Below are 143,616 nucleotides of genomic sequence, written 5' to 3' on the forward strand. Positions count from 1 at the left end.
CTGGGTGTCTGTCTGTCTGTCTGTCTGTCTGTCTGTCTGTCTGCCTGCCTGCCTGCCTGCCTGCCTGCCTGCCTGCCTGTCTGTCTGTCTGTCTGTCTGTCTGTCTGTCTGTCTGAAAGTGCCACTACACTCTCCAGTTGGAGGGTCAGCAGTGATTGGCCAAGTGACTCCTCCTCCAGGCTTTCAGCTATAGACGAATCCACAGAGTGACGCCCCGGGCGCATTACACTTATTACACTACACTATTACACGTATTACACTATGCTATTACACTACTACACTTATTACACTGTGCTATTACACTTATCATAGTTCATAGTATCATTACACATGTCATATGCACACCGGTTCAGGTGGTGCATTCACACCCTACTCTTCCCCAGCTAAGCCCGGCCTATTCTCAGCCATTTCTGCCACTCAACCAGCTCAGTCCTCCTCCTGCTGCACCTCCAGTCCTGGTGCCTCCTGCTGCACCTCAAATATGTATTTGAATTTCTGTTGAAAAGAATTGCCTAATGTATTCTGTCGCACGCAAAAATAACAGACCTTCAAACTCACAATGCATATCAAATGGAGGTGTTGTGAGCTTGTAGGTTGGCTATTGTCGTCATGCGCCGCTGTGGTGTGACAAAGTATGAATGAGGCATAACACATCATCAATAAAAAAGAAGGTTTTCACTATGTTGTGGCACATTGTAGCACACTTTCTGCTTCTTTTATTTAATCGTTCATTTATGTTGGTACCTCCCAGGTGGGTGGATGCTGCTATGACATGTGTAATGATACTATGAACTATGATAAGTGTAATAGCACAGTGTAATAAGTGTAGTAGTGTAATAGCACAGTGTAATAAGTGTAGTAGTGTAATAGCATAGTGTAATAAGTGTAGTAGTGTAATAAGTGTAGTGTAATAGCATAGTGTAATAAGTGTAGTAGTGTAATAGCGTAGTGTAATAAGTGTGGTGGTGTAATAGCATAGTGTAATACGTGTAATAGTGTTGTGTAATAAGTGTAATGACACATGTCATAGCAGCATCCACCCACCTGGGAGGTACCAACATGGATCATGAATCGTTCAATAAATGAACGATTAAATAAAAGAAGCAGAAAGTGTGCTACAATGTGCCACAACATAGTGAAAACCTTCTTTTTTATTGATGATGTGTTATGCCTCATTCATACTTTGTCACACCACAGCGGCGCATGACGACAATAGCCAACCTACAAGCTCACAACACCTCCATTTGATATGCATTGTGAGTTTGAAGGTCTGTTATTTTTGCGTGCGACAGAATACATTAGGCAATTCTTTTCAACAGAAATTCAAATACATATTTGAGGTGCAGCAGGAGGCACCAGGACTGGAGGTGCAGCAGGAGGAGGACTGAGCTGGTTGAGTGGCAGAAATGGCTGAGAATAGGCCGGGCTTAGCTGGGGAAGAGTAGGGTGTGAATGCACCACCTGAACCGGTGTGCATATGACATGTGTAATGATACTATGAACTATGATAAGTGTAATAGCACAGTGTAATAAGTGTAGTAGTGTAATAGCATAGTGTAATACGTGTAATAGTGTAGTGTAATAAGTGTAATGCGCCCGGGGCGTCACTCTGTGGATTCGTCTATAGCTGAAAGCCTGGAGGAGGAGTCACTTGGCCAATCACTGCTGACCCTCCAACTGGAGAGTGTAGTGGCACTTTCAGACAGACAGACAGACAGACAGACAGGCAGGCAGGCAGGCAGGCAGGCAGACAGACAGACAGACAGACAGACAGACAGACAGACAGGCAGGCAGGCAGGCAGGCAGGCAGGCAGACAGACAGACAGACAGACAGACAGACAGACAGACAGACAGACAGACAGACAGACAGACAGACAGACAGACAGACAGACAGACAGACAGACAGACAGACAGACAGACAGACACGCAGGCAGGCAGACAGACAGACAGACAGACAGACAGACAGACAGACAGACAGACAGACAGACAGACAGACAGACAGACACCCAGGCAGGCAGGCAGGCAGGCAGACAGACAGACAGACAGACAGACAGACAGACAGACAGACAGACAGACAGACAGACACCCAGGCAGGCAGGCAGGCAGACAGACAGACAGACAGACAGACAGACAGACAGACAGACAGACAGACAGACAGACAGACAGACAGACAGACAGACAGACAGACAGACAGACAGACAGACAGACAGACAGACAGGCAGACAGACAGACAGACACCCAGGCAGGCAGGCAGACAGACAGACAGACAGATCCATAATTCATCTCTAAATCTACAAATCACTCATATAGTACTACCACCAGTGCTTTTTTTTGTTGCTTTGTGACACTTTTGCCTAAAGTTACTTGCATGTGAATAGGCCTACAGTCCAATCAGCAGTACAATCTACAATCTGCACAGTATGACATCTAATTATTAACCTTTTACCCTACATACATTGCCTATATGAAATGAGCAGATCTACAAGATCACAACATTGTGAGCTAGCAGATCTGCTGTAACAAATAGGTCTATCTGACCAGCTTGACCAGACTGACTGACTATCTATAGCTCAATTATGTTTAGAAAGCCAGTTTCTGGCAGTGTCCTGCAGCAATAACCAATTTATGGGAAAATATATTCAATAGGTTCTCAAGACCAGTGATTCCCAAACTTTTTCATGCCAAGTACCCCCACATTGATCTTATCATTCATGCGGACCCCCATTTTTAAAATATATTGCAGGGACCCCCATAAGAGAAGATTTTTACAGTTGTAGCAGTGATTCTCAACCAGTTTAATTTCAAAGAAGCACCGCCAGTTTGACATGCAACAGGCTACGGAGCCCCATTTAATGGCATTTATATCTCTGAGACCACAATTTATATTGTAAAATCATTGTTAATTTAACTGACTAATAATACATGATATCGGAGTACCAAACGTTGCATTGTGGTGTTAAATTCCTGAAACGATTATGCTAAATAGAAGATAGACAAGGCAGAGCTAACAGGTTAGCTCTGTTTGGCTAACCAACGACATCTGTTCAAGAGCGTCTGACTGATACGTGATGCTGTTTTGAGCGTACGTGATACGTGATGACGTGGGTCTCATGCGCGAAGGACCCCACAGACATCCTGCAGCCACAGAGATCTTGTACCCACACCGGCATAGCTATAGTATTAGGACATACAGTAGGCCTATTATATCCTTTCTTAAAACCATTAAGAAATTAGAAACAATGCTCACTATTAAATACTGCTTAAAAAGGAAAGGTCTGTTATTCAAAGGCAAGGACCTTCTTCTGCAATGGTGTCGGATTAGAAGTTAGAACTTAAACCGAGATGTCTGTGTTGTTGGGAAGATGGTCTTAAGGAAGCCAGTAAAGGTATCTGGGTAGACTAGGTTGTAAGGCCAGATACCTTGGCTCGTATATGGGTTGAGGGGTGCTTGATCGTGATCTTCTGCTGAAGGTCAAAGGTCTTGAAGGTAGAGTCAAGTGAAGAAGTCTATGTCCCCTGTGTCAAAAAGAGTGTGTTGGTTGGAATCCTGGTGTCAGAGTGATGTGTGTCGTCTTCTCTATGTATGGAGATCCAGATGATGCTTGTCAGTATTAGTATAACACGCAGCAAAGGTCGTCGGGATCGGGAGTTGAACCCGCAACACGTTGTTAGGCTTAGCAGCCTACAGGTGCCTGGACCACTACAGTCATGGAACACCATTCTAACAAAATATATCCTCAGTTGTTGTTTTTGTGGTAAGCAGTAGGCTATAATAATACAACCAGTACGACGCCCTGAGGGCAAGAAGTGCACGCATCCGCCTGGGTGACGGCAGACTGCTGGGCGAGCACTGGCGCTTTGGCATGGGGGGGTCAGATCAACATATGGAATGAATTCTGTACTGGCCATATATGGAGCGTGGCTTGAGTGTACAGAGTTTGATTAGGTCAAATCAACATAATGGAATGTCAGAACAGGTCAGCTCCATACAGTATATGGAGATCAAAGGGTGGCAGCGTAGTGTCTTGAGTGTACAGGGTTTGATGAGGTCAGATCAACATAAGGAATGTCAGAGCAGGTCAGCTCCATATATGGAGATATAAGGGTGGCAGTGGGGGCAGTGTCTTGAGTGTACAGGGTTTGATGAGGGCCCAGGTAATGCCGGGCCTTAATTTTCGGGCCTGTTGAGAACTCTTGAATAGACAGAGTATCAGTCAAAAGGGAGATACCGGTATGCAGATTTAGGTGATAATCCAGTCTTCTACATGTATGGCTATCCAGGGTTAGATGAGGTCAGTGTCGTAATCTTCATATATGGAGACGGCCATATGGTGGCATGACGTGTCACGTGGCGTGACCATATATGGAGGCATGATGTCATGAGGCGTGACCATATAGAGGCGTGACCGACCGAACGACTGACAGGTTTTGCAAGTTTTCATAGTAATCTGCGACCTTCAGTCGCAATAATATTAAAATGTAGATATTGGGTTTTTTTGTGATGTCAATAATTCAATGATTGGGTGGGTGATCAGTAGGACACTCTGCCGGTCATCAAATTATTGGCTCAAGAATGTGACAAAAACTAAATCTCCATGAATTCAAGGCTTCATGCAGTGTGTAATTGGTTTTTTTTGGGTGAACTACTCCTTGTTTGTCTTGTTCATTTTAACACAGACTGGCTGGACCGGGTGGAAAATTGGGAACATTTACAATTTCTAAATCTTCCATCTACTGTAGGTGTTCGATTGGGTTGAGATATGGTGACTGTGAAGGCCATAGCATATGATTCACATAATTATCATACTTTATTATAAGTGTTTAATTCTGTAGGAAAAACGTGATCACTCAGAATAACTTGATTTGCAGTGACCCTTCCTTCCATCTAAGGGGACAATTGAACCGAAACCACGCCCTACAGCATAAAAGAACCACCAAACCCTGTCACTGTCGGGTGGGGTTAAGCATTCACGCCACGCTAGGCTCCACATGCACTCACTCGCTAGGATGACTCATCTGGCCATATAACGACCTATATTATTTTGCACCACTGATGTGCATTTGTCTTTGCTCTTCATTCTTTCCCTCTTAAGCTATAGGCCTATAATTAATTCAATTCAATTTCAAAGGGCTTTATTGGCATGAGAATATGTTTACATTGCCAAAGCAAATACAAAATACAATCCTATAATTAATGCACAGGTTTTCCAACCCTATTTAATGATGTTTTCCCCATAGATCAAAAGGAGAATGTCATTTTAGTCACTCATCCTATTGAAACTCTCCCTCGCCCCAATAATGAACCATCTTTCAGTCATTTAATATTTTCTCTTTATCCAAAATCGAGGTCAACTGGGCCGGTTCAGCATTTTTGAGGCGTTAGCCCCTCCTGTGCTCAACTTTGTGTGTGTATGTGTGTACCACGGAAATTACTTGATTGGCTGAGCACTGAATGTGATGTATAGTGGAGGAGCATAGGGAGAGATAATGGTGATTTTGCGCTAATTCGTCTAAAAGCGCCAAATTATGTACAAATAGCCCAGGGCATGCTTGAATGATTTAGTTACGGCGCCCGAACCAGCGACCTTCAGGGTCGCCACAGTGAACCAGCGACCTTCAGGGTCGCCACAGTGGCCAAATCCATATGGCCACCATTACCAATCGGTATAAGGCAAAAATGTCTACAATTTACAATTACAATTTAGGCATTTAGCAAACGCTCTTAATCCAGAGCGTTTTACATTAAGCAATAACAAAAACATGGCATACATATATAAAAAGTAGTTATCATGAATCATGTATAAACTAAGAACGTAACAGTAAATAAAAAGGGAGAGAGAGAGAGAGAGAGAGAGAGAGAGAGAGAGAGAGAGAGAGATAACATGGTGATAACTCAATTCAGTAGCGGAGAGGAGCAATTTAAAGTGTGATGATGTCATTGTAAATGACAGGTTTGGTAAAGTGACCATGCAGCCTCTGTGGTAGGAATATACAGTACAAGTACAGTTCAAGCCATCCTATCACACAGAGAGTCTGAGATGAGAGAGGAGAGCAACAATTTCTGAGAGGACTGCTGGGAAGCTCTAACATCACACCAAGGTACCTTGAACATCTACCAATTCAGACCTTTTAGCAATTCTTTAAGTAAAACTTCAGTACAATTGTTATAACACTCATTTTTAAGTTTAAGCGTTTAACAATTTGAATCAGAATAATATCAGAATGTGAATACATTTTATAGACAATTATAACCTGTTTGCACTTAATAATTAGGACATGTCCACAAGTTTAATGTGATTTCTCTAATAGATTCATACAAATACAACACAGTAAAGTAAGAAATGCTGATATTGAAACGCAATACACAAATATTCATATTCATCGGATGACAAGTGCACATTAAATTAAGTGTTGTAATGATGACAAAATTAATTGGATATCATTGGCTCCAAACGATTGTAGGATACAGGTCTGTCTGCTGCAACTTTAATACAGACTGCAGAGATATGAGAAGAGGCCAAGCAAGGGAAACTGTGGCTTCAGCGTTTTTCTAATGTAATTTCTACTCTGTCATTTGTTCTGACTGTCCATTCTTCACCAGAACTAGCCGTGATGGAGAAAGCTGTGCTGATGGTCTTTTGTTGCCTTATCAAATCTTTATCAGGCTCTCCTCTCTACCCATCTATTAGGTAAGTCATGACAAAGTATTTGACCAATTAAAACAAATAATAAGCAGGCTATATTCTGATTTGGAATTTAATGGAATGGGGGGGGGGGGGGGGGGTCCATTTGACGCTGAAATGCTGTGTCTTTTGTTAATTCATCTGCTCCTGAATATGCTGCGATGTTGACATGCAGAAATATTGGTGATACATAATACGTAGGTAATAGGAAAGATTATGTTTAAAACTTGGAGTGCATGCAATTGAGAGGTTCCCATCAGCCGGTCTCAGAAGAATATATGGATTAATTGAATGATGAATCAAGTGTATCTGATCTAAGACTAGAAGACAGGAACCCTTTTTGGGGTTCAATCTGGGAAGCCCTTTTGGGGTAGTTGTTGCTATGTACAGTAGGATATAGGGCAACATACATTTTGTCATTCTTGAGGCCTATGTCCAGCTTTGAGGGTTTGTGTAAACACAAACATTGTGCAAACAAATATTAAGACGAAGGTGAGGACGCGTATTGTGAAGAAGCAAAAAGCTGCTTCCCCACATTTAGTTGCCATTTTTTTTGGCAAAGCGAGCAGGCCAGCAGTGGAAGACCTTAGGGGGCGGTTTGGGACATTTTTAGGCAGACAGTCATGTAGGTAGGAAGGTGCGAGTCCATTGAGAGCTTTATAGACAAGTAAAATAATTTTAAAATCAATCCTAAAAACAACCGGAAGCCAGTGCAGTGATGCCAAAACTGGACTAATATGTTCTCTCATCTTAGTTCTAGTTAAAACTCTGGCTGCTGCATTTTGGACAAGTTGTAATCTGTCAGTTGTTTTCTTAGGCAGTCCTGAAAAAAGTGCATTGCAGTAGTCAAGCCGAGAAAAAACAAAGGCGTGGATTAGCGTTTTTGCATCGTCCAAGGACAAATAGGCTCTGATTCGTGCAATATTTCAAAGGTGAAAAAAGGCAATCTTGGTAACATGATTAATGTGTGAATTAAAATTCAATTCAGAATCAATAATAACCCCCAGGTTCTTTACTGTACTGTTACTTTCTACAGTCAGGTTACCAAGTCTGCTTATTATTGATTCTTTCTGCTCACTAGAACCGATTATGAGAACTTCTGTCTTATCCTCATTTAGCTTGAGAAAGTATGATGATAAGAGCGCCCCTCACTTCACACGGGTGTGATTTTTGAATCACACCCGGTTTTCCAGGAAACATTTTTAGAATTGGCCTCAGGTCTAAATGTTTTAAGATTTCACACCATCACCTACAAAAGGGGTTCTCAACCCAGTGGGTCGCAACATCTCTGGGGTCGCCAAATGATTGCGAGACATGGCCAAATAATTTCCGGGGGTCCCCAGCCCAAAACGTTGAGAACCCCCTGACCTACAAGATGAAATACACTTTAGGTTTCTTGTTGAACCATTTATTAAATGTCAAAGATTAAACATAACACCTCTCTTGTCCTATTGCCTTATTATGGGAAGTGTAAACTTAATTTTCTGTCAAATGTAATTAATATGTTCCCTCTGCTTCATCAAATGCTTAGTGGTGTGGCTGATGAGGGAGCTGAGAGAAATAATTCATAGGTCACAGGCTACTGTGCCCTCTGCTCTTGTTATGCTAAAAGGGTTCAAGATGATTCACCACGTTACATTGACACTGAACATTAAATACACAGTTCCGATGGCAAAGCAGCTGAACATGTAATTGCATACCAGGGACAAAAAGAAAAATGTGAGCACATTTTGCATTTAAAATGAGGTTCTCACACCTCAAATATAATTTATTGAAATTTATTGACAGCACAGGATGAAATCCTCTACGCCAGATTCACAACAAACATAAATACATACCGGTATTAAAATTCACAAGTACATACACACATACATAAATACATTCTTTTTGTTTTTACACTTTAAAACAAACCAAGTTCATGTGGACCCACCCTATTTGGTTTTTTTCTTATATCTTATACATAATACACTTTCAAGTCCTGTATTTACCAGTCTATGACCTTACAAGCCAGCCCTATAGTTATACAAAAAACCTTTTGTTGACCATTTGTTGAAATTTGTCAAGTCTATTCTTAAAAGTATTGACTGAAGGAGCCTGGACCACTTCCTCCGGAAGTTTATTCCATGGTCTGACAGCTCTAAGTGTAAAGAAATTCTTTCTCTTTTCTGAATGACAATTTAGTGGTAAGAGTTTAAGAGAATTCCCTCTCAACTCATACCTGCTGTCCCAAAAATGGACAACAGGCTCGGCTGTAAAGTCATATATCTGGTGAACAAGTTTACAGACCTCGATCATATCTCCTCTGTGCCTCCTGTACACTAACGTTGGTAACTGTAAGTGTCTTAACCTTTCTTTATATGACCTTTCTTTCAACCCTGGTATTAGTTTAGTAGTTCTTTTAATGTGCTAAAACCAACAAACATTCACATAGCCTACACGTATATAGTCCCTATTTATTTTTAAGCTTATTGAAATAAATATCCAATTTTGGTCAAGCACATTAATGTAGAACTCTGTCTAGAAAGAAAGAAAGAAAGTTCTGTGTTTACTGTGGTAACACTCAGGTTTGGCCAGAGAGACACTTCCATCCTGATGACGTCCTCCATAGAGAATCCAATACAGCTTCTGAAGGAGCACATGACACCTTCAAGACAGCAAGCAGAACTACGGTCAGCATCACAGTACAGTCTGAGGGTCTGTTTCACAATATAAGTGGGGTTGGATATGAGTGGACATAAGTCAACAGCAGCAACACTTGTAGTAACAAAGTAATTATCCAGTGTTGATATTCAGGTGTTCTAACAGTGTTCAAAGAATGGTTTGCAATAAAAAATAACCAACATAAAGTGGTCTTGATCCCTTCCGCTTTTAGGATAGGACGTCATGCCGATGCCATCTTCACCAACAGGTACAGAAAAGTGCTGGGGCAAATCTCTGCTAGGAAGTTCCTTCAGACAATTATGGAGAAACGGCTAGAGTAAGTCATAACATTTTGCTGCACAAAAGTATATTTTGCCGTTAATGTTTAAGGGGGGAAACATTTTATGCATCATTAAGGATACCTAAACGAATACTTGGTATTTTTTTTACCAACTTTGGTATTTTACAGAGATGAGAGCTATGTGAAGCGGCAGTCAGACATCTATGAAGGAACATATAAAGAAGAAATCCAGAGAAAGCAGAGATATAGCAGAGGGAGGGACATCACTAGGTAATTAAAACACATTATAAATGTCAAAACCCACTTGTTGCACACAATATCAAATTGCCTTTATCATCTACTGACCATAAAATGTCCTAATGAAGAATTCTTTGCTGCTGAGGGCATGGACAGTAGAGGCAGCGGTGTGCCACGGCATTTTTCACAAATACAAGTGGTTTGAAAAAAATATATGTTCCAGCATTTTGACCAAAAGGAAAAAAGCCTTTGGCTAAAGCAATGACTAATCATTGATTACAATGCCAGACAATATGGGGAAAAAAACCTTTATTTCTTTTCATTAGAAAAACACCTGCTTTCCTGTAATTGCCATCATTTTATTACTCAATTATTTTCTTTTTCAGTGGAATATCCAACTCTTGATATCACAAGAGAATAAACACCTATGCTCTACATGTAATGACATGAACAGGCAAACAATCAACCGGGCACATGTACCTCTCTCATCTAATGATGAATGTGTCAGGGATGTTATGGCTGGTCGTCGTCAACATTTATCATTACAGCTTTGTCAATTAGTCATGGGCATTCATAATTTCAGCTGAACAACAAATTCACAATGCAAAACTAATTTGTGTCACTTCAGGTGACGTGGGTGTTCAACAAACAGGAAACAGCAATGTACAAAACAAACGAGAGAAAAAAGAAGAAATAAACCACAAATAATAGCTCGCTTAGACAATATTGGCATGTTGGACATGGACAACAAGAACAAAACCAGAATCACAGGAAAATGAAGTGCAATGATAGCTTTACAGCCTTTCTCAGTAGAGTATCCTGTCTGTGAACATCTGTCTAGTCTCTCAAGACATCATGATATCTTGTTGCCTTTTATGTGGGGGAAATAAAAGACAAAACTGCATTTTTAAATTGTCAATTGGACTCATGAAATATGTTCTCTTTTTCCAACAGTCTGATTCGATGCGTCCTTGAATGACTCCTTGGAAACTAAAATATGACCTTCAATCATTGTCTTCAAATTTCTTGCCCTCACTTGCCTGCAATTCTGCAAGAGAAAAAGGAGATCAAAGTGTTATTTATTTGAGAAATGTGAGATTAATAAAACCTTAACACATTACATCATGGTTACGGTTTACCACCCGATTACTGCCAAGTCACACAAGGGCAGAGTCATGCATTTCTCTGTACAGCATACAGTGTACAATCACAATAAACAGTGTAACCGGCAAAAATCGAGCGGTTCTCATGAGAATTGACTCTTGGGTAATGAACATATACTGTACAACACAAAGCATCACCAACCATGTCCACATCCATGAGTGTTAAGGACTAGAATGGAGGGATTAAGAAGGTGCTGGCATGGACATGACGGGTACGGTTGTGGTGTGATGAGTGAGAGGCAAGCTAGGAGAGGCATCAAATACAATACGTATGAACACTCAGAACTACGGTGAGTGAGCACCACACAGCCATGCATTATGCCGGCCATATGGAGATGCACTAGGAGGATGCAATCCATAAGGATGCCCTTACTTCAGCCTGGAAGACCAGCTTTGTTAAGAAATGAAGCCTCTATCGCAGGCTCCTATACTTTGCCAACCTACTACTTTGCTCTGCAGCAATCCTGAAAGAGGAGTAAAGAGAGATTTATAGGAAAGTGTGGAAAGAGGGGTTAAAAGACATAGGCACCAATTGTAAGGAGATTGGGGCTAGATGGACATTTGAGAAGTGAAGAGCAGATAGACCTCAACATTTCTGATAATTACATTAATAGCATTTTCCTCCTGTTAAACATGGTTAAATTGACTATTATGACCTAGATAAAGGATGGAATACTGACATCACAAGCAATATTACATATTACATATGTCACAGGGAATTTCATGGGGACCTGACATTAAGGCTGTGAGTTTTACTCTTATTTTTTTTTTTAACAGCTGAAAATGCAAGGTGCCCTGTTCATCTACGATTTTTCAGTGATGACAGCATTCTACCCAAAGTTTAACATTTATCAACAATCGGCGACCAGATAAAAATAATAGCAGGGCTCAGTGCAAAACCGTACCATGTCACATTGCTGCCATTTCTATAGTGTAAAATGCACAGCTCAATGGTTGATTCAAAACATACATTGTGCTCAGGGAAAAACACCTTGAGATGGACACAACCCATTCACTTTAATTTATACATTGCCCACCACCAGAAGTGAGGCACATTTTTCAGTGTCATTTTTGTCAAACTAAAGGTGCAGCTTTGCACTCCTATTAGACGATTCTTAGTTGTGACGTTGCTAAAGAATCCATAGCAACTTTATCCTAGACAAAAAGCACAAGAGGAAATTGGTTACTCCAGAGGAAAGGAGAGCAATTAGAGAATAAAGTAGTCAGCCATTGTGTCACTTTAGCCTTTTGAGGGCTCTACATTTTCATGGCTTAGATAAAACCACCCACTCAGGTAATCACTGACGCATATAGCTGGCACGCTGATCCTCTCTTGGTTCCCAGTAGGCAAGTTTTACAAATGATAGCTCCACTCTTGAAAACAGCCTAGCGTGGCCAAAGGCCTCTGGGGGGGACGACACAACACACTACTGAGGCCAGTGGGCCACACTGTGCAAGTAGACCCTTTAGTACTATCAGAACTACCAAGAGGCCTCAAGGTACCAGAGGCATCCCTCATCTGAAAGAGTCCAGATTTTATTCCTGTGGTAAAGGGCCCTCTAGAAAATAACTTTTAAACCCATGTTGCCTAGGTGTCATCAGGAGCCATACCTCTTGACTGCTTTTTGGGCCAGCATGCGGTTCCCGGCGAGGAAGGTTAGAGTGCCAATGATAGCCAGGTACTTGAGGGTCTGGAACATGTTGAGGTGTGTCCAATAAACATACATCAGGCCCAGCATAGCTGAGACAAGAAAGATGAAAATGTTTAATATACAATCAAATGCTGATGCAGAATATTATAACAATGTGTATATTTTTAACTGCATATTTTCTTCATTGTAATCTTCATTCTAATAAGAATTTGTTTATGTATCATTAAGAAAAAAACAACAACATGATACTAATATTAACAGCAAAATACAGTAGTGGCATGCACAGGCCTAACATATATATTTTTTAAATACTAATTTTGTACCTTAATAACAGTAAGACTGATACAAGTGTAATTTCCCCAGTGATATGCATACAACAAAGCTTAACACTAACCGGCATGTCCTATATGGAACAGAACAGAGCTGGGAGTGGCGGTGAAGTTGGAAACGTTGGCCCCGAGTTTAAACCACTAGAGACGAGAGGGGAAATAAGAGAATGTTATTTGCAAGGCACAGGGTCCACAAACAAAAGAACAGAAAATGGTCTTCTGCACACCACAGTGATTAGTCGGTTGTAACAGCCAATACTCATTACCAGTGCTATAAACATACAGCATTGTTAGAAAAAAAAGCTGCATTCATCAAAAAGGTCTCATTCATTGGATATCAAGGTTTCATTCTGAAAGGCCTTTCTAGGAAAATGAACACAGCTTGCCCACAGCAGAATCAAACCACCTTTTCTAAATAACCATTTCAAATATAAACTCAATTCTATAGCACATTCAACCCAAAAAAAGCTAACGTTAAAAAGGAAACCTTGAGCCAATGAATCAGTTAACATCCATAGATCGTTATGACCAACTTAGCTACATTATTCTCCCTTTTTTAACATTCCATGTTTTGAGGTCTCTCCGTTTCTCCAGCTCTTTAGTAAATATATTTTCAGGCTTGGATACGATCAGGAGAGAGAACTCATCTGAGCTGATCGAATGCAAACTGATAAATGGGTTCTCTGTGCAGTTTGGATGAAATTGGTGACCCACCTGAAAATATATGTTCTGTTAAATAAACAGCTGGAGAGACCCCTGTCTGTCCAGCAGAAAAAATATTTTAAATTGAACATGGAAATTGAACAAACACAAAAAAAAAGCATTGTATTAATATCAGAATATGGAGCTTCAACATTTTAAGGGGGAAAAAAATAAATAAACTCTTTTAAACAAAAAATAAAATAATCATAAAAGTGAAAAACAACTTAAACATGAATTTAAACAATTTGCAGTTATAGTTTTTTTATATAGTTTTTTAAGGCGGACACTATGGGCTCATGCTTCATGTGTGCAAAACTTGTCTGGCCTGCATCATGTTGCATTATGCCCAGCCTATGACCTATGACCTAAACTAAGTTAGCCACCCCTGGTGTTTATAGTAACCTTATCTATTCACGGCCTTACAGGGCCATACCATCCATCAATGCGTCGGCCATACATCGTCCATTAAAATGAACAGGGACCATTTATCCAATCATGGATTTCATTTGGGGCTTTTCTTTTTCTAAATATATTTTTATCCCACGATTTTGTAACCCATTTTTCACCGCTGTGTCAATCATCTAATGTGATCCTGGGCTCTACACACCCTCCGCCAACCTGGGGAGAGCAACGGACTTGGATGTAGCGCGTGGAGATCTTAACAAACTGATCTAACCGAGCACATTTTGGACAAACATAATTGCTCAGTTATTAAGTCACATTTTATTTCCACACCCGATATCAATCTTTTGTCCAAGGGCTCTTTGTGACCAGACTTTTAAAATTCATTAACATGTAATGATGACATTTGACTAAAAAATTATAATTAAATTAATGTACAGACAGACTTAAGTAATTGGGGCAGATGTGACCTAGACCTCTTTGTAGGAGTGAGTTTGCTCAACTTCAGTGGATCCATTTTTAGTAGCTCTGATCCCAAAAACATTAACATAAAAATGCTAAATGTATTCACCAGAACAAGTAGGAGTAGAAGCGGAGAGAGGATGAGAGCAGTGAAGGCGTTGGAAACCACTGTGGGAGGCTTCTTCTCCGGCTCCCTGAACAGATGCTGAAGACACAGTAGGAAATTATCAGCATCCATTCTATCCAATTCAAAACAGTAGTTTACATTTAACCGGGGAGTTGTAGTCGTTACCTGGATATCTGGTTTGGGGATGTAAAGGGTCTTCGGCTGCATGATGGCGGGGGCCTCCTCCTCTAGGAACTTCAGAACAACATCCGCCTTTCAAGGGTAAAAAACAACTCTGTCTTTGATATGACTGTCCAACTGGTCGATGACAAGTTCAAATTAACCTATGGCCCACCCAGCCCACAGCCTCCAGGTCTTGACACTCACCACATTCCACAAAATTGGATTCTCCAGGGTAGCATCCCCAACAATGAGGTGAAGAGAGTAGGTGCCAGACATCGAATCAAACTCGGACTTCCTCTCAGCTGTATCCAGCTCAAACTTGTAAAGGTTCTTACTGTCTGGCTCAGCCACAAACACGACCTCTTGCCCAGTTTTCTGATTATGCAACTTCACAAATGTCTGTGAAAATAAGAAATCAAGATATTTTGATACGGACAAATTACAAACTGTGCCATTTGAATAAACATTTAATTACAAAGGCTGTTAGCGTTTATTTCCAACTCTTACAAACCTGGTGAGGCGTTAGCTCTACTCCTGTGTTAACGTCAACCAACTGGAAGGACATGGCAAAGTTCTGGTGGCCGTCTGCTGTTAAGGAGCTCTTAGCTTTATGAGGATACTCCACCCTGGGTAAATAAAGAAGAGAACTTGTAGTACTCCACCAATATTGTTCAACACAAAGTCATTATTAAAGAAGGCTTTGTTCATCAACTGTCCTTTCTGACCTGGTGGTCTTTGTGCCGATACTCTGGTCCTTATCCACGATAGACAGGTCCATATTTGTAATGGCCACCTCGGTGGACACCTTTACTTTCAGCTACAGGTGAAGTTGAACAGAGGAACATAAGGTAAAAATCACACCCGTGAAACATCATCATGCATCATCTCATACTGGCTAATCAGAATGCCTGTTGCAACAAATTTAAGTCATATTTGGCAGACATTTGACAATTTCTCCATTCATTGTCAATGACAATATGCAAATCCAGTGAAACAGACAAATTGTCCACTGTTGACAGGACACATATTTGTGATCCCACCAACAGACACCAAAGCACAGAATCATTTGCATCATGTGTCTGCAAATGAAATCCAGTGCAATAAATATTTGCCAAATGCAAATAATGCGTAAACCTTTTCAAACTAAAAACGAGCCTACCTCAACATTATTGGCAACCAATCGGGTGTCCCCAGTTACTGCGACAGTGAACTGGTAGTATCCACTGGCTGGTTGGCTCGACATGAAGTTCAGTTCAAAGACACCACTAGAAAGCAAGAGGGAATCATATAATGAATGCATGAATACATCCATAAACCACAAGAGTCTCAATTTATTGAGAACAATAGTGCCACTTCCATAAAATGAGCCAACATCAAGGCAGTTTATTAAAGTAAAAAAGAATCACACCCGTTTGAAGTGAGGGGCGCTAATATATTAATGTCTAACAAATATTTTTTGAATAAGACCATGGTCCAGTCGTGGGCCCCACGGGGTGGGGCTGCCCCCCTCGCCCCCCACCCCTAGAAACCACTATGCCCGTTTAGTACAGTCAAACCAAGCTATACAAACCGGGTCCCATCCCAACCAACACTGGGGTGGAGTATGAAAATCCAATTCACACTGAATGTGTGAATGTGTCACTGCTAGTGAGCCAGTCAGCACAACATTGAAATTACATGCCGGCCCATAATACACACATTCAGAGTGTTAATTGCGTTTCTCGGCATTGATCGAATACAACAGAGAATTCAACTCGTGGTTGCAGTGATTTATTTTCTTCTCTTTATTTTTTTAATTTATTTTTGCCTTTATTTTATATGTTATATGGAGGGACAGACAGTAGGCTGACAGGAAAAGGGGAGAGAGATGGGGGAGCCCGGGGTCACTCCCGCTGAGCCACGGGCCACGGCCCAAGCCTTTTCTCTTTATTCTATCATTTCTGATGATAATGTCTAACTCGTGTTGATTACGTGATGTAAAACAAAACGGTGCCAACTCTAACATTAAACGCCATTAACAATAAAGACAATATGACGTAATGATGCACATTATGACGTAAATGTTCCCTTCATTGTCAATGGTGTTTACAAAACAAACATTGAACTAAAGACAAACATTAAACCTGTATATAGGAGGGGCTAGCGCCCCTCAAAAAAGGAAACAATGCAAAAAAATTCTCTAGTCATACTTACTCTCTGAGGGTGAAAGGTGCTTGGCCGAGTATGACACTCTTGGAGGCCACAGCATAAGCAGATTCAACCAGCACATTGGCTGAGGTCAGGGGTTGAGAAAGGACATCGGTAACAAGGAGCTGCGAATCAGACAAACACCAGCATTATGAGGTGATTAACACTGCAGATAGCACAAGGCTATTTTTGTTCGTGTTGTTTGTTTATAGTGTTGTACTACAGTATTTGTATTGGATTTTGAGATTATTTTTTTGCTGTACAGTGCTGGAAAATGCTGAGAACTTCTGAGCAGTGATAGGGACAAAGAGCTGTTCACTGGCTCTTGATGACCAACTACCAGTTTAAGAATGCAATAAATTTGGTTACACTGCTTGAAAGGATGAAACTCAACCAAAAATTACTTATATTATTGAGCTACACTGGTTATCAATTTGACCTATGTACGACTGTTGATTCCCAAAAGATCTGTTGTTAATGTGCGGTGTGTATTGCAGCATCTGTAATAGTCAGGCTTCTGCGTGGGTCGGAACGCGTTGGGAAGGAAGAAGGGGGTAGGGGGTAAGAGCTCTCTGGTTGGCTGTTCAGCTCGAGAGAACTAGTTCAGAAAGTGAGTGTGTGGTGAGAGGGTATTAAGAGACTTTCAGCCACTTCACAGACAATTATTTCATGGAAGCCACTCATTTCTGACAAAAGAACGTCACGATTGATGACGGACATGATTTAGTTGGTTGATATAGCTCCTGTAGCAAGGTTTGTGCGAGAGAGCTCACTCAACAAAACACAAATGCACTCACTTCTGGCAAAGGAACTTCATTGTTAATGTCAACGTTGTATATGAACAACTCACTTGTACCCTGCCTACTGCAGGAGTGTTTAGCAACTCAAACAGCTGCATTCAATACAGAGTCACATTTTTGAGAGGGATAGGCTATAATGCTATTCATTGATGATAAATTATTGTCACGTCTGTGCAGGAGCAACTTTCAACACCTTTTAACACGGACGTCTCTGTGCACTGCAGGAACAACTTTCAACACCTTTTAAACACCGGCGTCACTCAGTCTAATCTCCTTTTGACATTTATCAAGCGTGTTGGAACTAAAAGAAGAAAAACGATTTAACTGAGGTGTCGTTTAATGCAAGCTTTCGGTCAGAGAACTTCTTCAAAGATATACAAAGCTATAGATATTACTTCATGGTTCTTGTATTTTAAGATCCCTCTAGATTTACCTGCAAGGTTGGTTGACTGTGTGAAACTGTGGCTGGGCCCTGAGCAGTGACAATAACTGGTACATGGAAGCGGTTGTTAGAGAGGGCAGCAGCAGCACTTGCCACACTGAAAGCCTCAGCCAGTGAGTCCCAGGACTTCTTGCTAAAGATGGAGTTCACCAGCTGAATGACCTGGTCCTGTGGGGAAAACATATCTACCGTCATCACCACAACTGAGCCTGGATTGTACTCTTAGAGAACCATAATAACGATGTAATGTCGATGTTTATTCACAGCTTCCAGATAATATTGTACGTAAACATAGACCTAATTTTATTCAAATTATTCCAAATGTTCAATAGTGATTCCTCAATGTCATGGTTGAGCATGGAGAAATTCGAACTCATAGAGTATCTTCCATCTGAATTCTGTATAATGGAATGAAATACTTCACATACTCCAAATCCGTTTGGGCAACATGGTTCCCTGTCCCCTAAAACTCCTTTATGGGGAAATAGATCTATTCCTATTCTATACCAGAAATTAGAATAGACACTTTGTATCTTGGCCTAAACAGGGTATTACAGTTTCAACTCAGGTCCGTTTGACTAAAGCCCTGTTTTCAATATTAGAGGGTTAAAGTGGTTAATGATTATACCTCCTTTAGGGGGGGCTCCATATCCACATGGTCAGACAGAGAATATGCAGCAGTCACAAACAGGGCAGTTGCCTCAAGTCCCTCTTCAAACTGGAGGTAGACGCCACCCAGATCATCCAAACGAGCTGTCAGGTCCTGAGTTGGGGTGGGGGTGTCAGTCAAATATTCAATTCAGTCAACACAATAAAATAATATTAATAATAGAAAAAAAAGGTAAAAAGCTCAGCTAAAGTATACAGCCATCACTAACATTCAGTAATTGGGACAGCTCTGATTTAGACTAAGAGCATCTCATGCACATCACACACAACTAAGAGTGCTTTGGTCAGAACCACAACACCAGCTGGGACAGATGGTAGCTCACCTCAATCTCCTCCAGTATTCCGCCGAGCTCTGCCTGCTGTGAGAGGCGGGCTGCTGTCTGCAGGGCTATGGTTATGCTGTCCAGAGAGACCATAACATAATAATACATTATCAAAACAAATAACTTTGCCAACACTGTCCATTGTGTCCAATCTCAGTGCAGGTGGGATTGGACGAAGTTAACTGACCTGTACTATTACCATGTACGCTCTAGCCAGTGTGTACGAACTACAAAGTACTCACGCCATGACATTGTCCTCCTTGTTGATGCGAGCTGCCAGGGCACCAACTGCTTCCTGAGATGCCAGCGGAAGCCCCAATGAGCTGAGTGCACTCACAGCCCGATGGATCTGAGTCACGGTCGAGTCCTCGCTAACTGCCGCCAGGAGAATGTCACGGGTTTCATTGGACACGGGTATCTTTGGAAGTAAACAGCACGATGCATGCATGTTCATAATAGGTTGCCAGCCACAATGAGAATCACAGCTCTAAACATCGGTTTAGACAGTATAGCCATCAAACGGCACAGGATTATTTGTTTTTTACAGAATCAAATAAAACTAGCAGAAAAAAGTATTTTTATTTCTTTACCTCACATCCTGATAGGGCTTGACTGGCCTCAGCAGCGAAGAAGACAGAATCAAGACTCATGGGGTCAAGTTGGGACTTAAGGAACTGGCATGCCTCCTGCAGAGACAAAAACACACAAGTCATAGCATGACACAGTGATACCAATGACAACTATTATTCATGTAAGATGAGGTACAGATTACTATGCATACATAATGCAAAGCTTGAACTCAAAATGAGAATATCTACATTCTACAATCCTCTTACACTTTGATCAGGAACAGATATCCCAAGCTTGCTCAGTCCAACAATAGAGTAGTAAGCGGACTCTAGGTCTGTGAAAGGTTGACTCAATAGGTTCTGCAGTCTCCCCACATCCGACAGTGACAGGTAATGGGATGGTGTGAGAGCCTGGGCTCCAACAGCCAGGCTGACAAGAAACAACACTAGAAATCCTGAGGACAGACATACCATCATTTAAAAAGTTGTGCATTTATCATCATAAACATGTATTAAAACGGTTGCACACAACCTGCATTTTCTTTTGGTTAAACACCAACCGGATTCATGAATCTATTCATTCATTGAATTAGCACAGCAGGCTTTAGCCAACTAGCTACTATAAATTAGAGCGCGGCACATCCTATGTAGTCTTTCCATTATTACTTAAAATGGCCTTTCGATCATATTACATATTGTAACAAATAACTACACAAATCTGACATTACAATCATAGTTTGTAAAGAAATGTACTTACTAGAATGAGCCATGTCTTGCAGGTCTTAATGCAGCGTCACCAAAAACCGACACTACTTCCTCTATTTTAGAAAGCGTGCTGTCAAAAGGCACCAAATATCCGGTTGGTCGTTTCTTGTTTTCAAAATAAATGTATCGGTTAATACATTTTTCCACATAAAACATATAGGCCTAATACACGATTACCTTGTCTTTAGTCAGTGAGTATCTCCCCCCCCCCGGTCCTTTCATTAATTAATAAAAGAACAGTTATTTAGTTATATGCCTATTTTATTTAGGTATACGACCACGCTTTTAGTTTTAAACAGTTTATCTTGAACCAAAAATCATCTCTCTCACATGTATGCCAGGCCAGCGTTTGCTCTGGTTCATAGCTCTGAGCTATGCCTGCGTGCCAGGAATGCCAGATCACCCTCCTTTGTGACAATGTTGGCACCGGTGCCAAACTTAGAGTATATAGGTGACAAAACTGCACTTCATAAACGACTGGTCACTGGATTGGACTAGTCTATTTCAAAGATTTTATTTTGAAAATGAGTGAACCAGAAAATAAATCCTCTCCCTTCTTGATAAACTCCATAGGTTTTGTTTTGACAGTCTGTCTCTTTGTATTTTTATATTGGGGAAATTGTATCACAAACCGGCACAAAGACATGCAGATTAATAGACCCAAATAAAACGGTTCGGGAATTACAGCAAACGACGACACTGTTCCAATCAGGATATCGAACATTTTTGCAATCGGCGCAACAATGTAATAATATATATATATAAATTGTTTGAAAATAGAGGTATTATATTTGTCCACAAATAACATGAGTTATTTTCGCCTAAACTTCCCCGTTATAACAGTTCTTATGCATTGCACACAGCTGAGCTGAGCCAACAAAATCGTGCATACGCGTTACATACTACAGCGCTCAACGCGCTGGCTGTTTCTCATTGGTCAATCTGAGAACCCATAGTCAAAAGATAAAGGAAAAACAGCGCCCTATTTTCCTTTCAAGTCTGTCTCAAGAGACTAGTCATTGACACGTCTCATCAGTTACGTACATAGGTTTTTAGCATTTTAGCATATTTATTTTCCATATAATAATTATGTACACATTATCTTAAACAGGGCACATAACATTATAATTTAACATCATATTTTAAGTAATATCAAAATACATTACTGCTTAGTGCACTACTCCAAATGGTTGTATAAACTGTATTTAAGAAACTTCAACCAGAGTGATTTTCACTATTAAAATATGTCAATGGAAATGGGATACATTGTGGAATGTAAAAACATTAACTGATGGCAAATATAAAATATTAAGACAATACTGTCTTACTATGTAGCACTTTACATTCATTATTCTTTACAAAATACTGGTAGTTCCAAAATGGATTACCTTCATAAATTCTGTTTTGTAACTACCAAAAGATGCTGAGACTGATGCATTTCAGAAATTATACCTAGCCTACTCCATACATTGATTAGGCTACACTGTTAATTTTAAGGTATCAAGAATGTTAAAATATTTTCTACCAGCAAGTTAGCCACAACACAAACACGTTGTCTAAGTAAAATCTTGGTGTATGAAAGTGATCTCTGGAGACATCTCAAGACAGGATGAGAGCCCGGTTTGGTGCATAGGATCTTAGTGAGCGCAGGTAGCGTCTTGCTTTCTCTGTCATTATGAGCTGGTCTGCAGTTTGTCCACATACAACTATCTCCCATTCCTTGGACATCTGAAAAGAATAAGGGGGGGGGGGGGTCAGTATTATTAAAACGCGGGGTGGGGGGATATCACTGGGCCTTTTATTAATTTTTATTTCAGTGGGAACTCACAGGCGTTGGGGGCACCATGTTGGAACATATAGCACTATCAGTGGGTCCTAAAAGGAAGCCCTGATCCAAAATGTTATCCTTCTTGGTGCAAAATGAAGATGACATGTTCAGAGAAACGCAATGTGAAGGCTCTTCCTGTAAATAAATACATTTCAAAGTCAGTACTTTTGACATGTATGCTTTTTTCTACTGAAGGGTTAGTTAGTAATACATTTATATGATATATCCTCTTTTTACCTGTATGCAGTCTTTGGGCTCAGACTTCATTCTGGCAGTCACCGTCTCATTGCAGTCCATGACATCCATGGCCAAGGATTTGCGCACTTTTTTCATAGGGTGACGATTCTGAGGACCAAAAAAAATCCAACCTTCAGAACTCAGAAGCAATATTATCTGATTCCTTAACATTTAAACATGACTTAATTTACACCTGTAAAAGATATAAAAATAAATGTAATTCTGTGTTCTATCATTTCCCACTTTACTCATTTACTTTAATTCATCATCAACTTGTTTTTCCTGTATCAAGTTAATACGAGTTCTCAGTTCTCACAGCTCTTTGAAGCCGATTTAGCATCAATAGCCTCTTCTCATTAAGGCATTATGATGGCGGATGCCTAGTTAAGGTAGCTCTCCACTGCACAGACGTCGGCAAGCTTCGTCAGCTTTCAACCGTTGGATAGCAGCAGGCTTGTTAATTAACATATCGGTGTTGCTCTCAGGTGCATTCAGCAACTTTTTTGACTGCAACTTCATTTGACTGCATGTAGTAATTTGTAGAAGTCTGTTTGGTGGAGAGCTACCTTTACAGAGAAAAGTTTAGATGTTTATTGCTCACATAGGAATAAGAGTGAAGCAGCAAAGCATTGTCTCATACTCACAAACAGTCTGTGTCTTTTCCCAGGAGGTGTGCGATCTACCCCTTCCAGCGAAATCCCAGCTTCTTTCAATATTACTTCATTTATGTCCGCCTCCAGGTTAGGTGTCTGAGGCTAAGACATAATGGGGAGAAATTAGCAACTAAGGCTGGGTATCTTAACAAAATAGTAAATACCAATATCAAAATATACTGCTTGAGAAAGGGATGAATTTACACATCCTGCAAACCCTATAATCGTGGTCAGTTATCTATGAATGTGTGTAATTTGAATATGATCAATTCAAGGGTGGTAAAACAATTCAACATCTATCCATTTATATTCTTAAAATAAACCACATCACTGTTTCTTCAGGGCTCCACATAAGGATTTAAAGATGACAGGTATTTTAAAATATGAGATTGAGATATAACCGTATAACACGGTCATTTACACAAGTGTAAAATGTACAGGAAGTTCTACAAGAACCTGAATGTCTACTCTAAGTGATTACCAACTGATGTCTTTTTCGCATACAAGCATTGCAGATACAAATAACAGAAAACTTGAAATTGGCTTTCACTTCAAGTCAATTGCAGATGTGGAAGGTATTTCATATTCTTTATGTATGCAAGTACATGGGGAAGTGACAAATAAAGTGATTCTTCTAATATCAACTGAAGTTCCACCAAAAAGGAGGAACAAACAACAAACACAGCCCACCAACAAGATGCAGTCTATTTGCTGCCCTCTTGTGGTCAGAAATTGCATGTTGCAGCTTAAATAAAAAAGTCTTTGTTTGCAAATTACAAGTAAAAGGTCAATAAACTGCATGCACAATTACTAATTGGCATTTGGCACCAAAGATTTGTTTGCATGTGTGATTTGAGTTGTATTTAAAAATGTGAAAGTGTTGTGTGCGAGGTAGTACTCACCAAAGGTTGCAAAGGACCATACTTTTCCATTGCATTTTTGAACGGTGTTGGTGTGAGAGGTGTTGCATAGAGGTTGGATTTGTTTTTGGGCGTAATAAACCTACATGGAAACACAGTGTAAGAAAATCGGAATATGCACATGATACGACACTCATGTCTTTCAGAGTTACATGCAGGAGGACTTACACAGAGTCATTCTGAATGAGGGGCGACTTCTCCCGCTGTAGTGGTGTGGTAACGATGGTTTTTTGACTGCAGACTGGCGTGGACGTGAGGGATGGGTTCTCCAAGTCATGGGTATCCTGTTTGGTCCACATGTTGAGGAACTGAAACAACACATTGTTAAGCAGACTGCATTGTGTGGTGTTGCGATACGTTGCAGTTAAGGATGGAACAAGACTGAAGAGCATTACTTGCGATGGAGAGAAGGGCAGGCTTTTAACAGGAGTGCTTTTGGGAGTCATGGAGTTGCTGGAGTTGGGAGACAGAACGATGCGTCTGCGGCTTCGGCAGTTGAGTATGGATGGCGGCGTGACATGGGGTGATATGGGGATGAGCTCCCCTCTGTTGCCCTTACTGAGCTCCTGAATGGCACTGCCCTCCAGGCGGAACTGATGACGCTCAGGGCTTTGATTTTCCTCGAGAAGATCATCAAAGGCAGCCAGGTCGCACCACCCATCAAGGTCCTGACGGGGAGCAATATTTTTTCACATGTTAGTAACGTATTAAACGCAACGTCTCTCTACAGACTAAACTCACCTATTACATATAAACGGCATGCAACCACTGTGATAAAACGGTTATGACTGAGCACACATGGTGGTGGGGTGTGTTATAATAAGCATTATTACCCCATCTACCAAGTCCATCACTTCCTTCAATGCTGGGCCAGTGGGGTAGAGAAAACCAGAGCCGTCCGCCACCCAATTGGTGACATTAATTTCTCCTGAAGCATTGGGCTCAGATTTGATGCTCAACCCATCCTTTGTTTGTTGGGAAGAGGCAGCATTTGAAGGGACTGCCTCCACTGGTTCAATTTTTATGTTTACTTTAGGTAAAGTAAATGTTTCCTGTGAGTGTTCAAAAGAAAAGGAAATATAAAAAAAAGGTACTTATGCACATCCTTAATAAACACTGGACAAAGTACACGAATCAGAGGAAAACAAGTGCACAGACGGCATGATGCTCTGAATATTTAATGTTTCAAACAGGTCTAAACGTTGTTTGCTTGTTTATTTACTATCGGTAGTAAGGATTACTGAGGATCAAACAGTTTGTGCAGACTTTTATTCTGAAATCAAAGCATGAATATTGCAAATGTATGTGATTCAAGCCATCTTGACTCTTCTCTTACTGGTGGAGATGTGTTCTGCTCTTGGTCCTTGTCTGACTCTGCGACACCTTCAGAACAATGAGGGGCCTGTGAAATCAAGTTGAAGGATTTAATTCAGCGACACCAATGACAGTTTGCAAATCAGCATATCACTGGAAAAGAAGCCCACCTGCTGGTCTTTATTTATGCGGGCAAGAAACTCCTCACGTTCACTTGGTTTAAAGACAACGGCAGCATAAAAGCCCATCTCCAACTTGCGTTTAATGGTAGAATTCCAATGATTCTTCACAGCATTATCTGTCCTGTGAATATAAAAAGTTAAGTTTAGTTAACTAAGGCTTTAATAAATATACAACTCAATAGTTAATCAATTTCAAGCTTGCCTCCTTATGCATATCACGACAAGAGAGCACGTTACCTTCCAGGAAGCAGCTTGGCAATCTCAGCCCAACGGTTTCCAAGGATGTTGTGGGCCTTGTAGATTACGAGATCTTCCTCTGCCGTCCAGGAGGACTTCTTGACGTCAGGGTTGAGGTGGTTGTGCCAACGCTCTCGACACTGCTTTCCGAGTCTGCCTTTCAGATGCTTGGCTACCAAGGCCCACTGTTTATTGCCATAGTGGTTGACAAGCTCTATGACCTGACAAGATAAAGTACATCTGAGAATTGGTCACCAGAGCCAGATGACATTAGTGAGGTATACAGTATAGTGACTGCATTTATACATTACATGGACCAGGGTCTTTGAGTTCATGTTTGGTCACAGTCAATCTGAGAACCCACCATCAAAAAATAAGGAAAAACAGCACCCTCTTTTCCTTGAATAGACGAGTAAACAGTCCCAAGTTCCTTTTTATGTTTGTTGTTTTTCTCTAGGGCTAGGCCATACGTAGGTCAGAGGCTTATTGTCCTTATCAGTGTGGAACGACACACCTACCCAGTTACAGTACTAACGGCACGATTTGACGCACCCATGCCACTCATACGCTGAGTTGGCAGTGCCCGGGATCAAACCTATGACCTTAAGTATTCCAAAGACAAAGTTCTACTGACTGAGCTACCCAGCCAGAAAACCAACACAAAACATCTAGGCTGGTAGTGTCCCTGATGAAATCGTGTGGGAATAGGTGAAAGTACAAGATGGTTTTGACAATAGTGGAAAAAAAAACTGTGAATTGGATTCGCAAACCCAGTAATTTCCCAAATTAGCCAGCTGACCCAAATGGTCAGTCACATCAGGTAATATTACAGACAAACAGCCATTCATTGTATATTTCTTTGCTGGCCAATATATTTCATTTACCTTTTCATCCTCCTCTTTGGTCCAAGGCCCTTTGACCAAATCTGGATCCAAGACCTTAAACCAGCGGTGCTGACACTGCTGTTCGGTGTGATTCTGAACATAAAATCGAATGTTATAGCCAGTACAGAACAAAGATGGAGAGTTTTTAATATGGTTACTAAATATACAAATATATAAATTGTTCAAACTCACTTGTATGAAGCTGGCAATGTATTTCCAATCATTTGCTCCTACTTTTTGAACCAGAGCCTTGAGGTTGTCATCCTGGAAATGTGATCAAATAGGCAGAATTATGTTAGAAGACATACTGTGGTGGGGTGTGTGTGTGTGTGTGTGTGTGTGTGTGTGTGTGAGAGAGAGAGAGAGAGAAAGATAAACTGATGGCCATTTGCAGGAATTGTGGGACACGCTGGGACATTCACCTCTTCCTGTGTCCATTTCACCTTCACTTTTCCACTGTCTCTCTGTTCTGCTACATCAGAGTCAGTGTCATGACATGTGGCTTCCTCTCCATCCTCACTGAGAAGAAAAACTCTGTGATTAGCATACAGAAAAAGCCACTGCTTCTGGTTAGAATAGCAAGGCAACACCCGGGTTGATGCTAACTAGCATTTGCGTCACTTGTTTTTTCCATTGGCATAATTTCAGGGTTTAGCTAGTCTACTGTCAAACAGATGCAGCTCTAATTTATGATATTTAGTTAATCTAGCTACAGAAAGACATTGCTTATTGTTAGACAGACTAATCATGTCGCTTGTCTGTCTGCTAAATGTAGCTTATCTGACTGCGCCGAAACTGGCGGCACGGCACTGTTGATATTCGAAACCAACACAAAGTCAATGAAAATGTCTCGTCTACTACTAAAGCCTTGGTTGACTTGCAGTGATCATGCACATTGATCATGTACTGTACATTGATCACGTACATGTTGGCCTGATTATGATCCGTTAATGTTGTAAATATAATCGATTCAGCTTACCCGCGACCGGCACCGGACCACCAGGACATTTTCCACTGTTTTTGTTAACAATCCCGCAGTAAACGTACGCCCTGTTGACTTCTTCTCATGTGTACGCCATACGCATGTGATTTCAGAACTATACAATTAGATCTAATAACTGGTTTGCTGAATTATAAATCAAATTTAGCCGCATAGCTAATACTGTTACGTGAACCGAGCGCTCCACAGTTGAACAGAATAGTCCGCTCGGCGCTCAGCTGGAGGAACAGCTTGTTGTCCCCGCTCAACATTTTCTATCTCGCGCCTACACAAACCGGAAATGCGTAGAAAGTGACGTTTTAGAGAACGCCCATTAAATAAATAAAATTTCATTTTAGTTAATTTCTGACATGTTAGACTCGTTGCAAGTTGCAACCATACGAGCCTAACAGTGGAGATGAAATGTTTTTTTGTTTGTTTTTTAACCACTTATTTATAACAACAATAATAATTATTATTTGAAAAAATTATGATTGGAATTAAATGGTCAAAATATGGATATCATGCTTAATGCAATCTGGGAACCCATTCGGTTACAAAAAGAAAGAAGAAAAAAAGATACCTGTTGAATTTTTTATTTCACAGTATGTAGAAGGGGTATATTTCAAGCACACACTATGATTAAGCACTCACACTTAATTGTTTACAACTGGGTTCAGCAAATAAAAGGAGCCTCTCCCCCATCAGCACTATTCACTTATGTCCAGGTGGTCACAGCTTGAACCTCATCGACAGCCAAAAGTAAACATGGAGAAGTCTTTGGGTAAATGAAACTTTTTGTGTTAAACACTTGTTAAAATCGGCACATCTTGTGTCTTTTGTAGAAAAATCAAGTCCCAGAACATGCAACATCAAAGTTAACTTCTGTTGTCCCTGTACATGAGGTAGTATAGCAACACGTTCATCATAGCAAAGTTAAAGTATTTTTCCAATTTCCATTATGTTATCATTCATCACAAGTGTTCTGGCAATGCCAATGTTTAATCTACTCTCTTTTCATCCTAGACTTGAAAAGTTTTGAGTGTCCATCTCCATCAGAACTCGACAAGAACGTTTTTGAGTACCAGAGTTTGTCTGCACTAGAGTCATCATCAAAAATGTCAGAAGAGAAGTCTGTTTTGGTTGATCCGTCATCAGATATTGTGTGTCCCCTGCAGTGCAATAACCTCACAGTACCATCAGCTGTACAGTTGGAGATGCTGTCCTCCACACCATGCGAGCTGACAGGACAAGCCAAAATATGGGACATGTCTGTCATTGAGCCAGATATGAATAGCCCCAAACCCATCTTTGAAGTGAGCACTCAGGATTTCAACTTTAGTTCAGGCCAAGAAATTCGATCCAAATCAATGGCTGACATTTCCTCTATATTGGAATCTGGAAGCTCCAATCCAAACCAGTCTGCAGAACCAGGAGGAGAAGCAAGTCTAAGCACAAATGCTTGAAGCTTAGGCCACAGGCAGCCATATTATTTGAACAGCATGTCACCTTCACACAGGTGTTCCATTTAGTGTTTCAGAGCCATTCCAGTGAACCAACATAGCAGAACCCTGACTGTTGACCACAATGGAACATGAACAACAAAATAGGTATCATTGGTAACAGCTGTTAAGAGAGTAACATCAATTTCACATCAATATGGCTGCCATGTATACGGATGGTACTTTATGTTCTTGATCTAAAACCATGGATATGTTATGCTTTACCGAAAACCTGAGTGTAAAACTGAGTATCAAGCAATTGGCTTTACCTCTGATTTGTTTGGCCATGGCCACCATGCACTTCTGTAACTAAGTTTAATAAAATTGCATGTATTTTGTATGTAAACTATCTTTATTGGATAATGTATTGTACAGTAAACACTTAGAAAATAATGAGATATAAAAAGCCACAAGATAATTTCATTTGATAACAATTATAGGTACAGAAGTCTTTACAAAATTAAAGATGATTTCTATGCCAATAAGTTACTGAGAACCTTCAGAAATACTGGTATTTGAGAAATTTCTAAAGTACAGTTCACACATTAGAATGGGGGAAATTGTGCCTCTGTGTCAATATCATGCTCCTGTAGGGAAAGAATGGTCAAATTAGTCACGCATTCAACATATTAAAACCTTTTTTCTATTGTGGGTGAATATGGGCCAACTAACCTGATTGAGTTTCTTGAACTCCACCACCTGGAAGAAAATGTGCTCCAAAATGTGTTTGGCATCTCTCTGATCTTTGTCCAGCTTCCCAGTAACTCCCAAAATTTCACCACATTTCCGTACGTAAAACTCAAGATCATCATCAGAACCTGGGAAAGGAGATATGCAGAACAAATATGGAATAGGGTTATTACTGCAGTTAGAATTCAAGATTTTATATAATATAATTCAAATATTTTACTTACATTTGTTGGTGAGCTGTGCTAAGCGCACTTTCTCTGAAGAGAACGTTTCATCCAGATCAAAAAGATCTAGCATAGGTGGCGGTAAATCCCTAAAGGCAGGTGGAAAGACCTGGGATAGAAAACATCCACTTAATACTTTTAACTTCTTCAGCCATATTTCATGTCAATAGTAATCTTTGGCTATTGTAGGCTGTGTGTGTAGGCTGGTGTTGTAATGTTTTATTCTCTCCCATGACTGAGTTCCAGATGTGTGATGATGGGTAGATTGTGTAACTGAGTATTTGTCCTGGTTGGCAGGTTGCTGAATGCTCCTGGGAATGTCAGCTCCCAGGATTTAAGAAAAGCCAACAGCAGTCAACATCTCTCTCCTTCATGGTTCCCAACATGACCAGCTACAGCTGTGTACATATATATTTATGTTGAGTTGAAACTATAAGCAGGCAAAGCAGCCATTAATGCTTTTGTCTTCCGTTTTGTGTATTCACACCTGCCATTTTATTTATTGTATGTTGTTAGGGAAGTTTGTTGGTATTGGGTTTAGCTTCTTTGTTTTGGCCATGCCCATCCTGCCACATGCACTTCTGCAACCAGGTTTAATAAATTGTCATTGGACTAATAAATCTAGTTAATCTACTGTGCTGGTCATCCTTGGGGCAAGGACACCATCCATTACAATCAAATCATGTGAATCACTGGTTTCTTTCAAAAAGGGCCTGAAAGATCATGTGTAAGGAGTCCACAAGGGGGCGTAAATGCAAATTCCCACAGAAAGGAGATGTCATTCACCCTGCCTCTCTCCTTTGTACAGTGTTTTGCATTATTTTGTTGACGCATTTTGTGTTCTTTTTTAATGCTGTTGATTAATTAATTATGAATAGATGGGACCACAAGTGAAGTCCCCAGGACTGTTGTCTGACTGTACCATGTGCTGTTTACATTTCTGACAGATGAATTACACACACACACACACACACACACACACACACACACACACACACACACACACACACACACACACACACACACACACACACACACACACACACACACACACACACACACACACACACACAAACACACACACACATTTGTTGTGTTGTCTGTGCTTGGTTGGTCCTATATTCTGGGCATGTGGAAATATCCTTGGCAAAATAAAATATAACAAAAGTAGGGCAGGATGCCTGAAATGAAACTTACAGCAGGTTGTAGCTGTGGTAGAGGTGTCTCAAACTGTGGTGTGATCAGTTGGAGGGGTTCATGTTTTACATTAAGCTGTTTATAAGAACTGTGGAACAAAACATTAGTCAGTAGAAAAGTACACCACATGGCAATGATGGACTGGATGTCATGTATGTCATGTATCTTAGTTTCTACCTGATTACTTGCGGCAAAGTGTTGTTTGACAATTTGAACACAGACATGTCAAAGAGGGAAGTGAAATCCCTTGGATTTTCATCACCCTCTTGCAAGCAAACTCGAAGTCGTTCTGACAAGCCCCCAGTATCTGGTAACATATTGTAATCTGTGATCTAGGAGAAAAAAGGTCAGATCAACGTGGATCAATACACTACAGTAAATGTACCAATCTAAAAAAATCTCTTCACCTCTGGGTCCTCTGCATCAATCTGATTCAGTTGAATATTATCAGTCATGAGCCACTGGAAGACAACATCCTGGAATAAGAGAGGGACACAAATCAGGTCACAAATCACTCAAAATGTAATGATTCCAAACAATGGAAAGATTTAGTTACTCTGTCAACTATTCAAAGGGGTCTTTGGTCATCATTTGTATTCACCATTATTTTACTGTTCTCCTCTTTGTCCAGGTATTGGTCGCTGAACATGTGACAGGAACCCAGCACTGCCAGTTTCCCACCCTCCTTCATTACAAAAGATGAGACATCTTTTAAATGACATGACAAGAACATATTCTAAATATAAGATCGACAAGAGAAGGGAAAATGTATCATGCTTCTCACCTTGACCTCATAGAAGGCCAGGACAGGCCTGTTGAGTGGAAAACAGACTGAACCAGTTGAAAGAATAGCAACGGCAGGCTTCATTACACTCAGGGTCGCCCCATATGGGTATACAAATGAGAGAGCCCTGCATGAAGACAACATCAATACGTCATGTATTAAATGGCATTCCTTGAAGCAGCAGGGCCTCTATTGATGATTTACGATGATTTACTAACACTGCCGAGTCAGCTGTAGCGGACTTCGCTACGTTCGGCACAGCAAGTCGGTCGCGCATGCGACTCCACTTCAGACGGCACTACGTCGCTGTAACGGTCACCCCAAAACACGCCTAACTACTGTACGTCCTAACTTAATGTTAGGGACTGCAGTCTATTCTCACCAAGCAGATTGAGACTGGCGTGGTGGTCCGCTGTTAGGGGAGAATGTTTTGAGGTGAACGTTCCAGTTACCCTATAGACTAGAGTATAAAACAAAAATGGCAAAGTACTTACTGGGCATTATTCCCAACACTTTCATCTTCAATGATCCCTGTGACCACTTTGCCTGCAGCCCGACTTATTTCTCTAAACAATGTGAAGAAGAATATATAAGAATATATGACCAAGATGAAATAGGTAACCTAATAGTCAGTGAAAAGATCCAACTAATCCGAATACAATCTGACCTTGTGAAAACATGCCTCATCCACTAACCTGTTCAACACACCATTTGACACCAGTGCTTCTTTAGGATGGAAGTACTTGTAGTAAACGTTCCTCACAACAGCATCTGTAGGAGAAATTACAACAAAAAAACTTCAATAAGAGAAATCCCTCATGATTACATTATTGAATTGTGTTATAACATGTAATAATATGAACTTGTTTTATATGCACCATTGTTGACCATTATTCCAAACTCCTCCAGAAGAAAGTTGATATTTGTGTCATACTTCATTTCTCCTCCTTCACCAAGCATCACAAGGACATTCCCCCCTCCATCCAAGTACTGCTTCAGCACCTCCAGCTACAATACAATGGTATATCAGTGTGAAATAACATTTCATAAAATAAAGAGATTTGGTGGGAAATTAAAAACCAGAAGCTAATAATTTTTTCTATGCCACTATGACAGGTGACAATGTGGATGTTATATTGACGTTAAAGTGTACAAATCTATTTGGATGACAAAAAAAGAATCCAATTAACAGTTAAAACTGGTTAAATACAATTCTATTGAGCCTGTCGGTACAATACATCACCTCTGATGCAGTGAACTTTTCTCTTGGACCAGCAGTTAACCACAACTTGACACCCCTCAGCTTCTCCAATGACAGCTCTTCCTTAATACTTAAGGAAATGGGATTGAAAAACAAGGGTTTTTGACTAAATTGGACTGTAGCATTCATACCTCTGAAAAATAAATTCAGTTCCAAGAAAGTCCAGATTGATAGATTTAGAATTTCTACTTCACACGCATAATTATTTTACCTCTGGATCTTCCATTGCGATCTTAACCTTTTCTGCAGTGACTTGTATCCGCTGTTAGCTGTAAATAACTCTCTTTTGGAAGCATTAAAAACAACTATGTTACGCTGCTCCTTGTCCATTCTTCATCAAGTCTGGCAACTTCAGTAACTGATCGTATCGGTTATATCAACATATCTGCAACAGAAATTATAGCAATTATAGATGATCGCACTTTATTTAATCAAGACAGCATAATTAGTATCATAAGTTTAGCTACATTAGTGCTAACATTGCTATTAAGTCTGGCAAATGTTCTCATTACTGTAAAGATAAAAATTTATTAACTATAGTTAATTAGCTTAAATATTAACACCAGATACGGTCTGATTTCTTGCCGTGACCGATCTAGCTCACTATGGTAGGCTACAACCGGGTTTCTAGTGCCAAACCATAGACTGTAAAAAATAGTACCAAACATGCTAACTTCAAAGGCTACATAGGACGGGCATTCGACGAGTCAGTTATAGTTGTAGGCCTAATAATGTAATATCCCCGGTTTAATGGACTTGTATTAGAAATAAAATAACTGACAATACATAATCGTAATTAGAGAACTAGCTGTTAAAATTTGTCGAGCTCGTCGTTTTAAGTTACCTTCCAATTTCTCTTCTTGCAATGTCGATAATGCATAATGCATTATGGGAAAAAAGAGTAACCATGGGCGCTAACCACCTAGCAACCACACTAACCTCGCGTCACCAGGCCTTCGGCTTTTCCACACGAGTCCGACTGACAGCAAGGGGCCAAGGGCGCGTTCGGAAATACCGCACCGGAGCACACTCGCCTATTAGTTTGCATTGCAGTGCGCTATTTCCGAACGCGCCCGAAAACATAGACGCATTACCCACTTTTACGACTGTTATATTAATTGTATACTGTATAATATACAGTATAGTGTGTGTATGTGTGTGTGTGTGTGTGTGTGTGTATATATATATATATATAGTTAAAATATAAAGACTGCCTATTTTACAATTTCTACAAAAAACATAATGTGCAGTATGCTATCTAATAGTAACTATATTACTTGGAGAATAAAAACATGTCTCCACTATTTATATTTTTGTGGTGGGCATTAGCATTTCTGTTACTGATTACATTACCAACTAAATAAAATGTACGACTATAAATCAGGTGTCCGCAGTCCGCAAGGTTATAACATTGGATATCGCCATTTCATTATTCATCAATTTTAAAGTCACAATTTAATGTATAGTTAACTTCAATTTGCCAATCATGGTTGCTCCAAAATAATAATATATATTTTTTTAAACAGCCAGAATGCAATGGAAGCTGTAGCTTTATTGAAACAAAACGGATGGTTTAAAAAACCCAAATTCAGCTTTGCATTAGTCAATGGATTTCAAGTTTCAACAAGAAAACATCAACTCTAAACAGTAAATTGTGAATGTTCAGTCTCTGCTTCTACAACCTTCCATTAAACATCTCAATTAAACATGTACTACACTACAACGTAGTACTGTACTACAACAAACAGCTTGGTTTATCAGCTGAATTGAAGAAAACCATGGAAAACATTTCCAATTGCAGATTGAGCATCAATTTACAGATTATTATGAATGCAAAATAATTTACAATGCTATTATAGAGGAAAATAGTTAATAAAAACCAAGCAATACCTTTTTAAAAAGTAATAGCTTGTTGATAAAATACAGAGAAATAATCTTCCAAACGGTTCATAGTATAAATCCTTTTAGATCTGTCAAAATCGAAAAGTGCATCAGCCTATGTTAAATGTGTCTGATGGATGGTGGTGAACCGCTGTTTATTCTTTACAAATCTTCACAATGATGATGGTCAGTCTTGAGATGCTGATCTGGACCTGGAGCGGGACTTGGAACGCGAAGGGGAGCGAGAGGCTGAACGCCTGGCTGGGGATTTCGAGGGCCGGCGGTCCTCGCTGGGAGATGGAGACTTTGAGGCAGACTTGGGATGGGACGGAGAGTGGCTCTGAGACTTCTTACTGGCAGACTTTTCCTTGGACCTGGACTCACGCTCAGCCTTAGTTTTGGATCGGCTCTTGGAGCGTGACTTCCGGGTGTCAGAGCGAGAGCGTGACTTGTTACTCTTGGAGCGACTGTGGGACTTGCGAGAGCGAGACTTCTCAGGGGACTTAGAATGAGACTTTCTCCTCGAGTGGGACCGGCGTTTGTTGCGGGATTGAGAGCTGCAAAAAATGCAACAACAAAATTGCACATTTAATAAAATATTCTTCCACATATACATTTTTATCATATACTGTACACAGTAAATGAAGATGTGTCAGTGCCAGCGGTGCTAGATCATTGATACTAATTTAAGATTAATTCATTTTACTTAAACACATACCGAGAATGAGACCTGGAGTGGGAACTTCTGCTTCTTCTGCTCCTGCTGCGAGAGCGACGCCTGCTACGAGACCTGATGTGGTAAATATAGACACCAAAACACGTCATAAACATACAGGAAATACAAGGCAAATGAAGAAAGCCTCTTTCAAGCCTCGCTTGTGTACCTGGACCTGCTTCCAGAATAAGAGCGACGGCGCCGAGGTTTGTCTTCCACCAGGTGGATCTTCCTCCCATTGATGTCGGTGCCATCCAGCTTTTCGATGGCTCGCTTCATGTCGGAACGGGATCGGAATTCGATGACTCCTTCATTGGTTCGTTCCTTGTGAGCATCTGCGTAGGTTACCTCACCAGCTTGGCGCATGAAATCCTTAAATAATGATATACAGTATGTACATTATATTAAAAATGATCAGTTAAAGCAAGAAAGAAATCTCTACATACTTTTATGGCTATAATGCTTCATCTGTAAGCTGTCCAGGTTCAGTACAATTTATGCATTTAGCAAAGTGCAAATCGGCATGAACCCTAGTCAACCACAAGTGATTCAGCAATTGGTGCTAAATGAAATAAACATGTGCTACAAAGTAACAAAGATAGCAGGTAAACATCACACCTACTGTAGCACTGTCTAAATAACATTATTCCTGTTGGCTGATTTGTTGATTGAGTCAGTCTTGTCCCACCACGCCATTACAGCAGCTGCATTTGTCAGCTCTCACCTTGAGATCCTGCCAGCTGCACCTGCTCGACAAGTTCTCCACAACAAGGCGGTATTCTGTGCGTACAGGGGGCCCATACTTCTCCCTCCCGGTGCGGCTTCTGCTGCTGTAGCCACCACTACCTTCAAAGAAGACACAAAGATCAAAAATGACATCGGCCCCATCGAAGGCACTACAAAAGGCACTTGCCAATAAAAACAATTTGGAGGTATGAGAGACAAATAGTGACGTTTCAAAATCCTCACAAGGCAGGAGTTAATTTATATACCTATGCAAAAATCCACCCTTTTCAAATGTTATTCCCATGTGCATAGTCCAATTAATTTGTGAACATAAACTCTCACCCACAGCTAGAAACTAGAGAACCAACAACCAAACGAGACCCACACAAATAGTTATGATCAGATTTCAGAATTACTTTTGTTTTGAACAACTGATTTAAGGCTGTGTAGTTTTACGGTTTAATACAGTTTTATGAAATCTTGGCGGTCTCTTCGGCCAAACATCATGCATGTGACATGCGCGTTGGGTGCACTGTCACATGATTACCGTTTACAGCACTTCAAATGGTAGCAGATCTACAAGTCAGATCTACATTGCGTCGCAACGACGTGTTGTAAGCTTGTAGATCTGCTACTTTTGGCACACGACCCCGCCCTAGATGACGTACATTCGGCTGTAGCCTGTAACACACGTCATTGGGTTGACTGTGTTACTGTCATCAAATAAACGGACCGCATGCAGAAAATATTGTAGATCTGCTACTTTCGGTGCATGGCCCGAAAGTAGCCATTACAGTCTATCTAGTGGCTAGATAGACTGTAATAGCAGTCTGATTATATAACAGCTGTCATTTTCACTAGCCACATTATAATTATAGACAGGATCTTTTTTATTTTTTTTGCCTTAAACTGATTTCTATTCATTGTCAAAAGCATAACTAGAGTTCAGTTTTATTTCCATCTTTGGGAGAGACTTGTTCAAATCTAGCCCAAAATGTCAAAAGTCATAGGAGTAATATTTGTATTATAGGCGGTGGCCCTTTCAGTCATCCTTACTGAGCAATCTGGAATTAGTTGTCCTGTGACACTATTTTAATGTATTTAATTGAATTAATAGGACAGCTACCAAAAATCCTTCTTTTTCTCTTGTACTGTAGTACTGAGGGCCAATCGATGCACATTGGCTCCAAAAATATTTAAACAGATGGAAACATTATGTTGGCTTCATCCTCTGCGACATGTCTTGCAACAGTAAAACCAACGGGATTCCTCACCATTACCCTGGTCTATTCGAAAAGGATGCCGTCATCATGGCTTCCGGTTATTTCAGCCAATGGTCAAAGGGTCAAAGGTCACACACACATTGTAAGGTGAAAGCCAAGGCCAAACGGGACAAGCAGTCATCTTAGCCAGTCATCTTTAGCCTCAATGGACACGGACTCAGCCCGCAGTGGACTCTTTCAAATTGAAACATCAAGCACTTTGTTAATGTCCAAGTCAAACTGGGAAAAAAATACAGCTTCACATATCCCTCGTTACAGCATTTAGAGCTTCATTGCTAAAATAAAAAGGCATGATATTTGGATCAAAGGAGAACACATCTAGAACTGAGCAAATCCAAATGTGATTCCACATGAAAACTGTATTGACTTTTAGATTACAGTTATATCGCCACAGCATACCTAATTACACGCAAATCAGTGGGTGCTAGGCTACAGCCCCAACCACAGAAAATGGAAAATAATAATAATAATAATAATAATATGTGGAAATATACAGATTCTTAATTCCTTAAATGTAATTGTCTCGATAAGACAGAATATTTTACTGTGGGGCATCGCTAGCCATCAATAAGAATTTAAGATGAAATAATAAATGCCCGATGTAGTTACACAGACTACGGTCTGATATATTACATATTATATCATATAATTTAACAAATTAATAATCGTGCCAATAAAGCTTGTCTGGTCCACAAGTACTATCCACAGAGTATGTTGGCATTAAGCCTAGCTCTAAAGAAAATACAAAAGTGAGGACCCCTTTTCTCTCCACAATCCACATGGCGTTTCAGGATAAACAATATATACATTTTTTGACATGTTAGCAAACAAAAACATGACACAAAATTCCACATCTCATCTAAACAAATCAAAAAATGAAACAGAGGCCAAGTGTACTGCAAAACATGGAACTTACTGCGTCCTCCCCCGTAGCCATATCCATCACGGTCTCTCCGTGGTCCTCGGGCATGTTCAATGATCACTCTCTCTCCACACAGCTCCTTCCCATTCAGTTCGTAAACGGCATCATCAGCATCACGGGTGTCCTCAAACTCTACAAATCCATACCTGCAGGGGAACCAAATTATTCAGGAGTAGGGAATTTGGTATATCGTTTTTTTTTTAATTGGCCTAAAATATTGTCTATACTCTATACATACCGTAGTACATGTCATACATTCATGAATCCACCTGCTGACCGGCTGTGAGCAATTTCATTAATTATGTGACCATACTGTAGGAGCCAAAATATACATTTTGTTTGTTGATTAAATTTAGTTAAACTTTTTCCCACACTTGGTTTTGATGTTCTACTTCCTATAGCGTGTGTGTGTGTGTGAGTGTGAGTGTGTGTGTATATGTCACACACATACCAAATGTCCCACTTTGAACAAAGAAAACCCTGTTGGCTGCCGGACTAAAGGCACATCCAAACATCATCTGGGTTTTTTCTGTATTATTTTGTGTTAATATTGTTACATGTTAGGGAGAGGGACTAGTACTACTGATTGAAAATGTTATTCTTGCCAACTTGTACAAGCATACACAGCGTGTACTTTTCCTGGTGTTTCGCCCAGGTACCGTGCACAATGTTGAGAGGATAGGTCCTGTGAGAATAGAGGGTATGCGTGTGACATCGTCGTACCTGGAAATTATGCGAGAACGCCTTGACAGGCTGACAGCCCATTCATCCTGTCTGATTGCATTAAACAATGTTAGACTCACTAACATTGCAGCTGTACGAAAAGCTTGAATTATCCTCTTTCTATCTGCAAAGTTTTTGTTTCATGAAAATCCACCATAGAAATGTTATGAGCTACTTTCTGTCAAGAAATGGCCTGCATTTGATTATTTTTATAATCTAAGTGTCAGAGTTTGGAAGTGCTTGTTTTCAATAACACAACATTTTGCTGCCTCCTGCATTATGTGACATTTAGAAACAGGTGGTACGTAGGACGCCAAACTCCAACACTCCATGCTGCTCAATGTTTTGACACTCAGTCTAGATGAGGGGGGCGTGTCCTGATGGGAGAATCATGCATGTGCATAAGCATAAATAGGCATAGTTGGGCCCAACCTTGGCGACACACAAAAGTATCTAGCCACAAGCAACTCTCAAATCCTATGACCTATTTTCAATATCTGGAATAGTTGCAATACCAAACAATACCCTTGACAGCCCATACGTCCAAACAGAAAAGTCACTAGTATTGTATTACACGTTAAACTCATTGCAGCAGCTGTGTAGACTATGGAAAGCTTGAATTATGCTCTATCGGGAAAGTTTTGTTTCATACAAATCCACCGCAGACACGTTATTATGAGCTACTTATCTGTCAATATATTCTGTTCAGGTGGGCAATAAATCTCTAATGTGTACCCGGCGTTCACCGGTCTCAGTCTGCTGGCTGGGAGCCAACGCAGCGGAACTAATCTAGAAACTTCCAACTCTGTAATGATGGCAACTCTGATTGAACCCGACGGTTTGTCATTTGTCCTTCATTTCTGCAACTGCAGTTAACGGATGGTTCAATTCACCATTAAATGGCTAATTACTCATAATAAAATGATTCAACAACTAAACAACGCCGAACGACTTCATATAACAAAAGCATACTGCAATTAACTAAGGATAATAAGTTAAAACAAAACGCTAATATGGGTGACAGGGTGGGAAAGCCTCAGCTCAATATGGCCTTGACCGTGGCCTGGCTAATGCTAAAGCTAACGTGCTTACCCATTTTTCAGGTCTATCTCCAGTAACTTTCCATATCCGCTGAAAAACCTTTGCAGGTCTTTTTCCCGAACATGATAACTAAGCTTGCCGACATATACACGCGGCATTTCTAAGTATTTTTGCTCAATCAAATCAAAATATGCAAGTCCAAAAGCGAACAGCTGACTGACTCAGTCTGACTGCTTGCAGTGCTTGCTTCAACCGCGAGGAGAACACAGGGCACTGCGGCGGGCCGGGCTGCTTCCGCCCTCTTCCGGACATAATCGGCATTACCCCCACCTACTGATCTGTTATGTGATCAACAACTCTTACTGGGAAAAATAACTGTCCTAAAGACAAATAGTCATAGACAATGCTAATGTGTTATTATGAAAGATATACATTTTAAAATAGGACTTGGAGGTGGTAGTATTGGGGGTGTTTTTCAACAATTTTGCACAGTAAATGGCATGAACCCAGGGTAAACAAAACATAGGACTGCCCTATTTAGTTCTACAAAGTAACAGGAATCCTCTAGGTAGGTCTTCTTTTGAAACATTTTACAACTTATGTTGCTTTTTAGACTTAGATTCAGGCGACCATCCGTGTAAAGTGGATTATCCATCTGTTTTTGTTTGTCTTTGTGTTGGTTTTGTTTTTTACACACACTTTTACTGATGGATGATGAACACCAAAGGCAGCATGGAGAGACAAGAAGCAACACATCTGTTCAGTTGTAAATGAACTGGGGACTTTGCAGTAATGTAGTTAGTTGATGATATACTAAATTGATGGACCAGTATAGGACTATTATTTTCTCCAATTTATTTATTGGTAGGATTAGGAAATAAATTATACAAACATAATTTGTATCGTGAAAAAGCATCATACAATAAAATTCATAAATACTACATACAACGATTGACAGGTAGACTATAGCATTGCTTTCTCAGATGATCAGAACACACACTGGAACGTCCTTGAAATTAAATCCCTGATAATTAATTTACACCTCTGTGCTACCATTATTATTGTGAATAATTTGGGCCTCCAAAACATATTAGCGTGTTTGTTTGTTTTAATATACTTTTTAAAATGTTGTAGCCTATATCAGTGAATCGATTAACCACTTTAAGCGTTATTTTATACTTTGTCACACAACATTTTTTTTAATTTTGCCATGCCCAAAATAGATACATTATTAATTGATTATTGTATTAAATGAAAACTAAAAAACTCCTAGACAGACCTTTCTCCACACTAGGTTTGAAAGGTGTACGAGTGCAAGAGACAGCTGCGTATGAATCAACTGCAGTTGAAAACGATACATAACAATTTCACATGTCTGCGTGAGACAGACATTTTAATTTCATCCAAATATTTCTATAGTTTACTATGCTGTGTAACTTCTTTCACTCTCAAAACTCCCTCCTGGGCACAAGAAGCAGCCAGCACCCCATCTCGCCTCCAAAGACGTCCCTGTACTAGTCCTCTGCTGCCACCTGCAAGATGCCAAATAAACACTTCAAAAGATACATATATATTATTTGACATGAATAAATACATCAAAACAAGACTAAGCCCTAGATCTTGTGCTACCAACCTACAAGCTAACAACATGTTGATGTAGATTGGCTAGTTGAACTATTTTTAAATGTTTTAAAATAGTAAAAAATTGCAAATATGTTTAGGGATAAGGGGTGGCGCAAGATGGAGGGTGACACTAGAGGAGAGGTAATGGGGTTCATCCTTTAGTCTAGGGTGCCAATCTGGGAACCCATGTGCAAAACAAAGGGAAAACAGTGCCCTCTTTTCCGTGAGTCAACAGTCTGTCTCGAGAGACAAGACCAATTCTATCCAGATGTTTTTGAGATACCTTGTTTGGAATTAAAGTGTTGGACAACGTGACAGACTGACCGACATAGCCATCCTTACAATCCTATGATAAACACACTTGAATGGAACAATACTGACCTGCCCAAGGACTTTCACACTCATACAACATCCACTCATCTGCACGGAAAGTGTTGTGGAACCACATGGCATGGTCCAACGAGGCTGCAAAATTGGCCTTGTATTTTGGATAGGGCAACAGTGCTGTGCCCAAAAATGCGTAGTCTGACACATAAGCAGCAACACAGCAATGAAGCTTCATGTTCCCTTCCCCTGCAAATGTAAATAAAATAGATAATGAATGCTCAAATAATACCAATAACATAGGATGGTAAATAGTACATCACATCTTCTTGTCATAGTCATTTCTTACAATGATAACATCTTATAATCTTATTACCTATATGTCCCCGCGCTCGCACCCAGAACAGTTTCTTTGGTTCAAAAACAACACGTCTGTAGAAGTCTGATGGGTTGACAGGCTTTATCTCAATGGGTATTTCATTAGCAAGCAGTTTGTTGAGTCCTAGTTTTGCATTCTCTGCTACGTCTGGATTACTGCAAGATTTAGAAAGAAAAACTCATCATTCACTACATCACAGCACTTTACATTGACAGAAAGTATAGTTGTTAAGGAACTTATCCTTTGAGGACCGTTCAATATGCTTGACTGTAATGTATGGGCCGGTCTCAGAAAACGGTTGCTCCATTTTCTGAGTGGTGATAAGATCTTAGAAACTAATCATCAATTAAGAGTTCTGAAATAGTGTGAATCAGGTTTAGTTTTGAATGTGGTACAAGTGAAGTTAGTGAACCATTTTAAACAAACTGGACAATTATCCGTTTTGTGTTTGATTTTCATTTGGATATTGTCCACTTGGCACCATGTTTGTCTGTCCACCCTGGAAGGCAGGGGGTCTCTATAATTTGCATATTACTGTATGATGAGTGCCAATATACTGCACCTGAGATACATGTGAATAAGTTCCTCTACAGTCCTTAGCTCTTCAGGCTGAGGGACCACAGGCATCGTAAATTGATGCTCCAAATGACTAGGCTGCAGCTTGTGAAAGGATGCCTGGCAGATCAATATAGGCTGTCCATGCTGGATGGCTTTCACTGAACGCACAGAGAAACTGCGACCATCTCTTGTGCGATCCACCTGGTACAACACTGGAACCTTGGGGTCCCCTGCAAAAAAGAAAAAAATGTTTTTACTGTAGAACGAGTAGTACAGTATTTACATGAGAGCAGTGTGTTTTGTCTGTGTATTTCAGCTTTGAAATTGATCATTCTAATGAAAGGACAGCTCAGTATGCTCTGCTCATTTATAGTTGAAAGTTTGTTATAATAATATTAATATATATCTACATTATTCTATAGTATTCAATTATATTATATATTACTACACTCCTTTGTGGTATTTGTCACTGTATTAAATTAATTACAATCTTTATTGCACACTCAAGGTCCATATCACAAAAACAATGACAAAGAAAATAAAGGATAAACCATAAAATCAGTTCAAACTACAGACAGTCCACATAGGATGCTCACGGTCTATAGAGGCCAATGTCTCTCCACAACATTGAAGAAAACCGATTTGAACTCGTCACAGGGTTGATTGAAATCACAATTGACACATGAATATGTACCATAAATTTAGAATATTTGAACATACAGTGAAATAAGGTATAACCCTTCCTATATGTAACAAGGAGTACTCTGCACGACTGAGGCAACACAGTTAGGGGATAAGTGTCTTGCTCAGGGACACCTCAAAACATTACATGCTGAGGTCTGGAATTGGGGGCGGCTGTGGCTCAGGAGATAGAACAGGTCGTTGAATGTACCATGGGTCGGTGGTTAGCATCCCGGCTCCTCCTGTCCACATGTCGAAGTGTCCTTGGGCAAGACACTAAACCCTACGTTGCCTCCAATGAGTCACCTATATAACATCCCATCAGAGCATCCACCTCTAACAACAACAGAAGGCACTGCTTTGAAGGAAGTCAAGGACTTCAAGTACCTGGGCTCATGGGTCAACTCGACCGAACAAGACCTGAAAGTGAGGAAGGCACTTGCATGGAGGGCCCTAAACGGCATGGCCAGTGTATGGAACTCCAACCTCCCCTGTCAAACCAAACTCAGCTTCTTCTACGCAACGGTAGAGTCTGTTCTCCTATACGGCAGTGAATGCTGGACCTTGAAGCCAACCCTGCAGAAGTCTCTCGATGGGTGCTACACCCAGAATGTTGCGTGCAGTACTCAACATCAATAAGAGCACACATGTTACCAACACAAATCTGTATGATGGAATGCCAATGGTGAGCCAGAAAATAGCAGCCAGGAGAATGAGACTAGCAGGACACTGCCAAAGACACGGTAGCTGCCAGCCAGCAAACTAGTGCTGTGGGATCCAACACACGGGCACCGGTCACGAGGACGTCCCACGCTAACATACGTGGATGTACTCAATAACGACGCAGGAGCGCAAAGTACCAACGAACTGGCCAGATGTATGGAGAACCGGTATGACTGGAAACGACGATGGAGGCCTCGTCTGAGGACGACCTAGAGATACTGTAGCTGTAAGTACATGACATCAGTTAGGGATGTGCCCATGAGACATTTTGGCCGATATCGATATCCGATATAATTAATTTCCGTTATTACCGATATGATCTCATTCTGTATTGAAAAAAATATACTAATTTTGTCCATTCTGAAAAATACATGTAGCCGCGTATCTGCACTTAACTTGAATACCTTTATATTTAATATTGTGAGCTTGTAGATCTGTTCAAGCTGTTACTTTGGGCTTGTTTATCTGTAAAATCAGACCGATTAATCTGATTGATTAATCGTGCCAGATTCCACTCAATCAATGCATCAATTTAACCAACTTCTATTACACTCACCTGCTCTTACAAAGTAGCAGTGAAGGGAATGGGCATACACATCATCAGAAACTGATTTTGCAGCTGCTACAAGGGCCTGGCCAACTATTTGGCCTCCAAATAAACGCTGAGTGAGGGGCACCCAATGGTGTATTCCTCTGGGAAAGCAAACACAAATACTAAGCAATAAAGCAATAGGAACAGTATCACAAAAGTTATCTTGATTATTCACAGTTGCATGTAAACTACTAAAACTAGTAGTCAAATCAAAATGTGTAAATTCTTTTCTGATTCACAAATGTCAACACAATTCTAGTGAACTTTATACCATACCACCACGTTAGCAAAACTAGACAGAGGTGTAGTAGTTACTAGTTAGCTATATTGTACTGACTGACGTTACCTGTATAGATCAGTGTCGAGCTTTTCTAGGTTCAAAACACTAGTGACCAAGACGCTTCTAAGGTCCTTAGATCCGCTGTTTTCCCGGACCACATCTTCATCAGATGATTTCACACCGACAGGACTTAAAGTTTCTGATCCATTCTCTTCCGTGCTGTTCTCGGCCATGTTTGTTTGGGTGATACGCTTGGAAGGAAACAGAACGGTATTGTACTCCTACTCGATGTTGCATTACCACCACCTAGTGGTTGAAAAGTGAAACAGACTGAACAACCATACTTGCCTCATTAAATCTAAAGCCTGGTGAGGCGAGGTTACATTAAATCCACAGATTTACTGGACTGGAAGCAAACAACGTGCTACAACAACATTCATTGTTTACTTACTTCATTACTCAAACTTAAAATGTAAGGATCCTTTCACTTAAGTCGGATCCTTAGTTTGAGCCATGAGTAGGCATACTAATTTATACCTTAACTTTGAAGTTAACATGCATTCATTTGAACAAATTCTGTAGTAACTTGTCTTTGATGTTCAGCCAATCAGCCTACTTATAAACTGGCCTTTTATCGCCATCCTCTGAGTAGACCTATATGCATTAGACATTGTCACTGCACTGTCAATTTATGCAATTTGTCAATGTGATATAAGTTAATTTGACTATAGGAAAATGTAGGCATATTCGAGGCCCTAGGGGGCTACGACCTTCCAGCCTGAGCGACCTATTTTTTTTTTTTAATATACCGGTAGGCCTAAATTTACTTTTCATAGTCATATTTCGTATGACATAGGAAATGGCCATGGGCTAATCAGCCTAATCATACAATATAAGCATTAACTATTGTCGCGTCCTGCGACGTGCAGGGCAATGATTGCTCTCCTTCGCTTGTGTGTTCTGTGTGTGGTTAGGTTACCACCATATACATGTATAGCTATGGTCAAATATCATGGTGGATGATTAATACATTAACATCCATGTACTAAATCAGTGAGTTAAGCCAAGGCAAATCAATGGACGGAGGGAGGCTGCATAGCCTAGTGTAGGGGGAACCTCGCGCACGCGGCGTAGCGCCCCAATTTGTAAACGTCAAGTGCGCGCACTGACTGTCACAGCCAGGCACAGCAGGCAGGCACGACAACACCAATGTGATGCTGCAGCGCGCGTAATGGATTTCCCCCAGCAGCAGCCTCGCTCCTGATCGGGACCCCATCATCATCATCATCATCATCATCATCAACAGCAGTAACGAAAAGCAACAGCAGCAGCAGGGCTGAAGAAGCTGCAGCAGTCTCAGTCTGTCGACCACGTTGAGGCACGTTCAATCTGCAAACCCACTTGATGCTGGTCGTGCTGCTGCTGCTGCGACCTTGGCTGACGCTGATAGGCTGCCCACGTTCCGTTTGTCATTTTCCGTCCTGATCATCTCTCGCCATGGCTTCTTCAAACGGGCTGGAAGAGGACTGCGTGCTGCAACGAGGGAGATCTCAAAGTGACCCAAGCAACATCACCGAGTCTCGGTTAGGGGATGCGCACAGAGCAGGTAAAACATGGATGTTTCATGTGCGTGTGTCATCCGTGTCACTCCGTGCGTGTGTCATCCGTGTCACTCATCCCTAATTCAATCCCATTAAGTGTGTTTTTTCCCCGTTGATGCAGTGTGGCGTGGTCACTGGTCAGCTGTTTCTTTAACGAATCGTTTATTAGGCCGTCTCACAAAACCGCTTATGTTATGACATCCCTAATAATGCGTACCGGTAGCCTACTTATAGGCTAGCCCTGAAAAAATGAAGTACGAGCGTCATGTGAACCATGGCTACTTATAGGCTAGAGTAGATGCAACAACCTTAGTGTAGGCTATATGTTTTAATCGTGCGTATAGGCTCAGATATTCCTGTAAATATGATCACGATCTGACTGAATTTGTATTCATAATTATTGTTTAATATATATATATATATATATATATATATATATATATATATATATATATATATATATATATATATATATTATCTATAGGCTTATTTTTTTAGTAGTAGGCTACCTAAACAAATGATTGATTGTGAGCATGAAAGCAGATTCCATATAAACCATATTTTGGGGGTTATGGGATATGGATATTTTCTATATAGACTAAACCGAATTTGCCTATTTAAATTGCTAATTGCCTACATGATCATGTGCTTACTGGTCGTCCATGTACAGTATAGGCCTAATGATCACAGAGTAGGCTACCAAAGACCCCTGTGCATCACTCATGCTATATGAAGTACACCCTGCATTGTATTACAACACTGTTAGTGTTGTGATTCATCCCAGTGTCCATATATATCAGTGGTTGTACCATCAACCACGGATGGACAAGTATGTTCAAATCTGCATCACACAAGAATGGCCTATGTCGAGTAGAAGCTGATGACTGCATGGTTGTGTATTTAGCTGTTTCCATGGTGACCCAAATGGCAAAAGCTAGCACTTGGCACTCCCACTGTGAGCAGAGATGGCGTTTATCTGGCTACTTCCCAGGTTGGTTTGCTCAGTACACCCGGTGATGCACAGCAAAGCACATTCATGCTGAAATGACAAATAGAATCAATTGTGTTGTGTGTGTCTCTGTGATCTGTTCTTCAATGTCGTAGAATCCTCTCATCTGACTCATGAGCTTGTACATTTTTAATTTGAAAAAGGTAACCGTTTTGGACATATGAGGGTTCCCAACAGCAATGATGTGCTTAATGGAAGATTGTGTAGTTGGGTTAGTATAGTGATAAGTACATGTGTAAAAGCAATAATTTGATTTAAACACAGATCAATTAACATATCAAATCACATTTCAAGTTATCTGCATTTGTATGTGAGTATAGACCCAGACGCAGTAAGAGTGTATTTTCACTTTCATCATATATATTGCATCGTTGCTTGCAGGAAAAATCCTTCTTTAGGCTTCCAATGTAAATCTGTTTGTATTAAGGCTATAACATCAGGGTGATTGATTTGATTGACTGACTTTAGATATATAATTTAGATTAGCCAATCAAGTCAATCTAAAGTTTAGACCTGTACCTTCCTTGGACTGTACCATATACAATCTGTTAATACAAATTTAAATCACTCACTCAATCAATCAATCAATCAACAAATCAAACAATATTGTTGAAAGATGACAAAGTTCTATTGTCATTTTCATGCCCTCAGTATTGAATCCAGTGCTTGTTATATTGTTATTTTGTTATGTTTTATGCCTATATGTAATAGAGTGTGTATAAGACATTAATTAGTCTGATTTGCATTGACGCTGCCATATGCCATTGATTTCAATTCAAGGTTTTTGCTCCGAATTCACACATACACTACCGCGGCAAAACAGATTTCAAGCAAAGCTGTCCTTTGCTGTGCAGCATCAGGCAGATAAGGATTGGGCAATGCAGCACAGAAAACCCAGTCTGCCCTCCCCCCTCTCTCCAACCTCTCTGCTCAATTCTAACCCTTTCATATCCTTGGCATCCCTGTGGTAGCTGTGATCAGTGAGAAGAACCATCACTATTAGCCTAATACAATAAGTGACATCTTAAAGAACTGATTAATGTGACACTCTGGGCACTGTCACAATTCCTCAGCCATACAATGGAATAGTTTGAATATAAAATTACCTCAAACTACTGGGGTTATGGTGTACTAACTAAGCAAAGAAAAAGTAAAGAAAATATACTAATCTTTGGAAGATATTGGTCATTCAAGTTGTGGTTTCAGTGTTCATTTATAAATGATTACTCAAGTATAAAGCCATAACATTTTTAGGCTGCTTTTCATGCCCATAAGCACATATGAGGACCAACAACTCATTATTCCCTGAAGAAGACCTCCTAGGTCGAAACGTTGGATATTAATAAATATACAGCATCGTGGTGCGGCCTTTTTCTCATTTTTACATACTAGCCAATGGGCCGGGCTTTAGGTTGTGTGTGTGTGTGTGTGTGTGTGTGTGTGTGCTATCGCCGTGAGAGCACCGAAATTTTAAAGCAAAGGCTGCTGAAGGAGCGCTAAACGGTGAAACACGCCAGTGAAGCATTACATTTCCGCTGACAAAACGGTCCCCGGGGGGGAACCAAAACGGGGGGTAGCCTATACATAGCACCGGGCACCATGAAGGGTTAATCCGCCCCTGGATGGACCCTTATACAGGTCACTATTTATTTTTTGCTGTGTAGCCCGACTAGCCTCTAACCCACTGCTTCCCAAACATTTTAGCCCGTGACCCAAACTAGTGAGATAGCAAATCAGCATTTCAAGTCAAATCCTCAAGTTATAATCTTCTTAAACATTTATTTTCTAATTTATGGAATTTCAGGATAATACCTATTTTGAAATAATATTAATTAAAAACAAAATGTAGGAAACAAACCCATGAAAATGTGTCCACGACCCAGTGTTTGGGAACAAGTGCTCTAACCTGCAGGAGGAGCATTTGTTTAGCCCTGCTGTTCTAATCTGACAGGCTGCTGTCACATTAAAGACTCTCCCACCCCTGAATGATCCACACATCGATCCACCAGCCAGTTTCAGGCCTGCGATCCTTTTTGCACCCCATCAGAGCAGGTTGGAGGAGGCCTAATGCTGAGATTAGGACCCAGTTACATACATGTTTATATATCGGGCCGATATATATATGTATGTAACTATGCATGGATAGTTGTGGGCCTTCCCTGGTTTCCCTATAGTATTCAGAGCTATGATTTAGGTGTTTCGAAGGGTGGTGGAACACAAAGAATAGCAAGCCTGGCTCCTGGCATCTGCCTGGCAGCATACTTCAACATGTTATTGAGGGACCTTGGTGCCTGGTATTCAGTTCAAAGACAAATGTGCTGAATCCCAATGAGCATTTTCATGGCAACTTCACTTAAAAATCAGAGAATGGCATAAAATATATTTCTGATCTGCTTATAGAGCATCCCTTTCAGAACGACAAGGGCACCGGAAGACAATTTCCCATTCATTCTTCCATAGACGTTTCAAAAAGTATTTATTTGTCTCTGTAAGGCCGCAATTGGCATTCAAAGATTTTCCTGGAAGCTCTGTCATTGGTCGATTTGCCTGTCTACTTCCTGATTGGTTAGTCATTTCGACCAGGTTGTTTTTTGACCAATGACAAAGCTTCTAGGAACATCTTTAAATGCAGATTGTGGCCCCTAGATGTGTCACAGAGAATACATTATTTTTGGGAGTGTTTTACTCAATGCTCTGAATACTCATTGCTCTGAATTCTCTCTCTCTCTCTCTCTCTCTCTCTCTCTCTCTCTCTCTCTCTCTCTCTCATTAGCAGGCAACAGTGCAGCACTATCTCTCTCCGTTTCTGGCACAACAACGCCACTTTTGCCCCTACTGGTAATTAGTAACATAGGTTAAGATGGACATTGCTGTAGGCCTACTCATAGTAACATAGTCACATAGTCACATAGGTTAAGACGGACATTGCTGTTACAATTACATTTTTGACATATTAGTGTACTGTACTGTACTGTACTGTACTGTACTGTACTGTACAAGCCCTCCTCTTGCCTGTGTGTGTGTGTGTGTGTGTGTGTGTGTGTGTGTGTGTGTGTGTGTGTGTGTGTGTTCAGTGACACTTGGTGGTCAATAAACGCTATTTCCGTACTCGGACGGACAGACCCACCCAGGCAGGGACACACATTGCTGTCTATAGGAGTGGCTAGCACCACTCATAAAGGGCAGAGTAGCCTACAACAACACTAATTTATGTACACTTTTTTCTTCTTTCTAATTATTTGATCGGCCCAAAGAAGTTTATTGTCATGATTTGTCAGAAGCTTTGTCCGATGATTAAATGAAACGTCTATGGAAAAATAAATGGGAAATTCTCTTCCGGTGCCCTCGTCATTCTGAAAGGGGGCGGGACTGCGACGCTCTACAGAACAGAAATTCTGATGCATAGTGCAAGGAGAATGAAAGCATAACAAACAGTTATGTCCACATTTTTCTTGAGCTCGAATGAAATGTTAGGCAACATGGCATCTTGATATTCAGACTGAGATAGCACTACATTCCATGCTTTTGGAACGGAAGAGGTTTGCGGATAATATAATTGGCTTGGCATTATTTGATATTATATCGATATTGTGATTTGTAATATATTCAAAATCTGGGATTTTGAATATTGTTATAGCGATTTGTGATGTGGCACAAGTGTTGTCTAAGTCCTACAGCATACTGCTACAGTTTAATCTTTCCGTACAAATAGTCAAGTGCCCTGCGCATATGTATACAGTATATCATCACCAGCAACACATCACAGTATCACTGCACTGGCATCAGGCTCTGGTTTGGCTCATTAGACAGCTGTGGCTCTGCAAGTGGAGTGACTCTTTGGGAAGCAGAACGTTGCCGGTCTTATAACTGGCAATTCCGAGCTTTGTGTGAGTTAAAGTGTCCTTGAACAAGACATTGAACCCATAACTGCTCCCGATGAGGGGGAGGTACGTTTGAGGTTGTCATAGTGTCAGAGGAGACAGTGCTCTAAGTGAGATCAGAAGTTCTCAAGAGGCCACATGAACACAACACTTGGTCGGATACCAAGGTATTGCATAAATTAAGCTATGAAAAGTGTACAGCTGCATGCTGTGACTACTGCGTCTGTGACTCATCATCAGGGTGAATTGGGCAGCTCAGCCACCTGCCCAATTGCAGAGAGAATGAGCACAGAGTGTGTCCACTGTTCAGACATGGAGCCAAGGTCATACTGCATATATAGACCATTTAGATAAGACTTACTGCATCACTGAGCACTCTTGCTTGCTTATCGTTAGCCTCATAGCGATGATTCATCCTGCCTTATATCCTCATCAGAAGGCTTGGTACATTCAAAATAATGTGATAGGCTGAGGACAATTAAGCAGCAGTGTTAGGAGTTAGGCCTATATAGTTAGGCAGAAATGTCCATTTGGCCAAAATAAATACTTGATGGCAATGATGCTATGAGTAACGTTATTACGTTAACAGTTGTAAGGACTAAATGAGTGAGCATGTTGTTCATTTCAAGTCAAATCCTCAAGTTATAAATGAAGATACTATATTTAAGTGCCAGAATCCTCAGAGCACAGTAGACACCTCAAAATTAGAACATCTGAAAACAGAGGTTTCGAAGGGTTTGTCATGAGTAGCATGACAATTATTTGGTTGTGTATTGCATAATAACTGAATCATATAAACTAAAGTATTTTAAATTAAAAATTGACTTTGCCTATGTGACGTTGTCTCATGAGTGCCTATTTCCCCCTTGGGTCTTTGTGCAGTATTGATTCTTTTTTTAATATCTTCTGGCCAAGACACGAGCTACAGAAGCCAATTGCAAAGGCACCTCATCCTGTGCATACTCATCTATTGTTCCATTCTGCACCATGCAGAGATGTCCCTGGGTTCCACTGACTCCAGGGACAACAACGCCATACACGGAGGACAAAACATGACATCACCCTCCTCCAATCAAATGAAAGGACACTATGTGTGACTCACAAAATTATGACAAGTGGGTTGGTTGAGAAGGAGGACACATAGTAAAATCATCAGTGTTATTTTAACACCGAGTGTAAAAATGGACCCAAATGGCACTGGCAAGGTATTAGTTTGGCCCATACTCAAGTGCTGACTGCAGAGCCCAAGAATGCTGGAGACTGTCTGTCTGACTGTCTGTGTGCAGCAGGGCCAGCTCAACTGTGAAGTTAAGGCATAGGCTTTCAGCAGAAAATAGTGCCAACATGACACTTTTGTCTGTGGTTTCTATATCATTATACTGCTAATACTATAATGTATGATTCATTTGTTCTACTACTATCACTTTACCAGCATGGACATCTAATATCTCTGTTCTTTTGTATGTTTTGCATTTTGGACATTGTCCAAAATGAAAAACCTATTGCGTGCCTGTACCCTGGAAAGGTGCCCCATCTTTTGTGAACTGTGTTTCTTCCTCAAGTGCCAAAAGGGTGAATGAGCATTTAAGCTTCATCTTAGATAGTTCATCTGAAATTGTTGGCAAGTATATTAAATTCTGGGAATCAAATAACCAATGGTCTACAACTCTACAATGTACAGTAGGGTTGCGATTATAATCGAGAAGCGTTTCTTTTGGGTGGATATTATTTTATCATCAACTACAACTAAATCAATTAGTATGAGTTAATCCCCATTTTGTTTGTGTCCCACAAAAATAGCGAAAATAGCCAATCTACAAGCTCACAGTGCATCCCATACGTCGTGAGCAGTAAAATAAGTATAACACTTTCTAAGATCGCAGGATATAATAATCAAAAAAAAAACATCAAAAGAAGAGCTTGATGTGGTTTCAGAATGAGAACAAAAATGCAGTTAATGTTTTTGTCTATGCTTGGCCTGCACTTTATTAAACAGCAGCAGAAATAGGGCAAAAGACAGATTCTCCCCCTCCCCCACTTACACGCAGATGCACAGGCATACAGTACACACTACGAACAACATTGCCCCTCCCCCTATTTACTACACAATATGAGATTATATTTGTTAGCTACAGAAGGGTGTAAAAATCCGTGTTGACATTATAATAGTGTCCTCAAGACAGAATAATCAGCATGCGGAAACAGATGATTGTGTGTTTGATGAAAACAATAAAATATGAATAATAAAAAAGACAGACCAACCAGCTCAGATAGTAGTTATACTATTGTAGTTTACAACTCTCATTCCCAGTGTTGTTTTGTTTCACTTTCAGTGCCCATGATTTTTGTAATTAAGCAATAGGCTATATATAGATATATTTTGCACATGCTCTGTTCTGTTTCATTAGAGAATGCAATAAGGGAATAAGCCAGAAATGGGACTGCGTTCACAGTAACAGAATAGCTTCTGGGGTGGATGTGTACATGCAATACAAAAATATGCTTAATTCAGAGAGAGAGAGACAGAGACAGAGACAGAGAGAGAGAGAGAGAGATTATCCATTTGTATCTAGACTAGAAGTCAAGACAGGTTTCTACCCAGTGACTGAGCAATGGCCCAATCTTCCTTAGGGAATCTACTTGACTTAAGCTGCTAGTCATTTACACATGATGTATTTTTTATGAATGTTTCATGTGCTGACCTAAATCCTTTCAGAGCTCAGTAAAAGCAATATGTTGCACATGAGAACACACTAGAGCATCCAGCTGATACCTTTGACATTCTCCTTATGCAGGAATGGAAGGGTGGTTTGGGGAAAATAAAAACACATATGTGATCGTGTACAGAATATTGTGGAAAGGCATTTGTAGACTTCAACCCACCCTGAGCTAAATTATATTTCTTAATTAAAAAAGAATCCACACTGCGTTTCACAGAGAAAGGAATTTCACTTCTTCATGAAGAGAGACCATCCTCGTTAGATGTGATTAAAGAAACACGATGGAGCACAGAGGAGTGGAGATGATCACTCACATACTGATGTAGACGTACTGTAGACTCAAGGAGCCATGCATGCATGCAGGAGGGTTGGGGACCGGTCTTTCAACAGATGCATTCAATCTGCAGAGACTGGTCACTGAAATTGCTATGATATAGTACTTTATTGTCAGCTCACACTGAAATTTGTCTTGCGAAAGTTGCGACCCAGCAGCCATGTATGCAGAACACATATAAACAAGTACAAAGAAGTACAGTACAAAGAACATGAACAAAATGACAAACATAAAGACATGAAGACAAGAGCGATGGTCCACAGCATGGTCCACAGTTTAGATAACCCAAATTAAGTATGAGAATGTTTATTATTCTTATTATTCTTCTTATGATGAAATACATCCAATTAATAATACATAAAAAGAGAACACAGTTATGGTTGCTCAGAAGGACCCATTCATGCATTTTAGCATCAAGACCCAACTGGCTTATAATGTAAAAAGTCTTCAAGTCATGTATGTTTTCCACAAATAACTGTTATAAATAGATGATAAATAGATGCAAAATTACAAATCATAACCAATTACTACCTTGTCTTTGGTGCATAATCTGGCAATTCCCTCCAAACAACCTGCTGTGGTGGCCGCTCCGCTTTGTGAACTAATACACATGAGGACAAGGACCGGTCAGTGCAAAGTTGAACCTGAGAAATATGGCATCATCCCAAGTTCCCAATATTGACGTATCATCACTTAGATCCTGTGGAATCCTACCATGTGCTCTGCAGGCAGCTACAGAGCAACATTTTGAGTGTTAATTTTCACATTTTTAAAAGGTTCCATTTCTTTTCATTCTAAGAGTTAAATTTATGCTCAGAATTCTGCTGTATGCAATCTCCCACATATCACAAAGACTGCATAGGCTACTTGCCTCTTCGTTATATCTGAGGCATGATTCAGCAACTTTATTATAAGGGCATCCTAGTGGATGACTAGTGGATTTCGGCAGGATGATTTTCTCTGTATTCTTCTGGTTTGCTTCTTTATCCCAATATAACATTTAGCTCATAATGCGTGGCATCAGGCTTGGAGATCTGCTATTTTCATAACTGCATTAATGGAACTAGACCGGTGCCCTGCTGTAGAGCATCAAGAACCATCCATCGCAATCTACATTGAGTTTATAGATTAGCTATTACAACGAAGAAGTAGGGCAATTCATTTACAAAAGAAAAAAAAAATTGAAATATGGACATGCAAGGTTTCTGCCCAACAGAAACGATATGCTACAGTATGGCCATCAATAACTGCTGTCTGATTAAGTTACTCTATGGATGAGATGTGCAATCAATTGTAAACCACTTTGGTACTAATAATTCCTGTGATGGACACACTATAAGCTGCTGATGCAGTGCATTTCCCTACTCTCTTGACACTTACAGTAACATCACTTGTCAGAAGTACCCCTTCACCACGCTCGCGCACACACACACACACACACACACACACACACACACACACACACACACACTCTTACTTGATGGAAGCAATGGCCACACAAATCCAGTCTACTGTATTATTTATTCTGGGGTCCCTGGGGTCAAATTAAACTATTGGCTTTTAAGGTTTGATGTGTGTTTCACTCCTCCCATTTAAACTTGTTTACATCCTTTTTCACATCCCCACTTGCTCTCCCCTCTTCTTGAAACTAGATAGATAGATAGATAGATAGATAGATAGATAGATAGATAGATAGATAGATAGATAGATAGATAGATAGATAGATATACAACAGGCAGCCACATTACACAGAGCAAACTGAAACCACACATGCCAAATCAATTGAAACAGTTGTTTCAACCCACCTAAACCTAAACCACCCCATGTGAAGAAATACATCTTAAAAATAAAAAGATACGGGGACCCTTTGCCTACATTATGCATTATTATATGTCAGCTCTGATTGGCTGGAGATCTCTGTCTTTCTGTGTGGCAACAGAAACCCTCTATTCCTCACGCTCTTGTGGTTCTGTGCCTCCAAGGGTCCCTTCTGCAGCATCCACGCTGGTAACCATGGCAACGGCAGTCTGACCCTACAGTGTTGCTGCGGTTATTAGCAGGCTTGACCTGAATTCCCTACAACATGCTAGGCAGGCAGACATGGATGTATTAGGCAGACACTGCTTGGACAATTGACCTGCTTCCCGTTGTTTGAGGTCAAAGACTGATCGGCTCCCACTTGTGGTTGCCTCGGGTGTCAGTGAAACCCAAGGCGCCAATTTGCCACTCTTTCACGGATCGATGAGCTCAGTTATGTTTGGGCTAACACTGTGCAGTCTGTGATGTTATCCCGTTCAAATCCTTCATTTTACATCCTCTTCAGAGCTGCACGTGGAAATCGCTTATTTAGGTAGCCTGAAACAAATGCCACAATGTTACACCTGTGGAGTGACAAAAACAAAATGTCTTAATACATTATGACTTTAATTCATGTGGGCATATCATTCTTTACCTTATATTCAATAGCTAAATGAACAGATTGTGCGGTGTTACACTGTTACAGTAGATGTTGGTAATAGATAGAAAAGGGGAATATTACTGGATATAATCCCTTGCACAGCCCACAGCTCAGCTGTAAACTCCCTGAAGTGTCAGCTTGCTGTCAGAGACAGACTGTGTAGGAGGGTCTATTTCTGCTCTTCCTCTCAGAGACCAGGAACATCTCCCTGTCTCCAACACACAAAATACAGCATAACACAAGTCATCTTTCACAGCTCCAGCTTTTCTGTTACTTTGTCTGTTGTTCCATTGTAATCCCTTGCTCGCTTGAGGGTGCATACGTTGGTTAGACATACTAACAGTCCGACAGGCATTAGTTCGACAACACCGTTGCTCTCGACATGTGTTGACAGTTACAACTAACCCATGGCCGGTTACAACTCACCTGTGGCTCCCGACATGTGTGGCAGGTTAACACGTGGCAGGTTAAGACGAACTTGTGGCTGCCTACATGCGTTAAAACTAACCCGTGGCAGGTTAAAACTAATCTGTGGCTTCCTGTGAGGTTAGGTTTAGGGTTTGGATTCTAGGTAGGGTGTCAGACTAATGCCTGTCGGACCAAACACATGTAATCCCTTTAGTCCTATACAACTACAACCTATCTCAAACCCTCACCCTAACCCTAACCTCCCACAGGGCTGCACACCTAAACCTTAACCCATGTCTAACCTAAACTAAGCATGCACTCCCTATAGCTTAGCATGGAGGCTTAGCATTCCTCTAGCATGGAGGCTTACCATAGTCAGAGTGCAATAACAGGAATGCTTATTGATACTTATTGGTCAAAGTCTACCATTAGTACAAATGGTAGATTTGTATGGCGGCAGTGGCTCAAGGGTGACCGGATGGGAACCGCATGGTTCCCAGTTCAAACCCGGGCTCCCCCAGAGTTAGTGTCCAAGTGTCCTTGAGCAAGACTCTGAACCCCTAATTGCTCCCGATGTGCAGGTTGGTGCCTTGCATAGTTTCCTCCGGCATCGGGGTATATATGAATGGGTGAATGTAATGGACAATCTCTGTAAAGCGCCTTGGATAAAATGCACCATTTACAAATACATTGAGATTGTGGTATCCAGTCAGGTGAATAAATTCCCACCTCAACTCAATTAGACAACATGTGATCATTTACAGGCCTACATCTACATAACCATCACATGAAATTGGCCCTATATCAACTATGTATTTTGAGTCTTCCAAGTCTTGTGGAGTGCAAATTCAGACCCCAGGAATGTCAGTTGATATACTATACTGCAATGCAAGTTATGTTAGGCTATAAACCGCATGTTTTTGTGTGTGTGTGTGCGTGTGCGTGTGCGTGTGCGTGTGTGTGTGTGTGTGTGTGTGTGTGTGCATGTGTGTGTACCGTGCGTGCGTGTTGTAGACATGATGGACCAGCAGAGGGTGCTCCATTCCGGCTGCCCGGTCTCAGGGGTCCGCACGCCTCCCGTCCGGAACAACAGCAAGCTGGCCAGCATTGGTCGGATCTTCAAGCCCTGGAAGTGGAGGAAAAAGAAGAACGAGAAGCTTAAGCCCACTTCGAGTGAGTGAAGCTCAGTGACGTTTAACCCATTCTGACCTGAGATCAGATTCATACGAGGTTTCCACTGGACACACACTGGTCTGATGAACCCATTCTGACCTGAGATCAGATTCTAAAAATGTCAGTCGTTCTTCGAATTTTTCAAAAATAGCAGACCTACAAGCTCGTATCGCGCCACTCGGTGGCGCGATACGAGCTTGTAGATCTGCTATTTTTCAATAGCTAAAGCATAACATGATGCCAACACCAAAATGGGTGCCCGGTCAGAATGGGTTAACCACTTCAATGAAGCACACAGGGCTTCTTCAATGAGTTGCACCCCTGTCATTTAATTTTGTTATGGGTGTTGTAAGTGATTTTGTTTTGGTAAAATTATAATACTATAATAAATTATAGTATAATATAGTAATAATATAATATAGTATATAATATAGTATTATAGTATAATACTATAATAAATTATAGTATTATAGCTGTATTCTCGGGTCTCCACTGTCTCTCTGCTCTTTAATAAACTGAAAATTCATTTTCAGGCCGCGATACCAATTTCATCCAATTTGGAGAGACAACTCATACAGGATACGTGATAATAAATAAACAAGTGATATTGGAAGTGATGACAAACTAAATTGAACAATATATAACATCCAAGCTGATAAATAGTTTCTCTCTCCTGGTTGGATGAAATTGCCAACCCACCTGAAAAATTATACATTATATAGTAGTAATGATATTATTTATTTTTTACTTCTTTATGCCATGTAGCATTGTATTTGAGATTTGATGCAATTTGAACGTTTAAAAAAACCTTTTAATCAAAGAATGTCACTTACCCTAGAAAGAAGCAGATTTACTCAGAGGGACATCATGGGGGGTGGAACGTTGGTTAAAGTGTGTAAACAGTGGTATGAATGGAACTGTTTGTGTCATTTAGCGCTGGAGAAGAAAGCTGGGACACAACAGCAGAGCAGAGAGGACCTCGTCAGCAGGGGCATGGAGGAACCAGATCCAGGTGCATAAGGGGAGGGCACACATTCATTATTTATTTATTTATTTTACTTTTTATGCCATGTAGCACTTAGATTTATTATTATTATCCCATAATACTCATAATGACCAATTTCTTGCCCCTTTCCACTGTGTTCTAGCATCAGATGTAGCGTGTGGGCTTGATGATCCAGACAGCCCCACACAGTCAGACGCAGAGGAGAGAGACGAGGAGCCCATGGTCCCTCTTATAGCCACCACCCTGGAAGAACTGCTCAGTGATCTGGAGACCTTGACGGGTACAATTACTGTGATTACTTTAGTCACTAATCAGGGGGTCATCAATGTGTCCATGGTAGAAAAAAATCTTTTTTACACACCATTATAATGTTCTTATTTTGATCATAAGACCCACTGCCAAGTCTCCATGTTTTCTTCTGAATATGCATGACACCTTTTTACGACACTATGGCATATAGTGGTGCAAGGACCCCTTACAGGTCCATTTGGTTCCATTTGAACACTCAAGAGTTACACACATCTGTGGGGCTAGATCTTTATGTGTTTCTGGTAAAAGCATTGTCCACTCATTTTGTATGTCCGTGGCAGAAATGGAATTTGGACAAAAATGTCAACCACAAGCCAGCATGGTGATGACTCCTGTCACTAATGCATCACAGGCACTCACTGCAAACCTATACTGCAAATACAAATTAAAGACACTTAAAAACACTGCATGTCTTATTTTAACATTATTAAATGCAATATTAGATGGAAATTAATATAGATCACACATAGTCCACACATTTACTTATTCTTGTCGACACTTGGCTAGGGTAGGTAGGGCCTGTCATAATTCTGGCTTGAGTAACCCAATTTGATGTAACTGTAATGTTCTATTGGTTGGCCTCAAGGTGGAGCCAAATATCACAGAAACAGATCTTAACCTCACCAACCACCATCATAACTTCATCATTAGGGCATGGTTGAAGAAGTTGGTGCTTTTGTGTCATTTCAGTACAAGACCTGACAGAAAAGTTCAATGCAATTGGAACCAGAGGTCAGAGCGAGGAAGGAGAGAAGGACTGCACGTCACTAACTGTCCCTAGCAATGACCAATCTGTGGGGAAAGTGGAAGCCCCTGAGGGGAAACAGGAGGCCACCACCACAGCCCCACCACAGAGACGAGCCAGCACCCCTCCCCCACCCAACATGCCGGTCAAACTGCTCACGCGACTGGGCAGTCTAGAAGGTCGGTCTGCCTATAGAAGTCAGGAGTCAGTCCGTCCGACAAACATTCGATATGTTACGTATAATAACAAGATGAGAAAATGACCCATGTCAGCACTGTATCACAATATGAAATCTTCCCTTACCAGGCCCTCATCCGGCACCGGTAAAGAAGTCCCCAGCCACTTTGCCCAGGAACTTCACTCTTCCTAAAGATCCACAGGGCTCCCTGCTGCGAGGCAGGATCTCCACACCCATTGGGTCCCCCCACCTCTCGCTACACCCACAGCTGCCCCCCAGTTGCATCATTGAGGAACTGCACCGCGCCCTGGCCTCCAAACACAGACAGGACAGGTAACAATATCAGGATTAGATGCTGTACTTCTGTATGGTGGCTCTATATGCCCAAAATAAAAAATAATAAGATACCAGCACTCTCAGGCATAATACTGTACAGTATGTGTCCATTTGTATGTACACAAAACCCATTTAGGACTGAGGCCAATTCTAAAAACACCTTCTAAAGCCTGACCTACACTGGCCTGGTTGGCTACGCTACAGGTCCTCTCAGCTCCAGGTACAGCCCTACAATGACTCCTGAGCAGTGGCAGGTTTCCTGCTTATAAAGGCCAGGCCCCTCCCACTAGACCAAACCAATCCTGCTTGAAAACTTAGAATCCAGTTTAGCCCATATGTCCAAAGACAATATAATTATCCCATAATGGTTTAAACACCTTGCATTCCATTAACCATATTACTCAAACGAGTGTTCACATAATAACTCTTACTCTTTAAACACAAAACCCACAGATAGTATGGTCCAATCCTGGACCAATCAGGATCTCCCACTTGGAGTCAGGCCAGCTATAAGGCTGCCTGAGCCACTCCTCTGGTCCTTTGCCACTGCCCAGAAATCAGGGAATATACTGTGGTGAAACAAGAAACAAAAGTCATACCCTTGATACATATACAATGGTAAATAATAAAGAAGAAATAACAATAAATTTATGAAAAACAGCACAGGAACAATTTACTCCCTTTCAGTGTCCATTTTGTGTCTACTACACTATAGTGTCCCTTTTATGCCCACATATGGAGATCTCCATAAGCCATATGGGCTGGATCTGCTGTTCTGGACAACTGGATATCCATATATGGATATATTCCTGTGGTTCAGGAACGACTCAACGGCAGGCACTGCACTCAGAGTTATAATAATATCTAGAGGGCAGACTCGGACTGCCTCGCCCCCAGCTATTCATTTCAATGAAAGTTGCTCGGTGGCGTTTGAAGCACCCGGAAGAATGCTCTACTTCCGCATTTTGCGGAAGACTTGAGCACCGAGCAGGTGCTTGCGCACCGAGCAAGGTCTTGCGCCTGCACTAGGGTTAGACACACATGCAGTAGCATTGTAATGAAACTATCACATTGTCCCCTCAATCAACTGTAGGATGCTCAAGTCACCTGAGTCTTTGATGAGTAGGCCTACATGGGTACTCAAGGACATGGATTTAATCATTGCATTATTACTTTGAAAGGATTTTAAGTATTTTTGTATTGGATTCAAACCATTATTCATTTAAAATGTTGCCCTTTAGGCTTCTCTGTCTGGAGGCCGTTTGTCCTAAAAGCCTTGCTTTACAAGGACAGCCTGTCCCTGCCCCCTCTCCTGCTTCTATGCCAAGCACACCTCATGGTTGACAAAGGGGATTTCTTTATTCTGAACTTAACTATGTAAGCGGAAACTAAGCATTGATTAGTAGGCTTTTCTTTTGCACTGTCACTGTAGCTTCCAGGGGAAGGAGGCACGGCCTTCTCCGAAGCGGCGCGTTGATGGCCGTCTCTCTCGCACCTCCAGCACTGAGAAGGAGCCCAACAGCGAGTCAGAGAACAAGAAGGAATCTGACGAAAATAAGGAGAACCGGCGCATGGATGAATACTACAGTGACCAGGAAAGTTGGAATGAGTCAGTTATCTCCGGTAGGTCTGCTGATAGTAACCATGTACACATTCACAAAATGTGTTATTAGAGTCACTGATCTCTTAATGTAAAGCCAGTATAATCCAGACATCGTGTGAGTAGATAAAAAATGAAAAGTTCTAATTCATGGCCAGTCAGTTGGCCAGTGATGTGAATTTGATTGATTGATTGATTTGATACTTTATTAACAGTTTGCAAATAGTACAGTGGTACGATTATACAATGTGCTAAAAGGATAACACAAAAACCCTAAGGGCTTGTTTTCATTGTGGTCGGTCATCACCAGCCATAAACAGCTGTCTGAGGTTACCTTGCCCATGACAAGTGTAGTGTTTGTATTTCACTTTTAGAATATTATAATTAATACCAAATACTAAAATATGATGGCATAATTATGTAACATGCTATACATTAACATGAACATGCCTTACCTGTTTTACATAACCTCTTATGTCCACAGCTTTGAAGCTAGAATTTAGTATGATTGTTTGATCATTACTGTGATTGAGGCCAATTGAGATGTTATGACAACTTAGGAGAATGGACAAAAGTTGTCTGTATGGCGATTAGTATTTAGATCTTAAGAGAATGGACAAAACAAAGCTGTCTGTGTGAAAATTTGTTTTAGATCTTGTGAGAATGGACAAAAGCCGTCTGTGTGACGATTAGTTTGAGGTTAGCAGCTTCAGCCGCGAAACTCAGCAGGGCAGACAAATGTTTTGCTGGTGACCCTAATTTGCTGCTAATGCTCCAGCAATAACAAAACAATACAAACCCCGCCAACAGGAACACTTCCAAGTGGAATGAAGAAAGAGCTGCTGGCCGTGAAACTCCGCAACCGGCCCAGCAAACAGGAGCTAGAGGACCGCAACATTTTCCCTGTGCGCAGCGACCAGGAGCGCCAGGAGATCCGTCAACAAATCGAAACGAAGCTGGCCAAGTGAGTGGCTCTGTGTGGACCCAGCTACCTGTCGGCACGTCCAGTTCATCGCCCTCAGCCCTCTACCCCTCCCCATCTTCACCCTGTCCCATGTATGTCTGTTTCATCATTATACATGTACACACTATCTCAACCCATCCGTTGCTTTACCACAAAGGACAAAGTACTAACGTCACTTCCCCATTCTAAATTCTAAATCACGAGTATAAGAACTGTGTTCCCCCAAAAATAAGTAATGTACAGTATGTGATTTTACTCATATGGGATATGAAGCATATCAACTGATGGTGAAAAGGTATACAAATGTATCCAAAGAGTTAAAAAAAATAAAGAGCCACCTTCAAATGAACAGTTCTCAGGCTTAAAAATGACCCAACGAATACATCTTCTATTTAACATGCATTTGGATCACGGCACTACCATCGCACAGAACCAGCATCAGGTTGTGTTGCACTGGATTGGTTCTTTCTGTAGGAGAGTAGTATCGTCAGTTCTCAGTTGTTTCATCAAACAACGAACATGGTTTTTACGTAGCATGACGTGCTTCACTGGGGACAGTAATAAGTCACATGGTTTCCAACGCAACTTCCAGTAACCACTGCAGAATTAATAAAACACATTTAGTTTTAACAGCACAGAGCCATCTCCCTGACAGAATCTGCAAACTAATTTGTTCATCTTTGGAACACAGTTCTTACATGATGTGATGTAAAAGAGTCTATGGGATTTAGAATGGAGAAAACAACGCTGTGTTCCACGGGTAACGGAAGTGTCCTCAGGACTTCTGTGCTTCATAGATACGTATAGATATAGATAAGTATAAATTACAAAGTGTATTTCCTTTTCAATATGAATGCATTGCTTGAAATTTAGCAAAGCTTTTACAGAACTATTTAAAACAATATATTAATAATATTGAAAATAGCAGAGCTCTATATGTACATCTGCTATTGTCACTTGCATTTGGCACAGGGCTTCCTAGAAATGTAGTATGTATGTAAAATATAGTAGAGTGAAAGTCATAAATATCAAAAATACAACAAAGTAGTACTCAAGTAAATGTACTTTGTTACTGAACACCACTGTTTACCACCAACCATTAACAATCTCCCTGTCCTGAAACACCTGAGAATTGCCTCTACACTAGATTGCACCTTTTCAGTGCCCAGCCTATATGGATTAACAAGACACTATATAGTGATCAATACATGCATTTAATAATCATACAGATGCGTGTTGAATTAAATGAAAAACCTGAATTGCTTCCATACAGGTTTACTGTACGATACATACGTATAAGCAATGTTTATCATATCATGCTCTACTATGGCATGCATCAAAATGCTGAGCAGACCCAGTTAACCTCGCTTTTGGATCAAGAGGTGTCAATGGACAGGGCTCATGTGTTTCAATGCATTGTCTATGTTGTTAAAACATCCTTGCATGTTGACATATACCCATCTGTCTTTCTCTAACTCCATATATATTTTTTTTCTCCCCGTTTCAGAACGTTAAAATGTATGCTGCATGAAATGGTATCTACTGTTACCTACACTAGATTCTTAATTTATTCATTAAGACTCATTAAGAGTGCACGTGCATGCGTTGCGTTCGTGCGTGCTGTGCATGTGTGTAAGGGCCACATCACCGCCTTCATGAATATTTCAAGGATGGAAATAATCTGATCTCTGATGGAGAAAGATAGCTTTCCTTAAACAACTGATACTTTAATTGCCTTGTCTTACTAAATCACGATATTGTCAGGTTGTCATTTTAACCCACCACAGCTTATTTGGGTCAAGCAGTCTGATTTGTTGACATATGGAACAGGATTTTTATGAAAGGCTGAGGAGGAATGCACCAGAGAACATAATCTTATTTGCAATGTTATGTAAATGATGAGAGGGTGCTATTGTGGGGAATTAAATAGGATTAACGATCAGATGGGGTTCATTCTCACTGAATAATACAGTGCAGCATGTACTGGAAGGCCTTTGCAACACCCAGTGGAAAGTGGAATGTTTCACCTAACAGTAATGTAACACAGATAGTCAGATACAATTCTAAGGAGTAAGCTGACCTCATGGGAAACCACATGCAAGGCCACTCCAAAATATAGCTAATGTGTATTATCTGTATCATTTTGTCCAACAGCATTGTAATAATATATGGGCCTTCTCTAATGACAACAGAGGATGAATTAGTGGACTGAAATTGTATTTACCGGTATGTGAGCTTTTTTCACTCGACAGATGTCTGAGGTGTCAAAATAGTACAAAAAGCAGAGTTAACTCTAGCACTCTAGCATTCCATAAGAAATCAGCATTGTGATCAAATTAATTAGTTATTATTAATAATAAATAATAACTCATTTTCGCACCCATTTAAAATGTAGTTTAAGTAGAGCATGCTCTTTCATTCTTTCCCTCTGTAGATCATTAACATGTGCACGTGTAGGGGAAGCACCCTATGATCCGATGGACCATTGCTCCGAAGGAGCATTGGTCCGAGGTGCGCTGGGGGTCGGGAGAGGGTTGGGGTTAGGTTTAGGTGTCTGCCCCGGGGGGGGTTAGGGTTAGGGTGAGGGTTTGAGGTAGGTTGTCGATCGGACCAATGGACCGTCGGCATATTGACGTGGACCCCACGTGTAGTACCTTTGTGTGGTTGACGTATACCTCAGTTACCAAGTCATTCACACCTTACTGTGCATTGTGGGTTAGGGTTTTGAGGTTGACCCTTTTTTTTTCTTATTTTCTTTTTCTTTTTACAGTTACACCTTAGAGAAAGAAATAAAACGTTTTTTGTCATAGAATTTTGCATGAAATGGAAATTTGCCTTTGGCACAGTGGCAGCCAGTATGCACAAATGCAGTAAAATACAATATAAAATGCATTCCCATAACAGTGACAGCAACAGTGATCTTAAATAAGGAAAATTGTCCAATCTAAATTGGCCACAAGCTGCTGGATTTCAGGCATTACATTTCATTATCAAGTCATGTCCATTTTATTTGTTAGATAATACTATTTAACAGATACTACTACTTCTGACAGAAAGAAGAGAGACCCTCTAAATGATTGATTGATGTATTAACAGTATGCAGAATGGGTACATTTCAAACGAAAGCACAGGTCAATACGAATACTGTTACTGTGGACGACACCATGATAAAGCATTACACTTAGCGACAAAAAGAAAATCAACCAGGTGCTCGATGGAGATGCAAAACATAATAATGTAAAGTAGGGCTGGTGCTTCGAAGATCAATGGGACTGGAATACTAAAGACAAGGTGGCGATCCGAGCACTCAAAGGTTAAAAATGAGGAGAGTAGATAAAAATAGAGAAATAAACGAGGCCGACATGTTTCGACTCTCGTTTAGAGTCGAAACATGTCGACCTCTTTTAACTTTTATAAATAAAGTACGTCTATTTTTATCCACCCTCCTAATTTTTAACCTTTTGAGTCCTCGGATCGCCACCTTGTCTAAAGCATTACACTTGTTTACAACAGGATCCATCATTTTCAATTCATCAGAACATTTAGAGACGTACAAATATACACTTCTATAACAAAAATCACACCCGTGTAAAGTGAGGGGCGCTCTTATCATCGTACATCATCATGACGTAAAATAGAAACTATGCCTATTTGCTCAATTCTCCATTCACTGGAATTTAATGTTTGTGTAGGACAAAGTTTGTAAAGATACACTAAAAGCTGGATATAGGAGGGGCTAGCGCGGCACGCCCCTCAAAAAACAGGAAATCATATAAAGAAAATATACAGTAAGGGGGCCAGTTTCGAATTGCAGACGTTCGTAGGTGCCTTTGAGAGCGGTTTGTGAGTCATGGGATTCACATGTCTTAATGGCTGTTGGTGGCATAGCAGTGAAATGAATAAGTCCCTTGTTTGAGCCGAAGTCAAAGTCGGACGATTTGTCACACACGTTACCGCAGTGAAATTTCTCCACATTTGACCCATCTCTTAAAGCAGTGAGCCGCAGCCAAGGAGCGTTGAGCTGCAGCCGTGCCGCACTCGGAAATCATTTGATTTGACCCCCCCCGCCCCCAATTGACGCTGAGTGCTAAGCAGGGAGGAATTGGGTCCCATTTTTACAGTCTTCTTTGGTATGACCCGGCTGGGGATCGAACCCAGTTCCAGGGCAGACACTCTAACCACAAGGCCACTGTCTGATTGCACTATCTGGATTGCACATGGTTTGTTGAACTCCCTCTGGTGTTGTGGGTGTGGACTTCGTTGACATTAAGGAAGTATTTAGACAGGTACATGGGTATCTTGGTGGAGTAGCGAATCTTGTAGACCAGACCCATTGCAAGATGCTGGACTCTGTCGTCAACCCCAAGCCATTCCAGCCTGTCAAAATGGGCAGGGGTGAGGTGTGTTCGGGGAGTGAGGCCAAGTAGTAGCCTGACCAGTTTGTTTTGGTCAGTCTGGAGCCTTGTTTTAAAGACCTTGTTTTAAAGTGCTGTGGTACCAAGAGGTGCATGCATAGTCGAAGAAACCTTGTTCCTGTTAGGGTCTTCAAGGTGTTTTTGTTTTGCCTCCAGGATGGGACCTAGGTAATTTCATCTTTTTGTGTGTTAATATTGTGACCCACTCTAACCAAGAAGCCACCTGCCTGGCTGAGATTACTATTTGATCCAAAGATAATGGATTAAATTTTTCCCAGGTGTAAAGATAGTTCACGAACAAAGTCAGAGAGAGAAGGATGAGGCTGGCAGGGCCCTGCGTCAGGCACCCAGAACTTGAGGCAAGTAAATTGACCCTATGGGAGCCAACCCAGGGCAAAGCCAGGAGGGGAAAGAAGCGTACCACCTATGTAGACGTGCTGCGGCGCGACAGCTTGGCTGACAACACTGCAGAGCTCAAGAACCTGATGTTGGATAGGAATTTGTGGAGGGCAGCGATCCAGGAATCCCGAGTTGGTGTTGGCTAGACCTCACTCTCGCAGCAAGAAGAAAGATAGTTTAGTTTAGAAAGATATAATGCCACAAATCATGACACATATCATGATTTCCAGTAAAAAATATGTATGCATCTGTCAGTATACTGTACATTAACCTTTTTTTACCACGATATGATTCACTATATGAGTGGTGTGGTGAATAGGTGAAAAGTAAAGTTATTTTGTCCCTAGAGAAGAGTTCACAATTGGTACTGTGGTTATCACAATTCCTGCACACACTTTCACTGTATTTGTGCATGATTAGTGTGATCTTAGGTTAAACCTCTTAAGCCCCAATCCCCCGTCCACCTCATGAACAGCTCTCAGCGGGAAAATGGGGCTGGTCAAGGTCTCAGGTTCCAACTCTGATATTTTAGATTTTCCCTCCTGGACCCCCCTGGGGTTTAAGAGGGTAAGGCTGCTAATTGAAGAGATAAAGACATCGGAGTGGGATTACGGCATGGGAGAGATTGTTCAAAGAACCGTAGATCATTTGCAAAGGGCAGATGAGGCTTTGTTTTAGTAATTTAACAGATGGTGTGAGAGCTAAGTCAGTCTGTTCAAAGAGACTGTGAGGATCTTTGAGTCTAGCATCGTGCCTCCCCACGTGCAACCCTACCCAGGGCATTCAACAGCTGTGTGCCAATCTGAATAACACAAATCGCAGGCCAGCTGTGCATATATGCAGCGTGCGTGCGTGTGCGTGTGTGACACTGACTGTACATAACCAAGGTTTGCCAGACACACCTCTTTCTATGTGAGCTTCCACGTTTACACACATTTGTTGATCTATGTTGACCAAAACACTCAACGTGAGCTTTAGCTTGTATGTCTATTTATTTTATATATTTTCCCTTTTATTTATGAAGTGAAACTATAGTAAACATGAAAGTGGTTAAGTCTGTCTGTGGATTTTATAAATATTTCACCAATGAGAGGTAAATTAACAAGAGCCTGTAACTAAATAAGAACTAGTTTGGATCAATTGGAACACGGTTTATTTTTTCTATTTTCTGAAAAGTAACGGTTTTGGACATGTGAGGTTTCTACCCATGCAATAAACTCCTCTTCAGTCTTACATAACGGGCAGCGTCGGGCACAGGAAATAATCGATGGGGTGTCATGAGGGGAAAGTGTGACACTGTAGTGTGCTGGGTTATTATGGTAGGTACTGTATGCACTGGCTAGCTAGTACATCAGGTCAGGACAAAGGCCAGAGACACATTTATCTGTTTATCTGAATCTACGACACCACACAATAGAGTCATGTATTCTCCAGCGACATCCTGACTGGAGTCAACATGGTGCCACACAGTTGGAATGAACTGACTGATCCTGATGTCTGAGCAAAGCATTGAAATAGCAGAATTAAAGTTAATTAAAGGGATAATTTCACGTTCAAATAAAACAAACTGACTGCACCAAGCAGGCAGTTGACAGGACTCTGTGGCTGTGCATGTCTCTGCTCTCTGGCAGGCGGCAGCACAGGTGTCAGAGGAGCTGCAGGGCTCCGGCTGCATAGCTGACTGATGGTCAGTAAACATGCTCCTAGCGGGTGGAGACAGCTGAGGCCTGCAGCTGAGGTCTTACTTAGATGACAGACAGCACCATGTGCACCAGTAGCATTCCCAGACCTACTCTGTAGTGGTCTGTAGGAATGATGACAGCACCATGTGCACCAGTGGCATTCCCAGACCTACTCTGTAGTGGTCTGTAGGAATGATGACAGCACCATGTGCACCAGTGGCATTCCCAGACCTACTCTGTAGTGGTCTGTAGGAATGATGACAGCACCATGTGCACCAGTGACATTCCCAGACCTACTCTGTAGTGGTCTGTAGGAATGATGACAGCACCATGTGCACCAGTGGCATTCCCAGACCTACTCTGTAGTGGTCTGTAGGAATGATGACAGCACCATGTGCACCAGTGACATTCCCAGACCTACTCTGTAGTGGTCTGTAGGAATGATGACAGCACCATGTGCACCAGTAGCATTCCCAGACCTACTCTGTAGTGGTCTGTAGGAATGATGACAGCACCATGTGCACCAGTAGCATTCCCAGACCTACTCTGTAGTGGTCTGTAGGAGAAGATGGCCGGAGGGCTGCAACTATCCATTATTTTCTTAGTGATTATTCAATTGATTACCTGTTGCACACTTAAATAACTGGCCTGACCCCCTGCCCTCGCCTCCCCCTTTCTCTCACCCCTCTTGGCGAACCGAAATGTCCATTTTGTCCTTGCATTGTATGAACCCCACTGAATTCATCAGTTATGTTCCTGCATAGAACGCTGTGTCCTGCTGAGGACCTCACAATGTAGTGTATTTGTGCTACGTTGGAACAGGACAGCCTGCAGGGCTGCATGGGTCATGCTGTGCATTGAACAGCTGTTGTTAACAAAGTACATTGATTCCAAAAACAAAAGACACATGGAATTTAGAATATGGTGCAACTTGTACGATGGTGTCCTTTTTTTGAGGGGTGCTAGCCCCTCCTATATTCAGCTATAGTGTAGATTTTTGTCCCGACACAAACATTAAATGCCATTGGCAATGAATGAATGGAGAGTTTACATCATATGTGGACAAGCAAATCGGCTATTTTGTCCTAAAACAAACACTAAAGGCCATTGACAATGAATGGAGAATTTACGTCATACAGTGTCTGAGCAAATGATGATGATGTATGTAAGATAAGTGCCCCTCACTTCACACAGGTGTGATTTTTCTATTGAAAACACATTTCTTCTACAACAACACCCCATACAGTAAATATGCATATTTGAAACAAATAAATATTCAATATTGATCTCCTATAACAGGTACATATTTTAAAGAAGAAAATTGTATACATACATCCAATTGTCAGTATTGTAAAAAATGTCATTGTGTAGAGACACGTTGTGTGCTTGTAGATCGGCTATTTTGGGGCGAATATCCTCTGCAAAATAGGGATGCTAGTGTTCAAGCAGATAAGCATCATATTATGCTAACAATACTGCTGCAAATGTCTTTGTTTTCATGATGACTGTATTTGCCATATGGGCTGTGATGCAATCATGGAACAACACAGCATGTCTCTGTGCTGCATTGATTTATATCACTTCACCTGCTGCTGCAGAATGCAGAGCAGCGGGTTGGCTTGGGATAGGGTAGGAAACCCTCTATTTCTATATTTAGCTATTTCATCAGTGATATACTGCAGCGCCAGCCATAATCAATGGCTTATGTACGTCACTAACCCCAGCTACCTCTGCTGCCTCCCTCCCTCTGTCAAAAGAGAGACTGTGCCATCCCCTCAGTTGGAACAAAACCCACTCTCCAGCAGCTTACTGCAGGCATCTACACACTACACTGTCATCTGTACCTCTTTGTCTTCCTCTGCTTGTAGACTCAGTCAATTATTATTTAAGAACAGTTATGACAAGCATGTGTGTGGACCGAGTAGGACTGGGTAATCAACATGCACCTTGTGACATGTGATAAACATATACAGTACATTACGACATGAGTCCCCCAAAATTCCTACGGATTCAGATTACGTTTTGGTGTATTTGTGAAGTTGACTTGAGTTATACATGATGGTAGGCCACTCACCCTATCACCCACATGTATGTCTGTTAGTAAATCTGCTAGTGGGAGAGGAGGATAATTAGGTGGCTTTTAAATGCCTTTTTGGGCATATTGGTGCTGTATTGGATATAATTATGTGAGTAGTATGTAGAACCTGGCAAGTGACACGCAAAAGAGGAGAGAGAGAGTGGAAGGAAAGCAAAGTATGTGCTTCAGACCACTGAGCCACAGAGAACCCAATAATTGGATATTTGTGGCGTTTTCTGCTGACACTATAGCTCAGTGTGTGAAACTGAAGCGAGAGAACAAGCACCCACATACGGCTTCTCTTCTGGGGCCCCTATAGCTATAAATATCCCTGTGTTGAAATGGACACTCAGCAGTTGACTGTAAGAATCCAGCATTAGTAGTTAGACATTTGGCATTGGCACGATTAATGGTTCAGTGGGCTAGAGAAATGATAAGGATTCAGAGTCAGCCGCCTTATTGTCATTCTTATACCAGCAAGCACACTCAGCCAGTGAAGTGATTGGTGTAACAACATCTAGACCCATCACTCAATTAGGATAAGAGCAGAGCACAGTCATAGTATTAGATGATTAATAGCTTTCATAATGAAAGTTGTGATGCTGCTTTTAATAGTCCGTTGGTCAATGTTTGCTCATTAATGTTTGATCCCCATAACTTGTAACGGTTTCCTCAGTAGCTTATTTGGGGTGCCAGGCAGGCGTGTACCTACCAGAGAGGAACTTAGCCTCTCCTTTTTTGTGTACAGGTGGTTTCAAGGAAAACTACAAAAGGACTCAATAACAGATTAAATGTGTTGGATTGGAACAGTCTTTGTATTGAAACCAGGGGTGGGTTAGGTTACAACATTATTTACTTTTCAATGAAAATAACAAGCATCAAATGGCATTCAATATTCAGAACGAAAATCAACAAATAACGAAACCCCAACAAAAGAATGTAATAAATGTTCAACTCAAAATCTTGGGCACAAATGGGGTTATTAATTCTATTCACCACTCCTTTGAAATAAATCAAAATTGGTCTTTGAGCGTTCAGTTCAAACAAAATAAAGGGACACAGATCCTGTAGGGAGTGGTTAAGAAAGATCCTCTTGCTGTTAATTAAGTGTTTTTCGTCCAAATGTTAGTGTTTGTGTTTCTCCTGTTGTCAGTGACAGTGTCTGGGTTACCTGTGAGTGGTTTAGGGTCCCACTAGGTCAACTCAAAAATAGGGAAACAATCCTCCTGCAGCAAATCACCTCCTCAGTTTACTTCTCCCTGGATTTCAGCACAGTGGAGTTGGAAGAATCTCGGCAGGCCTTCTTATGCAGTGAGTGAATATGTTTCTAAAACATGCTCCAACTCGAGCTACTCAAATTATCAAAATAAAAAACAGGTAGAGAAAAATGCAGAGAGAGTGCTGGACACATGTCTTTGAGAGCTGCTGCCAGCATGCAAACTGTTTCTCCCACACAGAGTGACACACCTGTGGCAACTTTATCCTGAGTAGGGAGATTGCCAGGTGTCAATCATCGTTAAGTGATGATGGCCTGTTAATTATCCAATTATTCAATTAAGAGTCCATTGTGACTGGTCACAAACTGCAAACTAAGATCTGTATTTTCCATCAACTTTCCTAGACTACTTCTATACCTAACTCAGCCAGCAGTATCCTATGAGAAACCAGTTTGTTACAGCAAAGTTGCTGATTTGATTCCTTAGGTTAACCGTGCATGCAAAGGCTAAAATATTTAATTTAGATAGCATATTATATGTAGACATAGTATTCTATAGTGTTTACTGTTTACTTCATTGTACAGGTATTCTATCGTTACACAGATGTTAGGTTCTTAGTTTACTTATGATCCTATAGAGCAGGTGTGCCCACAGACTTGGGAGCTTTATTATCCCATTGGGAGCAAATATTATCCCATTGCAGAAAATAGTTAAAAAATGTTCCTGAGCTGGGCTTTAGAATAGCGGCGTTGGTGTTGCATATAGACAAACGTTTGTTTTTGTATACATGTAACTTTATAATGCTACTGCTGTTTGTGCACAACACTCTTGAAGACCTTGTATTGCATTGTGGGTTTGGACCTTTTTATGTCAATCAATCAAGTCACCTTAAATCAAGTGGCATTTCTTTTTTTTAGGGGCATATGTCATGTGATCTACCTGCAGCCTTTGTGATCTGCTGGTAGATCGCGATCTACCTTTTGGGCACCCCTGCTATAGAGTATAGACTATTTCTATGCATTCTATGTGTTCCAGGGGTGGACTGGCCACAGGACGTACCAGGCATATGCCCGGTGGGCCCACTCTCTGGTGGGCCGGTCTGGGCCAATGTTAAATTAGTTGTCCGTTGGTTGTGTATCACTTATGTTGTACTGTAAATGTGGTGGTGTTAAGGACTTGTATTTCAAGTATTTGTATGGGCCTCGAGTCTCGACCCGAAAAGTCAACAGAGTATCTGCACGCTGGTTGTGGTGGGCCAGTCTGGGCCAAATTCCGCAAAAATGTCCGGGCTGAATTTTTGTCTCAGTCCAGCCCTTTGTGTTGTTCTTGCTTACTGTAAATCGCTCTGGATTAAGAGCGTCTGCTAAATTGTAACCGGGAAAGGTTAAGCAGCAGTTTTTTCCCACTCCTTGTGACCAACAAGATTGTAGATTGAAGACCCATGATTCTACTGTAAGGTTCTTAGATAATACACAACATACAGAACATAATTGTATAAATATGAATAAACTCCTCCATGGGATCTTGGTGAACAACCCTGGTTAAATAAAGGTTCAAATTATGATGACGACATGTGCTATTTGTGTCTATAATCATCACATGCAAAGGCCCCCGCTCCCTTCCGCCCTATATTTGAACCTACAGTATGGAGAGCAGCATCACAACCAGGCCTCAACCCAATTATAGGGTTGGAGTTGGCAGATATTGTAAAGCAGTTGGACGTGCGTAAGCACCGGATGTCACTGGTTGTGCATATATGGTCTGATCCAAAATCCTTCTAATTGCAGGCTGTCTCCACTACGTGCCGCCCATGGCCCACACATGCAGTAATTAACTGCGCACAATCACTTTTATTTCTAAAGATCTACCAGCTACTAAGCTAGTACCCTCTAATTGAAACATCAAATGTCACAAGGTCTCTGCACCCACCCAGTAAAAGTTGTGACGTTACTCCCCTTTATAACTATTCCTGCACCATTCGGGATTCGACAACCAATGATCACACTACATGTCCAAGAATAGTTTGTCCAGGCTACAGTATATCCCCAAAATGTGTCTTTCACAATAGTTTAATTGATTACCCGTACATATGTTGTACGGGACGCCACACAGTAAAGAAATATTATGGGAACCAGATGGGTTGATTTATCATCATGATGGGATGATATGGTTGCATTCATATGATGAACTCATACTCAAATGCACAGTGTTGCAGGTAGGACTAATGGACGATAGTGTATAGGCTACTTTGATGATTTCTAAGGTTGACAGAGTATTTCTATAGCCTTTGAGAGTGAGCTCTCGAGACACAGAAGCCATTGGGAAATTGTATGTCCGTTTCTCTCATGTCTTCACAATAGAACACGGATTCACGTTAAAATTGGAAGTGCCACCCGTAAACTTGACCTTCAATGCTCCAACAATGAATTATTTTCGCAATTATATTAATTTATGATTTAATTAATTTGAAACATTTCTATTGTATTGAAAAGTTATAGCTACAGAACTACAATCTAAACTGCTCTTATACCAGGACTGGGCTGTTTGAAGCTGCCACCATGCTGTGCTCACAGTGGACTGTCTATAGCCAGACATGCCCCCCTCTGTGATCTGTGGACATGCAGTAAAGGTCAGAGCCTTGGAGCCTAGATAAACGATTGATACTTGTTTTATAGGCTATATAAAGCAGGCTTCAAGTCTGTCTTTGAATGTGAACCATTCATCTGTGCCTTTGAACATGGTAGATGTACGGTGCATGGATATTTTCATTTGATCGGGCCATGAGCGACTTATAGAGTTTTTTCTTTGTTTTCTTTTGGTAATTTGACTTATGCTAGGTGTTGTTTGATGTGGAAAGTTAATGCCCATGCCCTGTGTTCTTTAATCAAAATGCACCCATGCATGTGCAGTGTGCACTCCATCTTTCAGGTCCATGTTCGAGTAACAAGAGACATTCAGGTCAACATTCAAACACCCAAGACCTGATGTCAGATCTGCACTTTGTCTAAGTTACATAAACACAAAAAGGATTCCCTTAATTTATCCTGGCAACTCTGCTGTCCTCCGGCTCATTTAGACAGCCCTGCAGCACTGCCACCCTCAGACCTTGCTACTGTATAGATAGAGCTAGGCTTTAGGTTCCACATCAGTGGGCAATAGCAAGCCACTGTCCACCCGTGGCTCCTGACTCATCCCGTTTTCCTCTGCTGACATTCCCATCAGCCCCTGCTATTACAGTGTGCACATCGCTTTGACATACTTGTGAGTTGTCCAACAAATGAGGAACTTTTACATCTCGCCATTCACCAAGCAGTTGATGAGTATAGTACTCAAGAGGAGTAAATGACTGTAGGCTGGGAATAAAGTAACCCTTTCAACTGTATGATGCTCTGACACCCCTCCAGTCTGATGGCCCAATGGATATTGTTTTGTTTGTACAGTGCAGTCTGTCCATTATAAGTATACATTTGATATGATATGTTTCTGGTATCAACGAGGAGCCTATTTTGAATTATCAATTTCTAATCAATTGAGCAACTATTTTTGAGCTATCACAGATTTTCTGGATCACAGAGGCCCTGCAATGAGTGATGCTGCTGTGATGTTGTGGTGCTTCAGATGGAGGTCTGATGTTTGCATAATACATAATGACTGTTGACAATCAACATGTACAGCTAACGTTGGAATGTTTTACAGTATGTTAACCTAACCCTCTGATGACAAGATGCATCTTTGTGATTTTGGAAGAGTAAATTAATTGTAAGAGACATAATACATCACTATAGGACATGGTTTCCTTATCCTTATCATTACATTTCACCATGCTCTGAGCTCACATTCCAAGTTGCTAGAATGCACCTGTGCACTATACTGTGCTGAAGGCAGCAATGTTTATAAAAGGCGGAGCTTTCCCAAAATAGATTTAAGATTTAAGATTTAGGCGACTGTGCCATGTCTGGACACAGGATGAGGAGCATGTTGGTCCTCTCCCATGCAGTCAGCTGTGGGGGGTGTCTAATGATGTCGAGCTGGCGGGGTACATGGGTACAAATACAATTACCCAATTACCTTATTGCTGGTCGATTTAGAAAACAGGCTTTTAGGGGAGGCTTGGTGTGTCGTTTCTTGTTTTTAGTAGCTGACACACATGTTCGAAGTGTGGTCTTTTTTTTTTGCATCTTAACAGCTGCATGGCTAACTTGGTTTTCTAGACAGTTTGTATGTTAGGGGTAGGGAAGGTATTTTGGAAAGTCATCTATGGAATCTTAGATTTAAGATACTGTGGCATGCAGAGAATTTACGTGTTGTATTTTTGTCGTAACAGTACAGCACCCTGCTAATGTTGTTTTGGCTACTGTGCTTTATTTGGAAGAATGTCAGATTTTAATTGTGCACATTTGTTTATGTACTGTATCAATTATTTAATTCATGTTATATTTGTTAGGCATTTCCTAATCAATCATACAATATTGTAAATTATACAGCTGTTCCATTATATGAAAATATTCAGAGTATGACAACCTTCAATATGCCATCTCAACGACTATGCTGATGTAGTATACAGTTGTAATTGTAACATGTATTTATTATTGATCCTAGACTATAGTCTATGCATCAGTTTAGAAGGCGCATGCTAAGGGAGGGAATCTCCTCCTCAGCGCCACCCCTTCAGAAATTATGCATGTCGTATGAAAACAAAGAGGCAGGACGTCAGGCGCTCCTCTCTCCAGCTAGCAGCACTCTCATCTCATCAGGTTGCGAGGCAGAACAACAGAACAGACTACTACACTACAGTAAGCCCTATACTGTACATCGCGCGGCAGCTGCACAGAGGCGTGCACAGCATCAGCAACGGACGCGCTCGCTGATGATTCTCACTTGCACTGTACTCTACTGGGATCGTTCACGCTTTTGTTCATCCAACTTTCCAGTACCTTGTCGGCGTGATGATGGCTTCAATGATATACGGACGCGACGCGTGATAAACGCGCAACTTAATTTTGTCCCCGATGAAGTGGTGCCCTCGATTTAGTAAAAGAAGACGGTTTTTGTTTTTGCCCTCAAGATGGGACGTGGGATTGTTTCCATGTAAAATGTGTAGATCGTGGTGCTCTACACATTTATGTGAGCACTATTGAAAGACAGAGACTGTGCAGTGACTTTGGCGGGAGTAAAATTGGATCAAAATGGTCCAGAACGTAATCTTGGTGTTTTTTCGTAGGAGACTCAGCCAGAGGCCAGCCGTGGAAGAACTTGAGAGTCGAAACATCTTGAAGCGTGAGTAGCCTACTGAGTAGTCTATTTATTTTAGTCGTCGATATTATTGGCATAATAGTCCGAAGTTTCAGAGTGGTTGACCAAAAGTAAATATAAATAGCCTTTATCATTTTAGATAAGATATTTCACGTAGATTTCATCTCGATCATCATACATGGGTTCACATCCAAGCGTAGGTCTACTGTGATTGGTCAGCACCAGCGTAGGTTTATGTCCTGGCGTTCTTTATAAATGTCAAAGATTTCATTGATTGAATACTTTATTAACTGTTTGCATAGTAGGCTACAGTGGTAGTATGATTAGGATATACATATATAACCCAAAAAAGCTGCAAAGGAATCGTTTCCATTGTGGACCTGTGTATTAAATTCATCAAAATATTAACGACAGACAGTACAATAATATAAAATAGGATATACAAGACATCATCAACACTAGTAACTGTAGAGCATTGTATTTGTATTTTGTATTTATTTATTCAGCACAATATTTAAAAAAAACAGTGAACATTTGAAGGGTAAAGTGCTAGGCTGAGGCAAAAAAGCCCAAGGGGCAATATACGAGGCCTCTATCTATGTAAAACATAATGAAACATTGTACAAGAGATTGTCCAGAAAAAATCCAGTATATAAAACAAGAACAAAACAAAAAAACAAGAACATAATTAGAATTCTTGGTTATCTACATGATTAGAGAAAAGAAGATATGATACAAAGAAATATATATATAGGAGGTGGATTGGGGGTAATTTCAGATGTCAAGTTTAGACTTTTATAGGACCAGTTAGAAATTGCAGACAGGTGCTCTTTTATGGCAGTTTTGAAGGAGGGCATTCCACATTTTGGTGGCATAGCAGTAGAACAAATTTAAACCCATGCTTGTGCCGAATCCTATTCATGACACTTCACATCCACAAAGTCAAATCTAGAATGCAGCACACTGAGCACAGTCAACTTCACGAGCAATCATGTCACCTTTACTGTAGTCTCTCGAAATATGGGTTCTGAGATTGCTTTTACTGTGACTTCTTCAGAATCATTTAATTTAAGAAGCTTGAAAGCTATTTGTTGGCTTTTTGTAGCTCTTATGACTCCAACTTCAGACATTGCACCTGTCAGCCTGACCCAGAGCAGCTGTCTATTTTCATCATTAGCTGTCACATGTGCACGCAAAAGAACAAACATTATTTAGGTTCCATTGCTATTAGGACAATAGTAGTCTGAGCTGCCGTCAGGGAATACAAATACAAATTTGGATCCATGATGTGCACAGGCAGTGGAAGAACTTAACAATGACTTAACATTTAACTGGTTGGAATAATGTTCCTACCACGAGCTACGCTATGTCCAACCGGGGAAACTCCCGAAGTGGCTTGGACTCCTCTCATGCTTCCTTCTATGATAGGAGGAAGCATGAGGTCAATCCGTCAATCTCTTTCGCTCTCTCTACTCTCTCTCTCTGTGTCACACACACACACACACACACACACACCCCCCCCCCCCCCCCCCCCCCAAGTGTTCTGACTGTAGCGGACCCAGCTGGCCAATAAGGTTGAAGACTGACTGATGATTTTGACTGATACTTTATTTCAAAATTCACCGTAGAAACTGAGAAAAGATAAATATACATAACATAAGTAAATCAATAAATCCATAAACAAACACAGTACAGGTTGAGACATATGCATATACAGTAGACCTAAACAAACAGCATAAATGTTCACATGAACCAATAATTAAAGTTAATCACGGTTTACTTTTTACTGTGAAACATAACTCAAAACCCCTTTGTATCAGCCATGACAAACCCCACAACAATAAGCCAATCAAATTCATAAGCAGTGAAAATACAAGATATGACAAATAAAAGTATTAACCTTGTTCCCCTTCCAGCTAGGCGCTAATAAAGTGGCATGTGCAGTTTGTTCCAGGGCTCTTTGGCCATCCGTCCTTAGTTCCTTCCTTGACAAACTTCTCCATGTGTTGCCATTCCTTCTCGTGGCAGTATCTGTTCCTCAATCCTCTTACCACTGAGGTTGGCAAGTGGCATTTATGATCAAGTGCTGCTATCTGCAGCCCCATCCTGGGCGTTGTCCTCACAGTCACAGGTGAACTTGATCATTTCAATTAAACTGATTTGGCCCTGTGGGCAGGAAACCCTTACAATGAAAGCCCTGGAGAACTGACTTGGGGCAGGAAACACGTCAAAATAAAAGCTCAAAGAAAACACAAATTAATCATGGAAACAGCCCTGTGGGTCCGTTACACTGACCATATAGTTCCAATCCACCTGTTCAAAGTATTTAGTACCGAGAGAGCGGAGGGGATGAATTGGCATAGATCGTCATAGACTGGATTCAGTGTTTGCTATTCGCTGTCCCAGCATCAACTTGTGACAGGATGCAGTAGATTGTATAAGTGTTCTGTGTGTGTTAAACTACTTTCTTCTCTCATTTCCGATTTTCTGATATGTGGCTTTACACTTTATGTAACAGAAAGAAATGACCAGACTGAACAGGAGGAGAGGAGAGAGATCAAACAGCGGCTCAATAGAAAGGTAAGGATTACTGTGTGAATCCTTGCAATTCAATGACTGATATAGTTCAAACCCCATACAATGATGAAGGTGAATGATAACACACTGTCTAGACCTAAATGTTGTTTGGTATAATACTTTTTTGAAGTACTAGACAGTGTGCAGGGCCTTTTTCATAGTATGCAGTTGAACCATCCTTTTGTCTTACACACCTGTCGGCAACTATATATAGCATCTGCCTTTTAAATGTTATAGTTTAAACCTCAAACTGTCTTCTTTTCTTTTTGATTGATTCTGGTATAGTTCAAACCTTAATGTTTAAATTCTTTATTTTACAATTTATATTTGTTATTAGTTTTACCATCACTTCTTTTTTTATTTAAATTATATAACAGGTTTGACTTTACAGCAATCTCTTCTAGCACTATTCTCATCTGTTTTTCATTTTCCCAGCTTAACCAGAGGCCAACAGTGGACGAGCTGCGGGACAGAAAGATTCTCATTCGTTTCAGTGATTATGTGGAGGTTGCCAAAGCAGAGGGCTATGACAGGCGGGCTGACAAGCCCTGGACCAGACTGTCTGCTTCTGACAAGGTACAGTACACTCACAAGACATCTCTATGGTGCATCTCTGTTTTGAGGTCAGGCTATTGTCTCAGAAAATGCCTTTTTTTTTTTTTTTTTTTTTAATACCATGAGCCCAATATATACGTGATGTGAAGCAGCAGCTGAACTTGTTCTATTTGCTGATGGCTTCATTGTTGTTGATGCTACTGTATGTCACTGACATTTTGCTCAATTGAAACTCTGAAAAGCTGGCCTATTTTTCTTATAAGCCTCAGTTGTTTTGTTGTTTTTACAATTTTCATTGGATAAATATAATTATGGTCGTCTTCATTTGAGCACCTGTATTTACATAATGGGACGCACCTTTGCTCATGCTTGTTGTGGCTGTTGTTTTTCGTTCTACAGGCAGCAATAAGGAAGGAGCTGAACGAGTTCAAAAGTAATGAGATGGAAGTTCATACTTCCAGTAAACACCTGACAAGGTCAGTGAGTATGACTTGGGTTGGGACTTTTTGTTGGGTGTTTGGTGATTACTGTAAGGATCAAGGCAAAAGTTTCTCATGAAAGGGCAAATAATTGTAGCCTCAGTAGGAAGCTATAGAAATAAGACAGGGTGCAAGCATTCCACCATGTGGCTTTTCATCAGAGTCAAGGTCAGAGTGTGCAAAGAATATTGCACATTGAGTATTCGACACACACCTTCAGATCAGTGAGAATGGACAGTGCAGATTTAGCTACACATAGCCCTCTGGAGATAAGAACGCTGGAGCCTTTTGCACCACCCTTCAAATATAATGAATGTGTGCACAGATTTAGCTTATGTTTTGCTTACGCTATATGTTGGCTCTCTATAAGGAGCTAAAAAAAGGTGTGCTGTGAATTAGTATAATTCAAGACAGGGGTGGGCGGGTGGCAAACTCATTTTAGGTCACGAACCAGACTGGGCAAAATGCAACATCATGTGGGCTGTACCTAGAATAGACTGCACCAGTTGTGCACGTAAACATGCACGCATTTGGCCCTACATACAGCTTTTTTGTTAATTTCTTTCTCTCTCATGCTCTCATGTGTCTCTCTGCTTTAGCTGCAATAAAAATAAAAATATTTTTTATGATGATTGCTAGAAATCATTAATTTATGAATTGTTATTGTTCAAATTCAAAATCTGTGAACGCTGAAATGTCGTCAGTTTTTTTATGAATTTCAATGTTTAACTAGCCATCTGAATGAACTTGGTTGAATTAAATTAGCCTTGGTTTTGTCGTGAGTTGCACTGCCTAAGTTTCTTTAACATTTTACTGGGTGCACGGTCTAGAAAAGTTATTTAACAGTCCGAGAAATTACTAGCACTCTCGGAAAATTCCTTCAGGCACTTTTAGTTAATTGGCAAGGCAGCATACAAAACAAAGGTTGTGTTTTGGCCCAAAGCCTTCTTCATCTTTCTAGTACAGTAACTGGATAGCGTTATACAGTCAAGTAACTGTATAACACTGAAGAAAAAAAGAAGGCTTTAAGATCAAATGTGTACACGGCACTGTGCTGTTAATTAGTGCTAACTCAAGGCCATTTGCCAATAAATAGGATTTCGGTTGAACAAAATCGGACAAAATTATTATTTCAGTCAACGACACTAACAAATTATATTATTTTCCTCTCCTTTGGCAGGTTCCACAGGCCATAGCAAGTGTTTCTTCTGTGAAGAGTTGCTGATGTCTGGTTCTGTCAAAGAAGACCTTGCATGGAGTCTTCCAGTGCCCTAGCCCATGAGTCCCTGGGTGTCCTGATATTTGGGTGCAGTGAACCACGGAGGCTATGTCTCCAGATTCGGAGCTGCTGGTAGAGGGAGGTGCATGCAGCACGCTCCACTTAACGCTCAGAGGAACATCTCCTTACCTTTTTTCCACCTATTCAGAGGAGCAGGAGTTACATGGTCATATTCACCATAGAAAAAAATGAAGACCTTTTTTTTAACTGACTTTTTTGAAAGATGGCCTTTTTGATGGTAGTGAAGAAAATGTGCATGTGACCGACTATCTGTCCCACTCCAGTACCATTAGTCACATCCCAAGATGTGTTTGGGTCTCACTGATTGAGTTGATTCAGTTTCATATTGATTGTGTACATGTTCTTCAATGGAAAAAACATGTCTGTGTAGAAGACAAAAAAAAAATCGATTTGTAAGCACTATTTATTGTCTGCACAATACAGGTTTTGAATTTGTAAGAAATGTTGTCTGTGTGTGGTATGATTTTAATGGGGTTTCTAAATTACATCTGACAGACTAAACAACATTTAGTGATACATTAATAAAGATCAGGTTTATGTTTTTTTTTTTTACACAGCACAGATTTATATATAACTGTGTAGAAACAGATGGCACTTTGCAGGCTCAGTGTAAGTCACTCTGTACAGTAACTGACATCAGGACCCCTCACTGACTGGAGTAATGAGTTGATTGGTAACAGGATGGACGTCCTATAGGGCTCGTAGTGGGCAGTGAGCCTTAAGAACAGTGTCTGAATCACGGATGTGTGGGAGGAAAGTATGCTCTCATGGGCGTGGGTGGGATATCCTGACTTCCGGGTGATCCTCACACTCACAGTAGTCATGAAAGCCAAGAGTAGGCACCTGCAGTGCACACACGCACACCTACAGTACAGTAAACACATTTCAGTAGGTGCATTTTTGGCTGCTGTGCTCACAATTTATTTCCGAGTAGTAGGCCTATGTGCCAATATAAAAAAAGAATGCACACTGACAAAATTCATGGAGAGGCTCTTCAATAGAACATTTATTTACATGAAAATACAGTATTATTATACCAGTTAACCATTTACAATTTTTCAGTGCATACTGGTGATATATAATATATTAAATATTAACAGCACATCATTACATCATTCAACAATATCTACCGCAGTCAATTGCAGTAGGCTACCGTTGCACGCACACACACACACACACACACACACACACACACACACAAACACACTTGAAATATCAGTATCAGAAAAAAATTCAAGCAAACAAAAAGGGTATGAACAAGAGACCACCAGGAGATGCATTTCAACTGAGAGCCATGGTTATTAGATAAAAGAATTCCGCAATTTCCATTTCCGCAATTTCCGCAATTACCATTTCCGCAATTCCGCAATTTGACAAAAACGATGGGTTATAGCCCATGTTTTTTGAAATTTTGAAAAAAAAATTTATCCTCGTTTCTCATCATTTTGGACCATGGGCTATAGCCTATATCGTACGGAATAATATATTAAAGTATCAAGATAAAAAATAACTGAATATACGAGAAACCCTAGCACACCTGTGCGGTACCTTAATTAGGCAATAGAGTAGCAACAGTGCTTCAGGGAAAAACAGGTTCTCTGATAGGGACATTTTAGCCTTCCATTTTTTTGGAACTTGACTTAGATTTGGTCAATACCGCCATCTAGTGCTAAGAGTTATCTTGGACTAGTACTGAAATAATGAAATGAGCTTCAGTATATATCTTTATTTTTAATTGAACAAGGGATAGATATTACAGCTAAATGTATCTTTATGTATCGAATAAATCCATCCTTCAGTATCACACTTTTGTACTTCAGCAGAACAGAATTTTCACATACCACAATGTCACAAGTTATGTTGAATGAAAGTATCTGTCTCTAGCTCCTCCTCAGCTGCCTCTCTAGTTATCTGGATCCTCACCTGGCTAGCTCCCAATTAGAATACTTTGTTATCCCAAGTTTTCACTAGTTTACAACATTTACAACATAATCGTTAAACTGTACATAGGTTATGGCTGGGTGACACAGACAAAACATGAACCCAAATCATTTGCTAGGGAGGAAAGACTGGCTATTGGTTTTATGGTGAGTGTCAGCAACACAATATGATACCGTAATAAAGCTGGGTCGATGAACATTAAGTTGTATTATTACACGGCAGTTAATGTTTTATTGTACTGCAGTTAGGGTATAACTAAGAAAGGGAGTTTTTAAACATCATATCCTGTTACTTTACAGAGTTTTATATCTTATGAATAAGGATAATTATTTTGCTGCTAGTGATAATAGTTCATAGGGTCATTCTTGTTATTGCCAAATGAGTATTTGTGGGCCGTAGTGATATGTGTCATTCAAATTAACAAACTATTGTCATATAGTATATAACGGCAGTATTTTATATTGAAATACAATAACCTTGTTTTGATGACTCAGAGAGATTCAAAACTAATCTCATAGTTAAAGATATTTTCATTGATTCTGTCAGTGTACGGCAGGACGTTTTTGTATCAAACTAACAATGTTTGAGTTGTACACATCACTGTATGTGCATACAAAAATGGGCATAGAATTGTTATTATTATTATGATTACATTTTAAACTGTATTATACTTATACATGAGCAACAGTCCACCAGGATTCATTCATATGAATGACAATACAATATAGTTATTTACTTGACACTCCAATGAACAAACGATCAAACAAAAATCTATAATTATTTTCTGTTGAACCGTATACATCTTAGACCTAAAAAAACAACTTACAGCACCGCATTTAACACAACCATTATAAGCAGTGTGCCGCTATGAACAGCAGATGTGGGTTCAGTGCCTTGCTCAAGGACACTTGAGGCCGCTGAGCTGCTGTGTAAACAACACACTGCTGCTGTGTACATGAACATGGTGGATATATTTTTACACACTGCTCTCATGTTCAGTTCAAAGCTGGCCATGTGCACCATTCAGCAGCAGTGAGTAATAAGTATGTTGCCTGATGTGGCAACCTGCCAGAAACGTCTCTGGAATCTGGGCACTCATGTGAGTGGAAAGCGTTCACAGAAAGGTCAGCACTGTCTGGAATCTAAGGAAGCCAGTTGAACTTAAACCAGTGTCCCAGAGGTGAGTGTGACCCAATATTTCTCCCTATATTCTAGCTGAGCCCCTTGACAAAACAAAGCATGGGCTCTAAGAATTGGGCCAGCTCCTGTGGGTCATGTCACTCAAGCCATGACTTTTAGATTATATTATGTACTGTTAGAATGTTGGGACATATAGTAAGTACATTTTGAAATATATATTTACTTTACACTAGTTGTCAATTCGCTAACTATAATGGTTGATGAACGACTAGTTCCAATCGGATTGATTTGTACAATTCTTCTGTCAATATGGGGGCATTCACTTTCTGGGCATTGAAAAGTGTGCATTAACAAACATGTCAGGAAAAAAAGGGGGGGGTGATTTTTTTTCAGCATTCACTCAAAATACGTTCATGCTGAATTCTTTCAGGTGTATTTGTGTGTCTGAAAATTGTCACTTGTGTTGCAAGAATGACTTGTGAAATATCTGTATTAGTGCTCTCTCGTCAGTGATTTTAGATAAGAATCAGTAAAATACATGGCTTTATATGACTTTGATGTCTTTGAATAAATCTCAATGTTTATGTGCTTGAAATGTTTGGTGAGACTAGGTGAGATGTTGCTATTCTACTGTTTCAGCAACAAGCAATAAAAGGCCTTACTGTGGACAGCATTACCCAATGGCTTTGTATACAAATTCGAAAAACACAATTATATTATATTTGCTCGAAGTTGAAAATGTTAAAGGCAAACATATCTAAATAATAATTTCCATTTTGCAATCTTATTCATTAGACAGGCTACTCCCATCTGGCCACTCATGTAAAGTGCAGCAAGCTATCCTCACACTCTCTTGGCACAGTCACCTTGTAGCTATGGCACGAAAGCTTATAATTATGCCCATCATTATTGTCCCAGTAGGTGGATCCTTCCACTTGATAGCAGATGGCAAACTCCAAAACAGCACCAGGCTGCAAAATGAAGGGCGGCACAGGAAGACGAAAACAGAAGGTATCAGTCTCTGGTGAGTCAGGTTCCCCTCGGCATATAGTTGATACCCAGGATGCCATTGTATCTGTGCAGGTCCGCCAGTTGGTGAAAGAGTAATGCACTCTGACCTTTTTCTCAAAAGCTAAATTAAGCACTTGTATAGTGCCTGATATCCCCAGCTCTGAGCATTGGACCTGTTCTAGACACACCCTCTGGCTCTGGACGCACTTCAAGAAGTCAGACTGTGCTGCCTTATTGTCGCAGAAGCAAGGCTTGAAGTAAGGCAGGGACAGCTCCAATGACTTTCCAAAGGCCAGCTCAGAGCTCATCAGTAATCTGTACATGACATATGGGGGTATCAGGGGTTTCTCGCCGACTTTGAAGAACTTCACTTCCTCTAGTTCAAGGCCCATGGAATCCACAAAGCGTACCTGCATACTCTTAGCCTCTCTCTTCCTCTCTTTGGATGAAGGAAGAGACTGGGCACGTCTCCTGATGATAGGACTAGTGGGTGGATCGCTTGACAAGCTGCGCCTTAACACAGGGCTCTTTGCCGAAGAAGGAGCTCTGGGACTTGGAGGGCGGATCCGGACCGGGGCTTTGACAGGTTCAGGTTTGGGATTATAAATGTCCCTGAGACGGATGGTGGCGGTTTCAGTGCTAGATACACTGCTGGGTCCACTGATGAACTGACGAGAATGTGTCCTGGACTCCTCAGAGGAAGCCCTCCCCTGCCGTCCTCCACAAGCCCCAGCCATGTTTATACAACCTGCATGAATAAAATTACTTTGAGAAACCTTACTTTGAGTAACCATGACATAATCAATCAGACTTCAACACAGCATGTACATAAAATGTTGACATACAACTAACAAATGTTAGTCAATAAAACTGGCATTTTACCATGGGGGTGGGTTAAAACATAATTCATATTAATCTCGCAGGGGCCAAACTTCTCCCAAACCTTAATGTTGTTGCAATCCCAGCTGTGACCACATAACTGTACAAATCCCAGCTCTGCAAGACATCGGTAGTCCAGGGAAAAAACAGAATGATGTTTAAGCTGCTGTAACTGAGATGATGTCGACTGCTGTAACTGAGAGGATCTTGATCTAAACACTAATAGAGGGACTGCAGAGCTACTACACTCCGCCTCGGGGCATATGCATATGCAATAGGGGAGGGTGAAGTGTGGCTGCGAAAGGGTACTTATGAGCGACTCGTTCAGTGATGGAAGTGGGTGGACCCACTCTTTGAGCTCAGCATTTGACATGTAACCCCTTACGGGGTTAGGTGTGTGAATATTTATAGCAGATTCTGGAGCTGCTATGCTATGTACAGTATTTATTATTTATTTCCTAAGGCATCCCTTAAATTCTTATAGTGCCTATACCAACATGAAAGGTTAAGTTAAGCCATAGATAGCTGGTAGCGTGGTATATAGGTCAGCTTATACCCCCATGGTGTAAAAGGCACCTTGGCAGTATAGAAAAAACAACAAAACAATGCACCACATTTTTTTTAAGAGATTTCCATGGCTCCACTATACTCTTGTGGCCCAAACCGCACCAATGCAACTCCTTGCAAAGAAACAGTTTTAAGGACATGCAACTAACTAAATGAATTGCAAGGCGAATCATTGGTGCAGTTTGGGCCTTAGCCAGTCCACTTTTCACAGTCAGTTTACACATTGTCCACACATATGTGGCGACACAGACTGTTACACCCCCTGGCCTATAGTCTAGGGTTAGGGGAAGCAACATAAATGTAGAAAGACAATTGAAATAAAACTGATTGTGCTTTTATTTACAGACCAAAATCATGGATATTTACAACAATATACAATAACCCAAATTACTGGTCCCAGCAAACCAGGCACAGACTTACGGTTGAAGAAAACTTGGCTTCACTTCGAAGAGACCAAGCGAAATGATTACTTGCGCGCTCTGCTTGCGCAAGTAATAAAGAGCTTGACAGGATGGTCACAGGTTGTGGTAATGTGGGGAGAGGACAGTGGGACCGATTCCCTGCTGCCCTGAAGCTGACAGTCCTCTGAAGAGAATTGTTTGTCACTGAGCTTTATAGTTCGGGTGTGGCCACCACCCAATCCACTGCTGGTGTCATAGGGCTCATCAGAGCCGGCCAATCCATGGAGAGGACTAGTTCCCCACAGCAGCAAGCACTCTCCAGTAATCATTCTCATGATGACACAGGTCTCCTCCTCTCATCAACTCTCCACCTCAGAACAAAGGAAACAACAGATAATACCAAATACAAAATAACCTAATTATGGCTGGCCGTAACACAGACCTTTACCACTGCACAATGACTTACACAGACATAAACGGGTGCTATGACAACGGATATAACGGGAATTGCATACTAGGGTGTGTTATGTATTTCCCATTTTCATTGTTCCCAACTTGCATCTTTCCCAAGTAGGCCGGTGCCCGACGGGCACAGGTCTAGTCTTACAACCAGTAAGACGCCCTGAGGTGACGGCAGACTGCTGGGCGAGCGCTGGCACTTTGGCATGGGGGGTCAGATCAACATAAGGAATGAATTCTGTACTGGCCATATATGGAGCGTATCTTGAGTGTACATCGTTTGATGAGTTCAGATCGACATAAGGAATGTCAGAACAGGTCAGCTCCATATATGGAGATCTAAGGTTGGCAGCGGGGGCAGTGTCTTGAGTGTACAGGGTTTGATGAGGTCTAGCCATATATGGAGCGTGTCTTGAATGTGCAGGGTTTGATGAGGTCAGATCAACATATGGAATGTCAGAACAGGTCAGCTCCATATATAGAGATCTAAGGGTGACAGCGGGGGCCGTGTCTTGAGTGTACAGGGTTTGATGAGGGCCCAGTTAGGACCGGGCTTTAAGGTGAGACACCCCAGGTGAAATCATGATTTTTCATTTTTTTTTTTTTGTTGCTATTTTGCTTCCTAAACATGTTTTCTTTCAAACTAAAGCAAAATACACATTCAAAATACAGATTTAGATGTTTAGTTGGATAGTTTATTTTAGCCAATGACAGCTCGTTTTTCGGGGTGAAAAGCCACCATCTCTATTTTCATGATTGGTTGTTGGTACAAAGGAAGTGACCATATTTGGATCAGACCACAGTCAGCTTGAGGTCCAGACCTTTCCAATGATATATGCCATTATATGTTGTTGCCAAGGTTTGGATGAGATATTTTGTCTCAAAATAGTGGCTTCAAATAAAACGTTTTGGAATTTTACAATACAAATCTTTAAAGGCCGTTTTCTCAAAATGAGTTTTCCTCATACTTGGGACAAAGAATGTCCACTTCAGTTGAACTCACATACACCAAACTTTCCAGTCTTATTCCTAACTATATTCCGCAGACATTTACACATGGATTTGTTGATATATCATTCACAGCCTGATTTACATCACATTTTATACAAAAAAAATGCCGAAAATTGGTTTTTTATGCCTGTTGACACTATTTTCTGATTTGTGGAGTGATAATTAGAGATATCAAAAATCCCATGTGTAATTTTCTTTGTCTCTAATGTGTCAACAAAATGAAATGATAATTTTGAACCTGGCTTTATCCGATCTTCAGATTTATCGTCCCGAAATGTATGCAAATTAGCGCATATAATGCATAATTTGCATATTTAAACATATAATTTCAGAAAACTTGTAATACAAAAAATCTTAGTTTTAATATAAGTAATCAACTGGAGAAGTTTCATTGTGATAGCTATTATTTAACTTTTTTTCCCTATTCACCTGGGGTGTCTCGCCTTAAGTTCCGGGCCTGTTGAGAACTCTAGTTTTCACCGGCTGCCGGGGGTTGCACTAATAACTTTGGGGCTGGCCCGTCTAGAGTTTGAATGGACAGGTATCAGTCAAAACACAAAAGGGATACATTGAAGAGGAAGGACGGGTGGGGTAGGATCACATACGTAATGTAATGGAATGTCAGAACAGGACAGTTCCATATATGGAGATGGAGGTACAGTTGCAATAAATGCACAGAATCTTTGTATGTATGTACAGTATGTACGTACGTCTGTAATCCACGTAACTCGAGAACCGTTTGCCCACCGACTTCAAATTCGACACACGTGTTCCACACTACCACAGGGTGTGCAGTGCCTTTAGTCGGTAGACGGTTGTCCAGAACCACCAGAAGAGGCTCAGGCTCTGCCAGTGGATCACATTAGCACATATCATTTTTACTATAATATACCGGTAGGTGAGAGAGAGAGAGAGAGAGAGAGAGAGAGAGAGAGAGAGAGAGAGGGAGGTGTGTGAATGCAATCGCATCAAGAAGAAAGTATACGTGGGTCCGGTCGCAAAGCACATCGTGCATATGGCACATCTCTCTCCCGTTTAAAGGCAAAGGGCGCACCCTTGACTGCCAACCATGTGCACGCATGAACGCTGTTCCCGAATGTCCTTTATTAGCCTACATTATAAAGTGACATATTTATTTATACACCTAGAAAATAGCCACTCTACAAGCTCACAAGGTTGCGGACACGACTTGCCACTTGCCAGAGCAATGATGAAGTGTTTATCATTGGGTGTATGAATCAGAATCATATTTTAAAATTATGGAGACAGAGAAAAGTTCGAGTGTTGGGATTTGGAGACCCTAACCCTAACCCTCGAGTTTGAAATGATATCATATAATATTGAAATGGCGCAACTTGGACAAGTCCGTTGCTCTCCCCATGTACCCCATATACAGTATGGGGAGTTGGGGACTAGGTTGGTGGAGGGTGTGTAGAGCCCAGGATCACATTAGATGATTGACACAGGGGTGAAAAATGAGTTACAAAATTGTGGGATAAAAAAAAGTATATAAAAAAAAAAAAATAGGGTTAGCATTAGGTTTGTCGGGAAAGCCAGGTAATATAGAGCTCACATACAGTAGTGTCGTGCCTGCAAAAACCTGTAGAAGTGTGGTAGGTTTTTTTAACGGAGGAAAATATCCGTTTTGAAAAAGATCCATCTACAGTAGGTAGGTGTAGCCCAGGCCAAAGTCCCCACACAATCTCCAGGCTCTACCTGAGCCAATTGATTGCCACGGAAACCCCAGCCTACATATGCCGAATTCCCCACACCTACAATTTGGTCCCTTCTCAGGTGATTATCATCAGAGCATTTATCTCTCAGTCCAACTGTCCGGAGTTTATTATTTTGACTAACTTTGCAGTTAGACTAGGACAATTGGATAGCTTGGACCTCAGGTTGTTACCGAAAAAGCCTTTTTTGGACAAAAAGGATTTGCTTTTTCAAACTTTTCGGCTCGGTTGGACTTGTCTTGGACCATACGGTTTGACAACTCGGGATAAAAACTTTTCTTCAAAGAGTTCTTCCCCGGGACAACTTTATAAGTAAGTAAAAAGGAGAAAAACCCTTTTCTACAAGAGTCGTAGAACTGCAGAAGTTTTTATTTTTCCATGCTTTACAAACGTATTCACTCCAGTATGGCCACCGCCCACCGTAGAAGTGAAGAAGAGGACCAGGTCACTTCCACAAAAGACATGCGTGCGTTTTGGTTAATAAAGTACTTTTTTACCTCAACGGAGGCACAAGCCAACGGTGGCTAAAGCGAACTTGAGCCACGAGGCACCACCGAGTGAGCTAAAGAGTTGCCTTGCCGAACATTGCGAAGTTCGATTGAGCCGACTCAGTGCCGTTCGAGTTGCAACCCGATATATAATAGTAATCATGTTCTGGCGAGAGCGATTCAAAGTGGCTACTGGCCAATCACAGCGCATTCTTGCACAAGACGTGTAGGGTTTGGGATGCTATGACAACCTTGCCTCCTTGCAACTGCCATTGGGGATAATGGTTTCACGAAACTATACAAATTGGTGCCGTGAGGTCATTGGTGGTGGCATTTGGGCCTTAGTACTATAAATAGTTCTTGGTTGTTTTATATCATCGCTGTCGGACAGAAACCACCATTTCAACTAGTTTTTTCGTCACATAGATATTTTCACTATTTCTGATGAATTTCATTCCTTTTGCTGAAAAGTAAAAGTTTTGGACATGTTTCCACTCAATAGCGACAATATAATTTCACGCGTTTGTTTTGTTTGTCCAAAACCATAACGGAAATCAGTCAGACTTTTTTTTATTTGTGATGTTCTGTGAACCATGTCAACGCCACGTTCCTTTAAACCAAATGTCAATTAAATCAATCAACTTCAGTTAAAATTAATATAACAAAGAGAAGAGGGCAATAAAGAAACACAAAATTGACGACAGAGCCATAAAGAAAAGGAAATATACTATGTTTAGCCAGGGTAACTGGACTAAGCTCAAGAACTAGTTTACAGCCAGGCCCTGCTCATAGAACATTTCATGGTAGATGTTCAATGCCTTGTCCAAGGGCACTTCAGCGGTGGTAATTTTAACGTGCCGGTCCGGGGATACGAACTAGCGACCTTTCCGATATCAAGACCACTCCGCAAACCGTTCGGCCACCGCTGCCTCATAGGCTTTCATAAGTGTGGCAAATTAATAAATACATTTAAAGTTTGTATTAAACCCCTTAAAAGTAATGAGATACTTCAATTTCAAAACAATATATTTATTGCCCATATGAAATAACAGTGAAAACAATAGTAGGCCTACACCATTGCCTGCATCCGGTTTCTCACTTCAGCAAAGAGCCATTATGTTTGCACTGTTTTTTTTTATTATTCTTCTTGCACAAATAAGCCTATACTTTGTAGCTATTTCTAATGCCACAGTGAGTATATTTCTATAGATCTGTTGTTGAGGTAATAATGTTCAAACATGAAAAGCAGTTAACATTTGTATTCATTTGACATGTTTGAAGAAATTGCAGTGAGACCACAAGATTCCACTAAACGGGGGAAACGCTTCTAAGAAAAGTATTCCTTGAATTTTTCTCTTAGCTTATTATAATACAAAACAAAAACAGGATTCTAAGAACAAACCTATTCCCCTAAGTGACTGAAGAACACTACCGAAGCCAAGCTCCAGTCCAGACAATTGGATGTCATGTCACTTAGATTTGTCAACCCGTTTCTATTGATTCAGGGCAAAAAGCGCTATCACAAATTCCTTGAGTGTTTATTAGTATGTTTAAATATCAAAAAGCCAGCAATCCTTTATTCCATGTACAGAGAACAGTGGGTTTGCAGTCACAGTTTTAACAGAAAGTGAAAAACCTACTTGAGGGGAAAACGTATAATCATAATAATAAAAAAAACATGAACAAATTAAAGCACTTTTTTATGTATGAACACTTGACAAATTAAATCTTCTGACTTTGTCCCAACATACATCCACTTTGAGCATAGCTAATGTGGAGTTGTTTTCCCTCAATGTCCAAGAAGCCCAGTTCCTACAGAAAAGGAGGATTAGCTCACCATGCAACCAAGAAAACACTTAAATAGTATTAATCTTTTTCATTTGTTATGATTAGAACAACTCAACTGGATCAAAAAGCACTAAAATGAATGAATATTACATTTAGAAAATGAATGGATATTACATTTAGAAAACATATACAAACACAAAGTAGTATCATGTTTTAACAGTGTGTTTAACAGTACACTCACCTTTAAATCCCTCTTCAGGCATACCAACTGAAAAAGAGCACCAAAAGACCACTCAATATCAGAATGAATACATTATGTATCCACTTTCTGCAACAAGAAAATATCTAATTCTTATGACAGAATTACTGCCACTACTTACCCTGATAAACGTCGTCCATTGCGCTATAATCTGCTATTGGTTCATCAGCCTGCATGACGAAAACATTTAAAATCACACTGGCCCAATTATAAATGTGGTTTAATATCTATATTCCCACTCCCAGTAATGCCATCGTATGCGCTCTGTATTATAGAAGTTCATATTAATAATACCTTCACATATGCCTTTTTGATAATGCCATATGGAAAATGGTGTTGAAGATGCACACAGACAATTTCAATTTCAGTTACCTGTAGCTAGGTCTTAGATCATGGTAATAAGATACAAGATACAAGATATTTACAAGGTAGCTGGTGGACAAAATGTAAAAATAAGTACTAACATGATTTAGAGCAGGAGTGTCAAACTCATTTCAGGTCATGGGCCAGTCTGCGCAAAATTCAACCTAATGCGGGCTAGGCGCATTATGGCGTGTCCAACTGACACCCGAGAGTCAGTTGTAGATTGCTGTGTGTTAGTTACTTGTTCTCATGTTTGTGTTAAGGTTCTTCTTGACCACTGATGTGTTGTTTGGATAGATGCTATAGATACATTGTTTCAAAGCAAACAAAAAGGTAGGAGCGCACACCAAAAGTAGGGAGGTGCTGACCACGGGAAACAAACTTTAAAATAGAAAGGAGAGGTCGCACAGCTCGTAGTCACTATGCCAAAAATACTTTTTATTGCGTTACCAACATTTCGACAAACAAGTTGCCTTCTTCAGGTTTGTTTGTTGACTAGAGTTAGGTCACATTCTCACCTAATACTTCGGTAGACTCGGATGCGTATGGGCGGAGAAATGGGATTCTTGCATATTTAATTGGCTATGGTTTGCCTTCACACTGTCATGATCCGCAGCAATTGGAAACGCAGCAGGGGGACCTTTATCAATGTGTTCCATTCATAAACTAGCCTACACAGTGAAATGATAAATCTATGGTGATAAAATTATACTCATAACGTGCATATGTGTCGTCTGGGACTGCCCCCCCCCCCCCTCTCTCTCACTATATATATAGCACGCAGCCACGCACTGTTCTTTTGGGCATGGAGGCACAGCGCTGAGCGCACTGATATAACAGACAGCAGCGCAAAATGTTTACAAGTTTATCGAGATGAAAGTTCCTACTCCCCAGTAGTCCCCACACAGTGACAGCACTCCATGTTTACGGCACGCACAGACAGACAGAATATTCTGTAGGCTATAATACTATTACACTGCACTGCAGTGTTTGTGTTTTCTTAAGCAATTGATTAATGTAGGCTACTCGTCCTCATTTCGATCAGGTCTCCACTCTCCTCATTCGACCACGTCTATCCACGGTAACGGGACATCTTTGCGCTGCGTAAAATATGCCTTCTCCGTCTCCAACTGTGTTCAGCTCCTCACCCGCCACATTGTTTGCTTCATTTCCTTTATTTGCTGCGGATTGCATTCACACCTGCACCGAATCGTAGTCAAGCGCGATTGGAAGCGAAGCGAAACCCCCGTTTTTGCTCGGAGTAAAATGCGGTTCTTTGCTGCGCATTAGGATTCGAAAGAGCCTTCACACCTGCCAAACGAAGCACACTTTCTGAAAATGCGCAGCAGGATTCGTTTTAATCGCAGCAAAGCTCTCTGGTGAGAATGCGACCTTAATGCTTACTCTACTTAATTTCACACTTCTAAGTTGCGCTGGATAAGAGTGTCTCAAAATTGTAACAATGACAGTCAAATTGGGTTTTGATATTCCATACATGCCTGTAATTGGTTTAAATAGTGAGCAGAACTATTTCTCACAAAACATGAACATGATGTCATGAACATCCAATCAACCCCAAATTGAAATGGCATGTTGAGGGGATTATAGAGCATTCATCCAAAAGCACTTTCCCTTCTACCCATATATATATCCTGTGGCAAAGCAGAAGTAACACCCTATAACTGGATATTTAACTGGAATGGAAAATGGTTGTGCACATACCTTTAGACAGATGATGCTCTCAGGAATAACCCCAAGGCTGCCTAGTGTGGCCGAGTCATCCGTTAGACATTGTCCATTGATTGATAGATTCTGGTCAAACGGAGCCACTGAGAAGGCATGCATGATCTATAGGACAACAAGCATAGACAATAAGTATTATCTTAATTACCGTGGAGAGCCATTATTCATAAATACAGTGTTGGGACAACCCTGCTCTATGCTAAGAATCATGAGCATGTTTAAAAACATCCAGCAATATGGCAAAAAGTATGCTTTTGTTTGACTCATGGAATCATTTATTTAAGCATACATGTGAAGAAATTGATGGGGTCATAAGCACCCCAGTTCCAATTTTCCATGTTCACAGTCACGTTTAATGCTGTGGGTACCATGATCAATGAACCTTCAACTCAAATAAACACATAAGGGAGGGCCCCCATGGATTGATTACTTTCTCTGTCGTGTTTGACACGGAAGCACAGCATTGTTATGAATGGATTGTTCCATTTATACTTTTATTTCTATGGATGCAACTATGCCAAGGTCACAGGTCAGGTCACTTTGGGCATTCACCTGTATTTTGAGCTCCTTCAGGGTCTGATTGGCAGATACAATAAGTGCTTTCTCTCCTCGTAGTTTCCTGTGCCGCGTACTTCTCCTGATGCCTCCCGTCTTGACGGCGTTGGTCGTGGGGGCGGGACCTGGCGCAAAACTAGTAGGTCCGTCATCAAGCTTTAGACGCTTCGCCATGTCCTCTGACTGGAGAAGATTAAGTCAGGTGAGCAGGAAGTAAGGCTAGCATGGGGCAATGCAAGAATCAAAACCAAAGACATAGAAAGGTAGACGCCTCCTTCGGCTATGGGGCGTCTGCTCTCAAGTGAGGGCAAGCTTCCGCGTTGGTGCCAAGGAAAGTAATGGAAGGAAGGGACGAGAGTCATGTGACTGGACGCCGGGGATGCGCCATATACCGGCGCACTTCCTCCCTCACTGCGATACAGGTCAGTCCAATGAATTGCAGCGGCGAACCGTTCTATGTCTATTGTTGCTATGGTGGCAGTCTTACCTGGCTGAAATCAGGGTCTCTTTCTCCATCAACCTTTGGGCCCGGGGGCTCATCCCTCTCCTCCTCTACCTCTGAGCCGCTAGCATTCTGCTCCGAAGCACCCTCCTTCAGCAACTAGACAACAGACAGGGACACAGAACATTAGACTTTATATCTATGTATGATTGAACCCTACAAACCCTCCCACGCACTCAGATCAGCCAACGCAGGGAAGCTGGAAGTACCCTCACTAAAAACGCTGGGACAACGCTCCACACGTCCCAAACTCTTCTCCCTTCTGGCTCCAAAACTGTGGAATGCACTTCCCATTGCAGTCAGAACTGCAGCATCACTCCCAATCTTCCACCGTAGTCTGAAATCCCACCTTTTCAGACTCCATGGCCCATAGCACTTACCCTACCCCCTTAGATAGCATTTCTGTAGACTTAGATAGCATTTGATACTGACTTATAGCATGTTATGTAGACAGCACTATAATTGCATTGTATGTAGTCATAGCACGTCATAGTACATATGTATAGCATAGTATAGTATATATGTATAGTTTCATTATATAGATATTCCACCGTTACTTTCTTAGCTTACGCATGTTTCATGATAAATGCTTTTTATGTGATGTATTCCCATGCTTTTTTGTTCTTGCTTAATGTAAATCGCTCTGGATTAAGAGCGTCTGCTAAATGCCTAAATTGTATATCGCATTGTAGTATTCAGTAGGAAGAGAGGATAGCGGTAGAGTGGGAGCAAAGGGAAAGTATATAAGAATATAGAAAACAGGTTAAATAGAACAATTAAATATATATTAGCACAGATTATGTACATGATGATTTATAATGTCAGCATCATATGCAGGTGTGTCATTTGAAACATAAATAAATGTATATAGCATCTTTCTAAACAGAAGTCACAAAGAGCTCACAGTGAATTACACATTAAAACAAATCACAATAAAAAGGATGCAAATAGAAAATGAAACGGCTAAAGCAGATACAGAAATTCAACATGAAAAGATGCAGATTTTAAGAATAGAAAAGGGAGGTTATATAAATGCTTTACAAAAAATGCTTTTCTGAACATATTTATACTGTATGTCCACTTGTCGAATACACTTGGGTAGGGCATTCCAGATTTCTGGAGCTTGAGCAAAGATTGTTTACAAGGAGAGTTTTGGAGACCTCTAAAGCCCAAACCACACCAAAGGTAAACCACACCAATGCAACTCATTGAGTTGCAAGGAGTTGCATTGGTGTGGTTGACCTTAAAAAAAAAACGTTTTGTCCTGACCCAACACTTTGGTGTGGTCTGGGCTTAAGAGAGCCCCATCTGATGCCCAAGTTTTATTGGGCGATTTTGATCACTTTTAAGACATACAAGCTTTTCCGCAGCTACTTTGTGACTCGTCCCATGTTGCTGGGTAATCGAGTCTCCAATGGATTGCTATGGACAATGGTGGCAGCCTGGCAGGCTGTGAGTGGAGCTGTTTTTCTTCCTTGTTGTTACTGGCGATTGTGGAATATTTTCTGACATTAGGACATTCGATTGCGCTATTTTAAGGCACAGGTTCGTGCAATGGTTCACGATCGGGTGATTCTTCAAAGGTTAGTGAAAAACACCAGCAGGTTGATTACTTGATGAATCCGGCAATAAATGTGTTAAAAACCACCTCAGACAGATTTCTACATACCGTTATATGATAAATGATCATATTAGTAAAACATAATTCAATCAGTCTAAACATTACCAAGACTAATTTGGATTACTTTGGTATATGAACACTCATATTGCCCCTTACCCTCTTGTCATCGATGATTTTGCGAATGTAGATGGTGGCCTGGGCATACTCTCTGAGGTCTCTCTGCTGTTGGAAGAGGAAGCCCTCTCGACACTCCCAGCACAGCTCTAGATGCGCATCCACAAACGAAAATAAACTATTTTATATAGCGTGTGATGAAGTTGGAAAACATCCATAACAAAAGGCATACGAAACGTCCGATAGTGTGAGCCGTTCCCATATCTTACCAGGTTGCGTGCTGTACTGTGTTGTGGTATCAGTGGGTGTGGACAGACAAGAGCGGTGAATGGAGATTGGTTGGTCCACTATGAAGAGTTTGCTGATCATCTCCCATTCGCTGGGCCAGAGCAGAGCTATACTGTGCAGTAACAACATCACAACATGAAACCAATATTTAAAGAACAAAAACAACACTAGAAATCCAAGTAAGCGTTCAAACAGTGACATCTACAGCCCAGGTGGTTGCTCACAGATGCAGAGACTACTGGCAAGCACATTGTCCGACAGAGATTATCACTAATAGTACATAACGTATGTACCAAATGTCATGTCTTGTATCACCATTTGAACGATTCTTGCTATATTTTGCAATCATCTGCTGCACTACTGTCGATGATTGATAAAGACCGCATTGCTATTCATTACCACGCTTATTACAAGGCTACTTAATAAAAACATTTATAAATGGACAAAATGTTAACAAAACAATACCATAATTTTTTTAATTATTAAATTGCTTACATTGACGAAAAGTCCATTATATCATGCCGGGTGTGTCCAGCGCAATATTGTCGGCTCGCAAAACTCCAGCACGAAGTGTTGATAAAAAAAATCAATATTCTATTAATGCACTGCCTATTTCTCGCCTCAAAATGTTTTCAAAAACATTTCTTTAGTGTATGGTTTAGCTGTAAAATGACATTGAAGTTTGTGTTTGATTGTCTCACTTGAAGTGGTCTGTGCCACCCCAATTAACCTGAGGACTGTGTCTGTGAAGAACATAGAGCCTGCCATATGACCTGGTGTGTGTTTGTGTAATTAGGGAAAAAGTGGAAGTGGAAGAAGCAAAGTGTAAACAAACGTATTATCCTTTCCGTATACTGGGAGGGTGTTGGGGTGAGGAGATTCTAGTTCAGAACACTCACTGTTGGGCATCTCCATGGACCAGGGAGTCATAGGTGAACATGAAGCCTCCGTGTGGACAGAGCAGCACGCTGTTGCCAACATTCGATACTGGAGAAGACTTTGTAGGCCGTCTATAAAACGCAGAGAAAAAAACACAGCCTACTTACATGAGAGACCACAAGATTCAGCAACCAATGGTGAAAACACAGATATGAAAGGTGACATCATCTATGTACAGGGTTTTACTACAGGTCTATAATGATTTCAGACCCATACGTAGCTGATGTTGAGTGAAGACAAACCTTACCGTATAAATTTCCGCCACTCGTCCACAAAAAACAGAGAGACTATGTAAAGTACATCAGTTTCCTGAAACGAGAAAGAAGCCCAGAATTTCAGACTGCATCTAAAACAACTAGACATCTAACGCACACGTAGGGTTGGGATTGGGAACCTTTAGGAAAGATTCCTAGGACCCTTCCAAATGGACCCTTACAGGACTGTAACAGAGTACACATGGAACCTCTCAGACTGAAATTAAAACATTGAGAACCACTGGTATTGTATATATTGTATAGCAGACGTCAAATACACATACAAACTCTGACAGTGTGATAAAAAACGGTTCCAGAAATGGCTACAAATACGATGGAACCGATTCCAGTTCTTCAAACTCAGAACAGGGTCTTAAAAAGAACCGGTTCCAAGTCCCAACCCTACAGTTTGTCTCTGAGCTGGATGGTACAGTACAGTACCTGAGGCCACTTGGTGAGTGTGGGCCGGTTCTTCTCTTGAAACAGGTTGGGTAGTTGATTCTTCTGTTCCATGGCCATCATCTTACTGACGGCCTCGTTGTCCTTCTCCTCCTGCTCCAACCTCTGCATAGGACATGACAACAGAGAAAACTTAAAGGGGATATTTCACTTTAGTTTCAAACATGTTTGACCACTTGTCCACTTGGGATTTTGTGAACACCCCCCAGACAGTTTTAAAGTTGCTTGATGCAATTACTCCCATAGAGTTATAAGACTGCTCCCCGACGCTGAATCTGCTATTTTTGAGTCTCCTCCCACCGAGTGGTTAAGAAACTGTTGGACGACCAAAAATACTAGCTGGGGTTCCTGTGTTGCGTTACATTGAAATCGGTGAATGTTGCGGCGGTTTATAGGCCGCCGCGAGGAGCTAAACATGAGATTAAAGAGACGCTTGTATGACGCGCACGCACTGAATTCAGGTCCATTCCAGCTGTAGGTTTTACCATTTATTCTTGTCACCACACGTAAGTTACAACAGTTCCCAGGCTTTAGATATAACTGAACGTGGTTGTTAAGGTGAATAATAGGTGCGATTGATACGGTCAACAGAATTGTCTTCTCCCACGCTCACCTCCTCTCTCTATCCAACTTCCCTCACCCAAGTGACAGGTAACGCCATGAAACTAGAGTGACAGCGCCCCAGCCCCAGTGACACGCCCACTACCTGTGCAGTGCCCATTAAAGTGACATACCTTACGTCAATCATAATAGCACATTAGAATGCCACACATTACGGCTCCTACAGTGACTATGAATTCGGTTTTGACGGAAGCAACAGCTGTACCTATTTGAAATAGTCTTGCACAGCGCCTTGCAAGTTGTAAACTCCACTAAATGCCATTGTTAATCCAGGCCTGCAAAGTTGTACAACATCAGATGGGTCTAAAAATGTAAATATGCACAGAGATCAGGTAAAATCGGAAGCCTTGTGTTCCAAGATGATACATGCAGCCTTTATTTGCATTTGAACCCACCAGACACTGAGAACAGGGCTCTTGCTCTTGGGTAAACTCTGGGGCTTTGGGGAAGTAAGCTCTCAGCTTGGTCCACACCTCCGACGACACCAGTCTTCGATCAGCGTCTAGGATACTCAGACCCGCTGGAAAAGTAATAAGCACACACACAATTGTTGATCTCAAGACTAACATACTTTGTGTGCAAATGCCAGATAGAGAGAAAAGAATAATACCATGACTACATAGGATGTCCTCATTGAATGTCTTCATCTCGTCCTGGTTGCCTTCTGGGAGGTCTGGGCCATACTCTACAGAGAAACAATAACTTACAGATGTAAGAATCCATCAAAAGAGGCACATTTGTCAGTCAGTTTCAGTCAGGACAGAGGACATCACCAGGTCATCACAGGTTACTCCTCAGGTAATCATATGCAAGTCTTCAGTCCACTTAAAATGTGAGACTTCGGAAATAACTATGAAAAACTAGTGTTGAGATAGTTTGGAATAAGACAAGCCATTATAATCATTACCGGCGTCTTATTGCTATGTTCTTATGTGCCCCATCCAGATCTCTTTGACACTAGCCGATCGATTACGATTTATAAATACTAGGTCACAGATCAGATCTTGGCAGAATGTTTGTCTGTTTTCTTAATAATATCAAGCTGACATGACATGATTTTTCAGGAATTCAAGCTGTGACTGGTACTGGTGGAAATGACTGAAATCCATTGTAAAATACAGGCACTCGTACTGTATGTTGTTTTCAGTAATATAACAGTTCCGATGGGATTATTTGTGAAGCTGGGAATCTTTGCAGATTCACCAGCTTGATCTGTCAACATTTGGAAGGTTTTTGAACCATAGAAATAAGCAAAGTTACTAAATGTATAAAGCAGTGGTTTTCAACCAGTGGTCCTTGAGGGGGTTCCAGGTGGTCCCCAGCTAAATTATGGAGAGTTGGTAACCAAATGGACCCTTATTAGATCTTTTAACTCTTGAGAGCGTAAAATGAAACCAAATGGACCCGTATGGGTCCATTTGGTTTCACTTTACATTCATTTCATTTTACATTACATAACATCTGCATTACATAATTTACAAGAAGTCTACACAATTAGAGAATGTAAAATAATTGTATTCAATATTGTAACAGTTCAAATCAATACAGCATGGATTGGAATTGTGGACAAGATCTTATCCGACGATAACAACTTTTTTAGTTTTGGGTCTGCGAGGCAAAATGTAATGGTGGTCCCGTGGCTCAAATGCCAAATGAATAAATAGTGGGCCTTGATATGAAACGGGTTGAAAACCACTGGTATAAAGCATAGAGGGTTCTTCTCTCTACCGCTACTGCTGGTGCTGTGTGGTCCCTGTCCGTTGGTCTGTCCATTGTGCTTTGTCTCCTGTTCATCCTCCTCCAACTGCTCCAGAGCCAGCTGACGCCAGCTGCGCAGGGATGATTTCCCTACCCAGTAACCCTCATCACTGGCGCACGCACGCACACACAGACGGACAAACACACAAACGCACACACAGTATGACTGTCGGCTGCAAAACTGTTGTGCTATACATTCGATTGCAGAAGCACCATGTGCAGTAGCATTTAAAAAATCAAAGGTAGCATTAGAGAGAAAGTTCACCCCCAAAATGACTTTTTATCCATCCCATTCGGGAACCCCTTTTGGTGTTTTGACCTTTCTGGATGGGAACCCGTTTTGGGGTTCTTGTTGCTATGTACAGTATGTAGAAGCATAACGTTTTTGTAATTTCTTTTGAATAAATATTTGAAGTTTTTCAGAATCGGCCTCAGTCCTAAATAGGTTAATCTTTCGTTTACTTACCCCATGGAGCCTTGAATTCATGGGGATTTTTTGGTTTTTGTCGCAATCCTATCCTAAGCCAATAATTTGATGACTAGCAGAGTCTCCATTGACTCAACTGGTCATCAAATTATAGGATTTGGGATGGGACAAAAACATCTCCATGAATTCAATGCTTCATGGGATGTGTAATTGATGGAACATAAAATGGCCAGAACATTTTTCCCGTGAACTATCTATCCCTTTAAGCATTTTCAAAATGTTAAAAGGATATTTTACTTTTAAAAAGTTTGGGCCATCTACTCAGGCTTATGTGAACAACCCAAACAGCATTTAATCGGGATCCGCACGTAATTCTGACGGAGCATTAGTCCATGCGCTGCTCCTGTGCTTGCGGTTATGGTTAGGTTAGGGTGTGAGGTAGTTCCAATGACTAGTCTGAACTAAGTACTGCACCCGCTTGATTCAGTATTTAGATATTTGATATTCATTTTAGCTGCCCCGCCCACAACCTATACAAACCCTCTATAAACCCATTATAACTTTAAACACCATTTTAACCATGATAGATTCATCGAAATCACCCGTCCTTTTTTTCTGTTGACTGATATTGTCCTTCTAATACGTGAGGGGCCGTGTTTTTTCATTTATTCTTAGTAATTATTTTGAAGAAGAACCTCCTCCAGGAAGAGGCCAGAGGAGACTAAATCACAAAAACGAATTATTACAAATAAATGAAAACAGTAAATGAAAAAAACAGACAGACAATATCAGTCACCAGAAAAAAGGTTGGGCATTAATCTATCATGGTTTAAAAAAAAATAGTTTGTAGTTATAATGTAATATAACTTAATAGTATAGGAAGCGGCAGGGCAGCTACAATGAATATCAAATTACTGAATCAAGTAACTTTTGAAAGTGAAATATCCCTTTAAGCTTGTCATGAATCTGCTTTTGGCAGGAATCGCAGGATTGTTATAAATTATATGATTTCAAACCACAACCACATTTACTGTATGGTTTGGTTATAAAGTTACGGGGACAAGCAGGAAATAAAGTGGACAGAAATAAGTACAGGCCACAATGATGGGAAGACAAGACAATCAATCACATACACAATGAGCATAATCGTCTACTAGTATAATGCAGACAAGTCAAGGGGTTCATCTTTGTGTGCTACAACAAACATTCAGGCCTCAGGTACAAACATTGTACCTTTGAGTGCGTTTGACCAGGTTGGTCACTTCCCTGAAGTCCTCATTGAGCTGGTTCTTTAGTCTGAGTACCCTGCACCGTTGGCCCACACACTCATTACACAATGACGAGGCTGGACAGGCGGACATGGACACACAAACAGACACACACACACACACACGCGATTAATGCCAATATGCTGTTGAGTTACACCCATTTCCCGTTAATAATAACATATGTGAAATGTGGTGCAATGTGAGGTGATGGGGAGAGATTTTATTGCAACGATACATCCGGAAAGACCGGAAGGGAATAATTGTTTGTATACAGGCAAGATGGCAGAGAGCGCCAGTAATATAGTTGTGTAATGAACGGACAAAAGCTGTCTTATTACGAATTAACATATTCGACTCTAGAACTAAAGGGTATCGTACCCACGGCTGGTTCATAGATGTGACAGTACTAGCTTAGTACTATGTTAGAAGAGACTCTGGCATATTATAATTCAAAACAATGAGTTTGTCCGTCTCCAGTCTAGCTCAAAAGGGTTGAAGTTGAGTCACTGAACAAAGAGAAATTAAAAATTAAATGGCATTTATTTTATAAATAAAGATAGAGCAAACCCTTGTAACATGACTTACCGTCCAGCCTGGGCCCTCCACTGTAGCGATGGTAAAGAAGCTGGGCTGCCGGCAGGGAGACCCTCTTGGCCTCGCCCACTTTGTCGGGGTGCAGTTTGCCGTGAGAGCACAGGAATAAGGAATTGTTGATCTCCTTGGTGGCCGTGGAGTCGTCTAGCCACTTCTTCAACCACTCCAGAGGAACAAACTCATATGGTTGGCCTGGAGGAACGAGAGGGGGACATCTGAAACATAGGAAAAAAGATAACCTGCACAGCCACAGATGGCCCAAGACCTGCCAAATTAAAAGACATTAAACAACCTCACCCTAGCACAATTAGACTGGAATCGTAGGTATTCCATTACACAATGATGGTAAATGGTGCATTAACATAGCGTCTTTATCCAAGGCGCTTTACATCAAAATTTCTATGGGCAGAAGCCATGATTTGAGGTGCAACAGAATCTATTTTGACAGGTACTGTAGTCACTGCAAGGATGACAATACTGCTGGTCTTCCTTGTCACTTTTAATTAACTGATAGTCTCGAGGCATGTTTGAGGCCAACATCACATAATAATTGTAACAGGACATAATTAGGCTAGGGGGAGTCAGGGAACGTCTTTACCGACCGTCTTGTGCAGGTAAAAGCTCGTAGAGCTCCTTCACCTCCTCGTGTTTGGCCTTGCCCTTGTCCACGCTCTGCTTCCTCATCTCAGACATCTCAATGCACCACTCCTCAAACTTGTGGTTGTCTCGGTCCACCAGCCTCTGCAGGAAAGCTTGGAGGGTAACGAGGAGATACAAAGGAAGGTGTCATGAAAAGAGACTACTATTTCTGATTTAAGCCAAAGTTATATTTGGTTGAGCAATGCGTTGTGAGATCTGCTCATTTCAGTGCGCCACACCAGTGCACAGTATACAGTAAATCAGGCTTAATGGGTTTCTACATTAAAATGTTACCTACATAAACAAATGAACTGAGCTACCTAGCTAAATAAATGGGGAGAGTGCCCAGTCTGCTCACATTTCAAACAAAGGGAATAAACAAAACCAATTTAGGATGATGGGTCATTACAGGCCATCATGAGCCCTCACCTGGTACCTCGACAACATCTGCAGTGGTGTCTATGTCTGTGTTATGCTCCTCTACGATCTTGTATACCAGCATGTAGGCATTCCTTGAGCAGTGGTAGCCTTTACTACATTTGGGTTTTCGTGTCTGGGATTTCACTGTCTCCGCTAGAGAAGATAAATTCCAGGAAGAAAAGAGGATATTGGTTGGAGAAACCGTACTGCAATCACTTCAAGACTTTGCACTGTAGGGCAGATGGGGATAAGATATGGATAAGTGTAACTTAAAACCACAATGTTCGAACAGGATTCCTAGATTCGTTTTCCTATTCAAATTACCATACAGTTTGTTGACCTTGGCTTTGTGTCTTGCTGAGTTTTTAAGTCTTTGCTCTACCAATGGTCAACATAAATTTATATCATGAATATTTAGCAGACAGACTGGGCCATAGTAGCAGTAGAGAAATAGTTGACATGTAGAGAAAAAGGTTGAAAATGCTGGAAGATCTCTAACAATGTGCCGCAGTCTGCACGTATTAATAGTGGGTGAAATTATTTTCCGTACAAGCTTCCACAAATTGATAGGATTACGGTTCAAATGACAATTTGAACCTTAATCCTATCAATTTGTGCCATGTCAAACCACTCACTAATGTCCTCTTCAATTCCCAGCTGGAGCTTCTTCCCCTCCATCTTTTCAATCTCCTCGTCATTGAACTTGTACCAGTCGCTGGTGCGCGCGTCCTTCACGTGGGCGATGTAGTGGCCAGAGTAGGCGCTCACCCCGCGATGGATCAGCACAGCACTCAGCTCATACGTACACTTCTGGTCTGGGGGGATATTATCATGTGATACAGATAAATAGCCCTATTATGTCACAGAAAATACTATTAAAGTTGAATATGCTGTAATGTAACAAGACTGGGTCTAATAACTGCATGTGGATCTCTGTCATCATATACTGATGAGGTCATTATTGATGAAGTTAGTTAATATGGAGGGAGGGCAGATCAGAGATATGTGAAAATGTATGGGGATGTACCTCCTTCACCTACTAGCAGTGTGAACAAGACATTTGGTGCTGGATCTGTCCAGCAGCTCACTACATTAGCCATGGACATCTGCCCATGCTCCTCTAGATGGCGACTGTGACACTGACCATATTTTTCTCTCGTCATACCACCCGACCCCCAAATATGATGGACGCCATGTGAATAGTATCAATTTTGAGTGTCATCCTTGTATAGATACCTTCTTTTCCATCCACGAAAGGACCCATGTCCAGCAGCTCTGGGAAACTGATAAATGTGTTGAGCTTCTTTTTGTGGCCCGTTTGTCTGTTTGAAAGGACAATACGATGAAGTAGTAGCACAAGTTAAGCTGTTTTTTGTTTTGTTTTGTTTACAGATTCGACAGACCACAGAGCCGTGGCTAACCTGTCAAAGACAAAGCGCATGAGCTGTAGGTTGAGAGTGCTTGGGAGGCTATGGAGTTTGATGCGCCTGGTGGCATTCTGTTTGCTCTGACAGCTCTCGCAGAAATATCGATTGTCCCCGTCCAGCTTCTCCTCCTGGGTGGGGGACATAACACCATTAGTTAATATTTGATAATGATATAAGAGTACATCCGAGACATTTGACAGATCATTCCGTGATCTGTCTAGATTGTGACAGATTCTGACCTTACTGTACATTTACTAATTCATTCTACATTTTCAGACTGGAATTTTAACAATAACAAAAAGTAAGTTAGAAAACAATGACTGTGTGTGATAATGATTTGGATATCAAGTATGTAACCGTAAAGTACGTAACACCCTGTTACAAGTCACATATATGCATATATGTATTGTGTAACATTTGCATAATGACACTTCAATATAATATGTTTTACCTTGAGGAACTCAGTCACACATTCTGTGAGATTCTTGTGACCCTGGATGTTAAGCTCCAGCTCATAAAATCTGGACGGCAGTGCAGATTCTCGGCTGCACTGGTTACACCTGGGGTACAAAAGACACATCAAATACATTCAAACAATGGCTTTAAAATAATGGTCAATGCTTTGGACACAACCTAAAGTCTTTATACTCAAGCTAACCATGTTAAACCTGCAAATTGTAACATTTGTCCTTCCCAGGATTAGCACGCAGGTCTCCCACACAGGAGATTACATTTCTATCTGTGCGCTAAAACAGCCCGCTTGGGCAAGGGAGTTATTTGGGTTTATATTAGTTCATGGACAACGTTCTGATGTCATCCTATGAAAGCCTTTAACTGGAGGTGTTATTAAAGGGACATTTCACCACTGGAAGAAACTGCAGTCACTAAATGTTAATAGTATTTGTAGTAGATTACAGTAGCACAATTTTAAATTTGCACCCTGTGGCCAGAAAAATAATTAAGTCTGTGTGTTTGACTAGGGTTTGACTGGATTGCTGAATTCCTACAATGACCATAATGCTTTGGTGCACTGCCCCTCCTTGTGGAGAAGGGAGGCTGCGTGGAGGTGTGACTTGTAGTCCAGGAAGGAAGTGAGACCACATTTTCATGACAAAGTTTGGTCATGAACATGGCGCCATGACGAAAATATAAAAAAAACATTAGACACAAAAGTGTTTATTGTGTCCTATACATCATTAAAATAAGATCTGGTTGCAAAAAAGGTGAAGCAGCCCTTTAATGTGAGGCTGATGGTGAGCCAGAGGATGCTTGAAACTCCTCACAAACATTTTTTAAGCGGTATTGTGGTTATAAGACATAAGGCGTAACAATTAAGTTGAGGGCCGACTAATAGATGTACATAATGTAATATGAAAGGTTGCATGTCCTTACATAGTTACATAGGAGAACTGTCCACAGAACTGCTGCTGGATGACACCCTGCAGGCTAGGGTCCTTCTGTTTGGACAGAGTGTCCTCCAACAGAGACAGGAAGAGTTTGGAGAACTCTTGGGCATCCTGCAAATTAAACACAACACTGCGATGACTGGGCTGGCAGGAAATAAGAGCACAGTAGAAAATAAAAACGAGCAGTCAGTCTGTATATGCAGTTTACCAGGTGCACGGCTCACGAAGATTCACAGTAAGACCACTCCGATGTTCTTCTGGTACTTTTAATTCATAGCCGCACGGACAAACATAGCAAACATGGTCGCGTTTTGGTGTCAAGCCTCAGCTTGACGCCGAAACGCATTGAAATAAGAGCAGCTACTGTAATATAGAAAGGTGCTTAGTTGCTTACATCTGTTATTGTTAAAGGCATAGTTACTTTGCCCCATGTTTAAAACTATATGTTTTGCCCATCATGTCCCTCATTCTGTATTTTCACTCACTTTCTGTTTTGATGACCAAAACAAATAATATCGTGAGAGCCTGAGAGGGCAGTAGTAGTAGTTTGTTTCAATAGGTAAACACAACCACACTACTGCCCTAACCCTAGTGGTTATCAACTGCTGGTAGAGGGAAAGTGGATATATATATATACTGTTTTGTAATGTAAACACATGGCAAAGTTACATACTTACTTTGCCTTTAATAAAGAGGGCATTTAAAACAATAAAACCAGAATAAGACGTTGATTAAAAATGCTGTTTTATACTGTATCTGCACTTGTCTTGTTCTATATTTTATCTGTGAACTCATCTATGTTGATTTTAAAGATAAAAACTAAAAAGAGGCAGACTTTAGCTAAATGCTCACCTGCTGTTGTCCTGTGTCCAGTCCCAGTGCCTTGACCAGCCCCGACGGGTCAATGTACCGTCTGTTGCTGTTCTGCAGTAGTGCAAATAGATACTGGAGGTGCTCTGAGATCGACTCGGGCTCATAGTCTGAAACACATTTACACTATTAATTTATTTCTGTCAAGAAACAATGACATATTGCATTATTGAATTCCCACAGCACTCGTCAGCCAAGCCATGGACATACAGTACAAAGTTATTGTCCATGAAAAAACTCCAAACATCCAATGATGAACAGGGCATGCTACATGCAATCATCCATGGATGAACGCTGCAGTTCAGCCTCAGTTGGGGCGACAATGGTAGGACATTTAAAGACTCCTACAGTTTGGACAGGGTTGAAAAGGTGTTCCGAATCTGTATGTAGAAAAACTGGAAGGGATAGTGTGCTCCTACACATGGTTTACACCCTCCCAGTGAAAGTTTCATAGTCAGGTGAAAAATCAGGAGATATGTGATTGTCTACACCTTCCCCAAGACCAACAAGTAGCGGCTGACCCTGACAGGGGCTATACAGTACATGGGTGTTATTGGCAAAGATTAGTAAAAAGAAAAAAAAGGGAAAAAAGGAAAACAGCACGGAGGTTGTGGGTTCGAAACTTCTAATCCACCGTGGTGCATCCGGCTTTGTCGAGCGTCTACACAAACACAATTGGCCCGTGTCCGGAGGAGGGAAGCTGGGTGTACATTGGTCATTGCACATACTCCTACTACAGGCTGGGGTGGCACCTGTCAGCAGGGACTGTTGGGGCGGGAGGGAGGAGTAGGACGAGGGCTATACGGCCTCCTGGTGGTGGGGGCTCCTTACTGGCAGGTGAGTCAGTAGGATACGACGGCAGTGAATTGGCATCACGACTATATTTGGGGATCGGGGCTAAATAATAACAATAAATAAAGTTGCCATGTCTCGCATAAGTGTAAATGTTCCTTACCCGAGTCGTCATTGTGCTCCTGTGCTCGAGAACTGTGACACAGGTAGAGGCTCCTGCGCAACTCCAGATTGTGGAACCACACCTGCAGGAATGTGTTGACGTAGCATGTTGCACCCAAATTGGTCAGACCCACAAAGGTGTTCTGATAGAGACAGGTGGATAGACAAGTCAGTTGTTTTCTTTTCCAATACCCCCAGTTCAAACACTCCCTTCTACATAAAAAAAATAGTACTCCTCCTCTATTAACTACTTAATCACTATATAATATCATGCAACTAATGGCATAGTATCCACAAGCTCCCAACACGTGACATGATTCACATCGCTTGTGGATCTGCTTTTATTATTATTTTGCATGCAATGACATGCCCAAAATAGGGACCACGCACAAGTTGAAAGTTGTTCAAATTGTTCATAACACTGTCAAGACCATCTTGTTACCTACCTTTGAATCCCAAACCAATGCTCAAGAAACCCTGAAGTGAGTAATCTTGGCAACGACACAACTGTTGCTAGACTTGATCAGGCTACCATTTCCATCATTTGGGACAGAGGTCAGGTGAGGCAGATAGAACATAATTACCATATCTCTACGCTCCGAATTTGGGTCATCGATGTTGTGGAAAGCATTCTCATCGATCTCTCCAAGCCATGCCTGTTCACCAATACCTACAAGGCAGTTAGGGTTTCCCTTGCAATTCCTCCTGCAAGATAGAGCAATGACTGATTCTAAACGCTGACATATAACATCATATCTATGCTGTTTGACTTAATGGAAATCATCCACAAAGTTCTGGGGCTTAATTTAAGAAAAACCCCTACCGACTTTGCTGTGTGGACAAGAGTTTTAACATTAGAATTGTATGTTTTCGAGTGTTGTGAATGGATGCATGCATGTTATTATTAAATACAGTGTAAACACATCATCACACCAGACACACCTGCATGTTCCTCTCTTGCAGGCCGGTAAATTGACACGATATGCCAGCTCTATGTGTTCCTGGCCGATGTCCTCCGGCCTCACGGTTTCAACCCAACGCCAAGCCGCTTTCTCCAGCTGTAAACGCGGCGCCATGGTCCTTAGGACAATCCTGCAGCTCAGTATGGGGAGCCGGGCGGAAGAAGGTCGTGGATCTAACGGCCTGTTTTCCACATATGCTAATAGGCTAACTGTGGCTAGCAATGAATGATCACCAACTTAACTGCAGCCCATGTAGCCGCTATGCTTAGGTAATCAATAATAATAAATATCACAGGTCCAAACGTCTCTTTAACAATACTCCACGTCTACATAGGAACACGAAACAGATCGAAGCAAGACTACAAGCAAGAGGCATTTTATCTACCGCGTTAGCTACACATTTAGCCTGACCCGGCAAGCTATGCTAACGTTAGCCAGTCCCCTTTCCTAGTGCATCATTAACGTTAGTCAGCACTGCGCACCATTTGGTCAACGTGGAGCGTAGTCGAACCGTGTGCGTGCAGTAATATTTATATATATGTATATATATATTTTTTACATTTTATTGATAGTTTATTTTAGATTTAGCGCCCTTGCGTCAGTTTATAAATAAATTATTTCCTTGGTTCAAAAGCAACACGACGTACGCTCTTGACGTTTGCAACGTCATGAATGTTGTGACTGGAAGGTGTCTCTCCCTCCTCCCCCCCTCCAGGCCCGAGTGCCGTATGGCGTAGGCCCACGACATCCAGTATTGAATTTATTTGATCATTTTTTATAGGTAAAGAAACGTTGAATATGTATGTGTTTGGTTCCAAAACACCCCAGATAATTACCTGCAGGAAAGTGAAGGCTCGTTTGAGAAATATTAAGAACAATCAAAGCATTGATGTCCATTTATTGGAATTTGGAAACACCCAAGTTTTTTTATTTTTATATATTTTTTTTATCCCATGATTTTGTAACCCATTTTTCACCCCTGTGTCAATCATCTACTGTGATCCTGGGCTCTACACACCCTCCGCCAACCTGGGGAGAGCAACGGACTTAACTCATGCTTCCTTCATGCTTGAGTGTCCAAGTTGCTCCTTTACACCTGACAGGGGGGAGTTTCCCTGGTTGGACGTAGCGCGTGAAAGGAACACGTTATTCCAACCAGTTCCTTTCCCCTCCATCAGGCGCCCCGGCTGGCCAGGGGGAGGCAGTTTAGAGACCAGGATTACTGCATGTTTTTGTGAGGGTACCTACCCTAGGGGACACGGGGAGAACATGCAAACTCCACACAGAAAGGCCCTTTCGCCAACCCCACCTTCGGGTATGGGCACTGATGACGTGGAGGAGGAAACACACCGCCAGCACCCACAGTTCCCCGAGCGGGAATCGAACCCAGGACCTTCTAGCTGTGAGGCGACAGCACTACCAACTGTGCCACTGTGCCCCCGGAAACACCCAAGTTGAGCTCTTCTATGATTAAAGCGCCAAACGGAACGATAAGAAGGGACTTGGAAGCAAAAGGAATGCCCATAGCAGATGTACCCATCATAGGGATGGATGCAGTGGAATTAGGAGTCCTAATTGGCGGAGACCAATATTGGAAAATGGTCACAGGAAAAATGGAGAGACTGAATGAAGGACTAGTTGCACTGGAAAGTGTATTTGGATGACTGGTGCAAGGAGAAGTCACCACGCTAAATATCATTAACTGAAGTTGTGGACATTGAAGTGATGCACATCAGCGTCGGAGAGGAACAGGCACTGTCAGACTCAGATCAGTTACGCAACCTTTGGGAAATCGAATCCCTTGGAATCCACATGAAAGAAATGCATTCTGAGAAGGAAGACATGGCAGTGTATCCCAAGCCGTGCATGCCTATTCCCACTAAGCTGAGGAAGAAATGCCACTTGACAGTTTTCAAATCAGCCTCATGGTGGCGCTACAACAGGCCAAGTTCTGAGTGGTCCTACCCCCCCCATGAGACTTACAAATCCCAAATGTTTATAAACAAATCCCAAATGTTTGTAAACAAATCCCAAATGTTTATAAACAAATCCCAAAATGTTTATAAACAAATCACAAATGTTTATAAACAAATCACAAATGTTTATAAACAAATCACAAATGTTTATAAACAAATACCAAAATGTTTATAAACAAATCACAAATCCCATGAGACTTGGTCCTACCCCCCCGACCATGAGACTTACTACAGGTCAACTGGAAGTGGTCCTACCCCCCCCATGAGACTTACAAATCCCAAATGTTTATAAACAAATCCCAAATGTTTGTAAACAAATCCCAAATGTTTATAAACAAATCCCAAAATGTTTATAAACAAATCCCAAATGTTTATAAACAAATCCCAAATCCCATGAGACTTGGTCCTACCCCCCCCGACCATGAGACTTACTACAGGTCAACTGGAAGTGGTCCTACCCCCCCATGAGACTTACAAATCCCAAATGTTTATAAACAAATCCCAAATGTTTGTAAACAAATCCCAAATGTTTATAAACAAATCCCAAATCCCATGAGACTTGGTCCTACCCCCCCGACCATGAGACTTACTACAGGTCAACTGGTAGTGGTCGGATCCACACTTTTCCTGGGCTGTGTGTGCTCCAGTTCCTGTTGATTTAATTGGATATCATTGGTCATCTGACCAGTTTCATTGGCTTTCATTGGATCAAATCGACAGGAACTGGAGCACACACAGCCCAGGAAAAGTGTGGATAGGCTGAGGAAGAAATACCACTTGACAGTTTTCAAATCAGCCTCATGGTGGCGCTACAGCAGGCCAAGTTGTCTCTCACACACACACACACACACACACACACACACACACACACACACACACACAATGAAAGGAGAAATTAGGTCAAATGTCCGCCAAATATGACGTAAATTTGTGGCAACACAGTGAATTAAATTATTGTATGAAGTAGCCCATAACGTTAGCTGTAGTGAAAAGCAGAAATGATAGGTGCCTGCAGTGTCGGTCTTTTGATTCCCAGTTGTCCAGGTGAACACGTTCTAGCTGTGAGGCGACAGCACTACCGACTGTGCCCCCCGAAAATATATAATATATAATATTCAGTTTTACGTGATTTCTCACAAGAGACTGACACTTATGAGTTTTTTATTTGGCATTTCCCTTTTACTTGCAAACTTGTCGTCATGTCATGTCATAGAACAACTCGAAGTTGAACTCGAATTACTGTAGAACATTAAGATAACCATAACTTTGAGAAATGGGTAGCATAAGTACAAGTATACACTCCCTGGACATGACCCCAGTCCCCATGGGACATGACCCAACCCTTGCTGAGTGCTGAGTGCCAAGCAGGGTCACAAGCACCGGGTCCCATTTTTTAGAGTCTTTGGTTTGACTCAGCTGGGGGATTGAACCCCATCCTCCCAGTTTCAGGGCATACACTCTAACTAACCACAAGGCCACTGAGCTGATTCTAATGTAGGTTACCCCTTAAAATAACATTTCATCCTCCTGTATGTCCCTGCATGTCTCATTCCCTCTTTTTGACCTCCTCTCCATTATTAAATGATACATGCACTGTGTATCATATTGTTTTTATTATAATATACATACAAAGTACTCAAACCAATAACTCAATCAATATTGTAATGTCAGTCCTGAACTGACACCACTGGCTGGTTACTGAAAGCGAGATCTAGTTTAGACGTGTATAATAATAATAAAAACAAAGAACTGATGTCCAAACGTATGACTTCGTTTTGAATTAAGTGGTATTTTATTTACCGTCACTCAGCAGGTTTAAAACAACGACAAATTCAACAGCCTTTGTTCTTAAAGATTCGATACAGTCAACAAACTGTTGCCTCTTTCATTTCAGTAGCCCCTGTGCCTTGATGCTCACTTCCCCATATAGACAGGGCGTTGGCCTTGGCCTTGACCGTGACTGTGACGTCAATTATAGAAATAAAAAGCATAGAAACAAAATGGCTCTTACACACCAGCCCCTAATTGCTACTGGCATGCAAGACAGAGCAATTCTAAACAAAAAAAACAAAAGAGCCAGAAAAAACAAAAAACCTTTTAGGCATTTAAACTCGGCAATATTCAATATTGCACTATTCCAAACTCCAAGTGGTTAATCTGCACCCTCACATAAAAGGCAGCTTTTTTGTGACAGGTCACACTTGTCTTATTTTTAAGACGAACTGAACTCAGTCTTGTTTGCAATAAGCAATACATATAAGGACCTTAAATGTGACACTTCATTTGTTTGAGGCCTTTGATTTGCCAACAAAGAACATTATCTTTGTCTAAACAAAATGAGCAATGGTTTACAGTCCTAGTCAGGAGGTCTACCGTTTTTGACTCCCACCAAAGCACCGTGTAAGAGTAGGCTCTTTTTCCTATGTTTCTTGTAGTTCATCCTTTCCTTCCTTTTTGATAGTTTGATTGGATCCAGCTTGTAGATGGAGCTGCTCCTTTGTACCAGTTTTCCAGAGGTTAATGCTGTGATTTCATTGTGGAATCTCTCTTGCTGACAGAAAGAAATGATAGATTTCTCCGCTTCTGAGAGATCATCACGTGACAACTTCTGGCTTCCCAGTGAAGCTCTCACCGCTTGCATTTCCTTATGCACATCCACTACAGGTGATCCAATACCACCAGTACTTGAAAGCTGCTTTCTTCTTTCTTTCAAATGCAGCAGGACCTGTTTTAGCTTGAGGACCCATGCAACTGCAACCTTTTGCCTCTGCCAGTCAGAGAAATAGGCTATCAGCTGGTGAGTAGCATTCACAGTGTCAACAACAGTTGCATTCATCACGAGACTTTGCTTAACTTCTGGGTCGTCAGCAGTGATGTTCACATCTATGGGAGGTTTTGGCCACCTTTCCTCAGTCTCCCATAGAAACCTTGGGCTTTCGATCCAGCTCTGTTTGACCAGGTCTTCTGCTTTCAATCTTGAAGCATCATCGGCAGGGTTTTGTGATGTGGGGATGTATCGCCACTGTGACACATCCACGTGGTCCCTTATGGTAGTTACCCTATTTGTAACAAATGTTGGGAACCTCTTGTCCTCTCTTGACATTTCCTCTTGGTCTTTAGAGGTCTTCTCATTAAAATCATGACTGTACTGGTTAATAAGCAGTTCCTCCAAACTGTTCACAACTGTGCGATTAACAGTAACAGTGGGGCGGCCACTCCCACTCTGAGTGTCCTTGCCTTGTAATGGACCGTTAATAACCCACCCCAGTAGGGTTCTGACGGCATAGGGACCATCACCATGACTGTTAATCACTTTCCACGGTTCAATTAGCTTGGATGCGTTGGTACCAATTAATATATCCACATTAGACGCTATTCGAGGGATGTGGACACCTTGGAGATACGGCCATTTACTCAGTTCCTCCTCACTGATGAGGTTGTCAGTAGACACAGGCATTTTCCTTTGTGTGAACACATTAGGGAGTTCAAAGAACTGATTGCCAGTCAATTCTGAGATTTCCAGGTCGCCTACAATGCAGCTAGGTACCACCTTACTATTGCCCATGGTGCGGAGATGGATCTTTGTTCTCCGACCTTCTGTGTTCAACCTCTTGACCAGCTGTTCTGAACAGAACGTGCCCGTGCTTCCTGGATCTAGAAATGCGTAAGTCTGGATTATTTTGTTACCCTTTGAGCATTTAACTTGTACAGGCAAGATTGGAAGTATGCCGTTGCCAGCCCCTGTATGGCCACAAGTTGATGTTGTAGTACAGCTGCTCTCCGGTTCTCTTTTTGGCAGATCAGTGCTACCTCCAAAGCTCCCCGTTTCTCTGTGTATGTGTAGAATACTGGGATGAGTTTGGCTGCAGTGGGAGCACTTCATTCGCTGGACACAACTTTTAGCCAAGTGCCCTGTGCCCAAGCACCCGAAACACAGGCCTTTCTCCTTCAGAAAGTCCAGCCTTTCCCTTTGTGTCTTTTTTCCCAGATGCCAACATTGCTCAAAAGTATGCCCACGTAAATTGCAAAAAAGACAGGATGTAGGGCTTTCCTGGTAATTATTGGACCTATTCAGGGGAAGATCTGCCTTTGCTTCGTTATCAAGCTCAACATGGGTTGCAAAACTGTTTTTGAATTGTGACTTGGTCTGCTGTTGAGGTTTGGGTTTACTTGTTGTGTTACCCAAAGGACTGTCCTGGATATCGCCAAAGACAGGATCCGAAGCAACTCTGACTTGATGTTCAAGATATTTCACAATGTCTATGAAACATGCTCTTCGGTCGAACTTGTCAACAATGTCACATGCTTTTCCTCTCCACCGATCTCTTAGTCTGTATGGGAGCTTCTGTATGAGGGCCTTCATGTTAGCAGGCATGTTTAGTTCCTCCAAGTACTGCAACTCCCCCATAGCATTTGCACACTCTCTCAAATAAAGTGCGTATGCTTTGAGACCTTTAAGATCCTCCGATTTGACATTGGGCCATGTCCTTATTTTTTCCATGTAAGCTGCTGTTATTTGTAATGGATGCCCAAAATGTTCCCTGAGAAGTGTTTTGGCAGAAGGATAGCCCTCCTCAGGTGGCATATGAAGGCAACTGCGCACTAGGTCCCTTGGCTGCCCCCTAGTGAACTGCTCAAGATAGTACAGACAATCACCAAAATCGCATGTTTTAGCCTCCACACAGTGCTGAAAAGCCTTAATGAATGATTGGAACATTAATGGGTCACCATCAAAAAGTGGAATTTCCCTGTGAGGCAAGTACTGAGAGGTTTGGGTTTGAACCAGGAGTGATGTTATTTCGTTTTGCCTCTGTAATATGTTGTACAAATCCCCTGATACCTGGTTATGGACTTGAGCTGGCAAAACTGTTTGAGGTAATTTTTGCCTTGTTTTTGTTTTGACAGGATACAGAGTTGCTGTGTGCAATGGTTGGTTTTGATGTTTGTGATGTTGAGAAGTGACTGGGGTTTTCATTGATTGCGGTTGTAGAGTTGAGGATTGCTGTGTGACGATAGGCTGGCTTTTTGGTTTAGCGCCTTGTCTGAAATAAGACTCCATTCCATCTGACCTGTTGCCGGTGACACTGCTGCCAGCCTCCTGCAGGACTGCTATTTTGGCAGCATGGGCTGCTATTTCCCCATCCAACTCGACCTGCTCCTTTATCCTCCTCAGAGCCTCAGCCTGCTCCTCCAAGGCATGTAGCTTTTTTAGTGCTGCAGCACGCTCCATAAGTGCGGCCTTATCTGCCACTGCTTTTATGCGTGCAGATGAGGTGGAGGATCTTTTGCTGGATTTTGAAGCATCACTTTTATGACCATCTGACACATTGGACTTGATATTTGAAATGCTATCATGTGGCTCAACCTCAACCACATCATTGTCATGGCCAGCAACAGAACTCTCAGTTTCAATGTTAATTTCATCACCTTTATTGTCGCCTGTGGCAACAAGACCCTCACTCCCAGAAATTACATTTTCATCATCATCAACATCATCATCATTGTTATCATCATCATCACCAGCGCTCTTTAGCGCCTCCACTTGATCCATGTTAATTAGAACTTGTTTTGTTCAATGTTTGTTCAATAAAGTACTTGCAGTTCACTTCAAATAATAATAACAAAGTGGCGCTCCTTTAGCCTATAGCCTACCACACGCACGTTGCTGAACGCCGTCAGCGTTGATGAGATGCGAATCATGCGATCCCGATCGCCGTGCGCCGCGGCCGCGGTCCGGTCCAGACTCCAATCCGCTGCTGTCAGCTGCGGCGGTCGTGGCAGGCGATGTCCCCGTAGCACCCCTGTAGCTTGGGTTGATACCGCACTGCTGTGTCCGCCGTGGAAGATGATCCCGTCCCGTCCGCCTTCACAAACACACGCTGCGCTGCGGCCCGTGTGTGTGTCCTCCTCCTCCTTCCAAACGAGCCTCGCCGGTTCGACTTGCTTCCCAGTCGCAAGCGGTCCGGAACAAAGGCAGTTTGTTGACCAAATGTAATGTCAGTCCTGAACTGACACCACTGGCTGGTTACTGAAAGCGAGATCTAGTTTAGACGTGTATAATAATAATAAAAACAAAGAACTGATGTCCAAACGTATGACTTCGTTTTGAATTAAGTGGTATTTTATTTACCGTCACTCAGCAGGTTTAAAACAACGACAAATTCAACAGCCTTTGTTCTTAAAGATTCGATACAGTCAACAAACTGTTGCCTCTTTCATTTCAGTAGCCCCTGTGCCTTGATGCTCACTTCCCCATATAGACAGGGCGTTGGCCTTGGCCTTGACCGTGACTGTGACGTCAATTATAGAAATAAAAAGCATAGAAACAAAATGGCTCTTACAAATATAAAATCTCAAGAATATAACATAGAATTTTGCATTAGCCTCCTGAACGTTATTTGAAATAAATGTATTGTGTTGATTTAAAAAAAAATCTATAGATTAGATTCTAGAGAAGTAAAAACTAAAAGTCACAATTCTGACTTTTATTTCTTCTTCTTCTTGTAATTGTGATTTTTCTAGCTAAGCATTCTGTATTCCCTTCTTGTAATGGCAAATTAGACAATTGCAAGAATTGCAATCTTATTATAATAATTATATTTAACTTATAGACAAAAGCACCAGAGATCAAATCATACCAACAGCATGCAAATGGACAAATGAATAAAGCAAAACAGATGTTCTGCCTAAAACATATGTCAGACATACACATGTCAACTCAGCTGTCAACTTAATTAAATTAACAATTACGTCACAAATTCAACCTGCTTTGGCCTTCTGGGCTTACACAGAGGTGAGTGTTTAGACATGAGTAAATTGTCTTTTATGGCAGTGACAGCATCTGGTTTTATCTCCCGTTCCTTGGGTCCAGCTGTTCTCCGCCGCTCAGCAAACCCTTTTCTACAATCAGAACCACTCCTTCTGTTCTCAGACACATGTCGCCAACTTTCTGTTCGGCCTCTTCTCTGCTCTGAGCCACTCCTCCTCAAACCCTCCAAATTCCCTTCTGCCGAAAGGTCTCTCCCGGCCCTGGCACATGAGTCTGGAGCAGTGGAAGGAGGCATTGTGGTAGCACCATGTACAGGGTTGCGTATATTCCCCAAAGCTTGCATATTTTTCAGGTGACTGCTGCCCCTCACAGGGCTGCTGAACCTTTGAACACGGAATACTGAGCTGTTGTCTGATGAGTGCGCACGGCTCTCACTGTTGCTCCTCTTGGGGTGGGGCGAGGGATTCCTGTGGTCTCGTACAGGACTCATTCCGGACAGACGGCTGTGGCCATAGGCAGAGCGGCAACACGAAATGCTGCAGGAGGAATAGCGTAGGCGGCAGAGCGTGCAGGCACAGCCAGAGAGAAGGGTAGAGTGGCTGTCCAACGATGAAAGGAATGTGAGTGGGAAGGCGCGCTGACACTGTAGGATGCTCTTGGGAGAGCTGAGACGAGAGGAGGCAGCGTTGTGGGACCTGTGGCAAACAGGTAGCACGTCTGCCAAGCTGGACGCCCCACTCTCCTCCTGCATCGTCCGGACCTGAAGCCACTCCAGCCGCAGCAGCCTCTCCAGGTAACGCTCCAAAGGGCCCACGGGCCTGGGTCGAGGGACTCCTCTGCCCTCCATGTTGTAAAACACAGCCAGCTGACTGAGACTCCAGGAATTAAAGGGTGGTGGTAGGAAGTCTGGGAAATTAAACTTGCCATGACTCTGTCCTCTGGGTGTCTGGATGTGTGAGGAGAGGTCATCAGGGCCAATGACCTCTGGCCTCAGGCTGAGCTGCGGAGGAACACGGGCAGAACGGGGCAAGGGTTCTCGCTCTAACTCTGACAGATCACGGTCACTGGCATCTTCTCTGTTGTGGCTACTTGCAATCGCATCCTCTTGGTCTGGTGACTGGTTCTCCAGTACAGCTGGACTTGAGGATGACGGGAGATGGCTGGCTCTATTCTTTCTGGAACCTGGAGCCTCCTGGTTTCTGTAGAGACGGCGCTGAGAGGCCTGCTGAACTTTAGGCTCCCTTTTGTCTCCTGCAGAGGTCACCATACGGGACTCGGATGGCTCTGGTGTTGCCTGAGCACTATAGAATCAAGAACAGTTTTATTTGTCACTTAAGCAGTGAAATGTTGGTGGTATTTGTTCTGAAGAACCTTGTAAACATAATAATACACTACAACAGCAAAGTAATAGTTTAAAAAAAGAAAAAAGAGAAGTATGCATAATAAAAAAATACAAAATAAATAAGAATACTGGATCATGCAATAAAAGTTGTGGTCCTATACTGGTAATGGTGAAATGAAGTGCTGGTTATACTATTGGTAGAAGTATACCTGATTCTAGCCCTCCTTTCTCTCTCATCCACCTTCCAATCACCCTTCACCCCGCAGCAAGTTGGGGTCTTATTATATATTATATTTCGCAACACAATAACAATATCTGGTTAATATCTGACCTGAGTTGCGGGATATTGCATTTAGGTTTAGGTTTGTGCCGTGACTGCCATCTTCTTTGCTGGAGCCGCTGCAGATGTAGAGTAGGAAAGAAGCTCGTAATTATTTGTATAGAACAGGGGCCCTCGGACAGGGGGTCCTCCAAATCTTTGTGTGAGGATTCTGAGGGGAGTGAGGGGAAGATTAGCCAAAAATAGCTGATCTGCAAAAACATCTGATAATTTTGGCAAAGAGGTTTGGTGTAGAGGGAGAGTTTACTATTGAGGCTTTAAGTGGTTGAATGTCTGAAAATTAACTTTAACATGAATTAATAGTGAAGATAATGTGTAAAAAAACAAACGAAACAAAAAACATACAACATTGATGATATAGCGCTGTCAAACAAGTCTATGAAGCTATGAAATCTCAGACCTGTCTGAAGTGAGTGGTGCAACAGCGCCCCCTGTTGGTACCCTAAACAGACATACAGATACATACAGTATAGTACAGAGACAGACATTGCTGGGCCTTGGAGTGGCTGCAGTGCTGCACACCACTCAATCTGGGTTGAAAAACGTTGAAGACCCCTGGTGTTTGTCACAGCGTGACAAATCAGCAGACAAATTTTGAAGTGTAGCACTGCAAAATGGAAGATGATAGGCTAAATTGGTTCTCTCCTGCATGATTGGATGAAACCAAAATATATATTTTCCGAAAAATATCAATATGAACTACAAAAGCACTATGTAGCCTACTGTATAAGTAAGCATACATGTAGCCTATAGTCTATAGCCTATTTTAATTATTCAGGATTTTTATGGTTTGGTATTTTGGTTCATTAAATGCATTTTTCTTGTGTTGCACTTACTTTGTCTGTAGTATGGACACCGTCTTGACTTGTAATCTGCAATGACTTCCTTTGTGATTGCCTCCTACCCATTTTGACGCTTGGAATAAATAATTCAGAAATACAGTCAATCTGTAACAAAACAACCTAATACATCTGCAACTATTTATTTTATTTTATTTTTTATTTTTGAAATAGACACAAGTAGCCTACTGTATAGCTATTTGAAATAGGCTGGCTATAATTGATTGAAATATTTATTAACAGTTTGTAGAATTACAGTACATTTTAAGCACAAACTCAATACAGAGACTGTTAACTGTGAGTGGACGACCCAATTAAGCATTACACTTGTTTACAACAGCGTCCACAATGTTCAATTAATCAAAATAAAAGCGCCAATCACATTATAATTGTTATATAATTATATATATATTTGCATATTGATAAAGAAGTAGGCAGACTATGGCAATAGCTGGATACATTATCTGCCCAACTTGGGCAGACCCAATGTATCCATTGTGTTGTTTAGCCTCGACTACCCAAGGAGTAGTCGAGGCTATAAACAACACAAACCACATTACAGACACAGCGGCATCATGCACAGAGAACGCGCGTCTCCGCTATAATAGGAACTGGAAGCAACATCGATCTCATTAGAAAACATCGCGCGCTGCAGCTACAGCAAATTTATGATTTAGATCTAAACAATAATAATAATTACCAGGCCACATTGGGACTGTTTCTGCACGACGACGTCTTATTATGTTCCCTTTCCCTGTCGGAGACCTTCCCAATGCATTGGGCCACTCGTTCCTGCAGAATCGTGCCCATCCCAGGGTTGCAATATCTACCAATCAAATTGATGAGAAGGTGCTCCGTGCAAATTAAACGACATGTGATGATTACATACAATAAGCCTATGAGGTTAAAATGTCCATGATGAACTGATTGTTTTCTTAGATGTGATCATGTGCCGTGTAGGCCTACGCAAACAACGCAGTTCGCGATATGCTTCGTCCATAAGAAACATATGCCAGTGAGTGGGCTATGCGAATAATGCGATGTCCTTAATTGCTCTTTACAGCCTTATTATTTAAATCAGATGATGATATGAATGTTGACATACATGTCATGTCAATACGATATGCCTGCACGTATGACTCTTGCGTGACTTGCGTCACATCGTCACAATCACATGCTGGTGCATGGTGCGCCCAATAGCCTACAGTATGTGCTGTGGTGGAAATCATACATGACTGTAGGCCGTGGATACACCTTTTGATTGATTGATTGAAATCTTTATTAACAGTTTGCAGAATTACAGTACATTTCAAGCACAAACTCAATACAAAGACTGTTAACTGTGAGTGGACGACCCAATTAAGCCTTACACTTGTTTACAACAGGGTCCACATTGTTCAATTCATCAAAACATTTAGAGACAAACAAATAGACACTTCTATGTAGTTAAAGAACAGAACAGGAATTCATCATATAGGAAGCGAAAAGGGAAAAAAAGTATATATACAGTGAGGGGAACAGGGGGATAAAAGAAAAGAAAACAAAAGACAGAGTGTAGGGCGCCTGCACACAACACCATGCGTTGATGCCATGTGTGTATATGTGCAGGCACCCAACACCACGTCCATACAAAAACATAGTACAATCCATAGTACAAAGACAGAGTGTAGGGCGCCTGCACACAACACCATGCGTTGATGCCATGTGTGCATATGTGCAGGCACCCAACATCACGTCCATACAAAAACATAGTACAATCCAGATACAAATTCAGCTTTTACAGAGGCCAGTTTCGAATTGCAGCCATCCGTAGGTGCCCTTTGAGAGCAGTTTTGAAGGAGCCAAGGGATTCACATGTCTTAATGACTGTTGGTAGGGCGTTCCACATTTTGGTCGCATAGGAGCGAAAAGAATTTAGTCCCTTGTTTGTGCCGAATCTGGGTTGTACATGGTTTGTTGCACTCCCTCTGGTGTTGTGGGTGTGGACTTCGTTTACATTAAGGAAGTATTTAGACAGGTACATGGGTATCTTGGTGGTGTATCTAATCTTGTGGACCAGACCCATTGCAAGATGCTGTACTCTGTCGTCGACCCTAAGCCATCCCAGCCTGTCAAAGTGGGCAGGGGTGAGGTGGGTTCGGGGGGTGAGGCCAAGTAGGAGCCTGACCAGTTTGTTTTGGGAGGTCTGGAGCCTTGTTTTAAGGGCCTTTGAGGTGCTGTGGTACCAGGAGGTGGATGCATAGTCAAAGAAACCTTGTACAAGGGCTCCTGTTAAGGTCTTCAAGGTGTTTTTGTCGACCAGTGAGGAGATCCTGTAGAGGAATCTTGTTCTTTGATTGACTTTTTTGATTACGTTGGTGGCCATCTTATCACCGGAAAGATTGGCCTCCAGGATGGAACCTAGGTAGGTAATTTGATCCTTCCGTGTGATAATATCATCACCAACTCTAACCAAGAAGCCATCTGCCTTTTTGAGATTACTATTTGATCCGAAGAGAATGGATTCAGTTTTTCCCAGGTGTAAGGATAGTTTGTTATCAGCGAGCCAGGTGCAGATTCTACCGAGTTCAGAGCTGAGGGTCTTTTCAACCTGCAGTTTGTTCCTGTCCGAGACCAGCAGTGCTGAGTCGTCTGCGAACAGGAACAAGTTGCAGTCACAAGCTGAAGTCATGTCGTTTACATATATTAGGAACAGTAAAGGCCCTAGTATGCTTCCTTGTGGGACGCCACAGCTCACTGGGAGGGGGGGGGACAGTGTTCCGTTCACTTCCACCATCTGTTCTCTCCCCTCCAGGTAGGATTGCATCCAGCTCACTGATGTGCTATCAAAACCAATAGCTTTAAGCTTGTTAACCAGTATGGAGTGGTTCACGGTGTCAAAAGCCTTTTGGAGGTCCAGCATGACCATGCCGCAGTATTTTCCAGCATCCACCTCGTGTTTGATGTGGTCGCTCAAATAGAGAAGGCATGTGTCAGTGGAGTGGGATGTTCTGAAACCAGATTGGAACTCGTACAACAATTTATTAGTGGCAAGATACTTTTCAACCTGTTCATAGACTATTTTTTCCATCACTTTCGAGATGGAGCTTAGAATAGAAATAGGGCGGTAGTTGCCGGGTTCTAATTTGCTCCCTTTTTTGTACAGGGGGGTTACTTTGGCCAGTTTAAAATCTCTGGGGACCTGTCCTTGTTTGATGGAGAGGTTAACTATGTGGGTGATGACTGGAGCTATGGAAATGGCTGAGTCTCTGAGAAATTTGGAGGGAATATTGTCATGGCCAGTGGCCTTGTGGGGTTGGAGGGCACTCAGTTTCTTAAGTACCTCCTCAGTTGTTACCATTGTCATTTTAAAATCATCTTTACAAACACCTAGGTTTTTGTAGAAGCCTTTGATGTGCTCTACACCAAAACGCCCAGAGTGGGAGGGCAGTTTGTTAACCAGCATTGTTGCAATGTTTGTAAAGAAGATGTTCAAGTGATTGGCTACATCAACCTTGTCAGTGATGAGGGTGTTATTTGATTTGATGTTTATGTTAGTAAACCTGGTTTTAAGTTTCTGACCACAGCCTAGTTGGTTGTTTAGTAGCTTCCAGAGCTCCCGAGGATTGTTTTTGATTTCCTCGGCTTTATCATTGATAAAGTTACTTTTGGCTGATTTGGTCATGGCAATTACACCGTTTCTTAGCTTGTTACATTGGGTTTTAAGGATGCACAGTTTGGTTTGGAGATCACTGTCGAAGCGCTTAGCTAGCTTGGACTTGCATTTAAGAAGTTCAGAGCATTTGTTGTCTCTGGCTTTCATTGCAGTCAGTATGTCCGAATTCATCCATGGCTCCGAGCGGGTTTTGACCCTGATGGTTCTCAGAGGAGCCATGTTGTTTAGTACTGTTGTAAATTTGGTTTTAAAGCCAAGCCATGCTTCTTCGACTAGTGAGCTCCTGAGCACATCGGACCAATCCAGTCTCTCCAGTTCTAGGTTAAAGGCCTCACTAGAGTAGGTTTTGAGGTCCCTAGATATGACTGTTTTGTGACAGTCAAATTTTAGTTTCTGTATTTTGCGGGTACAGAAAATCATAAAATGATCACTGAGCCCACATACAACAACCTGCTATGTAAGATGGGACATGTAGTCTGTGCGAATTCGCATGTTTAATTTATTGGTAGGCTATGTTTTGCTGAATGATAGCCCTATTTAATATAACCATATCTATTTCATTTGGATTAAATAAGTAGGCTGTATGACCACCTATAAAGAAATATAAGCTATGTCAATATTAGCAATGCTCAAGGAATTAAAGAACCACTTTTCAACCTGTCTTCATATAATTGGTCCTCACCTCACTCATGTTCATGATATAATTAACAATTGTTTTCTGTGTGACTGTGTCTCATAGGAGGGCTGTGGGAAGTTCACAAATCCATCCACAGTAACATCATTGATGGGGAATCGAAGCTAATAGAAACTGCTGAAAAGTTGCAATGCAAAAATGGAAGCCATATCGTACTCACGATAATAAAAATCCAAATAAATTTCACACCCGTGTGAAATGAGGGGCGCTCTTGTCATCGTACATCAATTTATGTTAGCGATCGACATTTGACATTGCTACTTGTCTTAAGGTACATATGTGGTCCCTTAATTGGCCAAGCACTCCCACCAACATGTGATTGGTTAGCCGATCTGCTCGTTTACATATGATGTAAGTTTTCCCTTCAATGGCATTTAATGTTTTGATGTTTAATTTACCTCACGGAATTATCAGCTCTTATCATCATACATCATCATCATCATCATCTCATACTGGCCAATCAGAATGCCTGTTTCCCTGGGCCGTGGCTCAGCGGTCCAGGCACCTTGGCTGGTAATCCCTATGGCCTTTACTGCATGTCACCCCCTCCCCATCTCTCTCCCCATTTTCCCTTCAATGTCAATGGCGTTTAATGTTTTGATGTTTAATTTACGTCATATTTAGCGGACATTTGACCTAATTTCTCTGTTCATTGTCAATGGCATATCTTGAGACATGTGGGGACAAAAGCTGTTTTATCAAAAATCACACCATTCCGGCCAATCACAATTTGCGTCCTCACCTTCTTCTTCAATGTTTGTGTTAAATGTTTGTGTGTGTGAACAATTAATTGTGGTATTTTATCATGAACATGAGGACAAATTATATAATAAAAAATATAAGAGGCCTATAATATTATTTTACAAGAAATAAAACAGTGTAAAGGCCACACTCAGCCCCCCATGGGAAAGGGGTGGGTGGGATCTTTTGCCCCAAACACATCAATAAATATTCACTTAAACTCATTTAATCATCACGGTCTAGTAGGCCTACCGGTAATTCCACCAAAACGATATTCAGGAAGATATTTTTCATCCTGAAACAAGTTGTAAACACAATGTAATGAAATTAGACTTCTTCGTTGGAATGTCACTATAGGATTTAAGATAAATATTGTCATAAAAAAATCACATTGTTAGTCTATCAAATGGCAGGTGTGGGGAATAAGGCTGGGGTTGCCATGGAAATCAATTGCTCATTAGGTCCATTGGCAGAGCCTGAGCAGAGCCATTTCTGGAAAATCATGTATCCGACTGACTCAAGGCCGGGCACTGACCTGTGGATATACTGTAGGCGAGTGAGGAGACTATACTGAGTCTATTCTCCTATTGACCGATGACCCGGCCATCAAAGTATTGGCTTAGGAATGCTACAAAAACAACAAATGTCCATGAATACAAGACTTCATGAGGTGTGCAATTCATAGACAATAAGTCAATTTTTGGGTGAACTTGAAAGATTATAGGTTCTTCCTTGACCTCCAGGGAATATGCACGCATCGGAGTATATGTAGGAGCCATTAGAAGAGAGGCATTATTTGTATTATTATTATTACCAGTATTATTTTTGACCACCTGGTGGCGGGCTTGAGGGCCACAGCTTGTAGAAGGTGACCACTTATAAAGGTGACACAGGGGCACTAGGCAGGAACTAGACACAGGGTATGGTGGGAGCACACCGTTCTTACCATGCAGCCAGCAGCCAAAATAACAGGATAATCGCTATATTGGTATGTTCATCTCAACTGCACAACTCTTCAATAAATACAGTCAAACTGAGCTCTACGACTGGACATCCATCTTTCATGTTTCATGTGTGCACTGCTGCGTACGATCACTTCCACCACCTGTGAAGTAATGGGCAACAAAATTTGAAGTGAAGGATTGCCATTACACAGTATATGGGCATATCAGTTGGATCGGTGGCTCTGGACAACCAAATCTCCATAATTATGCCTATATAATGTATATATGGACACACAGTCAGATTGGTGGTTCTGACCTTCAATGCCGGGTCGGGTCGTGGGCGATATGCACGCTAAGTTTAAAGTCGGACGGTCTGGCAGTTCTCGATGCAAGCTGGAAATTATGTAAATAGGGAATGCATGCCCCATCCTGTTATGCAATACCAGTTGTCAGAGTATCCATTGTAACTGTCTGCAATCTGGGATCACTGACTATGGAAATGGACTCACTAATCAAAGGTGTGGGGAATTTGCCAAGCTTAGGCTAGGGTTGTCATGGCAAACAATTGGCTTGTTTGGCCTGTGCCAGAGCCTACAATGGGCTTATCAGCGGTGGTTCTGGACAACTGACTATCCAACCGACTCGACACTATGCACTCAACTCCCTCATGTCTTCTGTATGTGTTTGATACGTGAACTACAGACGTACGTACGTAGCCTACAGAGATTCCATGCATTTGTTGTAATAGGACGTGGTCTATACCTCAAGAAGAAGTGTGGTTATGGCAGTGACATATCTAATCGCCATGGAAAAGCAGAAACTCCGATGGTGACATCACACATTACTTGTTAGGGGTCAATTCCGTTTAGGTCGAAAGGGCGAAGTTCTGACTTGAACCAAACGCTGATGAACATCGCCTTGAAACAAGGGGAGGATGATGTAACGGTTAGCTCGACGTTACATCACCCTTGACATTATGGTGTGTATATATAGAGCCTCCCAACCTAACATTACCATTCGAACATAGGTGTGAGGAGGAGGTCAATTGAGATTAGTATCAAGTAATCTATAATGGAAGTCTCCAGGGACCAGCAGACAACGATGACTACACAGACCATTACAGTCAGAAAGCCAAGAGGGTTAAAGAATAAGGTAGAGGATGAAGAGAAACAGCTGGAAGAGCGGGAAAGGAAATTGAAGGCTTGGCAAAATTATTTAGATGAGCAGGAAGTGGAATTTAAACAGCTGCAAACTGAACTTGAAATGAGGGAGGAGACAGCTAGGGCCTTGATAAAGGAGGTGGAACAGAGGAAGAAGAATGTTGAGGAGAGGGAAAACAAAGTGAAGGATGTCATGGGAGAAGCTGACCTTGAAACACAGAAAGATCAGAGACCTAGCCCTACTGCCGTAAATAGGGGTCCACCCATGCCAGTTTGGGAAAGGATGCAGGGGGAAGCAGAGGAGAATAAAGCACTGTTTGTGGGACACATTCCTCACACTGTAGATAAGGCTGAGCTCATGGAGTACTTTCAGCAGTTTGGTAGAGTCCAGGAACTCGTTATCAAGAGTGGGAAGCAGCACCCTAACTTTAGCTTTATATCGTTTGAAGACTCAAGGACTGTACAGCAGATCCTTAATAAGAGGCCCATATGGTTACATGGTAAGTTTCATCTCAACGTGGAGGAGATGAGACCTAGGCCAACAAGGAAGGGAGTAGTTCCACGTGGCCCACCAACCCATGTTTCAGGTCAGGATGAGAAATCTGTGGTGACTTCTAGCCCTGGACCCTCAGCAGAGGCGGAGAAGGTGGCAACGCCTACAATGTCTGCAGCCATTGAAGAAAATCGACTGAAATCTTTGGGACATGCTCTAGACGAGCAAGAGGTGGCGGGGATAGAAATGGAGGCTGATGAGAAGAGGGAGGAGGAGAAAGCCGAGGCCATGCTGAAGGAGGTGGAGAGTGAGAACAACGTGAGTGAGAGTGAGGACATTGTGGACACTTCTGCTGTCCTTGAAACACAGAAAGATCCGATACCCGAAGGCCGTCCAGCTGTAAATATGCTACGCAGGCCAGTGTGGGAAAGAAAGCAGCAGGGAGAGGCAAAAGCCAACAACCCCACCACCCACCAACTGTTTGTGGGAAACATCCCTCAAAATGTGGACAAGACTGAGCTCATAGGGTTCTTTGAGCAGTTTGGTAAAGTCCTGGAACTCAATATCAAGAAAGGGGGTAAGAAAAACGCTAACTTCAGCTTTGTGTCGTTTTATGATTCTGAACCTGTACAGCGAATTCTCAGTGAGAAGTCTATAATGTTCCGTGGTAACTGTCTGAATGTGGAAGAGATGAAAACTAGGTTGCCAAGAAGGGGCCCACCGACCCATGTACAGAAACGTAGTTTTTATAACAGACAGATTGCGGAATCGGACCAGGAGGAGAAATCTACTGTGACTGATAACCCTGGATCCTCAGGGGAGGCAGAGAAGGCGGCAAGAGAAGAGGTAGAAGAGAAGAGACCACCACTACCAATAGCTTTGGGACACAAAGATGCAGTTGTGAACCAGGAGGAGGACAAATCTGCTGTGATAGCTACCCCTGGACCCTTGCCGGAAGCTGAGAAGGTGGCAAAGCCTACAGCTATGGTGGAAGAGGAGAGCAGACTGCCGAAGGTTTTGGCATTCATGGAGATGGAAATTAATCATGCTGAGAAGCAGGAGATTGAGGTGGTGGAGATGGAAATTAATCATGCTGAGAAGCAGGAGATTGAGGTGAGGGAGTGGGAGAACAAGAAGGTGAGTGAGAAGTATATTCACAACACCCCTGTCCCTGAAACACCAAGAGATCAGAGACCTGGAGGCCGTACAGCTGTACATATGGGAACCAGGCCAGCGTGGGAACGAAAGCAAGGAGGTGTCAACAAATCCACCATCCACCAACTGTTTGTGGGAAACATCCCTCACGACGTGGACAAGGCTGAACTCACAGAGTTGTTTGAGCAGTTTGGTAAAGTCATGCATGTCATTATAAAGAAAAGTTCAAAACACCCTAACTTTGGCTTTGTGGGATTTGAAGACTTGGAAACTGTAAAGCAGATCCTCAGTAAGAGGTTCATACTGTTCCGTGATAACAGGCATCTTAACGTGGAGGCGATGAAAACTAGCTGGTCAGCATGGAAGGGAAGTCCACGGGGCCCACCAACCCATGCACAGAAAGCTACCTTTGATGGAAGGCAGGATGGACGACAGGAGGAGCATGAGAAGTTTGTGGCGACTGCCATGCCAGGACCCTTGGCAGAGATTGTGGAACTGGCGACACACAGCTGAGAGGATAGCCCACAAAAAAAACCACACACACAAAAAGGGTCACAGGCAAGGAGGAGGATGTAAGAGTGAACGAGAGGTGTTGGCACAACTGAAATTAGGAATGACAGTCTGAGTTGGAGGGAATCCTCTTGTCGCTAAGTCCTGAAGCCAAGCCCTTACAGGGAGGGATACATAAAAAAGGGGTTTGGCTATAGAAGGATCTATATTCTATGTAAATATGTAAAAAGATGGGGTCTAATGATTGACTTCATAAGGCCAGTCAGTCTATGACATACGGTAAATCACCTATGACGCCAGTCACCTCCATATTTGGGCAAAGTTTCGGCCCAATCCAACCTTCATTGATTTCCAGTATAAAAATTGTAAAAAGTAAAAGAATATTTGTTACATGTGGGAATTAATTCTGCACACCTGTTTGTTCCAGTGGTTTGCAAGATTATGCAAGGGGGGGAAATAAATTGGGAATTTCCCACTCCAGAGAGAATCTGTACCATGTGACTTTTCACTAAAAAAGTGGAAGTAGTAGCATATGTGATATATGATGATAGGCCTATAACAGTTTCCCTGTGCTGCTGTGCACAGCAGAGATAGTGCACAACTCCAGGTACGAACAAAAAAAGTGACTGAAGCTGATTATTCACCGCAAACAACGGCCCCGACTCCACGAGGTAGCCACACAGACACGTTACTAAAATAATAATACAAAGGGAAAAAAAGAATAATAATAATAATATGGGGGAGAAACAGACACAAAGGGAGACATTATTACTATGTAATCATTCCTGTTTTTTAATTGCAGGTCAATCTCACCTGACAGGCAGGGGAATTGGTCTTTTTGATGTCTGGTGTTTTGATCATCTATAAATGCACCAGGTGTGCGTGCATGCGTGCGTAATCCACGTAACCCGAGAACTGTTTGTTCCACCGACTTCAAATTCGCCTTGGTCGGACCCACGGTTGAACCAGAACCGCCACAAAAGGCCTCTGGACCAACCAAGCAAACAATTTTTGCTTGGTTGCATAAATGGCAACTTGTAGAATGAATCGTAATACCTCTTTTTTATTTAGGGTTCTCACTCATACTGTATGTGCAGAATAATTGCTGATGTTATATTTTCAATTGCAGGTCAAACTCATGTGCTAAAGGTCAGGTTGAGGTTAAATTGTTATTATGCAGATATGGTCTCTGGTTGACATGGAAAAAGACATGTATTATCACTATCACGTCACCGGGCACCATTCACATGCAGCTGTTTGTTGTAACTATAGTATGTTGGAACATACTATAGTTACAACAAACAGCTGCATGTGAATGGTGAACATACTAGTGTAGTTCTACAATTTTATACAGTCATTCCTCAGCTGTATCGCAAAACTGATGCAGGGATCTGCACTGGTGGATGTAGTAAAGTAGGAATCAGGGATCTGTGTATGTGTGTGTGCGCGCATGCCCATCCTGTGTCCTTGCAGGTCCTGTGCATGGTGGTAGCTAGCGTTGTGGGGCCACCCATGCAATTAGACGATCACTAACGCTAACCTCACAGAAATTTTGCCTAAACCTAACCTAAAAACCCTGTCTACCTGGATGAAACACAGGGAAAAAGAGACTCCCTTGTGTTTCCGTCAGACACAGATGCACTTGTCCAGGTGGCCACATGTCCCTATAGGTGCCCAGTGTCCAAGTGCAGTGTGCGTGGACCTTATGAATACTGGGTCAGTCACGTCGGACTATTGGAAAATTTGGCATGTCGGAATATTTGGGTGCCGGACAGCCCGGACTATTGGTTGTCGGACTATTGGTTTTTGGACTATTTATTCGCTTGTGCACAGTGGCTTGTGCACAGTGCGAACATCAACAGCGCCACTTTGTCACCTGTTGGTACCCTAGGCCTAAACTAAACAGACAGACGGGACGCACATTGCTGTTCCTTACTAAACAAATCATACCCGTGTGAACTGAGTGGTGCAACTCTGTGCACACTCCACATTATAATTAGCAGGCAACAGTGCAACACTCTCTCTGTTTCTAGCTCAACAGCACCACTTTTGCACCTGTTGGTACCCTAAACAGACAGACATACATATAGGGACAGACATTGCTGTTCCTTGAAGTGGTTGCACCACTTAAAAACTCAGCTTCCCATCATGCACCTGTGCACAGTGTGAAGCTCAACATCGCCACTTTGTCACCTGTTGGTACTCTAAACAGACAGACAGACAGACAGACAGACAGACAGACAGACAGACAGACAGACAGACAGACAGACAGACAGACATTGCTGTTCGCATGACTCACTCACCAGCCTCTTTTGTTTGATGATTTCATACTGGCCCAGGTGTGTCACAATCTCCACGACACGCCTCCAATACTGCCACTCCCACCATCCATCATCAGCACTGGAAAACACGAACAGTGGATTATACACAGACCAAAACACTAGGGCCACATAGGACCGTAACACAGAGCTCAAACAGTTTTATGATACCATAGAAAATGTGTATAATTATTTTGGCATTAAACGGTGGGCCATGCTGACTGGCATAATTTCCACAGACGATTCATCTCACCCAGGCATCACGTTGAAGCAATTATGAACTACCTCAAGCTTCACACTCCAATACAAATGAAACTATTTGAATAAAGGTTGTACACATCAGTGAAATTAACCTCTGGGAAAATCCCTAATTGAGAGTGTAGGCTTAACAAGCCACAGATCATATAGGCTGCATGGCTAACAGGGCTTGCCTTGGGCACTACCATACCATCTCTCTATATCATTTGATAATGGCATATTAAAAACATGACTTACCCAATGAAAATATAAACTTCACAGAATATATACCACGTCTTCGAATTATAACAATCGATTGAAGATTATCTGAATATCGCACAAGTAAAATATCAACTTCTTTGCAATGGGCCATTGCTGGGCCCAAGGGGGGTCATCAAGTCATGAAGTACGAGCAATATACATATATAATATGTATATATATATATATAACACAAAAGTCTTCACTTTTGTCTTGTGTTTACACACTTTTGTCTTCAATGTTTGTGTGTTAATTACTTTTGCCTTAAAGTTTTGTGTTTACACAAACATTTACAATGTTAAATGTTTAACATTTAATTAACATTGTAAATGTTTGTGTAAACACAATTGTGTTTACACAGACCCTCAAAGATGGACATATATTTTTTTATCGAAAAAGTATCAAACCGCACCAAAATATTAAATACGAAACCAACCGTGAATATTGTGATTTTTTCCCTTTTCACACACACACACACACACACACACACACACACACACACACACACACACACTTACTTCGATAGGACACCAAGAACGATGTAACGTACAGGGATCCCACCCCCAGCAGCGTTCTGCATTTAGCAGTCGCCATTTTCAAAACAGTGAAGCTTTATTGCGCATTCAAGAGTTGTTCAGCGATGGAGTTTAAATAAAGAGCCGGATCATTTGAATAACATTCAAGGTAAAGAAGGGAAGGGAAAGCATGTTATCCGATGTAATAACAAAACATATAATTCCTCCTCGTCTTTCCTTTCCTTGGCCAATTTGTGACCGTATGTTACATTGTCCTCCAGATTAGCGGCAGCAGCTAATGTTAGCATCGAAATCACTGCACATGAAACGCTAAAGTCCGATCTCCAACGTCACATTAATGAAAAAATAAAATAAAAAGGGATTTTATGAGCACATTATGAAAGAATGCCAAATATTCCAGGGTCTCGGTCTCCCTCCCTGAGCATCTGTGGTTCTTGTCGAAGCATCCGTTCATTGTGTCACTGTCTAACATCGGTCGGGCATACCTGAGTTTATTTCTAAAGTTTTTTGCCCCCTTCAACACTAAAAACCCATAATGGTCAAAATGAAGTCAAATGAATTGTATGTACATTTTTTGTACAGTGTGCCCTCAGTCCCTACTACGCTCATTCTGTAGCTCCATCTCGGAGGGCACAGTATGGGGCTTAGGTAAATTGTGCCTATTTAGATGAATGTTACAATATTCCGTTCACACTCACACTATATTTTCTTGTAATTCTATCTATGTTCTTGTTGGATGGACTCGAACGGATGGATGGGACACCTTTAGGCCTGCTGCCTAACCTGCTGCCTACTAGTCCATTTCCTATACAACAATCAGTTGCTAAATAGTTTTTTGAGGGGCGCTAGCCCCTCCTATGTCTAGCTTTGAGGGTGTGTGTAAACAGTAAAACACAAACATTGTCCCAACACAAACATTGAATGCCATTGATAATGAATGGCCAGTTTTGAGTGTTTGTGTAACCGTAAACACAAACATTGAAGACAAAAGTGAGGACTTTGTGATTGGCCGGAACTAGATGATGTATGATGATATGGGTGTGATTTTATATTGGAAATTTGGACTTAAAATTATACATTTTAATGTAGCCTATTTCGATAGGTAGGCCTATCTATGTAGGCCTATTTGTTTTAGAGTTGTGTGAGTTTACCAGGGGAGCTATTTCACTCCTGACTCCATCCGGATGTTTTCTGAGTAAATGTTGGGGGAAGGAAAGATTTCCATAATGTATATACTTCTAATATACAGTAGGCTGTACTCGTCTTAGTCGTCTAATTATAATTGTTAATTGTACCTCTATTTCCCCCCTCTCTGTTCTTTGATTCTCCTATTACACACGGTCAAACCTCTAATGTCCACACACTGACACACATACCTACTGTACCTACTGTAGAAAACATTGTCTCGTCTTGTCATTCTCCATCACACTTCCACACTTTCTCTCTGTTGACAGGGCCATGGAGCTGCCCAACTACAGTAAGCAGCTTATGCAGCAGTTGCGGACCCTGAGGAAAGAGGGACAGTTTTGTGATTGTACTGTCCTGGTTGGGGACAGTTCCCACCGTGCACACAAGGTGGTCCTGGCTGCTTCCAGCTTGCTCTTCAGGTTGAATTGTTTGTTTGTCCTTTTGAGACACATTATCATGTTTTCTCCCCTGACATACATCGATTTACAATTTGGTCATACTAATTTAGCACAGTGGTTCCTCAACATTTTCAGGCTGTGACCCCACAATGATAAGCACTTAGAATGTAGGAGTTGAGGCATTACATTTAGTTTGACTCTTGTTCCACAGATATTGTAAAAATAGCACGCTCACAACGTCAATCGTTGCGAGGCGTTGTGAGCTTGTAGATCACCTTTTTTATTTTTATTTTTTACAATGTTTGCCCCTTTCTTATATTATTTGACAATTTCGTTTTTATAGAGTAGTTTGTCACATTTGCAAATGTTCTGAAATATACTGTATCATATTGTTTTAGAAAAATATTTAAATACACTCTTTAAAACTCTTTTACACTTTATTTATTGTTTTCCTTAACTTAAAGCATAGCTTATTGTGGTCCATCTCCTTCCTTCTCTGGCAGATCTCTGATAGACCACTCAGACAGTATCTCCATTGACACGGCAGTTGTGTCATCCCTGGAGTTTGAATGTCTTCTGGACATGGTGTACACTGGCAAACTGCCTCCTGGCAAGCACAATGTCAGCCGGATCATCGCCGCCGCCGACAGCTTGCAGATGTTCGACGTGGCAGTGGGCTGCAAGAACATCCTCACCAGTCTGATGAACCACCAGCCGACGGTCCTCCCACAGTCAGACGACCATACAGACCCCCAGGTCAGCAAGCTCCACAGCGTGCAGCCTGAAGCGACACCCTCGCCCAAGAAGGGTGATTTGAGCTCTAGAAAAGTCACTACGAAAGCTGGGCCCGCTGGGGTCCAGGTGAGGCGTCAGGTGGAAAAGGCAGGCAGTGAAAATGAAACTGGGGATGAAGAGTTGTGCTCTGAATCTGCAAAGGATGAAGACATGGAGGAGGACACGAGGGAAGATGAGCAACCGCCCTGTGAAATCTCAGGTAATTTTAGGCTACTCAGCTATTGGTTCAGAGTACATCTAATAAGTATTCTTTATATAGAACTGTATAAAACAAAATTACAGGCGCGTGCGTGCGAGTCTACAGTTGATGAATAGCCAGCTCAATGATTTGACCCAGCTGACCTCTCACAACAGGTACACAGATCGACTCTCAGGGGGATGGCCCTGAATCCACCAGCAGCACAGATCAAGCCACCTGCAAAGAGGAAGAAGCAGAAGATGATGATGATGGAGAAGAGGAGGAAAGCGGAGAGGAAGAAAATAAACCAAAGGAGAAGGGAGGGAAGAAAAAAAAAGTATTGCAGTCGGAGCAGCCTTACTCCTGTCGCTGGTGTAAGAAAGGTTTCGCCTACAAGTGTCGGATGCTGGCTCACACCAAGCGCTGCCCCATGTCAAAGGAGTTCAAACACCAGTGCCTGCTATGCTCTGAGAAGTTGGCCACGCCACGTGCACTGCAGCGCCACCGCTCTGAGGCCCATCCGGATGCAGCACGCACCAAGAAGAAGGCAGTGTGTGACATCTGTGGTAGAACCTTTGCACACCCCTCAGGTGAGCATGCACCTGTATGTATGCATAAATGTATGTTATCAGAATATCAGTATGGCAACATAGTGCTGACATTGGTCGGACGATTCTTCACACAGAGATTATGTGCATTCTTCAGTTATGCAATCGTAAACACGCACACATACAAATGCTATCATAAGGGCTAAACAAAATTGTGAAACCAGCTCATTTTCAGGGTTTCTTATAAGAGAAGTAATATTAGCTCTACAACTTCTTACCGCTTGGATGTTGAGTTCATGATGAATAAAGAGGGTCAATGGACCTTCTCAGTGATGGTACAGATACCTATTCTCTTCTCTCACCCCCCAATACCCCTGTCGTCGTTCCCGACTCCCCTCCCCCTCCTCCCACCCCGTCATTGTCTCAGGGATGATTTACCACAAGCGGACGGAACACTTTGATGAGAAGCCGTTTGCATGCCAGGAGTGCGGAACGAAGTTCGGAGCCAACTCGTCACTGAAAAACCACATGCGACTGCACACCGGAGAGAAACCCTACCTCTGTAAACATTGTGACATGACCTTCACTGTGGCTGCTGCACTCGCCTACCACACCAAGAAGAAACACTCGGAGGGTAGGCCTGTCACAAATCACAGTTATTACATAATCGTCTAATCGCACTTATTTGACATAATCGCAATTAATCGTCATAATCATTTCCATGTTAAAAAATGCTCTTACATTTTCAAATATTTAAAATAAAGCACACTCTTGCACTCTGCAAAAATATGTAATTGTGTGTGTGTGTGTGTGTGTGTGTGTGTGTGTGTGTGTGTGTGTGTGTGTGTGTGTGTGTGTGTGTGTGTGTGTGTGTGTGTCCGTCCGTCCGTCCGTCCATTTCAGGCAAGATGTATGCATGCCAGTACTGTGAGGCCCTCTTTGCCCAGTCCATTGAGCTGACTCGTCACGTGCGCACACACACAGGAGACAGGCCCTATGTGTGTCGGGAGTGTGGCAAGGGTTACAGTCAGGCCAGTGGTCTCACAGTTCACCTGCAGACCTTCCACAGTAAGAAGAAAGATGGATTGATACACATATTTGCTTATATTGATTTGCTTATTGACAATTGGGTTGTCAATAGACACAAAGACAATCATAACAATTTATTAAGTCATTATTTGCACATGTAAATGTAAGGTCTAAATAGTGCATAAAATGTGTGTTGCACTGCTAACCACCAAGGGGTGATGCATTGGTAATGAATGGAAATGGTGGTGTTGAACACCATGTTTTGTTTGAGAAGACCATTCTTTGCTGACAAAGTAAACATTCCAAGTGAAGGATACTAATTGCCCCAGTTCTTCTATAATCTGACACAGAAAGTGTGGATAATCTATAATTATTTTATTATTAAGCCCAAGAAATTGTAATATTTATTTTATTTACCATTACAATTATATATTTAGAAGAGTAGAGTGGAGTATAAATGTTTATAAATGTGTCACTTAATGAAATATACAAATATGACTGTTTTGAGGAATTGTCATTTGATTCAACCCAGAAAATGTTTCTGTTTTTCAACTGAACAAGTTGTCAATGGTTAAATGAGTATAATTATATGATTTATATGATAATTATATGATTGCTGGCTAGTTGAAGGTATTCACCTGTAGAGGGCAGTCTAATGCTTGTTTTCACCACTGTGACTCTAGGATGAAGCTACTCTTCAAAATGTACAAAAATACTAAATTAGGAATTAGCCACTATTTTCACTATTTCTAAAGTTTTTTTTCTTTCTAAAGTCTAAAGGTTTTTTTATATTTAATTGTTTTTTGTTTATTTTTTACCTTTTGAAATAATAACAAAATATGATAAAAATTGATATTTTCTTGTGACAAAAATTTCCACTCTCACCCATGTCAGACATTTCAGAGCCACACGACTGTCAGAAGTGCCGCCTTAGTTTCTCCTCGCTGGAGGAGCACCGGCAGCACATCCAGGAATGCCACCCCAAAGACTTCAAGTCCTCCTTGGGGTGTCCCGTCT

General features: G+C 41.4%; 10 protein-coding genes across 18 annotated transcripts in view; 3 read left to right on the plus strand and 7 right to left on the minus strand.

The window, feature by feature from the left end:
* Nucleotides 1-6,612: 6,612 nt before the first annotated feature.
* Nucleotides 6,613-10,032, plus strand: ghrh (growth hormone releasing hormone; the record flags this gene model as incomplete). Its single annotated transcript, XM_080775766.1, has 4 exons — nt 6,613-6,689; nt 9,248-9,352; nt 9,556-9,660; nt 9,793-10,032. 4 exons carry the CDS (start codon nt 6,613-6,615, stop codon nt 9,896-9,898), a joined length of 393 nt encoding a protein of 130 aa, XP_080631892.1. The 3' UTR covers nt 9,899-10,032.
* Nucleotides 10,033-10,155: 123 nt separating this feature from the next.
* rpn2 (ribophorin II) lies at nt 10,156-20,690 on the minus strand. 2 transcript variants are annotated; one of them, XM_080775746.1, is made up of 18 exons: nt 20,608-20,690; nt 20,118-20,305; nt 19,872-19,967; nt 19,524-19,699; nt 19,282-19,357; nt 18,918-19,052; nt 18,281-18,457; nt 17,054-17,172; nt 16,020-16,125; nt 15,586-15,677; nt 15,372-15,486; nt 15,065-15,259; nt 14,864-14,950; nt 14,681-14,776; nt 13,071-13,146; nt 12,636-12,765; nt 11,398-11,488; nt 10,156-10,909 (listed from the first exon to the last, which is right to left on the minus strand). In XM_080775746.1, the coding sequence occupies exons 1-17, from the start codon at nt 20,618-20,620 to the stop codon at nt 11,437-11,439; spliced, it is 1,929 nt and encodes a 642-aa protein (XP_080631872.1). In that variant the 5' UTR covers nt 20,621-20,690; the 3' UTR covers nt 10,156-10,909; nt 11,398-11,436. The 2 variants fall into 2 exon arrangements, with proteins under 2 accessions (XP_080631872.1, XP_080631873.1); XM_080775747.1 differs by lacking the exon at nt 11,398-11,488.
* A 972-nt stretch (nt 20,691-21,662) lies between these two features.
* mybl2b (v-myb avian myeloblastosis viral oncogene homolog-like 2b) lies at nt 21,663-28,097 on the minus strand. The gene is made up of 15 exons (XM_080775951.1): nt 27,850-28,097; nt 27,293-27,389; nt 27,063-27,134; nt 26,871-26,963; nt 25,987-26,207; nt 25,738-25,870; nt 25,590-25,655; nt 25,087-25,305; nt 24,649-24,921; nt 24,422-24,561; nt 24,236-24,335; nt 23,325-23,435; nt 22,681-22,788; nt 22,444-22,578; nt 21,663-22,343 (listed from the first exon to the last, which is right to left on the minus strand). The coding sequence occupies exons 1-15, from the start codon at nt 27,876-27,878 to the stop codon at nt 22,215-22,217; spliced, it is 1,926 nt and encodes a 641-aa protein (XP_080632077.1). The 5' UTR covers nt 27,879-28,097; the 3' UTR covers nt 21,663-22,214.
* A 407-nt stretch (nt 28,098-28,504) lies between these two features.
* ift52 (intraflagellar transport 52 homolog (Chlamydomonas)) lies at nt 28,505-34,392 on the minus strand. Of its 3 annotated transcripts, XM_080781319.1 has the most exons (15): nt 34,352-34,392; nt 33,719-33,892; nt 33,490-33,577; nt 33,125-33,254; nt 32,942-33,017; nt 32,741-32,812; nt 32,247-32,373; nt 32,064-32,147; nt 31,870-31,938; nt 31,640-31,794; nt 31,463-31,550; nt 30,266-30,374; nt 30,024-30,169; nt 29,894-29,938; nt 28,505-29,859 (listed from the first exon to the last, which is right to left on the minus strand). In XM_080781319.1, the coding sequence occupies exons 2-14, from the start codon at nt 33,835-33,837 to the stop codon at nt 29,897-29,899; spliced, it is 1,305 nt and encodes a 434-aa protein (XP_080637445.1). In that variant the 5' UTR covers nt 33,838-33,892; nt 34,352-34,392; the 3' UTR covers nt 28,505-29,859; nt 29,894-29,896. The 3 variants fall into 3 exon arrangements, with proteins under 3 accessions (XP_080637445.1, XP_080637444.1, XP_080637446.1); XM_080781318.1 differs by having other exon boundaries at nt 28,505-29,938; XM_080781320.1 differs by lacking the exons at nt 32,741-32,812; nt 32,942-33,017; nt 33,125-33,254; ... (1 more) ...; nt 33,719-33,892; nt 34,352-34,392 and having other exon boundaries at nt 28,505-29,938; nt 32,064-32,170.
* A 686-nt stretch (nt 34,393-35,078) lies between these two features.
* srsf6b (serine and arginine rich splicing factor 6b) lies at nt 35,079-41,041 on the minus strand. 2 transcript variants are annotated; one of them, XM_080773823.1, is made up of 7 exons: nt 40,850-41,041; nt 39,029-39,180; nt 38,104-38,115; nt 36,828-36,949; nt 36,273-36,475; nt 36,107-36,178; nt 35,079-35,945 (listed from the first exon to the last, which is right to left on the minus strand). In XM_080773823.1, the coding sequence occupies exons 1-7, from the start codon at nt 40,954-40,956 to the stop codon at nt 35,576-35,578; spliced, it is 1,038 nt and encodes a 345-aa protein (XP_080629949.1). In that variant the 5' UTR covers nt 40,957-41,041; the 3' UTR covers nt 35,079-35,575. The 2 variants fall into 2 exon arrangements, with proteins under 2 accessions (XP_080629949.1, XP_080629950.1); XM_080773824.1 differs by lacking the exon at nt 38,104-38,115.
* Nucleotides 41,042-41,638: 597 nt separating this feature from the next.
* Nucleotides 41,639-46,196, minus strand: acot8 (acyl-CoA thioesterase 8). Its single transcript, XM_080775552.1, has 6 exons — nt 46,025-46,196; nt 45,643-45,779; nt 43,687-43,912; nt 43,122-43,279; nt 42,803-42,994; nt 41,639-42,330 (listed from the first exon to the last, which is right to left on the minus strand). The coding sequence occupies exons 1-6, from the start codon at nt 46,189-46,191 to the stop codon at nt 42,212-42,214; spliced, it is 999 nt and encodes a 332-aa protein (XP_080631678.1). The 5' UTR covers nt 46,192-46,196; the 3' UTR covers nt 41,639-42,211.
* A 1,259-nt stretch (nt 46,197-47,455) lies between these two features.
* On the plus strand, nt 47,456-85,052 carry phactr3b (phosphatase and actin regulator 3b; the record flags this gene model as incomplete). The annotated part of the gene is made up of 13 exons (XM_080789049.1): nt 47,456-47,564; nt 59,384-59,542; nt 60,477-60,554; nt 60,691-60,828; nt 61,548-61,781; nt 61,909-62,113; nt 63,549-63,739; nt 64,527-64,680; nt 79,692-79,747; nt 82,242-82,303; nt 82,736-82,876; nt 83,255-83,331; nt 84,515-85,052. 13 exons carry the CDS (start codon nt 47,456-47,458, stop codon nt 84,528-84,530), a joined length of 1,620 nt encoding a protein of 539 aa, XP_080645175.1. The 3' UTR covers nt 84,531-85,052.
* A 1,063-nt stretch (nt 85,053-86,115) lies between these two features.
* On the minus strand, nt 86,116-89,793 carry ppp1r3db (protein phosphatase 1, regulatory subunit 3Db). The gene is made up of 2 exons (XM_080784831.1): nt 89,670-89,793; nt 86,116-89,474 (listed from the first exon to the last, which is right to left on the minus strand). Exon 2 carries the CDS (start codon nt 89,461-89,463, stop codon nt 88,534-88,536), a length of 930 nt encoding a protein of 309 aa, XP_080640957.1. The 5' UTR covers nt 89,464-89,474; nt 89,670-89,793; the 3' UTR covers nt 86,116-88,533.
* A 5,992-nt stretch (nt 89,794-95,785) lies between these two features.
* On the minus strand, nt 95,786-115,139 carry usp48 (ubiquitin specific peptidase 48). Of its 4 annotated transcripts, none has more exons than XM_080792357.1 (27): nt 114,476-115,139; nt 114,118-114,238; nt 113,535-113,676; nt 112,562-112,689; nt 111,696-111,820; nt 110,755-110,863; nt 110,298-110,431; nt 110,113-110,198; nt 109,512-109,691; nt 108,886-109,029; nt 108,420-108,569; nt 107,809-108,009; nt 107,189-107,300; nt 105,499-105,638; nt 104,381-104,455; nt 104,166-104,290; nt 103,132-103,254; nt 102,684-102,745; nt 102,397-102,507; nt 101,479-101,609; nt 101,252-101,358; nt 99,460-99,573; nt 98,970-99,155; nt 98,397-98,522; nt 96,433-96,481; nt 96,294-96,320; nt 95,786-96,076 (listed from the first exon to the last, which is right to left on the minus strand). In XM_080792357.1, the coding sequence occupies exons 1-27, from the start codon at nt 114,607-114,609 to the stop codon at nt 96,054-96,056; spliced, it is 3,165 nt and encodes a 1,054-aa protein (XP_080648483.1). In that variant the 5' UTR covers nt 114,610-115,139; the 3' UTR covers nt 95,786-96,053. The 4 variants fall into 4 exon arrangements, with proteins under 4 accessions (XP_080648483.1, XP_080648484.1, XP_080648485.1 ...); XM_080792358.1 differs by having other exon boundaries at nt 104,166-104,285; nt 104,379-104,455; XM_080792359.1 differs by lacking the exons at nt 95,786-96,076; nt 96,294-96,320; nt 96,433-96,481; ... (1 more) ...; nt 98,970-99,155; nt 99,460-99,573 and having other exon boundaries at nt 101,479-101,604.
* Nucleotides 115,140-138,496: 23,357 nt separating this feature from the next.
* The window catches only part of zbtb40 (zinc finger and BTB domain containing 40), a 9,157-nt gene continuing 4,037 nt past the window's right edge, over nt 138,497-143,616 (plus strand). For both annotated transcript variants that reach the window (XR_013964915.1, XM_080776502.1), the window contains exons 1-7: nt 138,497-138,611; nt 139,918-140,070; nt 140,553-141,043; nt 141,199-141,612; nt 141,998-142,204; nt 142,474-142,638; nt 143,494-143,616. The exon at nt 143,494-143,616 is cut by the window's right edge and continues 101 nt beyond it. Coding sequence is in view for 1 of the 2 variants with exons in the window: in XM_080776502.1 (XP_080632628.1) it covers nt 139,922-140,070; nt 140,553-141,043; nt 141,199-141,612; nt 141,998-142,204; nt 142,474-142,638; nt 143,494-143,616 (1,549 nt within the window). In the remaining variant the exon portion in view is untranslated. The remainder of the gene's footprint in view (nt 138,612-139,917; nt 140,071-140,552; nt 141,044-141,198; nt 141,613-141,997; nt 142,205-142,473; nt 142,639-143,493) is intronic.

Source organism: Protomyctophum bolini, assembly GCF_963924005.1.
Source record: "Protomyctophum bolini genome assembly, chromosome: 2".
NCBI classification, from domain to species: domain Eukaryota; kingdom Metazoa; phylum Chordata; class Actinopteri; order Myctophiformes; family Myctophidae; genus Protomyctophum; species Protomyctophum bolini.

Excerpts from the sequence above, each read along its gene's own strand:
- rpn2 (XM_080775746.1), bottom strand. Across the intron at positions 14,777-14,863 it reads TCCCCAAACCAGATATCCAG|CATCTGTTCAGGGAGCCGGA; the intron begins GTAACGACTACA and ends CTGTGTCTTCAG. Across the intron at positions 11,489-12,635 it reads GCCCAAAAAGCAGTCAAGAG|GATTGCTGCAGAGCAAAGTA; the intron begins GTATGGCTCCTG and ends CTCCTCTTTCAG.
- mybl2b (XM_080775951.1), bottom strand. The coding sequence starts at position 27,878 with ATGTCCTGGTGGTCCGGTGCCGGTCGCGG. Across the intron at positions 26,208-26,870 it reads CCAAAGAGGAGGATGAAAAG|GTCATAGAGCTTGTCAACCA; the intron begins GTAAATGAAATA and ends TTATCTTGTCAG. Across the intron at positions 25,871-25,986 it reads GCCAAGCTGCTTCCTGGAAG|GACAGATAATGCTGTGAAGA; the intron begins GTAACGTGCTCT and ends TTATATTCACAG.
- ift52 (XM_080781319.1), bottom strand. The coding sequence starts at position 33,837 with ATGGACAAGGAGCAGCGTAACATAGTTGTTTTTAATGCTTCCAAAAGA. Across the intron at positions 33,255-33,489 it reads AAAAGTTCACTGCATCAGAG|CTGGAGGTGCTGAAGCAGTA; the intron begins GTGATGTATTGT and ends ATTGTATTGTAG. Across the intron at positions 32,374-32,740 it reads AGTGTTGGGAATAATGCCCA|GGCTCTCTCATTTGTATACC; the intron begins GTAAGTACTTTG and ends GTCTTCATGCAG.
- srsf6b (XM_080773823.1), bottom strand. The coding sequence starts at position 40,956 with ATGCCGCGTGTATATGTCGGCAAGCTTAGTTATCATGTTCGGGAAAAA. Across the intron at positions 39,181-40,849 it reads GAGATAGACCTGAAAAATGG|GTATGGATTTGTAGAGTTTG; the intron begins GTAAGCACGTTA and ends GTTCCCCTGCAG. Across the intron at positions 35,946-36,106 it reads CACTCCAGGTCTCATTCTCG|CTCTCAATCCCGCAACAAAC; the intron begins GTATGTGTTTAA and ends CATTTTTTGCAG.
- acot8 (XM_080775552.1), bottom strand. The coding sequence starts at position 46,191 with ATGGCCGAGAACAGCACGGAAGAGAATGGATCAGAAACTTTAAGTCCT. Across the intron at positions 43,913-45,642 it reads CTGCTACTTTGTAAGAGCAG|GGGACCCCAAGGTTCCAGTG; the intron begins GTGAGTGTAATA and ends TCTTTTTTGCAG. Across the intron at positions 42,331-42,802 it reads GTGTGAAAGTCCTTGGGCAG|GTGGCAGCAGAGGACTAGTA; the intron begins GTCAGTATTGTT and ends GGCATCTTGCAG.
- ppp1r3db (XM_080784831.1), bottom strand. The coding sequence starts at position 89,463 with ATGGCTGGGGCTTGTGGAGGACGGCAGGGGAGGGCTTCCTCTGAGGAG.
- usp48 (XM_080792357.1), bottom strand. The coding sequence starts at position 114,609 with ATGGCGCCGCGTTTACAGCTGGAGAAAGCGGCTTGGCGTTGGGTTGAA. Across the intron at positions 111,821-112,561 it reads TGGACACAGGACAACAGCAG|GATGCCCAAGAGTTCTCCAA; the intron begins GTGAGCATTTAG and ends TTTAATTTGCAG. Across the intron at positions 105,639-107,188 it reads CTGGTCAAACGCACTCAAAG|TGATGAGGGTTACTGGGTAG; the intron begins GTACAATGTTTG and ends TGCGTGCGCCAG.